This window comes from Cyclopterus lumpus, chromosome 23, assembly GCF_009769545.1.
Source record: "Cyclopterus lumpus isolate fCycLum1 chromosome 23, fCycLum1.pri, whole genome shotgun sequence".
NCBI classification, from domain to species: domain Eukaryota; kingdom Metazoa; phylum Chordata; class Actinopteri; order Perciformes; family Cyclopteridae; genus Cyclopterus; species Cyclopterus lumpus.
In genome coordinates, this window is record NC_046988.1 from 7,729,001 (window position 1) to 7,871,586 (window position 142,586).

Sequence of the window (142,586 nt, forward strand, 5' to 3'; positions counted from 1 at the left end):
GTCAAAGTTTTACATTATTACCATGTCTAGGGCATCTAATCTTAACATCTTAAGTTTAAACAATACTATCTACTATCTTCCAACTGCTACACATAAAAAGTCTAACAAAAAATCAAAACTTTTGACTGAGAGAATATGGGGCTGAGGACACCTTCCCATTCATCAAGTCATGTAGTGCATTGAATGTATCTGTAAAGGCCAAACATATCTTAAAACAATTAGATGGCAATTCAAACTCAAATTACACAAAAACCCACAGCACTGAGCCATCTGATTGATATTGAGCTGGAGCAGGTTCCGCGTAATCTATATCTCAATCGGTAACACTCAGATGCTAGTAGATGATTATTGGAGGAGAGCTGGTGCAAATGTGTCTCCCTATTTATTAAACAAAAAGAATATAATATTGCAAGTACGTTTTTTTTAACTATTATTATGCAGGAACAGATAAGGGTAAAAATGTAAAACGCATAAAACATTAATTTCTGCCTGAATCAGGGTAAGAGGGATTAGGGGCACTGTCGCCCTTTGATCATTCTAATTAACACACGGAGCGGTGTCACAACCCCTAGCTTTCACTTAAACAGTCAGCCAAAGCTGGCCAGATATCCACAATCTCCACAAGTGGGATTAAATTGGGCTTTGTCAAAAACTCAGGTACTGGAAAGCTGAGTATCGGGGAAATATTTGACAGCGACAACAACAGGACCTCCAAAAAAGCACGGCAAGGAATAAGGCTAGCTGAAGCTCTTTGGGGCAAGAGTTAGACACAGCGAGAGATATTCTGAGTAAGAGTTTGAGGAGAAATTGAAAGGATATGGAAAGACAGAGACAAGGCAAGAGTCAGAAAGACTTTCACTGGGGAAAGGGAGACAGGAAGAGTGGGGAGTATTTAGGTCTCTTAAGTGCAGAGTTGCAGCCACTACTTGATTGGGTGCTTTGGGAGGAAATGGAAAAGCTCTCCAGCCAGGTGCTTATCTCTGACCAGAGCTTACAGAGTCAACCGACCGCCAAACTGCTTTACCCTGACTGCCAGGCACTCACAGGGTAAGTTCCAATCAGCCTGTGAGGAGCAATGTCCAGGAAAGATATTTCCACCAAGCTAGTGTAACTTTTCAGTACCAGATATGTGCCTTCTAAATTCCTGTGTCAGTTCAGAACATTTACATTTATGTTTCAAGCACCATGAACTGCTATTTCAACATTTTCACCAAAGGTACCAACCGTGCTAAAGGTCATAAAGATGACACACTAGTTAAGAAACAGAGGTGTAGTTTTGGAAATAGTTTATGGACACTATCTTCACTTGTATCAACAATATTGCAAACGGTTGTGGTTGGAGGGGCACAGCAAGCAGGAAGAGAGATACACTTCGACATCTGATTATTTATCGTTAGTCATATCGTCATCGCAATATTAAATTGCAGATTTTCCTCACATCGTGCAGGCCTAAATGTGTCTAAGTGTGTTATTGGCCTGGTAATTGTTCAAGGGTACCCCAGCTGAAATTATCTTCCATCAGCAGTGCTTTTGTTACTCTGTAGAAGGTTGGATATAGACCACAACAAAATGAAAGAAATAGCACAAGCTTAAGCTCAGCTAACACTTGCTGGAAGTTGTGAACCAGCATTTCATTCCCAAGTTCAGTCATGCAGTATTATTAGTCTAAACATCTGCACATGATTGTATCCCTATGGCAGACCTATCAATCAATTCACACGTTTAACTACATACGCATTCATTAAAGAAATGAAGTACAAACATTTTCAGAAATCTGTTCATGTGGATGACCAACACTAATTCAAAATATGCGTAACTTTTAATATGCTTCCCAACGATGAGGCATTAAGGGGATCATGAATCTTTGGAGTGTTGAATGGAACATGAACCATTACAAACGACAATGTTGAACATCAGCGCATTCAAGTTGTCGTTATGGTTTTCAGTCTAAAGTGTAAAGGGTAATGATTGGTGGTTGGGGGGCTGCTGATAGGGAAGAGGAAAGAAAGAAAAGGTAGGGTCCAGACAGAGAAGAGGACAGAAAAGCAGATAGAGAGTGAGATAGAGAGGTGGGGTGTGTGATGCTACGGGCCTCTGTGCCCTGCAGGGGATTACAGATGGCCCTCGGAATTAAATCAAAACTGTGCTGACTGCCAAGGAATAGGCTCTGCGACACATCGGGTGCCACAGGAGAGGGGGTAAAACTGGTGCAGAGGGAGGAGGCTGAAGGCAAGGGCTACAGCCATAGAGTGAAAATCGCCTTCAAATGAGTTTTTGAAATATCTAAAAATAAATTGCCTTTGAAAAAGCTCAACAGACAGTAGATATGCGGGCTGGATGGGGGCCAAGTGAAAAGTTGCCCTCTCCCTCCATTTCTCCTCATACCATACCTTGGCATCGTTCATTTTCTCACGTCTCATTCCCTTTCTTGCTCACTCAGACACATACACCGGGTTGCATGCAGGTCCTGTACTAACACATGGGTTTAAACAAAGGTCAGGTCTCTCATTTAGTAACCAATTAACAATAGTTGGATTAGAAAATGAACAAAGCACCTTCTCCTGGCTGATGATATCCATCTACAAAACACTGTACATGGGGATTTATTCCAAGGGCCCAGCAGATGGTAAGGTCTATTTTTAGAAGAAAAGATTGAATAATGTATAATTGCCTCAGTCTCCTCATCATTTCCTTTACACATGCTGCGTATCATACTTACTTACTTCGACCTTTGTGTTTTCCACCCTTGGGCAATTTTCTTTAGCAGTTGCCACATCAGTCCGTTCTTCTTAAACTCTTGCTCTGTGCTCCTTCTCCGAAGGGTCTCTGGGTATTCCTTGCCACGTTTGCGTTGTAGGTTTTCCATCTCGGTGCCTGCTTTGTTATTGCTGTTTGGCTTTGTCTAAGGGTATGATCTAGCCATCTCCATATTTCCCTATTCAGCTGTACTTCTATTGTTTCTTTTTTTCCGTTGTTGATTGTGTTTGGTCAGTAGATCCCGAGGAGTTGTCTTCAACAGTGATTAATGAATGAAGCGTGTTGGTTAGTGGCGGTTTTCTAGGTTTCTGATCCACACAGAGGTATGGCTTAATGTTAAAGTTGAAGATTTTACATTTTTGTCCCGAGTTAAATATTTTTGGGGATTTCCTGCTCCTGTATAAGATGTTAAATGTGGTTCTTGCTTTCCCAATTCTTGCCATTACATCTTTGTTCCACCATCCACAGTTACAACACTTCCCTACAACACAATACTTAAAGAATTTTTCATTTAGTTGCTGATCCACATGCTTTTGGTTTTAGGTCCATTTATTTTGAGTCGAAGCTCAGCTGCAGATGTTGCAGGAGCTGGGACTAGTCCTGCATCTGTTGGTGGGTATGTGATAGAAGTGAAATGTCATCAGCAAGGTTAAGGTCCTTAAGCTCTTCTGTCAAGCTCCACTGGATGCCGGTTTGTTTTTTGTTGGTTTGGTCGATACATAAGAGCAGACGAGAGAACAAGGAGCCCCGTTTCATCACGTTGAGCACTTCCAACTTTTCTTGTGCGCATCCCTGGTGGAGCACTTGGTACTGCATCCCATGATACGTGTTGTTAAAGATGCTGATTAGATTTGGGGGAGCTCCATCGTGTGCCACGTGTTTCCATAGCAACTCAGTCTTATGCTGTCAAATGCCTTTTCAAAATCAATGAAATTGACATAGATAGGTGTATGCCATTCTATGGATTGCTCAATGATGATCCTGACGGTAGCAATTTTGTCGCTGCGTAATCTTCCATCTCTGAAACCTGTCTGATTTTCTATCAGTTTTTTATGCACCCTCTCCGAGATAGCAACATCATCCCTTGATTATTATTACAATCCCTGGGGTCTCCTTTCTTGGGTATGATCGCAATCGGCTTTTATAGCATAATGGTTGAGGTTTCAACGTCAGCATGTAAGGCCTCTGCAGGGATCTCATCTGACCCTCCTGCCATGTCCCAAGGCCTTAATAGCGTTCACTTCACATCTGGTTGGTGGTTCACAGTTGATCTCAAGGCTTGAACCTGTTCCGCCGGGTGGTCTGATGCATTTCACTTGTTCTTGTGTCCTGGAATAGCTGGATATTGAGTCAACTCTGCCACCTCTGAAGTTGTAACATTATTTCAGCTTAATTTGTATATTTGCTGCTGATAGGTGGTGGTCTGACCCAGTGTCTGCTCCCATCTTTACTCGTGCATCAAGGAGAGAACGCTGGAACTTCTTGTTTATAAATATGTGGTCAATCTGGTGTTCCTTAGTGTGATTAGGTGATATCCAAGTTGCTTTATGAATGGAACCACCATCTGTGAAGCAAGCCTGATATCACCTACACCCTCACAGCCCTGTACAACTTGAAAATGAAAATGCAGCCTCTATAAAATGCAAATGAACATCCAAATGATTTGAGGGACATTATAAAACTTTAAAATCCGCAGCTCATGATTTGTGTAAAAATAGGCTTACTACAATGATTGATTGATTCTGGTTGAAATGTTAAATGTATTATAACATTTGTACTTGAAATATTTGTATCATCTGACCATGGTAAGTGTAAATTCACGTAAGGACATGCTTATCATTCAAATTATGGATCGTTTTTTCAGGAATAAAATGATTTTGGTTTCGGTATGGTAATTTCTCACAGAAAACAAAATCCAGATCATTCACCTGCCTAATAACCCAAATGTTTGATAGCAGAATATGTTAAACTGCTTCAACTAAAATTGTCCCATTTGCTCAGATTTGTAAACACTTATTTCTGCACACTCTGCTCATTCCTGAGGCACATAATTAATTATCTTCCCCACGGCTTACTGTTTTCTGTGTTATTGTTTTCCTTTTGTCTTTTCATAGATGCTCAAATGCTACAGTATAAACGATGTGGCCCACTGTCAGGCCCAAACTAAAAATAATTAATTTCCTCAAGAAAATCATAAAGCTTTCACCCAAAGATACAAAATGAATAAAAAATGTAGTGCCCTCACACCATCTTTAGTCTACTGTAAACAGTTAAAGCTATAGGGTAGGCAATTTATTTTTGAAGCATTTTTTACAATTGTTAAAAATCCTCTTCACATCCTGACAGCAATCAATAAATCACATTAAAATCAAGGCAAAAAAAAGTATAATCTGTTTTCTTACAGGACTGTAATAAGCCCGCCCAATAATTTACTCCGGCCTTCATGAAGTGATTGGATGTCTACCGTGGAGCCAAATCCAGGCCAATAGTAATAGAATTTGACAAAAGTTCAAGGGTTGGTCTTGAAAAAAATGCACATTCTGGCATAGTGTATTGCTCTTATAATGCAATTTGTGCCAAGTACGGTCTAAAACAGCTTGCTAAACAGAACTTTGTCATAATTCACACTTCCTGAAGGCAATGTGGTTGAGAAAGGTTCTCAGCCTTCTTTGTTATGCTGTCACTCATGATTACATCATCCAGCAGTAGTCAGACAGTGCACGTTCATGCATTTACTCTGGCTGGTTACTGCAAAGTTGCTTACCCCATGCTCTTTGTGCACCAGGCACCAGCTTGCCTTTCATGTGATTGTAACCTCTGATAAATCCTTTTTTTTATTTTTATGCCACTTCTATTAGTTCTGAATCTAACTAAATGGCACTTATATACATAAACTGCCAGTTAAAGCATTGATCATAGAACTCTTTATATCCCAAATAAACATTAATTAAATTAACAGTAGTAACAGTTTGCTTCTTTTAACAATAAATGTGTCTTTTCTATAGCTGCTTAAACAGGCTTTATGTTATTTAACATCTGTGTTCTATCCTGTAAATCAGACTGCATTGCTATTTGATTCCACTTCATTATTTATTGAAAAAAACAAATTGATCTATTTGAATCTCTGCAAAAACCTGAGGTGTGCACAGTGATTCACAGACCTGAAGCCAGTGTGTTTAACATTGCCATCCTGTTGTAGCAAGAGTACAAGTATGAAGGTATGGAGCTCATAATAATCAGGTGCAAGGAAAATAATATATCAATAAAATATCCAATGTAATTTATTTAGTAAATGAAACAAAATAACTTTAAATCTCTTTAAGGAATGCCCTTTTCAAGAGGATGGATGGCGACTTACCTCACGGTCACTGTCCATGGTATCAAGACACTTTATTGGTCTCAGTGGAGGACCCTCATTGCTCCCTTTCCACCCTCATGGTTACTCTAGTAAAAGTACATCTGCTCCACAAGAGCAGCTAAGGAGCAATGTATCAGCTTTTCTCCCAACTGCTTCATTATTTCTTATTCATATTGCTTGTAAATAAGCTGGGGACAGATTGTGGAGGACTCTCCGTAGAGACAGGCTGAAAGATGATTGTTGAATCTGCATTCTGTGGAAAGCAGTGAGTGATAAGGTGAGTTAGCATAGAAAGATGTTGGATGTTTGGCCTGCAGGTTGTTGCAGCTATGCTTTGTCTACATATTTAGTGACTGCTAAAAGTAAGACATTTTTCAGGCTTGAGAAGTTAAACTATATTCATTTTGAGCACATTACCAACAATCTGAGAGGCCGTACAGCAACTAATACAAATATGGCATGTCAACTAAAAACAAACTTTAATTTTTCTACCACGAAAAAGGATTATTTTGCAAAGGCTTGGTGATGTGCCTTCTATAGTCCCCGCCTAACTTGGTGAGCCTCAGGGGACATTGGGACTGAACAATGGAGGAATTTGAATTAACAAATAAACGCTCTGTTTTCCTGGAGTATGAATTTACATTCATATGGATAGGTGGACAAGATGTCTGACTGTCAACTAGTTCCAAGGACTTGAAAACACAACAAGACAAAAAAACATTTATATCCATGAAGACACTAAGATCAGCATCACAACTGGCCTCAGAAATCTAAAATGATTTAAATGAATGGCTGTGAGTGGGGAGTGGGGAGAAGATGAGGGCAGAAAATGCTCGAAATGTAATGCTTTTTGTCTGTCTGCAATGATAATGATGATGACAGTGAGCATTGGAGGATCAGAGCACTTTATGAGCCACTTTAAGCTGTTTCTTAATATGCTCCACTTCAATGCAGCTCCACAGTAAAATACCCTATTAAAGCTGATCATGAAGGCATGTCTGCCATCAAAATGGTTTCTTTTTGTGGCATTTGCCTGTGAGGAAGTCCCCCCCCCTTCATTAAATTGACTACAATGATGCATCCTATGCATATGCAAATAGACAGAAATCTATATAGAAATGCAGCAGGCGTCTTTACACTTGCATCTCGTTTCTGCATTACAGACCTGGGGTTTACAAAAGGTGGGCTTTGGGGCAGGAGTCTATGCTCTCTTTCCTTTTGAGAGTCCAGATGTACTCGAGGACTCAAACTAAACAGAATTCAGATTTATTTAGGACTCTGCCTCCTTCGGGGGATTAAATCTAACTTGCAATAGTGAGAAGACAGATGCCTTGGCACGGACAGAAAGCAGATTTACAATGGCCTCAAAGGAGACACTATAATCTAAAAACTAATGTACATTTTCAAGGGCCGCAAACAATTGCTCTAAATCCCTTTGGCACAATTTGGCACCACTGATAGCCATAAAGAGAAAGAAAGGGAGACGCTGAGAGACAGATGCGTTGAAGTGCACGTGGCCCAACATGGCTGGCCTAATAACAAGATTAGCCATTTTAATTTAGATTATTCAAGACTTGTTGGCATGTAGAGACGCCCGCTGTCCCTTCGACTAGTACAAAGGCATGGTGAGAACATCAAAAAGATGAGAGTGACATGCTGTTTTCCAGTGGCGCTTTAGTAAGCCCAACAGCTGGGGGAAATGCTTGGAGCTGGCACAGTCCCCTCCGAGGAAGACAAATGGGAAAAGGTCACTTATTTGGCATCAGATCACACGCTTTAGGGAGTTTACATGGAAGCAAACAAACCCAGTTATCAACTGTACACATTACATTAGGCCACAAATCATTTGGCATTAAGTGTAGTGGTGGTCGGTACACAGCCCCCAGAGGGTGGCACGATGGCCAAAGGAAGAATTGGGGTGGTAGGCTCAGGGGCAAACCTCCATTTTTAGAAAATCTGAGCGAAATCAAAACACTAATCATCAGCGTGTTGGAGACCTGTACAATTCATCACACTTTCAAGTGACCGGATTCATTCAAACTCACTTTTGCCCTCTCAGCAGAAGGCATGGGGACATTGTGTCTGGAACAAGAAATGAATTTTCATGTCTCGTACTCATGAGGGCAGAATGAGGAAATCCCACAGTGATGATCAATCTAACATGACCTTAGGCCTTGTCATAACATTGTCACAGTACCCAACCAACACAGGGGCCACTGTCCATGAGTAATAACATTTGACACCATCTCAATTTCTCCAATTACATACACACACAGACAGACACACACACACACACACACACACACAGAGAGACCACCTCTGGCAGTGCAGTAGCAACATTAATACCACATTACAACTGCATTTTGGAGATATTATGAATAAGCAGTGATTCACAGCAGCTGCATTCATTACGAAAACGTGATTAAAGTGGCAGACCCCTCTGGCGTCCAGGGGCCTAATGATCCCACACTGCCTTTTGTTATTCACGATGGCTGAGGGCACATCACTAAGCAGCAGCCCTGGGTGTCTGCTTTCGCCGAATGAGGCCTCATTAATAACAGGCCATTCACAAACCGTTCATACTCAGCACCCGGCCACGGCAAATGAAAGAGACACAGACCCCAGGATGCCCGGGTCTACCCCTGGCACAGATGGGTCTACTCATGATGATGTTGATGTCCACTTGTGTGTGTGTGACAAGCATATGTTACCGGGCATTCATAGCTGGCAGTTAAATTGCCCTCTTTACATGCTCTCTATTCAGCCCCATCGGTGCACTCTCCCTCCAGAGACGGGCAATGTACATATTTACATAATGCTCTAATACAATAAAACAAATGAATACAGTCCTGTCTGTGTGCTTGGAGGGAGCCTGGGTCAGAGAAAATAAAACTGCCTACAATATTTGTACCCTGAAAATGCATAATGCAGACATTAGTTGTTTATTAGGAAAATTGCTGCAATAGCTGTGTGAGCTCTTAACAGGTCTACTCTAAGTCCATTCCATATATCTTATGAGATTTAGACACAAAGTAACACAGGATGAAGCTGAATGTGTAGCTATATATTGTTACCTAATAATCCCAGTTTTATTCATGTTTAGTTAAACATTCTCGCCCCTCCTCTCCCATTTCTCTAAAGTAGTCCTTAATCACAGAAATATATTGAATATGTTTTGCTGTGTTACTCTCCCTTCATCCGTTGAAAGGGCCAAAGCTTTCTGTGCCACGGCTTTCATCAGAAGATAGACACAAGCCAGATGTAGGAGTTGTGGGACCAAGGTATTTGAGAATGGGTTTTCTGTCCCAGAATCTCCTAAAACGCCAACAGATTGCAATTATGCTGTAACAAAGTTGAACAATTAATGCATTGTTAAGTAGGGCAATAATGTTCAAGACAACTAAACCAAAAGAACTTCTGACTTATGTATACTCGGGCTGTCCTTGACCAAAGAAATGATCAGTCAAATAAATTAAACAACTCACTGAGTTGTTTAATTATTTATTCTAATTGCAAGTCTCTCCTCAAAGATTCATGCAAAAGCACTAATTAGTGTTTACCAGAGATGTGTTCATAGGTTTCTTAGAAATTAGTGATTCAGCATTAAAAAAAAAGCTTGAAGAATTGACAAAAGAAATCTTAGTTGAACAATATGACCAATTAGTCGAATATTCAACTGAGCGAGGCCGCCCTAATATGAACTGGATACAGTTTTCACAGACATCAGAAATGAAGCGACTGAATAAGTAACTAGGTGGTACTGATATTTAGACCAACATTTGTAACATGACATCCCACAAAACAATCACAATACATAGATAAACTGCCCATTGCTCTTGCTACATTGTAAGACACATTACACATAGTGCTGCAATGTGCATGTGCATTCAAAGTTCCTGTGCTGGATATACCTCCTGTGCTCTTTCTTCCCATCAGATAGATTCTGGATAACCCCTTCTGCTGACCGTGCACTAAATTATTCAGTTGAAATTAAAAACACATTGACTCACAAGAGTAAGACACTGTAGAACAAACTCCAGTGCTCAACATGTTTTATGTCATCTGCATTGCTAATTTTGATCCAACTGCTTTCAGAGCACATGTGACGCTAACATGTACAGTGTAATAACATTTAGTGAGACATAAAGCATGAATCTAAAATAAAAAGAGAACAGGTGAGGTATCAAGCCACACAATGTATATCTATAAGTGGAAGTTCGAGCTCTATGAATGCAGGAAGATATACAAATGGCACACAATTTCCAGCGATGCAAATGCAAGTGTGTAATCATGCACGTCTTCAAACAAAAGAGAATGAGAATTGCACACATTGTGTATTTTTGCAACTCAGTAAAACACAATCTGTTTCCAGGAAAAGCTCTAAACTCTCACACCAGTCATTTTTAAGATGTTGTAGTTAGGCTACACGTTCTCATACACAATATTTGTCTCTCGCCGTCGACTACCATACATATATAACAGAAATACACCAAAGAAAACTGTTAATGGGCATTAATAGGAAACAGCATGCATCAGGTATGCTAGAGACGCACGGCAAACCATCTCTGAAGGTTGCTGACAGGACGGGATTCTGACTTTGCTGACTCTGGACTTTCAGACCTCCCATGGACCTGTGGGGGGAGAGGGGGCTCAGCAGCTTATTAAGCCAGGTTTAATGGCCTTGACCCTGGCCCACAACCCCAAAGAAGAGTCCTGGAAAATGAAAGGTCAAAGTGCGTATAATATTAGCGAGCAAGAGGAATTCCGAGGTTTGAGATGTTTGGCAGGGTTCCATCTTTGCATTGACTATAAAACTAAATTCTGTTAACCAAGACTTTCCCAAGTTTCTCTCCTTGAACATGTGCTTAAGCTTGCATTCAAAGTCAGCCGAGTCTGAAGGTACCACATTCTGTGACCTTCGCCGACAAAGCAAATTACAATTTTATTTGGTTTTCACAAGATTTTTGTAGTTACAAAGACACAAAGAAGTTGAGAGCGAGTGGGGTGACAAAAGGTTATTGGGCAAATTCAAAGCCAGACCATGAGGTTAAATGTGGCATGCACTTCAGAATACTTGACACCCAGGTAGCTCTGCAATTATATATTTTAGATGACGACACATTAATGTACTCCCCTATATTACCGTCACTACATTTGACATTTAAGAAATGTGGGTACATTTACTTGTTAATAACTGTAAAACTGTGGACATTTTTCTGCATGCTGCTGTTATCGTTGTGCTGGTATCAATGTAATGATTCTTGCACATTCTATCAAGTGGGTTCCAGAAAAAGGATTTGGTCTATACAATCAAATATAATCTACAATATGAATAGTTTTCAGAAGGGACTGGGATTCATAAAAAGACAAAACACACCCATCTTGACCTTCCTGATCATCTATTCCATAGCTGACCCTCTCCATCCATCTCTCTCCTCCACTGCAATGTTTCTCTTCTCCCTCACCCTGCGATCACAGTGCCCACCTTTTCCCTCCCTCCCCTTCAGAAGCGTTACGGCCGGCTGCAACGGAGAGCACAAGCAAAGCAATAAGGCCTGTTGTGAAACGGCCATGGGATCAATGGGGGTTTTAAGGAGGCAGAACACGTAGCCACAGCTGGTCAATTAGAGGAAGGACAGCACAAGCGCGCGCACACACACACACACACACACACACACACACTGTAAAAGTGACTGGCCTTTAAAAACAGAGTTACTTTTTGTCTTCCGTCAGCTCTTTTTCTCCAGTTTTAAATGGATCAGCATCAGAGAATCTTGGCGAAGCGAATGCTGTTGGTTGTGGTGCGAAGCAGATTTGACCGTGTAGACCAGTAGTTTGGGAGATACTGTAAGAACAAGAAAGGTCACTTTGATGGCAAAGAGTGGACCTGTCGAGTAAAGTGTTTAATTGCATTGTAACACATCTCGTGAGATATGACAAGACAACCAGTCTTGAGGATCACAGAGAATTATGCTTTATTGCACCTTTCTACTCTATAAGCACCCACCACGAGAACAGCAAACCTTGTCACTGAATGAGCATTGGGGGAAAGAAAACACCCAAAACTAAGAGGAGTACTGAGACAAAACTTAATCAGGCTCATTAAATCAAAAGAGAAAAAGAGAGTGACTCAGGCATCAAAATATGCAATTCTTCCAAGCAGTTAACCATGTGTTAAAACAGGTGAATCTATTACCATGTTTTATGTTACAGCTTGACAAGAATTAAGGTCACGGTGTTAGTGCACAGTTTGTAACTAATAGAATTTCATGTAAATGGAATTTCAACTGGGCTTACCAGACTCCTGCAGCGCGTGAAAAATGTTACTGGTTGGGTTGTAAACGTACTGCTGAAGCTCAGGAGACTCTTGTGATTATGCAGATGCGATGCCAGGCAACACAGTCAGAGACAATAACTACCTACCATATGATGAAGTCACACAACTGATCAGTTTTAGTTAAAAGATTGTTCCTGGCCCCCCTTCTCTTAGCTAAGAGTATCTGGCCTGACAAGGTTCAACCACCACAGGTGCTGGGATAACAATGATAATAATAATAATAATAATTATAAACATTATCAAAATCTGACCATGTCTCTACCGCAAGCATACACTAAATTTAGCGCAGCAGAGAAGATACACGTTCATATCTTCTTTTCTTGCCAGTGCTCAGTCCTTGCAGTTGAATTCTAAAGAGCTAGAGCTTCTACAAGGTGTCTTGCTGGCCTTAGCCGAGCAACACACTAGCTCACAATTCCTGCTTAGCTCATGATGTTCAATTTAGCAGTAAAAAAAACTGAGCTTGCAAGATGTACAGCAGCATGGCTTCATGAGGCTGTTTGGCAGGTGTTAAACACGCATTCATGGCACAACACAAGCCGACAGGGGCCCAATTATCTTGGTCTCAACAATCAGCATGTGTGAAGAGACATCAAAGTACACCTGCGAAATGTCTTTTTACATCAAAGTATACAGATTTATGACAATAACATTGTACCTCTACATAATTCTCAAATGTCTATTCTCCTCTCCACGATGCATTGTAATAATGAGCCTATAAACAGGTTCATTACCTACACTGCATTTCCAATGAGGCTTGTGAACACATCGTGAAGGAGGAAAGAGACAGACACTTGATAGAGAGACAGCTCACTGATAGTCGTTTTAGTCTGTCTTCCCTATACAATTGCTGCTTGTTTTCCCTTCAACCCATTTTTCTTGCCCTTTATCATCATCCTCTCAACACTCCAGTTTCTATTGACAACAGACTGTGCTTGAGAATAAAAGCAGAGCCTCAGCCTGATTATCTGTAATGAAAACACTACTCTTCCTCCTTTCTTCCAAACTCACAAACAGTGGCAAATTCACGCTTTCAAATGATAGTTAAAGGACATAATGAATATAAAAGATAAAAGGGAGAGAGGAGGAGAATAGAAGAGCAGGTGTTGGTGTGAGACAGAAACATGGAGAAATATGTGTCTTGCAGCAAGTAAACACAGAAAACTAAAGCCGAAATATCACTGATTTCCATCTGTAGAAAGAAAAATAAGTATCTGTGTGAGATACTTTAAATGTCCAACATGTATCCACAGTCCCTTCCAGCAGAATGGTAAGTTACAGTGAAGTAACTTTCAATCTAATATCTGGTTAAATTGCAGAAAGCATTAATCACTGACACCATCCTTCACCAGATCCTCCAGGGAGTGGGGTCTATAAGAAATGCTGCAGCGGCGACTTCTGAGCCAGCCAATGACAGGAGAGCTGTGAAGTTGTGTGCTCACCTGGAAACACTTGGCTGCGACATCAAAGCCAGTGATTGATGTTGTATCAATGCAATTACACCTACCCACCCAAAATGTATCACGCTTTAGTTTGTCAATCCAACCACTGCTCCCATTCACCTATGTGAAGTCTGTGTGTTCTCTAAGAAACATGTGTTATTTTTAGGCTATATGACAATTGTTAAAGAGTAAAAACATCCAGGCTGTGCAATAAATCTGCTGATATATTGGCCCATATGCAAAAACAATCACAAGAAACTACATTAATAGTTTATGCAAAGTACCTGAGGTAATTAAGAAACACTTTCATCAATACAAAGTTTGTGTAGCGGACTTTTGTTTATGCAACTCTGCAGTAAGTACGTTTATAAAGTAACCTATCACAGATATACATTTGTGCAAATAATGGGGGACAACATTTTTTTAAACTTTGGTGTGAGCCATAAAAACCCAGTATTGATCAGGCTCTTAAAGCACATTTGTAGATACCATTCTACAGAGAGCCCTCAACCCTTTAGTTGGTCAAATTAGAGAAACCTTTAATGATGCTGCAATGTTGTTACTCTCATATCGTGTACAATACAACAATGTTTGTTTGTACTTTCAAGGTTCCACTAGATACATCCGTTCATTTATTCATTGCGTACAGACAATTTACTTTCTGCAAGTGGATGTAAATTCCACTGCAAATGATATTACATTTTCTCAGACTGAAATATGAATGAACGTGTCATATCACTCAGTGGGCATGACTCTACAGAGCAGCTATAAAGTTTCTACAGCAGTTCAGTTTTGGTTCAATGCATGGTACTGCAGTGCCCCCTGCTGCTAATGCTGAATATTTCACCTGTTATACCCAACGTAAGAGCCCCTGGAACATCCAACAACCTTGGGGAAAGGAATATACTTCATAATCAAGGACATTTGCTCAGGATGGCTTGTGTTTTCTCACTGAATATATATATACGGTACAGGTACACATAACCAAAGGAACACTGAGAATGCCAGTTGCTGTTAAGTCCTACACTTTGACTAGTAGCTAGAGATTTAAACATGTGTCTGTTTCTATCTCGTCTGGCTGAAATGATTTGGATAAAGCTGTGGCTGCATTAAACCATGCACTGCCTCCCATATGTACCACTGTTGAGGTGCCCTTAAGCAAGACAGGTATCCAACAACTGCTACAATGTAACTCTGTGTCGGCCAGCAGCACAATAACATAGCTGTGCTCATGAGAAGAGAATACCACATGCAGAAATGCAATGACCACATTATTTTCTAGAATGCAAAAATAAGTTTTTTAACGTGACTATAGGTGATAAGAGAAATGTGTAGGAATAGTATTGGATTGAAGATTAAATGACCAAGAGACTTCATACAGATCTGAAAATGAACAACTCTTTTGCAAGGCAAACCTTGCAGCTCCTTATGGCAGGAACTCATAATAAACATCTCTAAACTGTACACAACATGCTCCTGTCTGCCAACCAAGCTGGTCTATTCTGCTTCATACTAGTGGGAAAGACAGAGAGAAAGAAAGAAAGGCAGCAATAGAGAAAGATCTAGCTTCATATTTGAGAGCTAATTTCTCTGAGAGAATTCCAACTTGTTGCTTCCTGGCGATGAAGAAGTAACCGTACGCAACAGAACTTTACATGAGAAAATAAAATGCATTTATGCGGGTTAACAAACGATGAATACCTTGTTGAAGCTGCAATATGTGATTTAGTTTGATAAATCTTGTATTTGAACCTAAGCTATTGTCTAGTTACAGCTAGACCACTAGCAAAAGGTTGGTACCATGGCGATGTCATTTCCTGTACATTAGCTATAGTTAGACTACACAATCCTTTTCTTTATGCTCAACACCTGCTTCTTCTGTTAGTCTACTACTAACCTTGTCTTGACTTCTCTCGTAGTCTTGTGACGGTCCACACAATTACCTTCAATTATCCTCACTTCCACCTCACCAATTACATCCATTATTGATTCCAGACCCGCAGGCTGTAAACCTTATCTATACCCAACCACAGCCCACAGTGGAGAAAGCAGAATAGGACCAAATAATAGGACCTTGGTTCATTAACTCACTGCAGCTTTTCCCTGCATCTACGTCACACCATCACCTGCCTGACAGAAACAGTTTCCTACTGCAGTGCCCTTGAGAAATAAATTGAATAAATGCTAAATCAATACCCTCTTAGTAGCTACAACTTTTCTAGGATAAACTACAGACAAGAATGCAATAAGGTAGTGACCAAAGCATTTTTATATATTTGTCAAACTCTACAAATTCCTCGTAAATGGTGTAAAGTATACCCATCGGTTTCTGACCATAGTTTGCCAATCATGTAGCAGTAGGACACGTTAGACGCTGATATACTGATTATGTGGCATCCTGTCTGCAGATGTTGAAACCAAAGACAGAGGCATTAGAGACAATGTAGTATGAAGGTCAGTTGCACAGTATGGAAGCTGTGAATGTGGAGTAACACTCTGCGTCTCTCCTGACAGATTTTTGAATGTGATACTGGCTGACATTTAGTGATGCACAAACATAAGCTGCTGTCACCACACCCTAATGTAAAACATCCATCATCTTGAATGCATGCCAGGGCACCTGCGGAGAGCCGCATCAATGATGCCTCACTGCCATCTCCTGTTAAAAACAAAGTTGAGAGGCTGAGTTCAAAGTGTGATTAGTAATGCAATGCTGCCCCCTTGAGATGAGATTCAAGTTGTGGAAGCTGGTCTGTGATGTGTCATTGGAGAGTAGTGAAGTTTAGTAGGAATACAATACAAAGGAAGGATATACAATTGTCAGAAACGTACCTTTCTGTCCTTTCAGTCCGCTTATCCACGGATCTTTCACCTTGTAGCATCACTGAAGTTGTCTGTTTGGAGTACAAAGTGAGTATGGTCTTCATCATCAGGGCAGTCCAGGAAACCAATACAGGAAAAAGTGGCTCATGGTCAAGAATACGTTAGTCCTTCATTAACACTGAAACACATTACATGCTATTATACAGTATAGAGTAGCAGTTAACCGGCAATGAGATTAAGGGACTTTCACCTTCCAAATGTCTTGGACATCACTGCCACAGGTAGTAACTGATTGGCTCTCGAGTATGTGAAGCTAAAAGAGGAGAGAGAATTAGGCCACTCTTAAAAAAAAAAAATAGATAGATAGACTTAAATATGACAGCCACTCAGTGGCCAGTGTATGAGAGCAGCCAGCTAAAACCAATGCAGTCTCTTACAATAGTCCTGCCTCCCATCCTAATGTTTTGGTTCTGGTTACAACTCTTTGAGAGATGAATTGATTAGATTTTCACGATCATTTCGGAGGCTGAAGTTGTGTGCTTCTATTGAATTGGATTGCGTTATACTGACAGGTGTTTCCATTAATGTTCAACCCCATTCATATCAATGAGGGTAGGCTAAATATTAATAAAACAGTTTCTCTATAAATCAGTACAAACTGCAGCCTCCAAAATTATCATAAAGTTTCTCCAAAATAGTTTTGACTACCTTTGCCTAGTTGTATGCACCCGAGTATAACGTTACTTGTCAGCTGGTAGGTTAAACATTGTTTTGAACAGAAACGCTACTAACCTCCTGGGGGAATCAACAGCTTCGTGTAGAAAGTGATACAGAACGCCTGATTGACACAGGTGGTGATAATTGGGGTAATTGGAAAGTTTGTTTTGATCCAGCGTTATTTGCTCTTTAGTCGGCAATGACGTTTTCTTAAATTAAGACATTAATATGTTTCAACACTAACTCGACATAACTAACATCAACTGTTTTTCTTTCTGTTTTTGTTTGGTGAAAGTATCCCGACAAGCACATAACTTGACGGTCTGTCTCGCTCTTCAGTCGAGTTCAGAGTGTCAGTGGAAAGGGGGCGTGGTTTCCCAGATCTTATGTGGCGTTCAACAACTATCGGAAATATAATATATTAATTAATGGCGCATGAATGGCCAATATGGATTAAATATGAAATCACAATCGCTGTGATATGAATAGAACAACGTACAATACCCCTTTTAATGTTTCAATGCATTATGTAACCACGGTACAATTATTATTGCGCATGAAATGAAGGCTTATATACAAAAAGACTCGCTATTATTTGCTTAAACATCTGTGGTTCACATTTTTGATGTTGCGTCTCTATTTCACTAATGTGTTACCTTTACATAATGGATATTGCACTGGCTTGGCAACTTCCAAGAAAAAAAATAATATATATATATATATATATATATATATATATATATATATATATATATTGACATTTCTTAATATGTGCAACTACAGTATTGGTATAAAAAAGTATGAAATGAATCACCATTTATAATGCTAACGCTTTTTTTTCTGACTATTCCACTACGTCAACATACGTAGTGCATCCATCGGCGCGATGTGTCTTTTTCGGTGAAACGAAAGGAATGAACAACCCTTTGTAATAGTGTTTATATCCAGTCTTTTAGCTAAAGAGGCTTAAAAAAATGCACGAACGAGTGTGTGCATCGTGACCGTATGAGAGTGAGGCTCAGGACGAGCACCTGAAGGCATCACTAGTGCAGACCACTGTTGTGTGCGGCAGTCTACTCGTTGTGTTTGCTGCTGGCTCCCCTCTGTCGGCCATTAGAGCTCGGTTCCATCCCCACTGTACAGCGCAGGCCCGAAGTAGCGCAGCCGCTCTGAGGTTAGTGCCCTACCGCGCAATCTCCATCTATTTCAGCCCCGGCGCAGCCGCACCATCGAACCCGGCAGCGTTTGGTGGCGAAAGATGCGGATTGTTGTGATGTTGACTGGGAACGCGGTTTTGATACATTTCTGGCTTTTTTTTTGCGAGGAATCATGTTTCTAACAACATGCTCATAAAGAGTAGAATAGCTGTGGGGTGACATGCAGGCCGCTGGGCCTGTCGTAGCGCTCTGTTTTGTTTCGTATTGCGCGGGTTTCGTGCTAGCTTGCTGTGTTGCACCAGGTTTCGCTGGCTGCCTTTTCGTTTCACGCTGAATTCGATTTTGTTCGGCGTCCCAACATCGGGGACGTGTTGCCGTTCACGATCACAGCTAATGTCCATTCAGAGGACCGACGCTGCACCGCCAAACGGTTCGCTAGCTAGCGTATTAGCCAAATGTATGACATTGCTAGCTTAGCTCTGTTTGGTAGTCGTTGTCAACCGACAACCGGCGGCACGTCTGCTAACGTTGCTGCACCGTTTGAGCAGCAACGTTGCCTGTTTGATGCAGATGTTTAATGCGGGACGTTTCTTACTAGATAGAGAATGTCCCTGTTTGTGTGCCATGGGTCATGATTTAAAAAAACGATGTTATTGTGGGGTCGTGCACCATCCCATTGATCCGACCAGCAGTGCCTGTGTGGTTGTTACAGGGGATGTTAAATACCAACAAACATGTGTGTGTCAACAATGTTCCTGTCCAAGTCTCTCTCAGTGAGAAAACACTAGTGCATGGGACAGATCTGTTGAAATGCATGATCCATATATCAGCAGCCCAGCATGGTTCAATTGAACAAGTGATGCCCATACATCTGTCCCAGTGATTAATTTCACTGAGCAAGTGTCTAAATTGACCACGTATTGATAGACTCCTGGATATCTTAAGTGGACAAAAGCATATTGTAGTTGTATGTGTGGGTGTGTGTGTGTGTATGTTTAGTACAACTTTATTGTACGAATGATTTTCAACCCTGTCAGACTACAATACTACTCAACACACAGATGCTCCTCACCGGTGTATAAAGAGACACTTCCACTGTCTCAGACTGACTGCATTTAGACTTGCTTGCTTACTACTTACTTATATACTGTCAGAAGTTCCCATTTGAATGATTTTAATCTGTTAAGTATCTAAGTAGTGTGACTCATTCAATATTAATGTCAATAATGTGTTGAATGCTGTTTTGTAAATTAATTTCTTGTGAAACCTATGATTTAACATATAATAAATTGGAAAGTGAAACATCTTCATGCTTTGATCACTGTTGTTATCCCAAATAATATTCTCTATTGATGCAGTATGAAGCCGTCTAGAGGCGGAGCAGCAGTGGTGCAGTCAGTGCACGCGGGCAGGAAGCACAAAGATAAATATGGGCATATTTTTTGCACTATTGATAAATACAATTTTTGGGGCTTTAGTGAAATAATGTACCAAAACCTCCTGTGAAATAAATGGCAATGATGGCAGCTGTGCATGGTCGCAGTTTGGTAAATATATTGCTTGAGTTTAATGGTCCTAATATATTATATTTTATTATATTATATGAATTTGCATTCATGGTACACTGGAGTTCACATAAATATACAAAATATATGCAGATTAATGTACCAGGCAATATGTCTGATTAATTTATATGGAATTCTAATTATGTGTGACGTAGCTATGCCATCATATGGTTATAAGCACATCTTCCAATATAGATGATGGTAGATTTTGAGGACATGTTACATCATTGTCCATCCATCCATTAGCTTCCGCTTATCCGAGACGTATCGCGGTGTGTTTCAGACACCCTTCTCTTCAGCAACGCTTTCCAGCTTCTCCTGAGGAACCCAGAGGCCAGACAAGTAATACTGTATGTCCGGTGTGTTCTGGGTCCACCCCGTCCAGTTGGACGTGCCTGGAAAACCTTATACGGGAAGCGTCCAGGAGACATCCTGATCTAACCACCTCAGCTGGTCCCTTTCGCCGCGAAGGAGCAGCAGCTCAACTCCGAGCTCTCTCCGGATGTCTGAGCTCCTCACCCTATCTCTAAGGTTGAGCCCAGCCATCCTCCAAAGGAATCTCATTTCGGCTGATTGTATCCGCAATCTCATTCTTTCTGGCACTACCCAAAGTTCATGACAATAACTGAGGGTCAGAACGTAGATGGACTGGTAAATCGAGAGCGTTGCCTTACCGCTCAGCTCTCTCTACCACAACACCCGCAGCACTGCTGACGCCGCATCGAATCCCCTGTACATCTCCCACTCCATTTTACCCTCACTCGTGAACAAGACCCCGAGATGCTTGGGGCAGGGACTTACTCCCAACCCAAAGGGTGCAAGAGAACCGGCAGAGAACCATGACCTCAGATTACTGAGGTACTGACTCTCACCCCAACTGCTTCACACTCGGCTGCAAACGGCCCCAGTGCGAGCTGAAGGTCACATTCTGAAGGAGCCGGACACAGTTCTGCCTTTGGTCATACAAGGACCGTATGGCTTGTAGCAATGACCCAGGTACCCTGTATTCCAACATGCCTCCTGGGGGGACACGGTCATAGGCCAGCTACACATGTAGACTGGATGGACGCCCTCCCATGACCCCTGGAACAGACCTGCAAGGGTAAAAAGCTGGTCCACTGTCTCCTTTATAACAGTCTGCCACTCCACAGGCACTGTGGCCGGCCTCCAGGCGACACTGAAGAGACGTGTCAGCCCACCAATGTCATCATTGTGCGTATGCAATAATATACATCTGCTAAGGTGTTTATTAATAGCCAATGAAGCAGGAATTACTCCCCATACGAGTTCTGTGCCATTAATGAATAGATTCAATTTACTTTGGCACCTTTTAAAGGGTAAACAACAGTTCCTGTCATTATCTTATGCTCCATCTCTTCTTTTCCTCTTTCTCTCCTCAGTCTTTGTACCGTGGATCCAGCTGTGTAGACCAGGTGGCCAATAATGGATGAGCACGTCATTCACCAGACGGAACACATGACCACCATCGAGGCCAGCGCCGTCAGCCAACAAGTTCATCAGGTGCACATCTTTCTTCCCATTATTCACAAGATATTGAAACCATTTTTCCAGCTAGTTAAATTGGTAGACTAGTACAGAAAGAACAACTCAGGTGATTTAAACCCATTATATTTGGATCATCACTGTGTATAGGTACACGTGGCCACCTTTACGGAAGCATCCATGATGAGCGCTGAGGAAGACTCGACGTCTTCGCCAGATGATGATCCTTACGACGACACGGACATCCTCAACTCGGCTGGCACTGATGAGATCACCGCTCACCTGGCGGCCGCAGGTACATCTAGACTCGACCCAGTAGCGAGAAGCAGAGCTTTTGGTGGATCCAAGTTAGTGGGAGTGGCATTTATTTGATAAGAAGCATCCAAAAACACTGGTACAGGTTTCCCAACCAGTGTCTGGCAGACAAGGAGATGGTTTTAACTTGCATCTCTGATGAATTCTGCTGATCCAGTAAAACATCCATAGCCACCTCAGTGTAATGCTTTTGACTGAACAACAGATGGCGCCAGTAGCCTGTTTTGTAGAGACAGTGCCACTCTGCTGTCTTGCCTACTGATGATGCTTTTTATGTTGTTTTTTTCTCTTTTAAGTTGTTAAGGGACAAAATGGAGCCAGTGAGACACAGTTGCAACTCAGATCTTTTTTAAATCTCACTTTCATCCTTTTAAAAAAAAAAAACTATTCAAATCGAAACCAAAAAAAGAAGATTGAATTGTGCAGGCTGAACATTATTGAAAGCTCATCTCAGAGAGGCATTCAAAGACAGTCTAGAGAATATCCTTCATTCTAATTACTAGACTCTACTTTTACTAACAATACAAAAATGATCTCTCTCTCTCTCTCTCTCTCAGGGCCAGTAGGCATGGCAGCTGCTGCTGCCGTGGCAACTGGTAAGAAAAGAAAGAGGCCTCATATCTTTGAATCCAACCCCTCCATCCGCAAGAGGCAGCAGACTCGTCTGCTCAGGTGAGCTTCAGACACCAATAGGCCAAAAGTCCCCGATACCTCCACCATGTATTTTCCATAGTATGTCACTTACAGTTCACTCTCAGACAGAGTTGCTGTTGTACTTTGACTGTGAACCAGGAGGTAAATGATGTTGTGTGCTTACAGGAAACTGCGAGCCACCCTGGACGAGTACACCACCAGAGTGGGCCAACAGGCCATAGTGCTGTGTATCTCTCCCTCCAAACCCAACCCTGTGTTCAAGGTGTTTGGCGCTGCTCCTCTGGAGAACGTGGTGAGTGTTACAGTCAGCCATTATTTGCAATTATTTGTCTTTTGGTGACTTCACTATTAAATGATCGTCCAAAAGGAAGTCAACCCATTCATCTGTTGATTTAATCAACAATTAGCAAATGGCTACAGCACTGAACTAAAACTGTGCCACAACTGTTCTATCCTCCAGGTGAGGAAGTATAAGGGCATGATGTTGGAGGATCTGGAGAACGCTCTGGCTGAACATGCCCCCGCTTGTGGAGACCTGGCCTCAGAGCTGCCCCCCCTCACAATTGATGGCATACCTGTTTCTGTGGACAAAATGACGCAGGTCAGGCTCAATACTCCCTCTGCTTATCTATCATGGTCCAACATAATATGGTCCATTAAACAGCTGTTCCTTCGTAGAAACTGAGGAGTCCAAAACTCCCTTTTGGTGTCTGAGGCACAAACAAACGTGTCGACAGTCCCAGCAGAGGGCACCAGTTGGCAACAAATCAGCGTCGGTTTGTGTTTCATGTATGTTTTTAGTTCAGCTAGCAATTGAATATGAATCAAGGTTAAACATTAGATTTCAACCGTTTTTACATGTCCATCAGTGTCCCTTTATTAGTTTGATTCTTTCGTGTTTAACCAGCAATTATTTCTAGAATACATTTTCTTGGTAAAGTGGGACTTTGGCATTGTTATTCAGGCAAACGTATGCTTGATGCATAGGTATTGTCCGCATCTGAAGTCTCCTCTCTTTGCGAGACTTGCTGTGGTACCAGTGAGAGGATGTGCAGAGTACCCTGATCTTGGTAGATCGTACACTGCAACATTAGCACCATTGGCAGCTTGAGTACTCTCTTCACCTGAGGGAACCCGACTTGTTTACTCTTCCATCCCAGGGCTGCTGACGCATTCTCAGGATCAGAGTCAGAGTAGCCGGCATGACAGTGGCCCTCAGAGACAGTCCTCACTCCTGGGAGGACAATAGCCAATACCAGGGCCTGGTGGGTCCTCGGAGGCCAGGTGTTGGTTTGTGCCTGTTTTTCTGGAGGTTGTAGGATGAGATTATCATGTGTGAGGCAACATGTTGCCTCACTCAGCTTGGCCAAGCCAGGTGTAAAGGTGGGTGTTTTTAGAGGCGTGTGTGCTTCAAGTGTTGGATACGGGATGTTTTACAGTCATTGGAAAGGATGATCGACGTTGGAAATGACAAGTGTGAAAATGAGAACTCAGCAATGAAAGGGAGCTAATTCAGACCATGCACTCCACATCCTTATCTGGAAGGCCTTATTGTCGTCTATGCAGACATCTGCATTATGTTTAATGCAGCTGAAGAAACCCCAAGTGAGGTTTAGTAACGCTGGCAGAGGCCCCGGCCAGTCCGATATATGGAGCATCTATAGCAGGTGATCCTGGGTCTAGCCTGAGCCCATAATTACCCCCTAGCCTTGTTAGGACCAGAGACTAGGCAACATAGCTGCCTTCCTAAATGCTGATTGAACCATTGCTTGAAGGTTTAGAATAGGAAAGGGGGGTGGAGTGGTGGGTGCGAGCACAACATGCCACTTAACTCACTCGCCAGTGTAATTAGGCCATCTGGCCTTGCACACATGCAATCCACACACATTCACACATGGATGAGCCACAGGTGGAAATGCAAGCATCTTTTTGCTACTAAGTCCGTATTTTTGGGGTTAATCAACGTTGTTTTGTCAGTATGCCAAGTGTTGCTCAAGTGAAGCCCCTTTACTGAAACCACTGGATGTGTTGTTCCAAAGTTGGTGTGATTTAAGTATCGACCATGCATTTTCTATCACGATCCAATTTGACACATATTTGTGTGAAAGGTAGTTTGGGAGAAAAAAAAAAAAAGGGGGATGGATTTATTTCCCCCAGAAACAAATTTAGCCCATGATGTCAAGGCAGGCAGACGCTGCAGTGCCTCATTATGCAATATAATCCCCCGGTGATGCTTGCATATTACTAGGACACAGAGGACATTGGCACTAAACCCCACCCCAGCCTGTCAGTGAGTGTGAGAGCATGCTTGTTCTGGAAGTGGTGATGGGGAGTGGATAGGCATGCCACCCACTGCCACACGGGAAGTATGTCTGCTGGCGGATGATCAATAGCAAGCAAATCAGATTAAGACCCCCACTCATTCCCTGTTATGGGGCACAGTGCAACATTACAGAAGCCTCTCATTCAAACATGGCAAACAAAGCAACCAGTAGTTTAATTAATGTGTTCCTGTTAGACAAAGAATAGATTTCCCAATATATTCATATAAAAAACAAAGCACAAACTCTAAAATATTGGTAGTAGCCCCAAAAATCTGATAATTTCCTCTTTTACAATGAGTGATAACACCAAGCCCTGGCTCTGGAGATCGGACTAGTTGAGTGCCGGTCTCTTGACTCCGGGCGAAGCAATTAGGCAGCAATTACAGCTGCTTTTTTAGTTCCAACGACCTGCACTAAAGATGCTTGGCTCCCTTACTTCATTGTTTGTGAATGGTTCACTCAAACAAAGTGGACTAATAAAAACACAAAGTCTTTAAACAAGTCCATAATGTAGCACACATCCTGACTGACCAAAGTAAATCTAATGTTTTAGTTTGACATTGTCAAATTGTCAATTTTTCACAATATTGGCCCGCTTAACCTTGTTAATACTTGAGTGTACTGGAGCCTTTGCGGGGACGGGTTGACTGCTGAACTGTGTTGGTTCACCCCGTATTTTCCCATGGTGTCTGTCTGTCTGACACGTCAGGCTGGAGCCACAGCCATAGATTGGTCCGTTAATAAACATGATCGCATTGTTCCCCTTTTTAGACAGCCTGTTTCTATTTGCAGGCCTTGACCAACTCAGCACCCGTCAGCGGGTTCCCGATCAATACGCGCCTCCTGCTGCCTGCCCAAGGGCGTGTGAGCTTATGTGTGTCCACTTTGGAGTTTTGGTGTCTGTGTCATCTCATTTCTCTATGCATCTCCCCTTTGTCTCAGGCCCAGCTGCGAGCGTTCATCCCAGAAATGCTGAAGTACTCGACGGGCCGAGGGAAGCCTGGCTGGGGTAAGGAGAGCTGCAAGCCGTTGTGGTGGCCAGAGGACATCCCTTGGGCCAATGTCCGCAGTGACGTCCGCACAGAGGAGCAGAAACAGAGGGTGAGCGAAATACTGCGGTAATGATATCCTAAGTTGATACTTTGCAGGGAAATACTGATTTTTGTAGCCACCCTCCTTTAAATGGCATTTTTTCTTAATAAGCCTTGATTTATCCACTTTTTAGATGGGGCAAAATAGTTAACAAGCAAGGGATTTGTTATCTCTTTTTGGGTCCCAGAATCAATGTTGGTAGTCCTTAAACAAGTCTGGAGAACAATTTGCCATATTAACTTGTATTTATGTTCCCCAAGGTGTCTTGGACGCAGGCGTTGCGGACCATCGTTAAGAACTGCTACAAGCAGCACGGTCGTGAGGATCTGTTGTACGCTTTTGAAGATCATATAACTACGACAACCACCGCCCATCACCATATGACCACTGCGCAGAGTATCGCTCACCTTGTGCCCCAACAAACTGTGGTACAGACCGTCAACAACCCTGATGGAACGGTCTCGCTCATCCAGGTACATTTTAGTACTAGTGCACTTTTACACATCACAATCTTTTTCAGCCATTCTAAGGTGTGATACACCAGCCATTCACATTTTTTATTTTTTTTTGACTGCACCCTTTTCTCTCAGGTTGGCACAGGACACACAGTTGCCACCTTGGCAGATGCGTCGGAGCTGCCCGGTGTTACGGTTGCGCAGGTCAACTACACCACTGTGACTGATGGAGAGGTACAACCTCATGCACACGACACATACCACAAATCACTTTTGTATTACTACAGCACACACAGACTGTAGTAATAAACTCTGAATCAACTACTTCCTCAGCGAAATCAGTACAGCGTGTAAAGCTTGGGAGCTGTCCGTTCAGCACCACAAAGTCAAAACACATGCCAGATAACCAATAATCCAATAACAGTCAGTTTCATGGAATCTGTGTCACCCAACCTCAGATACTCATTTGTTTTCCTTGTGAAATTATATATTTTCCCTCTGCAGGTGGAGCAGAACTGGGCCACCCTCCAGGGCGGCGAGATGACAATTCAAACTACTCACGCCTCAGAGGCCACACAGGCAGTAGCATCCCTGGCTGAAGCCGCTATAGCTGCCAGTCACGAAATGCATCCCGGAGCCACAGTCACAATGGCTCTTAACAGGTGAGGGTGGGAGAAGGCTTTAGGGGAACAAGGCTGTTAAAGTTAGAAGTAAATAGCATCTCGATGTTATTTAGGTGGCTTTCACTTTGTATGGTTGAGGGCAACGTTAGAAAGGAAGGATAGCATATTTATGTGGGGGGGGGGGGGGGGGTCAAGAGATTGGAAACAGTTCAGTTAGAACTTGATAAATTAGTACTGAATTAAAAACAAATGCATATCTACATATTTAGTCATTTTTAATATTCAGGATCAGTGTGTTTTATTCTCATTTGGAGAATGCTAGTCACTATTTTTGATTTTATTGAGACCATAAGATCTTATAGATCTCAAGTGCATCTTTGGCTAGTATCCTCAGCTCACCAATGTTACCTCTTCACACTTGTGTAATAGAGAGGAAACTCTTGCATAAAGCTGTTATACACTTTTTTAATGTACACATACTGTACAGTTTGGTGTTCAGCGTTTACTGAGATAATGCTCAAGGGTTTTCAGCCACTGGTGGTGGAGCCAGCAAAACATCACAGTAAGAAGAATCTATGATTATTCAGGCAGCCATGATACCTGGATGAGAATGGCACAACTGTCAGGGCAGGTTACCGGGGTCCCCTGGAGGACGAGTCCAATGCCTCTCATCCTAGTTCAGCATCTAATTAATTAGCCTGTCGCTTTTATAGAGGCAGGGTTCACAATTCTATGTGCTAATTGCTCAGTATGATTTTGTTTACTAAAATGTCTTAAATGCTTGATTACACATAACATAGTTTTGAGACCATGTACTTGTTCCTGTAATTAAAGGACTATACGAGTTGAGGATACAGTATGCTGACCTTTAGCAACAGGTTGTCTGCAGCGTCTGGAAATGCAGCCCCTCTAGTAATAAAAGATGCACAGGGGTTGTTGTTGGTGTAATGCTTTTCTGGAGGGAAATCAGCGACACACAATTATATTCAGCTGGGATCGACCACATGAGGGCCACGTTTCTGCAGGATCTGATTTCACTGCAAGCATACAGCAGGTTGAAAGTGTGCTCATGAATATAATTAGTTTGTGGTCTTTATCTGCAACTCAACTCTGTAGAGCTCTAGCTTGTGGAGACACTTCCCGATCTACATCTGTTGATGGTCATGATCTTTCATATTGTCAGTAAAGGTTTTAACTTGCCAGATTAATCAGTCAGACTTGCTGAGGTGCTAACGTGTTCGCTGGTTTTTCGCTGCAGTCGTGTCAAGGCAATCATTTCAGGTGTGTATGGGTATGTCCCATTGGGACTTGTTACCTGCACCCACCTGAGTCCCTCTTCCTCTCCCCCCCCCCCCCCTGTTTACCTGTGCCAAGCTACTCTGGGCTCTCTGCTCCACAGGCTCTGGAACATTTGTTCTGCTTCCCATTTCCAGAGGGAGAATAGAGCCTCTTTCTCCCACTGTCTTGTCTGCTGTGTGGATGAAACCATCTTGTGTTCCAAAATGCATTGCGGTCAACTGCAGAACCATAGACTGTATATAAGAAGCAGATGTGGTAATTGTGATGTCACCCATTGGTTTGTGGACTGCCATTTTGAAGCCTTGAGTTTGGCATTTGGTCAGCTCCATCTTGGAGCCAAAAATGTACTTTCATGAACTGAAAACACACCGTGAAAGAGTTAAAGTTCTAAGATGAAAACATTTAGAGCTGCCAACGCTGTCCTAGCGACCTGTCAATCACAAAGTGGCCATGCCCGAAACAAAATGTATACCAATATGACAGCAAGAATTATCATCAAATATCCGTATTTCAAGGGTCGATAAGAATTATGTTACTAATGTTGCCAGATTTTACTACTATTGTCTCACCGAACAACATCCAGTTGGTTGTCATTCACTTACAACGGTGTGAGTGCATCATTGCCGTTTACTGTCTCCGTCTGTACTCTCTTAGCTCCGCCTCCTCTTATCTGACCATCTGAAGTTCTCATCTCAGATGTGATTATCAGCCAAGCTGTGAATAGTTCCATTAATTCATAACGAAGCTGGTGCGATAATAGGCTCGTGGTAATTCCACTGGGTAGATCTGGTCAATAACACTGCTTTGTTAGACCCGGAGCACCTGGCCTTTTGGGAGATGTGACAGATTCTCTATAAGTCCAGACTAGAAAAGCCTCTTACAGCTCGTACACTCCTACCACTTCACCCCACGTCTCTATAATAACCCTTGCCTGTGTGAGCTGACTGTGTGTGTGTGTGTTTGTAGGGGGAGGGGGGTACAATTTGCTTTGTACCAATGATTGTAACCGAAAGCTGAAGAGTACATCCATTTTTTAAATAATTCTTTTTATTGTACACTATAATGGCCGTGTGTGTTCTTGTGTGTTGCAGTGAGGCAGCAGCCCATGCTGTTGCGACGTTGGCAGAAGCCACCCTACAAGGCGGAGGGCAGATTGTCCTGGCGGAGACAGCAGCTGCTGTTGGGGCACTGGCAGGGGTTCAAGATGCCACAGGTACATATTCACCCAATGATGTTGTCAACAAGCAAAATACACCACATACAGTGTTAACTTTTTAGTGAACTGTACCTATATTTATTTCGGTCAGTTAGATTTATGATATTTTTCACACAACATCTTCACTAATTGTGTTCCCCCGCCTATGGCAAGTCTAATTAGTCTCACTAATTTTAAGCTTCCCTGCTGTAGCATTGCGGCCTCTGAGCTCCTACGTAGACTCTAATCTACTCTGTGCTGATGTGACAGATGGTGTGCTTTCTGCGTGTGTATCTTGGAGCCATACTCCATCCTTTCAGTGAGACCTTAGATGCATGACCCCCCCATCGCCAACCTCCTCACATGCATACTTCATTCACTGCTGTGGCAATGTGTGTCTACTGGGATTGGACCAGTTTATAATGGCATTTGCGGGTCCTTGTTGGATTGCATTGACCAAAGAAAAGTATCTGAATGTAAAGGTACTGCTTGTCAGTGCTTAATATCAGTGTGTACGGCGCTAATTACTAAATGTAGACTGGAAATATCAGGGGCCTATTCCATGTAAATACAGATATTAAAGTGAAACTAAGCGTCTCTCATTGTCAAATAAAACTTAATGCCTTGGTCATCGTGTGTGTCAATTGCTGGCTTATTGGCAATTTGATTTGAATTGTAAATTATATTTTCTTTCTCATTTCAGTTTTGGAAACTTATCGTTTGATGCATTACAATTGATCTTTATATTATTGCAATGATAAACAAAGGTTTAGTTCCACACATTTAATCAGCTGTCGATCTTTTTTCTTATTTCTATCTTCTAGTCAGCACCATCCTACAGTGGGATAAACACACACACACACTACTCCAGGATCCTCAGGGGCTGCTAAGGAGGGCCAATCCTCTCCATTATCAGTCCATGGTCTAATCACTGGGCCAGCTGTCAGCATGTCCGGCTGTACACATATACATGTCACAGGAATATAGACCTTTTCTAAATTAAACAAGTGTGTTTGGATTCCTTTTTTTTTTTTCGCTCAGTGTGTGGCACCATTTATTTGGAGAAGAGGCTTTAGAATTGTGCAGAAAGTGTGCAACAGTATAGATTGTTGAAAGCAAAGTTGGGATTTCTTGCATTCTTTCAAGGGAAAGCTTTGCTGTGGCAGAATGTTATAGTTTATTTTATAATATAGAAAACCAGAAACCAAATAGGGTGTTAAATGGCAGAAATATTATTGGCACCCCTTGGATGTTTCTATTGGTTAACTTTTTTAAGAAATCTGGTTAGTCAAAAATAAATTGAATTTCATCAGAGAAAGTATAGTAATAACAGACGGCCCTGCAAAAATATATACAATGCATATTTGCAATACTAATGTAATTTCAAGTTATTCAAATCTAACTTCTGAGCCTTTTGTAGTTTGACATCTTGCTTCCTTAAACTACGAGGAGTCATTTGGCTGCAATAGCTCACTTAAACAACTAATGGAGCTGCCAAAGGCAGTCCTCCTGAGTATTGACCTTAGCTAATCACTGAAGTGCTACACGGTGGAGTGGAGAGCTCCGTTTGAAGTGCACCGGCCCAGACGACGCTTATTGGCTTGTGTCGTGACCCTTCGCTGACACAGGCATGCAGACACACACTAATACATACACACGGCCACACCACACACAGCCCTTAATGTCTAAGTAACAAGGTTGGAGTGGCCAAATGAGGCCCTTCACTTAGTAACTGCCCTACGTCTGTACGTCGCTGTGCCAGGCCCAATGCCCTCGTCCCTAAGCTCTCCATAATCACCGCCAGTACAATTACCTGCATCAGCAAAACTTAACCCTGTCACAAATCACTGAGCAGTGGGCTGATCAAGGGCCCACATTTGAGGACCAACAATTACAAGCTAGCCCAACAACGGGCACCCGAAAGATGAATAATTGTGAACATGCATTATATATTTTCGTCCTTTTTCTTTTCTTTTTCAGAATCTTTAAATATTGTAGGTATTGAAAGGATTCAAGTCCAGTGTCGTAGCTCACATTATTGGGAGCGGGCATTAGCCACCGCCATCCCCTACACTGACCTTCGTGCCTGCCTGTGACACTGACAGCTTGCAGGGTGGGGCAGAGGCCCACGTGACTACAGCAGTAATCCCTACAGACACACACACACACCGCACACAGCTGGGCATGGCGGAGGGGAGCTGAGAACGTTCAATCGGACCATTCATCAGAAGTACCGTCTCTGTAACATGGGTGCCTCCTTTCACAGACAACTACCTGGAATTGACTGCCTCCCAAACACCGTTTCAAACACATAGTCTAGTGACAAGATAACCTCCGGCCAAAGACCAATGATTATTTTCACGATTCATTAATGTGTTGGTTATTCTTCTTTTTTTTCTTCTTTTTTTTCAATGATTAGTCTATAAAATGTCAATGTCAAATAGTTATGTTTGCCCTTTGCCAGACACCAAGGTGATGCTTTCACGTTGGTGGTGTCATCCAAACAGTACAAAATGCTGCAAACTCTCACATTCGAGAATCTCGAACCATCAAATGTTATGCAATGATAAATTACTTGATTACTAACGATTAATCAATTGCTAAGAAATGCCTGTACGTTCATTGAGGTGTTCATGTTCTTTCAAGGCGTCAATACAAACAGTCCAAAAGTGTAAGATATTCAATTCAAAATCACATAGGGTGGGGAAAAAGTCTTCACCTTTTACATTCTTGCACCCCCCAAGTGCTACCTGGTATATTTTATTTTAAATTTAATAACCAATAATCATTTATTAGAATTATTGCCAGATGTTATTGATTGGTTATTTCAACTCTTAATTACAGCTATTGGGATACTTTGCATTCAGGGTCACGGTGCTGGTGCTGTGTCTAAATCCAACACCTCTTTGCTTCTTCCCCTCAGGTCTGGTCCAGATCCCAGTCAGCATGTACCAGACCGTCGTGACCAGCCTCGCCCATGGCAACAGGCCCGTCCAGGTTGCCATGGCACCTGTCACCACACGCATAGATAACACTGTCACGTTGGACGGACAGGCAGTGGAGGTTGTGACCCTTGAACAGTGACAATTAAGGCCCTGGAAGGAGTAGGAGGCACTGAACGGCCGCCGTGGGGATTTGTTATCCTACTTTTTCCAGATCATCACGCTGTGTACAATGTCAAATATATTTTAAATGTACATCTGCAGGGGAAGTCAGAGTGAGTTATCAATGTGTTTACTATGTAAAGATATTGCTTTTGTTGGTGTACTTTTTCTCCCATTTAGCTTCATGTTTTTTTGTTTTTTTAGCTCTGTGATGTTGAGTATTTAGTATTTATTTCTTTACAATGAACCTTTACTTCAAAACTAAGATGAACCAAAAAGCCCGGAGGAAAGTCACCACTGCTTCCACAGTGTGTAACTATCACTGTTATGAATTTTCATTATTGTCTCTGTGCTTGACTGTTTTGTTTTTAGGATGCATTTACAATTCAGTGCCATAGTCAGAGATCGCACCTCTTCCGTTTCCTATATCCTTGATCACTATTCTAAATTTCACTGTTTCCACCTCAACCTAAAACTCCAGCATTTGAGCTCCCAGACATTTCTCACATTAGATTCTGAAATATTATGTTAAAATACCATCTTGTGTGCGTTTCCCTTTGCTGTTTTAGTGTAGTCCACGCACATGCCAAGATTTGTGAAGACTCAGGATTTACATGGAGCTGTTTTTTACTGCTGGACTGCTGAGCTTTTGTCCTGAAGCAGCCATTTTGTCTACCGGATCCATTTATGTCCAGTGCATGGATAGGGGCACCCCTCGCTATGTTATTTTTGTAACATGAACATGTATGTCACTGAGGACTTGTTGGATCACTGCATCACTTTGTATATCACAGGAAGTTCATATACTTGGACAGGGGCTGCAGTATGTGTGATGACGCTAATATTAAATATATTGCAACAAAACATTTGCTTGCCAAGAATCAACTTAGTTCAAAGCAGCTGTAACAGTTGGTTCAACTCTCACCACTATTTAAAAAATAAAGTCCAGACTGTTTACCATTCCTTCACTTTCAATCTTGATTTTTAGTAGCCTGTGTTCCACCCTCGTCAAGGAGTCCCTTTCCTTAACTAGACAGACAGATGACTCCTTCAACAAACTTGTCAAAGAAGGATGGATATGTCCAATGATATACCACCATTGAGTTTTGACAGTATAAGAATCAAGTAAAACTGAAATGGAAAAAAGGCCATAAAGGAAAGAAATGTGGACATTGAGCCTCATTGATACATTTGCTTCATGTATGATATGCCTGATGAATCCTAACAGGATCCATAACTAGTGCATAACACAAAACAAACACGGCCTAACCTAGCCATCCACACAAAATCTAAAAATCTGAACATCCAAGTGGCGGATTCTTTCTCTTGGGTCAGACTCCCCGAATGGTATCTGGCAAGATGCCACCACTAACAATACATGAAGAGGAGAAATAAGTCTGGTGAGAGGAGTAGTAAAGAGCTCACACAAACCCATGCTTTGCTGTCGTGAGTGCTGCCTTCCTAACATTGATTACAATCGGCCATTCACTTTTTTTTAAACCTGTTTTTTCCCCCTCGAGAAGATTGCATTTCCTACTTCTCTGCAGGGTAGGAAGGTCCTCTGTCCTCCGGCAATGCTCAAAGGTTGTTGGGGAGAATTTGTACTCACCTCCGCTGCTAGCCGTACAGATTATTCTCATCAAATCCATCCTCGGAGGACGGGAGTCTGGATCTGTGGAGACAGGGAACCAACGGGCGAGTATTCACTACACGGAGACCTCCGCCATGAACGTGGTCAAGGCTTCATAGGGAGCTTTGATGGGCCAACCTTCAACAGCATGGAACGCTGGGTGCACCTTATGAGGCCTTTCAGTCACTCCCTCCCATATGTGATGAGCGCGTTGGGTCGAAGACCATTGTTGTCTCGATAACCTTGCACTTCCTCATTGCTGCTCCCTGATTCTATCTGCAGCTCTCGGCAAGCCCTAAACAAATATGCATCACAATAAGACCGTATCTGTTTGGGTGTTCCTCTGACAGAGGAGAACTGTTGCAGAGCACTTGTGAAGCTTGAAGAGTCCATCCACTCGATGACCTTGATATGGCCTTTGTGCTCATAAATATAAGCACCGCCCACCATTAGCTTCTTTAGACCTCCTTTGGTCTGCCGTGCCGTGACCGCCCATGGTCCAAAGACATCCCAACCTAAAAGGAGAATAGTTTGTTGGTACTCTGGCAGTCAACAGGCAACAAACCTTTTGAGTTTGTATGTTCCTCCGTAGTCTTCGGCATATGACACAGTGATAAAGGATGCTGCTGATTTCATCTCTGTCTGGGCCCGCTTTGGACAGCCATCCTCCAATCCTGAGAAGGTCAGAAGTGTCAACATAACACGTGTAATGTAATGTACCACAGCTACTGGCTCCTTCCCAAACTGAAGCAATCTCCCAACAGGCTGTTGTTCATGTTTGGACAGATGAAGAGGGCATTGAGGGACCCACCATGGTGTTGGGTGCCTGAGTTGAATGGCACCCTTATTTGTCCAGGTATTTTAGATCTGATCCCATGAAGGTAAGTACCAGCACTTCTTTTTCAGTTGTATGGGTGGAGCTACTTTGAATACACAGGGTGCGGTCGAATAGTCAAAAGATTACCTCCTAACATCTATCCTAACCACTTTTCCCTGACGTCTGTGGAGAACATCACAGGGTCAAGGAAAGATGGGAAGGAGAATTTACGAGGAGTTAGGAAAAGACAACCGTGGTCTTTAGAGAATCCAACTCCACTTTCACTAAGCTACGTAGTTATGATGCGACGGCAGGCGGATGTTAGGGACGTTGGTGTGAAACAACAATGTTCCGAAGACGACATGCACAACCTGATTCATAGACCTACTTTATTAACAACTTTGTTTAATAGAAATGAAAGAAGAATATAAAAGTGAAACCAGGGGATTGTCACAGAGTGAACAAAGCTACTAAACTGTCTCATTGTTCAGTTTCAAACATGCTGAACTAAATATGTTCTAACAATGTCTCATGTCCCTTTGTGTTGTTATGGTTTGTATGCAGATTATAATCTGATCATAAGAATATGCAGACAATATAGTTTATGAAACACCTTATTTACATGCTCTGCGTTTGTCTGTCATGATCGTTTGTTCTCGTTTGGCCGAATGGTGCGTCACTTTAATTGTTGCCACCGCAAGGAATTGTGGGGCAGCATTATCTCCTTTCCTTTCATAAAGGAAGGTCCAGTGTTTCCTATGCTAAAGGAGCTAAATAAGGAAGCATTGAAGCTCCTTTACTTTGTATTTAGAGAATTCGACCAGCCACAAAATTCTCCAAAGGAGTGCAAGGAAACAAAATGGCCGCCTACCGGGTTCAAAGGTCAAGCATTAAGGCCTGTATTATACAAAACAGAATCGGCACCACCTAGTGGCTGTAAAATGAGCTGAGAGAATGATCCATCGACCAGAAGCGTAGCCATCAATGTATACAAAAAAAATGCTAAAGTTACAGTAGTCCCTGTTTTTCACATAAACAATGAATCAAATGACTACAGCCACTGACTCAAACAACCCCAGAAGACTACAGGTTGACCTGTGCAGGTTGACCTGTGCAAACAAGTGCAACTTTTTAGTAAACACATTAGCCATAACATCGTGAACTGTATTTATTGGGTGATATATATTTTTGTCTGGACGTTTATCAATTGGACTTATTTAAAAATAATTCACTCACCTTCTCCATAATAGCAAAAGAGACATACACATACAGGTAGGTTTATGTTCGACCTTTTGGTATTCACAATTTGTATTCCCTTTTTAAGTAGTGCCACATTGTCAGGTAATTATATAGTTGCCATCAAACCCAATAACTTCCACACCCTCCTCTACAGCACCCCCACCTTCCCTGCTGTGACAAACAGGGCCATGATTACATCATAAGCTGCCTGAACCTCCTCTGCTTTAAAGCCTGGGATTTGCTAGCCGGCCCCTTCTGTTGCAGAGTAGAAGAGAGAGAAGCGTTCAGGCCTTAATCTATCAAGCATCAGTGTCTGTCCCGCTCTTCCTCCAGATTAAAGCGGAAGCAGGTTGCATTCACACAGATGGAAAGATCTCATTTTCTTTCTTGTTTTATTCTCTCTTCTACCTTTTTTAATTTGGACCCCTTGTTCGGTTGGAAAACACTCAAGGGTATGTTGTGTGTCTTTGTTGGCAGGAGAAAACGTTGTATAATGTCATTGTGTAAATCATTGTAGGTGTGTGGCACGCATGCGCATCAAACTGTCACTGCAGATTAAGAAGGCCTTTATTAGCGTGCTTTCTTGGAAAAAGGTCTACACCTCATGCTACCTAAGCCTCTCCCTCCTCCATCTCTGTCTCTCTCTCCGCACCATCCACTCAGCTACACTTAGGCAAAGTGCATCCAAACCTTTCAACTGTATCATTAAAGCTGAACATAACTGAGTTATGAAATGGTTCAAAAGTTCAAAAAAGGCCAGAACTTTTGTCTCAAAGTGACGCTGCCAACTCCAGTCTGAAGATGGGGTATTATAAATGTCTCATAGTAGTTAGTGTGTATTTTAGAAAAACATTTTTATTTTCATATGACTGTATAAATTACACTGCTTTTTGAGTGAATGATATGGCCTTTTTTTTATTCATTCCAAAATATGAACTAAAATAACCATTATCGAAACTAAACGACTTAAGCAAGACAAACAGTTATTAACTATGTATTATATATTTCCCTACCGGATTCTGCAGTATAGTATTTGGCAATTAAACTGGACTAGAACCTATTTCCTCAGATCCAACGCTTGATAAATATTTTTTCATAGCCCTGACTCTTTGCCTGTATTGAAGAAAAGTGACTTAAACCAAATACAAATGTTGTTCATAAATGATGTGCTTCTGGCCACATCCAAGAACAATATAGCAATACATTCAACTTGACCATTCTTTGTATGAGAAATAATCTTAAACAAGATCATTTTATCATTATTCAATGCCAAATATGCTGTATATTTATTTTATCTCTTAAAAATATATTCTTTAAGAATTTTAGAATTTTGCTAATATGTGTACCAAGACAACAATGACTGGAGTCATGTCCTGGCTGAACGCATATTTGTTGGTTGATGACTGCACCTGCACTGGCCCCCATCTTGGCCTCGGAGCAATGTTTTACAAAGACAGAGCCTGTGCTGCATTGCGTGTGAAACTGTAACCAGTTACATCACCGCAGTGCACTCTTCCAATCAGATCCATCTGACAGACTTTGAACCAGAATGGATGTCTTTGAAACCATCCGAGTGAGTGCTCGCGCTCTGTCCTGGGGGCAATTTGTTTAGTGGTGGAAGATCGCTGGGCAGAGAGAAGGCAGCGCTATTGATTCTCCACAGCCGGGGGACAAGCCTGCAGCCAGGGCTTCAGTGGCCTGGCTCCACAGGGGGCACTGCAGGGTGAGAGGGGAGGGGTTGGTCATTCTTGTTGCCTGGAGTCGTGCAGGCAGACTCTAGGGCAGAGCTTTAATCTCCACTAATCGTTTCTTAATACGTGCATCCCGTGCCCACACACACACACACACACACACGTACAAACTGCTCACAATCCAAGCCCACACTTGCTCTGACATGAGATAATCTCCTACCCCTCGTCCTGAGCATATAGGGCTGGGTCACAACACCTAAATGCCTTAACCATTCACAAAATAAATGTTGACCCGTCTGACCCACTGGCCTGAGAAGATCTGTGAAAATGCAGAACAACTGTAACAATATCTGTCTTTAAAGGGCCCATCGATCGTTGGGCCTAATGGAGAGATTCCCCTGAAGCCTGAGCATCAGCAGACATGCTGATGAAGCGTCTTCCCCATAATGTAGTCTGATAGTCTAATAATGGCATCCTCACCTTCCCAACTCACACCTCTGTCCACCTCCAGCCCAGACACTCCATAAGAACGCCGATAATCTCATTCCACTAATGCTCTGTAGCCTGCATTAGAACACAGGCAAAGCACTGTCTCAGCCCGACTACCCACCCAGGAAACGGTGTGTGTGTGTGTGTGTGTGTGTGTGTGTGTATGTCTGTGTGTTTGAGAGAGAGAGAGAGATGGAGAAAGGGGCCAGGGGGGCTGTGAGATAGAGGGGGCACTGAAAAATGCGGTGTAACCTGAGCTGCTCGGCCCATCTGGAGAAGGCCTGCATTGACAAGGGTTTTATCCCACAATGCACTCTGCTGCAGAGAAGATCGTTAGAGGGAGTCTGACACACGGATCGGTCTTTTGAAAGTGTTTATTTGCATCACAGATAAGAGAATTTGTATGATAAAAAAACAAAACATCCATCATTCAAGAGAGAAAATCAACAGGTGCACACACACACACACACACACACACACACACACACACACAAAACAAACAGTTCACTTGTTACATTCATGTGTCGAGCCCAGACTGTGTGGTTACATGTACACTTTATATATGTTATATGTAACAAGAGACAAACACAGCTAACCGGAATCAGTTGTCCTGTGAATAACAGCTTGTGCTGAGCTCCTTTATGTCAACTAGTCTATGCATCACCACTGCAATCTCCGCACTTACCCACTCCTCCTGTTTTATTGGCCGACACGCACAAAAGCAGAAGGGCCACCACACAGGTCCGATGGCGACGTCCACATAGATCTAATAAAGCTAGCCTGCAGGCAAACGAGTAACAATACAAATCATATTTGCTAAAGCTGAAGTGTAGGCTATAAAGCAGGATTTATGCAAAGGCAGATAAAGAGGTTTTAATCCCCAGATCCCCCTGTCACCTACATTAACAGACCCTGACCCAGATATATGGAGCTCAGTGCGTGCAGTAGCAGCTTTTTCGAGCCATACCATCAATGGACTGTTACAGCAACGAAACCAACATCTGAGACAAGACTGCCTCACTCTCCACCCTGTTCATTCGGGAAGGGAGGAGGGTAAAAAGGCTGCATTGAAAGAGAAGGGTAAGATGACACCGCACGGTTTGCCATTTATGCCACGGAGCTAAGAGAGGAACCCCCCTGATGGCTGGCTGAAGGCAGAATAGCTGAACCTCTGTGTGTGAAGTCGGCCAGCGAGTCCCTCGTGCTGCAGAGCTGGACTCACTTGATCCAACTCTGCTTGTCAAACCTGAATCCAAGACCGACAGTTGAACAGAGGAATCCATTATCGTTGAAACATAATCACCATGGAGGAAATCAACAAGCCATCGCTTCCTTCCCTTAAATGCATGTGGGGATGCGACTAATGATAATCTTCCTTGATGATTACTTAAAAAACATACATGAACTATTGGGAAAAATTGGTTTGTGGTAAAATTGGTGAGGAGTCAGATTAGTTTTTTTGTCCGACCAACAGTCCAAAACCCAAAGATATTGAAATGACAGTAAAATAATAACAGACATAAGTAGCAAATGCTCACATTTGACAACCTGTAACCAAAGAAATGTTTCTCATATTATGGTTCTCGTTCTCACTTAATCGATCATTAAAACTAGTTGACAAGTAATTGTCTGTAATTCTGTCATTGTTTAATTTAGTAATTATGTTAGCATAAAAAGCTTGAACACTGAAGGGTTGTGATATCTGGGTTTGGGGGTCGAAGTCTGAGGAAGGGATTTGGGGAGGTGCTCAGAGAGTTTTTGCATTGATTGTATGGTAAACTCTTGTTTCAAGAAACACTTAAATTGATTTTTGACTGCAGGTCTTATTTCCTTTCTTGTTTTTCAGGCTGGCCACCCATCTTCTGCAGCCTATGTTTAACAACATATTACAGACACCAAATATATCAGATCTATGCACATTTGACTAAATACATGTATTTTTGTGGTTCATGAGTTGCAGTCATTTGCTAAATCTACATTGTCTTAAATCTTAAACATTGTTCCATATTTCTACATATCTTGCCTTCTGCATCTCTTCTTTTGTAAATTCAAGAGGGCGAATGTTTTTTATCTGGTTTGTCCGGTACATTCTGTGCCCTGACCGCTGTGCAGGCTGTCCTTCAAAGAGACACTGGAGCTTTGAGACCGGGGTGCGCAGGGGAGGAACAAAGTCTCACCCCACCCTTCGCCACCATCAGCCACTCACTCACTGACTAAAATAGCCTTAGGATGTTTCTCCACTTTGGACTGGAAGGCTGGTTTTGTTTCGTTTTCAGCTGCTGGACGCTCTCAGGCAGTAGTTGGCAAGTCTAGAACCACCGGATCCAGCTACCCCAACAGTGTGAGTTCTACCATTGCCAAACACCACCAGAGAGCCGCTGGGCCTCTTCAGACCCATGTAAGCCCCAAACATGGATTCTCAGGATGTAGAGTGATTCCAATTGATATGAGGAATCCGCTAAAATGAGATGACATGAATCTGAATTGTTTCACAGAGTGACGTTACCTTTAATAAAACAGAGGGACGGGAACAAGGGGGACATTAACGCATTGTTTTATGACATTTTTAGCTCACTTGTGCTGTTAGGACATCTTCAAAAATATGTCTCCACATCCACTGAAGGTTATTGCACAGTCGGGTAATGAGGACCAAATGTACATGCAAGGACAACTGGAAGGAGAAGATGCCTTACATGGGACAGTGAGGAGAATTCAGAGGTCAATCGTGAGCCATTTTAAACAGAGACACCCAAACAGGCTAATGCAGAGAAGATTACAATCCATGATTATCCAAAAGCGATGAAAGTCTGTCTTGTCCTATATTGGCACTACACATAATTGCTCAAAGTATATATACAGAAGCAAAAATGTGCTAGTGCCAAAATGGGCAAAGAAGAGGAGTGGCTGCATCCAAATGCAAGCAGCTGTTGTTACAGAGGCACATCAGGACAGAGCGATGTCGAAGTACCCGGCGAGAGATGCGCAACACAGCTCACGCATCCGCACCAGAGTCATTACATCACAATTCACAAGCCCCGCCCACAAGCACAGGAGGAGAGCCACAGACAGTAAGCCGCTATATGGACGGGCATCATCAAGTGGTTCTTTCTCTGCTCTGTTTATGGCCCTATGGTAATTCACTGATAGTGAGCTCTCACAGTGAATTCTACCAGTGCCATACACAGAACAGGAGTCATTATCACCCCGACACCGAGGCCAGCCAGTCGGCCCGTGAGGACCGTCAGCCCGGTGAAGCAAAGCTATACGCGGACTAGACCACCGACCCTCAGAAACAACAGCCTGGAGAGAGAGACAGTGGGAGAAGGAGGGACAGAGAAGTGAGAGCAAGCCATGTGAAACAGGATGAGGAGCAGCCTTCCAGTATGTTCAAAGGTGACGCAGCTCGACTCAAGAGGCGCTGCACTGCAGTGGATTGATCCACGCATTAGTAACAGCTCAAAGACTGCTCTGTCTCCATGTGGGCGACTAAATACACGCCCAGCCAATCCAAACGTCCTCATCTTAAATGCTCATTGCTAATCACCTGCATCTTTAGATTTCTAGGAAAGGAGATTTGAGATTGACAGTTGGAACAATCGCATGCTAACAATTATTAGTAATTATGGTGCTTATGATTGTGCGACACAAAGTCTGAATGCCAAGATGTTGCGCACACATCCTACATCCAAACAGCGCACTTTGCTATCTTTTAGATTTGTGTGATTTAAACAACATGGCTGAGTGGAACTGATTAAATAAATGTGAAATAATCGATATTAATTTGTACTATTTTGTTAGGGCGCAATGAGGAAACAAACCTTAGACAACATACGGTTGGTACAAAGAGGGCCCTTGTGGTTTATAGGTAATCTCTTTATGTCCTTGCTCGCCCTCCCCCCTCCCCCTCCCCCACCCCCCAATTTGTCCAAAGGGTGACACCCTAAACTTGACCTCCTAATTAGCTCTGTAGATTAGCGTTGTAACATTGCCCCATCAAAGGGAGACATGCTGCCACCTCCTCGACACAGCAAGCAAGTAGTAGGTCTTTCTGATATGTGCTGGTCATAATGGCAATATGTTGGACAAATGTAAGGCAAAAGAAAAGTATCTATTAAAGACCGAATAGTTTATACATCCTAATTTTACAGATTGATCCAAGTTGAAAACCTTCTGATAATACAAAGTGAATCCTTCTGTTCTGTTGTGCTACCACAACTAACTATGCTTAATCTATAACACGCTTTTGAAAATAAATATATCCCTCTAAAAGTCAAGTAAACAGTCAGCTAACAGGTTTTTGTTGTCTAACCTATAAATAAATTTGGATTGTCATGATGTCTTAGTGACATCATGTCACTTGTATTTTTCTTCTCATCGATGTAAAGCTCAAATCCCAGAAAATGGCTGCCATCAGTCAAATGTGGACATTGCAGCAAATCATTTAATGCCGCTTTCTCTCTCAGTTGGACTCAACATAAACAGCTCAGTATGATTATTAAGACCAAACTAATTATGCTACACAATACTGCAGCTGAATGATAACCTTCAGTCCATCGCTTGACCTTGGCTGTGTTGTCAAAAGCATCGCTGCGCTGCAGATAATCCGAATCGGAGAGGCTCACCGCCCTCAGACGCCCCACCCTTGCTTCAGCCATTAGCTCCCTCGCCCCGGGCCCTGCAGTGCACGGGCCTCCCATTGATTCCTGCGATCAAACCGTGTACTAAGTGATTCCTCAGACGCCCAAATGGCTCCCTGAGCAAGACTCACGTTGCCATTTCCTGGAGAAATCAATATCACTAAAAAGCCAAGTCAAAAAGAACCTGTGTCCTTTCAGGTTTGCTCCGACTTAGTTTGTCCATATACATTAATCAGTTAATAATGGAGCTTCATGAGATTTTTTTAATGTCATATTACACAAGAGTCTCCGTGAACCTTGGCAGTAATATAGATGAAAAACTAAATGTGTTGCATACCACTGGAACAAATTATTGAATTGATTTTAGTTAGTTAGTATTATCAATTATATTAGCATTATTTCAAAGTGTGTGTCTATATAGAACTTTATTGTATATACATATATATATATATATATATATATATATATATATATGTATATATATATATATATATATATATATATACTTTATTTGTATGTAAATATACATTTTGTTTGGAAAGTTATCTGGTTAGATAGCATATGTGTCATCAAGGCCATCTTTTAAAATGCACAGCCCATCTGCATTAGCCTATATCATTAGGAACCGCCCTTTTTTTTATCATGAGGATAATTTAGAGTCTGATAATTCATGTGAAGATTGTTAAGATTTTTAAGATATGTACATTTACAGGAAATGTGTAGCCTTTCTACACACTGTCAATAGTTCCTAATGTCCTACAGGTTACTCCTTAATAAACAATAGTAATACTATAATACAATTAAAAAGCATTATGTTCAAGATGCAGTAATGAAAAATGTAAGATACTAGTGACAATGGTAGACACAACCCGGATCTATGATCTTTAGAAATATTTTTCTCTTCATTATTAAGCAACTTGTGAATTTATTGATGTTTTATTTGACAGGAATGTCCACATTGCGAGGCAGCGGACAGCCTTTTGTCTCCGCCATCGTTAGTGGAACAGATCCAAAGCCCCTTCAGTTAATCGCATTTGTCTGAATCGGGACTAAAGTCCTAAACTTCACGGTTATTTCGGGAGGATTTAGCTTTCCTCTAAGTCCTGCAGCAAGATTCAAATAGACTGTCAGTCATGCAACCTGGAGTATTGTTAACGGTATTTAAATAAAAGGCTCGGCCCAATCTGAAAATCCGATGACAAATATGTTATTCTCATTTTATTCCGAAGCGAGTTTATACAACTTGCTTTGTTTTATAATAATATAATAATTTGTAATATTCTTATTCTAAGAAACTAGTTGTATTGCAGTTACATTACATCAGACTTAAGTACACATTTGATTGCTATGTTTGTTCCTCATATAATCTTTTTTATTTTATCCATATCGTCCTGACTATCCGCTGTTGATGTGCGTGAAAAGTGACAAGATATAAAACGCAGTATTAATCCTTATGATCAGGTAGCCCTACACTTCGGTCTCTATTGCAGTAGAAAATAAGCAGGTGCAATGTGATTAAGACCTACCGACAATCTCAGGTATTATCAGAAATAACACACATTCAACAGCAACAAGGCTGTTAATTTAAAAGTATTAATGGGCAATTTAATTTCGTAACACTGGAATTGTTTCCCTTTTCTTTTAAGTCCGAACAAATTCAACCTGTTCGTGCCGTGTGTGGTTCAAGCCCGAAGCTGGTAAAACAACACCGCATTCAATTTGATTATTGGCTATTGCAGTTATGGCTTTTCTGATTTTAAATCTCAATCCCCAAAACTACAAATCCATGGGACATTCTTTTCATTATAAATGAGCTGAGATGTCGAGTGATAACCACCGCAATATATTTCTTATTATTAGAAGTAAAACAAAAAGTCCTCCCTAGTGAGCCGTTTCTAAACTAAAGCCCTTTTGTTAATCTAATAACTAGTCTAACTGGAGTAAAACTGTAGAAGTGTCGTTCATACCTTCCTCCGAGTCCATCGTTGTGCGTCACACCTGAAGCTACAAAGTGCATTGGAGTCGAACCCATCAGACATGTTAGTCCTTACCTTATTATTACCATTAAAAGAGTTCCACTAGTAAAGTCGTGTTGAGGCATCACGAGCCTCCGGTCCGCGTTGAACGCAGCACGACTGCAGAATTACAACGAAACAAAAGAAATCCAAGCGGCGGTCTGAACTTCCTGAGTATCAAATGTCACTTTGAGCCCTGCGCTCCTCTCCTCTGCGCTCCTCTCCTCTGCTCTGCTCTCCTCTCCTCTCCTCTCTTCTCCTATCCCCTCTCTCCTGCTGGTTCCCTCTCTCTCTCTCTCCAAACCCAACCTCCTCCTCCCTTTTTACCTGCGCGTCCAAACTGCACACTGGCAGAAAAAAAGGTGCTCGGTGCACCTTTTTAAAGGCGCAGACACACAAAAGAGCAGGTCACACACGGACAGCCCTGTCAGACCATACAGCCTCTAAACATGTGCACCTGGTTTAATATGCCGCGTTTACTGATACATTACCGTCATGGGAATTTATATCCATTTCTCTTTTCTTTTTTTTACAGATATGTGTGTAAAAACCTGTCCAGCCTCTATTTAGGGTACGCGTCGTACCGGTGGTCGTTTTTCTAGAAACGGGACCAAACAGCGTCCGTCCATACTTTCCTCCACCTGGTCCAGGGATTTGCTCGGTAGAAAAGACACATTTACAAGCACCAAAGCCATAATCCAAATGCACTTGCCTCAGTTGTTGTGCTGCGTTCACGGCCTCGAGTTGCGGGGCCCCCGTAGCGCAGTCGTTTTAAGGTGGACCTCTTCGAAGGCGGGGACACCTTAAAAGTGGCGGTGTTATAACCCTGCTGCAGTTTGAGCGGATGAGGATTGGTTTTGTCTCTGCGGATTAAATGATTTCCTGATGAATAATTTGGACCAACCCCCATTTTAGAATGTCCCAACCCGAGAAAAGACAGACACTTTTTTCTTTTCTTCTCTCTCTCGGTCGGGACATCCAGAGCAATCTATTTATATTTGTGTTACAATGTATTTATGTTAGGCCAGTTAAATTATAAAAATATGTTCTTATTTGTTATCCTATTCCCATCTCTATTGTATATTTGTTGTATATATTTTTCCCTCGTCAAATATTTACTGCTGAAATTCAAACTTGATAGAACAATGTCTCACACGGGCCTCATGCCGTTTTGTTCTTCTTTTTCTCTTCTTCCTTAAAGGCCTTTCTTTCCAGGCAGCAAACAGGAGGCCTGAGGTTGTAATTGTGGCGTAATAGTTCACCTTTAGCAGCACCTGCCGTTGTCTGTATGGAAAGAGAAAGACAGTGCGAGAGACTGCTGGAGAAAATGAACCTCTGGATTTGTGCAGAACAAATAGGCTCCACCATAAAACTGACAGACATGAAACCGAGCACACGTGTGATCAGATTTGAGCAGAGCTGCCCAGCCCCCCATCCCGGGATTAGTTTTAGTCGGCTGATGCTGTTGAGGCTGCAGTTCTTGGGTCGAGATGCTGCAGGATCAAATGACCACGTCCAGATGGCTAATGATTATAAATACTGCATTTAAAAAGCTTGCACTAGTGGATATACTATATGTATTGTCTGAGGAAAGCAGGAACATTATCTTTGCTATAACATATATACATTTTACTATTTGGTTATCACCTCTATTATATTGTGTTCTCCTTGTTCAGGAATCCGTCACTAAAACCCTTTCAGTCAAAACCATACAACCTGACGTTGGCCCGATGGAGGCCTGGTGTCTTGGCAGCTCTTCTGGGCCTTCGGGCCTCTCGGTGTGGCTCCTCTTCTCCGGGTTAGAGCAGCACGCCATCAGGGGGCCCTGCTGAAGTGGGAGCCCGAACGATGTCGCTTCTTGACTTCTGGATGCCTAATATATGAGGGCGAGCTCCTCTCCGATGGCCAGCCAGAGTCCATTTACCTGCTGTTGATAATTAGATAGATAACTAGGTGCACAAAACTCGTCTAATATTTAGAGGTGATGGGGCTGGGTTGTGTTACACTCCTTTCAGAGTGAAATCAATCCGCGGTGACTCGCTGCTGCTGCTCAGCGTTAAGGGGCCGGAGCCCAAAGCCTCTCCAATGCCTCGACGTGGTCTCCAGCTGGAAAAGCTGAAATAGGAGCCGCGGATCATCTGTGCAAGAGGCCCGGCGTGTATGGGAGATGAGTAGCCCCTCGATGAATATTTAAAACACTCATTTGATGGGTGCTGTCGTGCCGGAGCCAGATGAAACAGGTGCCAGCGGAGGGATCAGGTGGATGCGGTGCGTTTGTGCGGCCATGCACCCGTCTGTCTCCCGTGAAGGGATCCAGGTCCATATGATATAGGACGCGATGAAATAATAATGCGGCAAGGTTTAGTCTGCTGCTCCAAAAGAAAAAAGTAAATGGGATGCAAGGCAGGGCGTCAGAAAATAACAATAAGAGGCGGTTGTTTCATCATAAATATATATTTTTTAAATAGCTGAAACAAATGTTGGAAAAGATCAGTTAACTATGAATAATATATTTCGACACACTGTCACATCGGATACAGTCATTTAAATGATTGAGCCAGTTGTACTTTATTCTAAATATTGGGCCCTCATGGATATACATTTAAAACATGTTCCTATCATTAAACCAAACGGGATAATGATCACTAATATCTGTGGGGCGAAATGTCAATTCTTTCCTGATATGACATTTACAATTTAGCTCCAACCGGCGTTACTTCTGCAGAGGATTACTGAGCAGGGGATTATTTACTGCACTCGGCACATGCAGCAGCATTACTCTGGAAAATAAAACGTGTAAAGATGACGGGAAAAATAAGGTCATGGAATAAGGGCAACAATAATACACATCTAACAATTGGCAGTCTGGTTTGGTGGGGGTGCTTAATTAATATTGAGAAAAAATCAGATCTGCTAAAAGTAAATGGTGTTGACATTTTAATATTAGTTTTTATGTTGAAAGCTGTTCTTTGTACATCCCTTCATCCTTTGGGTCTCCTGCACCGCTGTCTCTCTGCCGTCTGCTCCACGTGGCAGCAAAGGGATGGGTTGTGCTGGTGGTGGGTGAGGGGGCACATGTTCATCAGTGGGTCATCTATTAGTAAAGACCCCGGGATCATCGTAACGCTTCCTCCCCCCACCCCCCACTGTGCCCATGAAGTAGAGCTTGTAACCTGAGAGAGCCCACTACCCAGCACAGGCTTGAGAAACCCAACACACGTATGTCATGGTTCACCCAGATTGGTTGACGGGCTGCCAGCTTACCAGCAGCAAAGCATGTTGGAGGATTGGAAAAGAAGGGAATTAGTGAGGAAAAAGAAGAAAAAAAACATGAGAGAAGAAACAAAATCCACTTTTTTATCTTCGGTATCTTTAGTCGTTTATTACACAACCAGCATGTTTGACATGATCCGCCGTGGACCTGCTGAGACCAACAAGGCATGATGGGAAATATCAACAGTTAAACAGACTCTTTTATAAAAATAGATGAGTGTGCTGGGGCCTTTATTAAAGAATATGCATATGGTAGACTTACTGCTAAAAGCTTGTATGGAAAATACCGCAGACAACAGTAATTGATCATAACTCGCAGCAGACAGCTCGTGGGCCTAATGTGGAGCCTCGGGGTGTCGTAATGCCTTAAAAGGCCATAACGGCACAGGTCACCTGACCACCTCGCTCAGTGTGGACCAATCAGACAACTGGCATTACGTCATGGAGGCCCACCGTTAGTCTTGACCAACGCACTGCGGATAAAACAGAAGCTTTAAATATTTCATTGAGGATCTCAGGTTGCTTGACTCCTGGAGGTCAGGACTGTGAAGATACAGATAGCCTGGTCCTCTCCTCCCTCTCCATTTTGATGCAGGAGAAGGGTGACAACTGAGGGCTGGGTTTTTGCAACAAAAAGAGTCCTCTGTGAACAATAATAATCAAGGGAATTGATATGAAGTACACATTAAGGTAACATGCTGCTCTGATGTTATATAATATACATAAAACTCCTCAAACGGGATGCAAAATATAGCTGCGTAATGGAAGGTGTCACAGGAAGCCTTTCCCCAACTCGTACACCCAGTTTCAAATGAAATTAATCTGGATCATTGAGACTTCCAATTCTGCATTCAAACTGGGGGGGTGGAGTTTGTAAGATGAGGGCTTTACACGAGCAGGGAGGGTCAAATCAATTGTTTTTTATTGAGTTGTATTGCAGGAATTGTATCGAATCATACTAGAGACTCAAAGTAAGGATACCTCAGCTTCAGCTGCTTCAATTTGGACTCTCTTTCTTCTATAGGTCCCCTAACTTAATAGAAGGTGCATTACTAATTTGAGTACAACCACAGCATTGTGAGGAAAGACATCTCTTTTGTTGGAGCACAGACACGTGGCGATCACCTCACTGACATTCCTGGCCGGGATGAAGACCCTCTAGGGCTCTGATCTGGACAGGCTGGAGCTTGTGGCCTGGCACAAGGTGGACATACAGAGAAAAGGGTGTGTAGACAGCAAGAGCACCAAGTATCTTATAATGTGCTGTCAAATAATGAAATACATCTCACTAGCCTAAAAACACAATGTCAAGAAAGGTGAAACACAAATCACACAGCATTCATTCTAGGCCCATTGGAGTACATTTTAGGGTGTTCTTGGCATTTTGTCGACCCGTTTTGTGTGTACATAACAGAGAGAAAGGACGAGGACGTTGCATGAGCCAGGCAGACGTCATTTTAAATATCCAACACAACAACTTAGAAATATCAAACCGGAGAGTCTTTTCACGTCTCAGCAATGTCACAGAAATGAAGACCAATAGGAAGAGAGAGCAGATTGCTGCGTGACTGAGTACATTTTCAGAGGAGAGGGGATTAAAAAGCCTTATGTCACAGCATTTACTCCCCCCTGCTGTGATTATACAGAAAAGGGGGGGGGGGGGGGTTCAGCAGAGGATTGAGGAGGATGCATGTGACAGCGCCCTCATCTGCCTGTTTTGTGAAACTGCACCCATCATTGCACGTGAAGGCTGCCCTCAGTGCAAGGTTAATCTCACACAGTCCAATGTCCCCTTCAAAATAAAACCCGAGTCAGAAGCTCAAATGCTTAGCAGATTCGGCCCAGATCACTGGAGAATACACCATTTGCAATGCTATATAAACCCAAACAGCTCTTTGAAGGGTCGATACACCGGTCACTCAATGTAACGGACGATGAGCTACTACGGAAAACCCTGGTTCAATACGTTGGCTTTGGAGGAAAATTCAGAAGCCAACCTTCAGTGGTTGGAGAGCCGTCGTCATTCATCACCCCCGATACAGACTGGACGGAACCTGGTGCTCAAGTTTCACAGGGATCATGGCAGAGACAGTGGCCGGTATTGTACAGGCTGGATGAGACATGCAGGTGGGGAGTGAGACAGTGTGGAGCCACACTGACACCTTGTGGAGGGGTTGCTGGAGGCCAGTTGTATGTGGAAGACCACAAGTCATCTGCACATTACATAATATAGATTAATAGTGTGGAGACTAACTGCATAGAAGTAATGAAACGCCATGGTGTGTTGGCGACTTTTGTTTTCATCCTCATGAATAAAAATGTGAAATGTGCATTATGGCACAGAAAGCAAACCATAGAATATAAAAAAATACTGTTAAAATGGCTGAAGAAACTATGTGAAATTGAAATGTAATAAACATTAATTTGATAACAATAGGTGCGTTTGATCATCATTTTGGTCACCTTAAAGATGTTCAGAGTGCCTCGGGATATTTCAGCCATCTGACACGACTGGAATTCAGCTCACGGAGAGAAAGTAAAAGGAGATAAAGACAAACCCTGATCAGAGGACGAGGATCCACAGGTTCCAACTTGTATGAACACACAAATGTTCACAGATGTTGCCAATAAAAAGAGCACCGACACGTTAAAATGAGAGCTCTTTGAGAGCAACGTTGACGAATAAAATTCAGGGTAATCACAATTTTTATGAAAAAGTACATTGAATGCGTGTACAACTCACATGTGTATGTTCTCTTCTGTAAAGTCTTGAATATACAATATATCATGTGAAACATATGAGAATTATCACACTCAGACAAAAACATTTCATACACATTGAATGTTTTATTAAAAAAAGAAGTTATAACAGTTTATTTTATACACAACTATGTATGAGGTTATAAGCCTATTAATAGAGAGCATGTGTCTTGTTGAGAAGCATGCCCACTTCACAATGCAAAGAAAAAATAAAAACAAAACAAGAGGGCAAAGAGGGTGATCAAAATAAGACCAAGGATGGACATAAAAACAAAAACAAAAAAAACCTTTTGACTTTTTAAACCCTTAAATAACGCACACTAGGTAACGAATACATAGATTCTGTAAAAAACAAAACGGCCATTTCCATGCTGTGTGTGCCGGATAAAAACAGAGGACGAGCCATGGACGATGGATTGGTGACAGATCCGTGGTATCTGTACACCGGTGGTCTGAGAGCAGACGACGAGGAGGGGAGAAAGCCAAAAGAAAATCAAAAGCACTATAAACATGGTTCTCAATAGCTTTTCCAAAAATAAAATGTAGATTTCAAGTTGCAATGGGGAAACGTAGTCATTCGCTGGTTTGAGGCCATTTTCTTTAGTACTTGACCAAAGTTAAATACAACCTGAATCACAAAAGGCAGTGATTATTTCTCTTGACATTGAATACGTAAATGTGGAGAGCAAAAGAATGCGGGAGGCCGCTGAAAAGGTCAAAGGGTTGTCATGTTTACCAGAGCAATACCAGGCTACAGTTGAGTATATCAATGTATTGCCCAGCAGATGGAAACAATGCTAAAAACCAAAAACTTATGATTTTACCCAAAAAAGACAAAAATGTCATTAGTTCCCTGTTGCACCATTGCCTCATAATGTGCTACTTTATTACAATTCTCAACTCGGATATGCCATATTTTCGGCACTCGCATACAATACTGCCCAAATATAAAAAGTAAAACAAGCATTCAATCTGAATTACTGAAAACAAAAACAAAAACTCAAGGATCTCACCTGTGTGACAATAGCTAACCCATACCTTACAGTGGTGCTTTATGACAAAGATTAAAAACAAAAAAAGGAGGTCTCTATATAATGAATAAATACATTTATAGGCAGCTTAGGGAGAAAACGCAAGCCAATTGTGAGAGTAGGGTTCTGCATACGGTTTGCAGGTTTGTTCTGTGTGAGTGGATCACAAACGCCACCACAAACACTGAACACATGAAAACATTCACATAGCTTTATACTGCCTTGAACATCTGGAATATCACAAAAGTGAGCTCGGAAACAATTACAATTGCTGCATCCTGCTGGAAGCCAACAGCCAAAACCTCCCCAGACAGGATGGGAGAAACTATTACCCAGAACCTTCGACAGACACAATCTTGGAAATACATATAGGAAATTAAAAACAAATTCAGGGTAGTGTCTCGGATCTAAATTGGCATTCAAATGTGATAATGAGCATATATTTGTGTTTTTTGGAGAAAATCCAATCTCTTGAAAAAGGGCCGGACCACTCTTTAGATTTCCGATTTCCGATCAGTTCCATCCGTCAGGCTCACTCCAGGACGACCACAATCCCCGTCTGAAATCACTCACAATCATCTGTACAACTCGGAATCTGCAAGAGGACCGTCAGGCATGTCTATGGAGTATCTCACATGTCACCACCAACAGACACTAAACTAAAAGTCAGACGATTGCTTCATCAGGCGAGTATACCTCACTATCTGGAACACCTCATAAGCCGTATAGCGTATGTGGTCAACACCCAGCGAATACTAACTATGCTGTCGAAAACACAGTTCAACACATATTATTCCCACCCTTTCAATGCGTTCAAATGTTCATCACTAGGCAAGATACAACTAAACTGGATTTCAACCCTGAGCCAGAAAATTCTAACAATCCATAAGCTGAAATAAACCCAATGCTACTCAGCCTTGGGCAACTCCCCTCATCTGCGGAAATAAGTGTGCAAATTAAGACGTCCAATCACAATTTGCACCTTTATGGAAAGAGGAGAATGAATGTAGGATGTGTAAAAACCATGTGACCTTTGAACTTCGTGACTGTTTGGTTTGAGGGAGGGTGGGGGGGTTGTTCTTAAATGGTCACGCTTCCCGATTCCGCTTCTTCGACTCCCCCGCGCGGGGATGCACGATCGGCCACAAAGCAACGAGTCATTCTCACGGCTGTGAACCTGTGACGAGAACACATCTCTAGGTTCTCTAGGTAGTTTTGGGGTTCAACGCCGAGATCTCACGAGGCTAGAGAGGTGTCTCATCACTGTACAAGGTAGATGCTGTACATACACAAAACTACGGCCCCCCCCCCCATCGGGCAAAAAAACTAAATGTACAGGATATAAAAGATGGAGAAAAAAAAACAGTCAAAGGCTGCGATTGCAATTTCTTTCCACGCATCATGGATTTACATCTTAACCCGCCACATTGAATCAACAATGAGTAACAGCATTTGTTTTGTTTTTTTAGATAAGAGGTCAAATCTATACATATGAAATCAATCCCCTCAAAAATAGCTATAAGCCTTAATGTCATACATTGGGCTCTTATTTTGTAATCTTCCAACTAGAGATCCTGGTAGGGAGAAATAAAGTGGGAGTCCAGTAGATGCAGTCGGGCTTCAAACATCAGGTCGGACCCATATGAAGGGCATGCATTGGAGCATTGGAGTCGGACAAATGCTACACAAACCAGAATCCTCAATAAAGCTCTTCATTTTCAGATCAACTCAATAAACAAGTGACCACTTTTGCTGCTTTTCACTCAAATTAAAAAAAGGACTTTGGTGCTCGTTTTCTATACTCACCACAATAGGTGATAGTTACATTCTTCCTCGACCTGAAAAGTTGTTCTTAACCAATAACACGATTAGAAATGTGTTTTTTTCAAAAGCAGGAGAGGTGATTGACAGCCAGTGTTACCCTGCACAATGAGAACATTTGTTGCTCAGGTATTCGACTCGTCTCGTGACAGAAAAATTGCACGAAAAATGTAATCCATATGGCTAGATGTTTAAAGAAGGGTAGCTCTGGTCCATTTCCTGTTCCCATCCCACCAAATGAATCTGACCGGAATCTCCACAAATGCCTCTTCCATCTTCACTGCCTTTATCATCCGTGCAGTTTATGCAACACGTCTCTGTCACCACATTGTCACTCACCCTGTAACAAGACATGTATCCAATTCATTATAAGACCTTGTTAAGCCTTTATTTTTGCTCTGCACATGTAGACAGGCAGCAGGTCAGCAACGAGTGGTAGCATCCCGACTGCCTGTTGACAAAGATATGCTGAGGAAGCATTCAGGGTCATGGGCTTCTTTTGGCACTACACTTCTTGTACTCCTATATAAGGTGTGCTATGACACCAAGTGTGTGTGTGTGTGTGTGATTGTGCGCCTCAGGAACACCGTCTTGACTACAAGATAATATTGTAGAGCTGTGCACCTACAGTAGCGACTAAAAAGAAAAGGAAATTAGGGTTCAGGTCAAACATATATACTTTTTATATATTAAAAAAGTGAAATTTGAGTAAAGAAATTAGATGTTCAAGTGGGAGACTTCCTGCCTACGCCTACATGACATGCCTTAAAAATGTGGAGAAAACAGGGGCGTGTGAAAGCAATCGCGACATCTGCGAGAGGAAAAACGGCTACAGAATGGGAGGGGTGTCTGTCAAACACACCAAAGGCTAGATATCCATACAAGTCCTTGTTTAGTAGTAATAATTATAATAATAATAAAAAAATCAACTTGTTTAAATATGAATATTATAAGTCTGCTTTCTCATAGTTAGGAAATCAAATATAGTCTCTGTGGGGGTTAAAGGAGGAGGCGGGATGGGGAGCCCTCCTATAACTACAACTCCATGTCCTGGGCCTCGTCTTCTGAGAAATCAGACATGGAGCTTTCAGATGAGGAGTCGCCTGCCCCCTCTTCCTGCTCCTTCAGAGCCTCCTCTGTTGCATATTTCTGGATGTACTCTGTGTAGGGAAAAACAAAGACAGAGAGAGAGAGATGGTCAGACAAAGGTGAGGGCCTAAACGCTAAGAAAATATACTATATATGTATATATTTTGTGAGGTGAGTTTTAACCTTTGATTTTCTGCTTGTACTCCTCTGGCCGGTGAAGGTACATGGCAGCTGCATCTCCATTCAGGGGGTCGATGGGGTTTGGGTAAGCCAGCAGCTGGGGCAGGAACGACTCAAAGATGTTGGTCAAATCTGAGAAAGAAGGAAACGGATTACCACTTCACCAACAGAAGGATAAAAGTGATCAGAAAATGGTGTGAGCTGGTGATATAATGTCCCGTTACTGTCCTGCTTCTCCCAAAATCTCACCATCAATCTGAAGGAACCTGGGCGAAAAGTGCTCACGCTCAGGCGTATGATCAATGCCCACACGTATCAGTCAGAGATGACCTGACACAGATGTGCGGCGCATCTACTCGCAACGAGATCTCACAGCCGGGCATCGGCTCAGAGGCTGGAACCGCACCAATCCTTTCACTAGCTCTCTGCTAGCAGGCCTCGGCTGAGGCCTAGTGGAGGAAAGAAAGTGCAATGCTGCGCTCGTCTGCAGGGTGTCACTGGTGAGCCCATTCAAGTTGGGGAAACAAACACTTTCCTACAGTCTATTGTACAATATCATCATGTTTACGTGATGTAATCGGTTGCTTTTGTTCCCTCTTGCGTTGAAAGGACTCATTACAGACATTGCTTGGTCTATTCTTTCCATCTTTGTCCAATTGGATTTACAACATAATCGGTGCCCAAGCAAAATGTGAAATAACTCAAATGTGATTCTTGACTGGTTTGATGTTATTTTAAAGAAAAAAAAAAAAAAATAGAGTCTACGCCACCTCACTTGACAGACATTAATGCGCAAATAATGTTCCTCTTCATTTAAAAAACAAGTATATTCTGAATTAAGTTGCTTAAACAACATGTCGGGTTAACCCTTGCCTTGGAGTCATATCCAGAATACCGGTGAAAACAAATGGGGAGGCATTACTGTAATTGACATTGCTCAACAGCCATATGAGCCCGGTGGCGGGTCTGTGATGAGAAATTAATGTGGAAATAAGGAGAAGGGCACAGGGACATGCAGAGTAGCACAGAGAGCCGGTGTGAGCAGGTCCCCGTCTTCCACAGCTGACAGACGGTTCATCATCCTCGTTGGAGGTGAATGCTGTCTGACCTCGCCGGGTGAGGCTGCTACCCAGTTGCTGTTCCCTACCCTCAGTAAGTAGATTAGGCCCAACTCTGCGCCACTGCCTAATGTGGCCACACTTTCTAGCCGAAGGGCCCGCAGTCACCTTTGTGGTGCTGACGGCACCGTGTCAAGTTGAGTCACACAGAGTCACACAGACTCCAGTGGGGAAACTTAATATGGACACGTACGCAGCTGGGCCACTCACCATAAAGGGCGGTCCATGTCTGGTTGATGACATCTAAGCACACTGTCCCTGACCTGGTGAAACAGAGAAGAAAACAGAGTTAGAGGGGTAAGGCCAAAGGGGAGGGAGTTCTTTTACCTCAAAGTGAAGCACGGGGGTGATGTCTTCCTTGACACCTTAAATATTCGTGTGGCAGTTAAGTGCTTAAAGGAGAGCTTCAGCAGATCGTTGTCAAGTTGTGAAATATATCATGACCAGGTCAGACATAACAGATAGTTGCAATCAAATAATGATCAGTCAGAGGTGAGTATATTACTTTGAGTAGACCAATGACAAGGCTGGGTTTGAATAATTGCAGCATGAAATAAACTCTCCATTTAGCTCTAGGAGTTATATCGCTTTACAGTATGCCTGACACATTATGTAGCTGCCGTTTGTCATGTGTTTAATTGAAATAATACCACTTGTACTGTAAACACGGTGAACATGGAGCTCACCCCAGTTTGAAACTGGCATTTACACTTTGCCAGTTGTTTCCTGGTGAGGAATGCAAGACTTTCTGGGAGCCCACACTGTCCTATGTGGTCCTCCCAGAGAGCAAACTTCACAGGGCATGTCCTTCAGAGGATCTGGCCTCTCAGCAGTGGATTACTGAGCCAAGAGAAACAAACAGCTTGGCCCGGTTCAATATGTGTGGGATTTACTGCCGTTTGCAGATTGTGCCAAAACTAGGAACTCATATAAAAGTGAAAAGTGTAGTTCACAACATAAGCCGACTCTTGTTATGCTAACAACAGAAATATTAGAGGATAAAATACAAAAAAAGACAAGCCAGCTCTTAATAACAGTACGCATACATCATTAGATGCGCTTTAATACACAAGCCTTCATATAACCAATAACCTGATGGTCTGTAACAGAAACCCGTCAACAACATTGACACTTCAATTGCGTGACTGAAATCAACTTACGCTTCGTCAATGTTGGGATGAAAAATCTTGTTCATGAATCCTGAAAAAACAAAAAAGTAGAGATGATGAAAGCGTTAAAAGAAAGTGGGAAAAAAAATAATTGTGGTCTTATCTTCATACGACAGTATAGAGCCCCCACCTATTGATGGTGATTTGAAAGGATATTTGTCAGGAAGATCTACTCGCACCTTCCACACGCCTCCTTCGTACGGTGCTGCGCATGAGGAAGGGGGACACAAACAATAATGAGAGAACACCGTTGAGGGCCAAGGAGAGACTTTCATTCCGTTGAACATCATATTTCATCCTTTATGCTCTCCAGTGGATTTCGACACCGTGCGGTTATATCAATCTTCTGCACTCCTTTTTCTCTGCTGGCAGAAACACAACACAGAGAGAGAGAGAGAGAGAGAGAGAGGACCACTGGAGAAATGAGCTACACATAACTCCCTTTGCCGTTTTCTTTTATCTTATGCAGTAATGTATTTCAGCCCGGGGGCATTCTTTACTTTCAAATCACTTCATACAACACACCGACATAAAAGAGGAAGAGAGTGAGATTGCTTGAGTGTGTGGCGCACTCTCAGAGTAGCTTTGTGTGTGTGTGTTACAGGACCCTGGTGTGCAGTACTGAATGGTGGGGAGCATGTGCATACTACACACACACACACAGACGGGCACGGGGGAGCTTGTTTTTTTTTTATTGCCATTTTATTTGGCATAGTTACAAGGCATCATAAACGGGGTCAAACGCTAACTTCCTCTCTTTACCGATGCGTGAGAGGCAGTGGTTTCAGTGCGACAGACGTTGTGAACAGCACACCGAAGAGGTATTTCCTGCTGATGAGGCCACTCTCCTCATCCAAACTCCCCTCAAGCCTCCTCCGTTGTACACTCTGCTGCCTCGGGCCTGGTTTCAATCCCTTCCCCGTTCCAGGCCCGCTGTGACAAACTTCTCTTTATGTTCCAGAGGAGAACGACGGATTCCTGCGATGGCTGACGTCAGCCTGACGTTCGTTGTCAAGTCATGCTCCGTTTACTTGAACTAAATGTCAGATGTGGTAAGATTATCACTTTTTAAACAACAACGTCAATCCTGTTTTATTAGTACTTTTAAAATGTTACATCTTCGGTCCGAGAAGAGGCATCAATGGGAGAGCATTCAAGATCCCAAGTGGCGGATGCACAAATAAACGTTCCTTAATTTCGTTAAATAGTTCTTGGAATCCTACGGCCACTTTCAGGAGCACGTGAATTAGGCCGAATGAGGATTCAGCAACAAATCAGTAAACTTTTTTTAATCTGCCTGGACACAAAAAAACAAAAAAAGGTATATGTGAAAAGTAGAAAAGAGAACACTTACTTCCTTGTGGTCCGAAAAACTTAACTACAAATTCATTGAGTCCACTGAGGATGGTGACTTCATGCTTGCTCTCGATGCTGTAAAGCCGTTAAGGACAACATCCTGACCATGGCACGCATAAACATAATAAAACAAGCACACCAATGCTCGAATAATATTCAAGATCACGAACAATTTGGCCTCTGTGAAATCGTTCTTCAGCTGCTTCAGTTGTTGCCAGCGTTAACTCGAGCAGAGTCTGACCTTTTTCCTCTCTCCTAGCCAACGTAATCCTTTCATATCGTACAGTGTTATAAAAAAGAACGAGAGCCATGATAGCTTGAGACTGATAATGAAAACAAATCAATGCAGGAAAGTTACACTTGGATTCCGATTTCACTCTTAGTCCTGGAGCCTCAGCTTCAATGGCAATCGATAGCCTCGCGCCGATTTGGCATTCTGCACGTTCAATTAAAATCCCAAGACTGAATGTGAAGTATGCGGGCCAGCGATTCCCAAACAAAACAATCATGCACACTCGCATCGGCCAGCAGATCATACTCCCCCATGCTTCAGTACCGCGCTGGCCTTCCTCCACCCGTCATTAATAGACATCAAGTCCTCACTGAGAGGTACAGACTTCCACCCCCTTCAAAAAGAGTCCCAGAGAAGTGTATGTTACCACTTATACTGCCAAAAAGCCCCAGATGTTTCAACATTAAAATCAAAGAAAAAGGATACACAAACAGCTTTGTTTGTTGTAATCAATTTCTGAATCCCTCAACAGAGTGGCTCCATTAACCCAAATAAATAAATACTCCAGCCAATCAGAGAGAAGCACTCTGCATGTGTTACTTAACCGAGATGCACTTCTGTCAAGCGGTGAACTATGAGGTCAAAACTATTTCATATCCAGTAGTTTTACAAGGCCTCTTTGACAAAGCTCATTTGCATCATGAGAGTTATTCATTTCAGACCATGTAATCTTACATTTTAGTAATCTACGAGGTAGGTGCTCTCAAAATAATAATAATAATAATAATAATCCTCAATGCAACATACTGCAGATAATGTGGACTCTTATTAATAATAATAGTAACACCTGGCTCTCACAACAGTCTAATTGGATGCAGGAATCTTGGAACTAAAAACAAGAAAGAATATATTTATTCAATACATATCCCACAGAAACACCCCAGTTACAGACATAATTACAATCATAACAAACCCTTCAGAATGTTGGATTATTTGCATTCAGTGTATATGGAAAATCCAATATTACAGCTATGAGATATTATTCCTCTTTCATGTGAGCAGAGGAAAAAGTAAATCACAGTCAGAAGGTTTCAGAGATGGGAGTTCTCCATGCCACACAGTAGCAGCTGGCTCGTCAATGAGTGGGAATCCCGTTAGGGTAGCCCTGACTTTTATATACAAATTTAAATGTCGATTAAATTACTCAGAAAATGTAATTATAACTGAGCCAACAGAGTGATACGAGGTATTTCTCTGGAAACATTGGAACCAGTGTCTGTATGTTTTTAACCACTTTTTAACTGCAATGACTATACCTGTGTCCTCATATTGTATATATTGTTGTTGTATTTGTGTTTGTTTTGCGATATGGACTCATGAGTCTGAAATAAAATAAATATATAACCAACACCAAGAGGACAACAACAGCGAAAACAACAACTAGCCATATGCAATGACTCCATACATTATGTTTGCATTCTGCCCTTCATACGAGGATACACATGCACCGTACTCACGTAGCAGTGAAACTACTGGCGTGAGTGAGTGAATGTACGAGAGGGGGTGAGCAGTGCTGAGGGGGGGGGGGATGGTATGGACTGTTGGTTATGTTATAGAGGACAGCAGTGAGGCAGGGTGGGGGATAAGCTATTAATGGGGTTGAATCGACAGCGATATGCTGCCGGCTAATTGACATTAGCCAAACTGACCGAGAAGCCGGGGAACGACTGGTCAACCTGTTCAAAATGAGATTCAAGAACAACCAAATTACGAGCGAGCACAAATGCAAAAGGTTGTAGTCTTTGTGATCTGTAAATATTGGTGCGATCATGTGAGCAAAAGGAGGAGGAGGTCGGGAAAGGGAGAAGCTCAAATTGCACCGACTGACTTCTCGTGTAATGTGAACACAAGTTACACTTACACACACAAAAAAAGCACTTAAGTTTAGTCAAGAGTCACAAATACCAGACACCCCTACCATCACTACTATAATCACGGGCAGCAACACACACACACACACACACACACACACACACTATTGTCAACACTGCTCTAATCTATGTATTCACTTTGACAGTCATGTCACCGTGATGCAATGGTCCAATCCACCGGCCTTTTGTTTAACACAGGGCGACCGAAACCAGCAGGCACTTATTCCTCCCACCCAAAGAATGACTACAAGTCAGTGTCAGCAGCAGCCTCCTCCACGCAGGTTTTTCCTGGTAGAGTCGCTACATTCTCAACAGTTTGGAGTGAAAGATGTATTGAGAGTAGTTAAAAGCCACCGAGCCAGTCGAGCAGAGAGAAAACGGTGTGCACACGCACACACACACACACACACGGTGTCTAAATTCCAGTCAAGTGAAGTCATTAAGTTACATGAACACTGTAAGCAATAACCCAATTCAACCTATATATGCTTGCCTTTAAAAGCTGGTATTTACTGCTATAATTGATGTAAACATCATATCACATATCACTTGGTTTGGAAAAATCTGATCGAAAGTATCTTTCAATATTTAAATAACACATTTGTGTAAAAATGACAAACCACTGACAGTGGTTACTGATTAATCCACATATTTCTTAATAGGCTATGTCATATTCCATATAGTAATGTACATTTATCACATTCATTGTCACCTAACCAGGATGGTTTCCACATTTGTTCCTCAACCTCATCATAACACTCTTTGGCCCACTATCCCGGTCTGACCCCTAGATTAAAATATCCCATCCTGACCAAACTCCTTCCAAGTATGGAAAACAAGCATGATGGGGAATCATAAACAGCACTGTGTGAAACAAGGTCAGCCATGTGTGAACATTTCCCTCTTTGGAGACAGAGACGTTGTTGATCTGTTGAAAGGGAGGCACTGGCTAGTTTCAAAGCAGTTCTGTGACTCGGTTTTCTTTTTAGGAGCGAAAGGGAAGGAAAAGCCTGCACTATCCGTTAATAAAATACATTTTGGCAAATCTAGTATTAACTCCATATTTTCTCTCTCATTTATTTATTTGTGAAAAACAAAGCAAAGAAAGAACAAACCATTTATTCAACTATTCTACATCTGCATGGCATGTATAAACTGACTCCACAGGTCAGATTAGACAATACTCTGACCGCCTGCTGACAGCTTCAAGTAATCCTTTTAAAAGGAAAGGTACAGAGCTTGTGGGCAGACTGGGCTGAAATAACAGGAAAGGCAGCAAATCAAGGTAGGTTACCGAGTAGCAGAAGGAACGCCATGTCGAATTTCCAGTTATTAATGGCACTAACCAGAGAAGAAGACTCTCAAAGACTGAACATAAGACACAAAGCAAAGTTAAGAAGCCTGCCTGTAGGACATTAATAGTCCATAACTCCCAAAAAGCCAGCGGGGGAGAGTAACATAAAAGAAGAGTAGAAAAAGGTCAGCAAACAAGATCAGGGGGCTGAAACAGGGGAGAAAGACAGCATGAGAAGATGATACAGCGAGTTGCCAGGAATAAAGCGAAAAGAGAGCCATGGAAAGAGGGCGAGGCAGAGACATAGCGATACAGAGATAATGAGAGAAAGGAGTTCAGCCTGGTGAATGCTCATCCGTGTATGTGAATGACATCACTGCTGTGGACTGCAGGCCAATGATGATGATGATGATGATGATGATGACACGTAAACGTGCAGAACCCATGTCTTAAAGAGATAGCGGGTTGAGAGTCAATCAAGGCGATTGAGCGATGTTTCAGTGGGAAATAGTTTAGTTCACAAGCACTTTTGTTTGGAAGATGGGGCTGAAAGGCTGTCGATTGGTCAAATTATCTCGTTTTTAAAATGGCAGAAGCAACTCGTTTCAGAGCACATCTTGGTTAGGAGATAAGGAGGCAGCCGCCCTCTCTTTCGTTTTTTATCTCCCTTGCACACAGAGCGTAGCTGCAAAGTACAATCTAAGGCCTTGCAGATGAAAGGCAGGAAATATAGCAGCTGTCCTCCGAGTGTACGCAATGGGTTGGCTTCCTCCGCCGAAAAAGATACACGCTACAGAGAGAACAAGCGAATAAAAGAAGTCTTGCTTACGCAAGACAGCGAGCTGCATTTGTGCGATGAGGACATCAGGCATGTTCATTTTAAGGTCATAATGAATTGTATTAGTGCTCAGAGCCTGGCAGGATTACAGCGTGACCTCCAGGACACTCAGCGGTGTGACAACAGAGGCAGCCAGAGTAGCACAGCAAGCGTCCTGCACACAGCAGGCGAAGCGAGTGACGTGTTGCTGCGACAGTGTGTGTTTTAATCACTTCAACACCAAACAAGCGCAGTCACCGGTCAACCCCCGAATGACCCATTCCTCTTTCACGCTTCCTCTCACGAGGCCAACGTCTTCTCCCAGACGTTTCCTTTGAGTCTTTCACTGCTCATTGAGTCGAACGCTCTCCACTCGATCTTAATGCGGATCGCGAGTCGGCCTGAACAGTTTCAGCAGCCAGAAACCACCTCACAGCCCGGCTCCATGACTCGGTGGATAGATAATCCTGTGAATGTGTCGTGCGCTTGAAGCGGGACGGAGATGAGAATGAGTTTAACAGCAGCTCCCATTCATACAGACTACAGATGGCTCCACGCAACCTTTTCCATTTACAATATTGATGATGTGAAAATAAGTATCTTTCTTATAACAATCTCATATTGCAGATATTGTTCCTATTTTATATCAAATCTGTAAGAAGTCATTTCGGGCAACATTAGGGTGAAAACAACAAAAAACAAGTCGACACTACAAAAGAAGTATTGTGGGAGAAGAAAACAATCCATGACAGACAGAAGTCTAGATACTAATTGTTCACAAAGCTTATGAATGAAGAAGTTTTAATTTGGGCGCAGCAGTAAAGTAGCTAATCATCAAACCAGCTTGACAGAACTCAAAGGTCACATTATATTGGTTTAGGGTCCCGTACATGGTGGCCAATTGTAGAAAGGAGGAGGTGTAACAGTGATAAGGAGCTTCAATGCGGAGCAAATATGATTTAGGCAAGCTCTGAAACAACCGTTTTTTTCTCAGCCCCAGCATGAGGCGGTGGGTGGGGGGGGGCTGAACACGACTGTCCTGACTGGCTCTGATAACTGGAAATGGGTATACTGGTATGATACGAACACGCCTGCGGTCAGGCCAGCTGCTCTCACTTCCCCCTTTTCCTGCCCAGATCCCACAAGAGATAGTTTTGTAGATCTGGAGAGTTGAGAATTTAATGACCAACAGATTAGGCACGTGTGATCATACTATGTGGAAGCAAAACACCTAAATAAGACACAAGGAGTGATCTAATCGTTCACAGACCAGGCTAGAATCGTCGTGACGAAGCTGTGTCGATCACATTCGGATGTCTACAAAATTGTTCATAAACAAAACGTATGAAGGGATCGGGAGATTTTGGGACACGCAGCTTTCTTGAGGTCAAGATTCTACTTTAACCTTTGCTCATGACTAAAAACACAACAGAAGCTTCATTGATCTCCAACAGGAAATGGGTTGCACATGTGACAAAACTGTAACCGTGACCAAAACAGCCCTGTTATCCTCACGTTTACTCTTCACTCTGCCAGACGGCCAAGTATCCGTATCAGAAATCCGTATGATCAGACACACGGCTGAGGCTCATATTTAGAACTGCGCCACAACGCTTGCTTTGCATTGGAGCTCAGTTTGGCAACAATGACCCCAAAACTACCAGCCTATGGAGTCCAAAGGCTTCGGCTTTGGTCTCCCTTTCAACCACTTTGGCGGGTTACAGTACATGTTGTTGTGGTCAGGTTTATGGAATTATTAAGAACTATGTTAGTAATATGAAATAGAGCAGGCTAGCTCACTGTGACTAGTGTGTGTTTAAATTCTGATGGAGCACTCAGTGCCAGCGTGTGCGGTCGGTGAAAAGAAAACCTTGCAGCACGTTTTACATATCAATGGGCACATGGCCCCCAAAGGCCTGACTCACTGAAATCCACATGGAAATGCCTGGTAGCTTTTAAGTGCTGCACTCTCTGGATGGTGGATGGGAAGTTAATTATGTCTATGAATATTTCTGTTTCAATTATGTATTTTGAAAATAAAACATGGAAATGTGGAAAGACAGGTATACAATCCACCCCCGGGGCTAAAACACCTTGTGATGAACATATATTATAGTAACAGTTTTGAAAATGCACAGTGAAACGACAGAAAGAAACATCTTTAAATCTAATTTCTTTTTTTTTTAACCCACAATATACTTATTTTGCAATGCAGATTTGGTTGTCATTGAACACGGCCTGAGAATACTACGTTAGCTGATGGCACAGTACTGCACAAGTTTTTTGTCTTCGCTGGTGGGAGATGAGAGCCCACCCACAGCAATCAAACGTGAATCCCTCAGCTGCGGCTCCTCTCAGCCCTTCACTAAATCAACAGTCTAGTTACAGCAATAGCAGAGTCTGAGCTGCGTGCATACACACAAATAAAATTATCATTAATGATCACAAAACTGAGCCAGGGCAGGAGAAACAATGACCTGAATCGGAGGCAACCGTCTAATGAGCAAATCTACGAAGAGGCAAGGCAAGATTTGCCGTCTGTTGTAAAGACCCCTCCAACCCTCCTCCCCGCCCCCCCTCTCCGAATGTCAACACTGACATGTTGAGAGTGTAGGTTGCACTTTTTTGTTAAGGCTCTGCAGCTTCATACATAGGCGTACATTTTAGCCACAAAAAAAAGGAGGATACTTTAAAGTCAACATCTTAAGTGCCTCGGCGTCACCGGCCCATATACCATATGACCAAATGTAGCTCCTTAGATTTTCCACATTAAAGCAGCAGCGCACGTGAGCGACAGAGGCAGGCTGAGCACCCCAGTGGAAGAACAACAAATACAAATCATGTGAAACAAAGAGACAAACTTCAGTCCATCTGTTTTTCTAAGGGAAGTCAACCATGCGTGCAGGAAGCTCCACTGTTAGCACTGTGGGATTAACAGTGAGGGCCTCACATCTCCTACTGTCAGAGATGCCTTGCTCCTGGATCCCCAAAACAGGACTGTCAATCAAGGTGAGGGCCAGAAGTGGCCTCATCCACAATTTACTAGATTACCTTATGATCACAAGAAGAAATTTAAAAAAAAAGGATAAAGAGCAGGAACATGGTTGAATGATGTAGCATATTTATAAACATACCAGGCGAATGTGCACTCACAAACCATTCACACACAAAAAGGATATGTAGATATAAAGAAGCAGACTCAGGAGTATGTTTAAGCTTTCAGACTGAGAGAAAGAGAAAACTAGATTAAAAACACAGCCCTAAAAGCTCCCCACACATATGTCTTAAGACAAAACCAAATAATTTGAATTCAGGTATTATATTGTCAGCTTTCCTAGGACTTGAAGACACCATAATTATTAAGTAATTAAGTACAGTAGGTGGGGCATTCCCGACATCGTCTTCGTCAGTGTTTGAGCTTCTTACTACAGATTAAATATTAACCTGTCGCCACAACAACCATGGAGGACAAAGTGATAATTGGGCTTTCGGGTGCACCATGTGGCCAACGCCTACTGAAGAAAGGAAAACGTGGCTTAAGTGAAGTCCCATCACCAGACATACTGGAGATTCAAATTCAAACAACATACATTGAAACATGTGTTTTGCATTTTTGTTGGTTGTGTGCTTTTATGCAAAATGGTCCTTTGGCTTGCAGGTTTTTTCTTTGTGTCTCCTGCTTTAGTTATTTATATTACACCATAATAAGAGGCATTGTGTTTATGCAACTTCATAGCCAGACCAGAGCTTTCCCCATTCTCGCCGTGAGTCCAACCTGCTCCTACTCATTCAGTCCACCTCTCAGTTCAGGAACAGGCAGAACACCGCTGGCTTCTTCGCTACAGTAAACTGCGTCTAGTTGGTTCAGCCCCGCAATAATAGCGCCGGGTGCAGATTAGCTGCCTGTGACTGTGTGACATGGTCTGACACAGCAGCGGGAGGTGGAGGCCACATGGGGCTTTTGTAAACGTGAAACACAAAAGACTCCACTGCTGATGCTGTCCGGATGTCATGTTTCAAACGCACAATGGGGCCGAAACACCAAGCGGAGTGCAGATAAAACTCAGAATTGGTATTCCACTCAGGGAGGATGAAGGGCTGTGGAGGGGAATGGAGTAGGGAAGGGCATTCAAATAAAATAAAAGAGCGCGCAGGTGGACACTGACCCTAGAAGACTACTTTACTACTAGAATAAATCAAGATTACTGGAGGCCAAATGCTGCCTCAACAATCCCTCCAGGGAAAAATGACACACAACATACCTGTATCATACATCTAATTTGGGATGACATTATTAAGACCCATATACACTAGATGGATTCAGGGGCTGGTCAAGTATGCAACACCCCTCCAAAAAAAAATATATATATATATATATATACATATATATATACATATATATATATATACATATACATATATATATATATATATACATTTCATCTGTGGCCATGCTTCACAGAACTGCTATGCAATCACTTTCAGACCGTCCGGCAGCATTGGAAAGGTTGAAAAGTACAGCTGAGACGCAGTTTAGTTATCAAAAAATATCTGAACATCCCCTCTGATGTAATGAGATTTCTTAAACATACATACACAGCAAATATTCCGGCTCATTGTCATACAGATAAACAACTCATCAGGACAATGGACTAATGAAGTGTCGTTTAAAAGAGCCGAACAAAGCAAGGTTCACCGATTTGAGCGAAAGTCTGAAACTCTGCTCCTTGGCGTTATGGATCTACATCTTCTAGCATTTTTACTGAATACATCCCATTACTTTCATATCACACACATTGTGCAGTGTGTCAGTTTACTGCTTGAAAGCATTTGTAAAGCAAGTGGAACGATGAATACATGCAAATAACAGCACAACTATCTACACAGTATGTGTAGTCAACCCCACACAGCAAGCTGAACCTAAAGCCCATGTAAAGGACACACTCTAAGACGCTTGTTCCGGAACATCGTGTTCCAGAATTATAGCAACATGTCCAAGAGCAAGACCAGTGGCCAACAGTTATGCAGGAGAATAACTCTGATTTAAGGTTTCAGAACTAGAGTTTGGCAAGAACTTGACAATAAACAAGCCGTCTTTTGCCACTCAGGATTACTGCAACGAAGGGGTGTGAACAAGTCGGGGACACATTGGAAAATACTATGTCATGTCAGTGTAAACCAACACTTAATGTCTCCTCTGTGACTATATTTCATTAGATATTAAGAGTCCAGTTTACTTGCATGCAAACACAAATACTGTGCATTTGATGATGAAATCAGGCTGCCATCCATCACCACGGCTCAGGACAAAGCTCAAAACCCAGTGATACGACATGCTGAGGTCATTCTGACATTCATTTTCATGAATCCCCTAATGGTCCACGGTCTAGATTCTCAGCTCTCTGGTGGCCACAGCAAATTAATGCGTGAGGGCTCTCAGTGTCATCCCGTAAGAAAGAAGCCACTCTTTCTAACAGGCGGTGTGAGTTTCTGGTTTTGGTTACACTAGGGTGGGTGGGTGGGTGGTGTGGGTGGGTGGTGTGGAGGGGGGGGGAACTGGGCAAGGAACTGTTTCCATACCAGTAACCTGGAGCCCTCCCTACTGTAACCCAACAAGACAAGACCAGTCAGCAGTGAACCTCAATTCTGTAGACCTAGATTTAAACACACATGGTTGTCACCCTCAACACTTGCGGACGACTGCTCACTCACGGTATAGTAAAACAAACACAAGTCATTGTGTGGAAATAAGCAAGTGGCGTCGAGCAAACCTGCTCTCACCTGTCAATCAAGTAGCTCGAGAAGGAGGGGAGTGGACTACTACTGCAAGGCTGCTTGTTTGTGTGTGCCGCAATCCTTAAAATCTCTGGGTCTGTCAGGTTTTAACACTCCGTCATGGCTGCCATAACCTACACTTTAGTGGAGGGAGTTGGAGGGGAGCATGAACTTGCTCAAACAAGTATTGTTGCTAGCTAGCAAACGTGATAAAAATGCCTCAGGTAACAGGCAAAATAACAAGAGAAATATAAAAAGGATTAGCTTCAGCGTCCTGGTGCATGTGTATACAGATATAGGCCACTGATCTAACTCTAGATGGTCGTGTATGGGACAATTACACAAAATTCACAAGTCAGATAATGTTAGGTGTGTGTGATATATATATATATATATGATTTAATTAAAAACTTGATAAAGTTGAAAAAGGATCAAACAACCAAGATTTGTTTCAAACCTTTCCCTTTCAACTATCATGTTGATCCTGTTGGGACAAGTTAACCTTGTTTTTTGGTTTGTTATGAACCAGCCCAGTTCTAGCCCCATATTTGACTAAGCTGCACAGCCATCCCATCAGCTGTTCTAAGTCCCTCCCTCTTGTGGTTTTCGGATAGTAACAAGCCACCCAATCATTAAGCTGGTTTCCTCTGTGCTGGGACACAAACAAAAACTACTTGTTCATAATGATCTTCTTGGCAGATATTTTTTTGGACTGGAAATTAATTATTCTGCTTCCATTTAGAGCTCCCTCTGTCAGCCCTGAGGGAAGTTGAACAATTAAAAATCAGTAGGACAAAACTAAACATGAGTGACAACGACTTGGGAAAGACAGCACACTTAAAAGTGAAAGCATTCCACAATGAACAAGCCTGCAGGCCGATGACACCCGGCGTACCACTTAACGAAACAGCTGCCACATTCATTCCGATACGTGAAGCAAAACACTACAACCACTCCAAAAATGACACAAGTTAGCCCTCCATCTGCCTCCAGACACTGACGTGCAGTGAGACACACAGATCAGGTGGCCATTTTGATGTTGAAATTAACAAGCAGGCTAGCCAACCAGTTCGGCAGCGTTACAAGGTACAGAAAAAAAAAAAAGTGGCATATGCAATAACACAATTAGAAAACCCTGACTAGTGACAGAGCGAAGCTAATAAAACCCAGAATGCTGCAACAACGCCAACGTGTTTTTTTTTTATGGAGAGCAGAACAAAAGACAGCAGCAGTTTGCAGTTGACGTTAGCCTCACGTTATGTAAACAACCTCTTGTGTCAACGTGTAAAAAAGGGGCAGTTTGACATAACTCCCGTGACAACAACAGGCTGGACAAAGGAACCACATTTCCATAAGGTTTTTTTTCTTCTTTTTCTTACAGTCTGGCGCTGCTAGATATGTTAGTGGTGCCATGAGATGAAAGAAACCCCTGGGAAAAGGAGAGTATTGTCAGCGTCTGTTTTCTAACTAAACAGCAAACGTTACAAATACACAGTTTGGTAAATGCTAAAGACAATCTGATTAGCTAACACAGCTGTCCCGATACTGGAGGTTCGCAGTGCAGAAATAGCCTTAACACTTGGCTTTGCTAGCAAAATGTTGTTTACACAAAAACACAAGTCGTTCACAATGAAATCTCTCTGCTTTGGGTTGCAAACAGAAACAGGCAGCGTCAACAAACGAGGTTTTGCTCATATAACATTTCACACATGCATAAGGACAACGTTAGCTGACAAGACAGCGCACGAGCGACAGTTGTTTATGTTTTCAGAAAGGATACAGTTTCACCACGTCTGTATCCATTCGCCTTTTACCCGGACTTGGAGACGACATTTTTCCTATTTTCCACCGCAGAGCACCAGCAAGTAAACTGAAATCCAGCCCCCGAACAGTCTAGCAAACGGTACTATCCGAAAGTTAACATTTGTTTTCGGAAATGTTCACAGAAAAAAAAACGTCTTCACGGTTCAATGTCTCCGTGTCCTAGTGAGTCGCTGAGACAACGTTAGACCTGTGCTGTTTACTGCCTCTGTGCGTTCTGACCATGGTGCTGACAAGTAGCGATCCCTCCGCGGTCTACGTCATATATCTGCGACCAGACGTCACCATAAATGTCAATGGTTGTAGTTTTATTGAGAACATAGTTGGTCCTGTATCATACATGTAATTGTACAGTGACATTTGACGCCACTTACGTTATTTTGATGTTAATCAAGATATAAAAGTAAGCCTTAATGGTTAGACATTGTTAAAAAAAAATCCAAGTGAAACAAACTTTTAGAAGAGCATTTTATTAAACTCTTTTAGGAAACTCCATGAAGATAAAAGCACATGCAAGATAGAAAGGATTGCATTAAGAGACGCACACAAAAGGGAAAATTAAAAGTACAGAGTCCGTAGTCTAATTTTAAAACAGATTTGAAATGTATGGCACATGGTACTACTTGCCTGCAGTAAACAGGATTGACCTTTGTGAACAATAAAGATGTATTGTAAAAGAAAATAAACATTTCACTACTTGAAAAGAGATTGTTCTTTTCAAAAGAGAACTCATATCCACGTTACCTTTCACGCACAATGGTACACAAAAATTATTCCTCAGTTTCGTATGGTCATCTGAGGTTAAACATTGACCACTCCCTCAATTGACAACGTGAATTGAAGGTAAACATTGCCTTTCCAGTGTGGAGCCATTGGGCCCTTTCTCACGATAAGGGATCTCTTGACTCTTGTGTTCTACAGAAATTCAGACTATCAGGATGTCGCAGACTTCATGTGAGGTTAAGATTAGTAAATGCCTTTTTTGTGGCCAATTTATATGTTGAGATATTAACCATTACTCGATGAATTCCGATCCATACACATGATACAAGGACGAAACAGGCCCCAATACCTGCAATTCAAAAAGTTTTAAAAGCCACACGGGCATCTTTCACATAGTTCACTGTTCACAGAGAAGATGCTCATTCTTTTGCTGAAAGACAATCAACTTTCTTTTCCTCCAGAGACACTTTGACTGTAAACACAACTGTCACGGATGGCATAAATTGTTATATGACATTCCTGTCATTGGTACTCCCGACTCTGCGCCACAAAAAAAAAAGAGGCAGTTCATCAATTCAGTGTTGTGATACCGTTTGGATGGAAACAGTCTACTGAGATGGAGCGGACGATACCTGCCACTGACGGAATATAGCAAACACCCTTTTGGACTTGTCACGAGGGCCCTGGGAGGAAAGAGAGAGTAGAGAAATGTGAGATATTGTTTAAATTAAAGCTACATAGCTACAGTGTGATAAGAAAAAAAGTCTAAGCATGTATTACTATGCATCATATTCCAGAGGATGTCATCTTTTGTAGAGAATACAAATTCTTGACTCGCCTGTCCGGGACTAGCTCCAGCTGTATCGGAGTTCTTCTTCATGGGCATGAGGAGGTCGAGAGCAGCCTTCCAGCCCTGCTGATGAAGCGCTGAGACTTCATCTAAACAGGGGATGGCCCCTGGATCCACATTCTCCTTCCCCACAGAGATCCAGGGACACCAGTCTCTGTGCTGAGCGAGGGGGTCAAATGGATTCTTGTGCACAAGCCCATCCTGAAAAAGTAGGTCGTAGTATGTAAAAAAAAAGAAAAAGATTTACAATAACTAATGCATAACCCTTTTTCAAATTATAAATATTGGTTATACTACCGTGTCTTGAATTGGGTAGTGTATAAAATACTGGATAAAGTACAAACATCGTCATGTTTCTCTCAATATTCTTAGGTAAACAATGTTTAGATAAGATATAGTATGTGTGATCTCATTGTGCCTTTAAGAGCTTGTGTTTTAGTAAATGTATCGTGTTAACCGGTGCTAGGACTGACAAAACACTGCTTGCAAACTAGGTGCTTTTGATGGTAATCTCCACCCTAGAATAATGTATGCCTCTTCGACCTGTGTACAATTCACATTGTCATTTTCTGATGCTACTTACAAAAGACACTAAGAGCACTGACTTCCATGTAACGGATTTTCTTGCAAATAGGGCAAAATCTGTCATGCAAGACGGAATTTTAAAAAGTGATGAATTGTGCAGCCCTATCTCAAATATTGATATTACTCTTTAAACTGATCTTAATGACCAGGTAGCACTGTATAGTAAACCCTACACTGCCAACAACTGTGTGTGAAATCAGCAGTAATGTTAGTTCTTACAGGGCCGCCAAATGAGAGGCACAGGCGTTTAGGAGGGTGAAGCGGGCTGGCAGCGCCATCAGATCCAGCATTTTCCCCCTGCCCTTTACCGCGAGTTGCAGACCTTTTGCCCCGGGGCGAAGGACTTTGCAGCTCTTCACTGGGACTTGGTGAGTCTCTGCTCTGGGCACGCAAAGACACAGGGGAGGAAGTTCCATCACCCTGTAACACACGCCCCAGCATCGTAAAAAAAAAGAAAAGCAGCCCGGTACATTCCCCTTGCCATTGTTATACATAAAGTAAAATTATTCTGCTGAATATGAATATATACATATTAGCCTAGCTTATAGCTTGCCTGGTCAGAGCGGGTGGAGTCCTGGCTCCTCAGCTTCATGCGACATGGAGTTGTAGTAGGGGTGGATGAGGCAGAAGCAGGCTGGTCCTTCTGGCCCTCATGTGTGGCTGTCGGGGCAGGACCTGTTGCTTGAGTAGGCAGGCCCTCCGTGTTTAATGAGACGTCTCCATCGGCTCCCATTCCCTCCATCTGGTGGAAGTTCCACAAGCCCACCTTTCGCATACAGTACGAGCAGGTGAGGATGGGCAGGTTCATTGCGTGCAGAGTTGGGCTAAGAAAGAGAAATTCATTGCTCAGACATCTTCATTGGAGTTAAGTGCCAAAAAGGTTTGCACCGCGTTTCTCTCAGTTTACTGAATGTCCTTTCATTGCATTTCCTTAGCTTGTGCACCATTGAAGATACATTTTATATTGTACATGTGCTGCTGTATGTGCTTACTTTATGAAAATATCAATGTGTGTACTGGAAAATGCATTGCGTTATTGTAAAGTGTGTTGTAGTGTCTAGCACAGCAAAGGGGGGCGTTCCATCTCACCTTGCAGCCCAGCCACAGAGAGAAACAATGCATGCAGCCACCTGGACAGCCAGAGATTCGGAATATGAAGAAACTCCTTTTCTTTTTTGTTCGTCCTCGATCAGCTGTAGTACAACACTGATAACATCCTCATTCAAAGACTGCAAAGAAACAGTGGACATTAATATACATGTGAACAACTAAAAATTGTATGTTTTCATGTTGAATACATGACGTTTTTCGACAAATAATATGACTCCCTTCCATAATCTCCTGACTAAAGCAATTTCTGGAAGAAAATATGTCCATAATGCTTTAGAGTGCATTTTTGTCCGTATCCATAATGTCTGAAGACTCTTCTCCAGCCTCACCATAGACTTCAGCTGCTCCGGCTTCATGGCAGGCAGCTGCTTTGCAAGGAGACAGGTGCTTTGGAAGCGCTCTAAGAAGGCAGTGAGCAGTGCTGATGGTTCACAGGCTGGAACCAGCCAGAACCGCTCTGAAATTACATCCACATAAACATCACGTGGATAACTCGGAGGCAAATTTGTCTTAAATGACATGTCATAATGTGTTTGTACAAACATGCAATACGAAATGATTGCTCCTACCTGGGCATGGAAAGTCAGGCCAGGGGCAAAACTTCTCATGCTGCGTCTGAAGCTGCCTCGATATCTCTTCAATGCGGGACGCATCTATTAGAAAAGGAAGAAAAGCGGCTTGACCTTTCATTTTTGGCAGACTTGGATCATCAGCACGACTTGCCAAAATAAAGTCTGTGAGTCCATGTCTTTTTCTGCAGATTTAAGTTTGGCTCACATTTTTTAAAGTCTAAAGTTGGTTGTAGTGCTGCACAAAGGAAAACCTGGCAGCTGGAGCACTTGAGCATATCACAGCCAATGTTGATCCAGCCATATCTGGCACACATCAGGGGGGACAGTGTGCAGGGTTTTCCTGCCCATTTCAAACAGTGGTATGCTAAGGAAAATGTTACTCAAGACACAAAACAAGCATTGTCACATTCATTAGTACTCTAAATAATAGATCATAGCTACACATTTTCATAATGGATCATGTGGAATATCACAACCTTAGATTAACAAATACTGTCTTCATTCATATAAATATATAAATATATATATATATATACATATATATATACATATATATATATATATATATATATATTCCCAGACTGGATCCAAAAGGTAAAAGGATATTGAGTAAGATTCCACTCGTGAGAAAAAGGCGTCTTTGTTCGTTGCCTCGCAAGTTGCTTGAGTGTTACTTTTTACTTCCAGAACGTTCCCATTTCCTTGTCCACTGAAATGCACACAAGAGGGGAAAACAGATCTTCAGTTTCCACATGCATGCTTCATATTTGAATAAACAAAAACTTGCAATTGATTAAATCTACGTGACCTGTATATTGTAAGATTCCTAATGTCCTCATAACCCTGCACAGCCAGACAGTGAAAGCTCAGTGACACACAGTTATGCAACAGCTCCACCTGAATTTTTAAAAAAATGCTCCACTTTTTTTTATGCTCCTTGTTTGCCATTTTAACCCACAGTATGAAGTCAAAACCCCAAATGCATCTAATTCAGCCTAGACGGCTGGGCAGCAAGTGGACAATAATTCAGAAGTGAAGAGCAAACTAAAGAGAGCATCGTGTTCCAGTAAAACTTTCGGTCCCCACCCCCTTATATCAGTGCACGGGAGCAATAGCACAATGGCTGCCACAGCACATTATTCTGGTATGTACACTAAATGCAAGCGAGAATAACAAAAGGTGGGCAAACTCGCGTCCCCGGCACACAAGCTCCTGAATCTGTGGAGACTTGTCACTCTTCAAATGACGCCGAGAGACCGCGGCTAAAGCCGCACAGCTTCCAGGCTAAGTGGCTAACCAAATTAGCTAATGTCAACTTGCTCTCCGGCCCCTTTAATTCTAATAAATGGCGCGCGATTGTTTAAAAAAAAAAATGTTGCACCTGTTGGATCCGATATCTGTTGACGACACTCCCGCATTAAGAAGTTCACGGACTTTCTCTGGAGATGCAAACGAAGACTTTTGTTGATTAGTGTTGCCGAGACGATCCCCACGACTGCCGCTGAGAGTCGCCATGATCGGCTCTGTGGTCCCCCCGGAAAATACAACCCGGAACCAAACGTTCCGCTTTGTAAGGACCCCTACCCCTGCGAAGACCCGGACCCGCAGCCAAATGAAGATATCAAATTAAAATTAAACTGGATGGCGCCTCATCTTTTGCTTATTGCTCTCATGTGCCAGCTAAAATGCAGGAATAAATGCAGGGTATGTGAGTATGCAAATGTTGGTTTGTTTGTCTGCTGTTTTATTTTTATGGGTTTTTCTGTTGTTTTGTTTTGTTTTTCTGTACTTTATTATTGTCTGACAAGTCTTATTTTTGTATTTGTGTTTAATGTTAATATATTTAAATGAACATAATGAAAAAACTTAAGTGGCAAAACATTTGTTAGGTGTTACCTGTCAGAATTTAATTTATAATTTTTTTTATATCACATGCGGTATGAAAATGCTTTAAAAATAAAGCAGCTCAATTTATCAAGTTTTTAATATTTGTTTTTTCATTTGATAGAATGAGTTACTTCATATAAAGAAGGAAGAGATTTTTTTAGTTCATTTAGTTTCATACATTTTTACATATTTAATTAATTTAAAGCACTCTTATAATACTGTTACGACAGATGAAGTATTTATCGAACCTGATATGTAAAAAAGCAGTAGATCTAAAAACACTCCCTCGCTAGTAAAAGTCCTGCATTCAAAGTCTATCAGAAGGGTTGTCAGCACATCCTCATTATCAGCGTATTGATCATTGATCAGTCTACTAATTCTCCTCCTCACTTCACTCTCAAATGGAAGCGGTTAACAATGGCAGTAAATCCATTGTCTGCGTTCACCTCAACCACATTCTCTAACACCAATCTTCCTGATAAGGAAGACTACAAAAAGAGAGAAGTCTCTCAGCTGGGATGATGAGACCGATGAGGTCAGCAAGGTCACCAAAAGGTCTTCCCCTCTTAGGAACATCTCTAACAAGCTGAGATCAGGGATAAGTGGACTGGATGTGATGTTAACAGAAGCACATGCACCTATTGGGCATGGACCTACTGGTACAGTGGCCCTCACCAACACCCAGAAGCAGGCTCATCTTCTGGACAAAATCTGCTCAATTTGATATCACTCAGTTGTACGTCACAGCCTGTCTTCACAAATAAAACCTTGAAATTACACATTACAATGTTAACTTAAACTTGTGTCAGATCTTTGGCAGGCAATAATTTGATTATCCAACACAATCTTAAGTTCATGTTTCTAACTGAAACTTGGTTTCAATTTGTATTTAATAAACACCTCCCTACTGTGAGGAAAGTAGAGTGCATTAAGGAGTTGCCATTTTGTGCCATAATTCTATCTTCTAAGTGCCATCAGGTGTCTTGTATAGGAAATAATAATTAATGAATTAATCTGTCACTTATCCCTTGAGCTGTAGGCTGCTACATACCACAGAGTAAACACAGTGTGACTACTTTTGATGACTTATATTTAGTCACGTTGAATGCAACAACCAGAGTGAACACACCACAAATTAAATCTGACACTGAAGTCAAAGTCCCCAAATTAAATGTTTTGTTTGATAGATATCTAAATAGAATTATCTTCTCAGGGGTAGGGTGATGTTTTATAAATTTGGTCAAAGCCACGTTGAAGCAATGCATATTTTAGATGATTTAAATGCTTTGATATTATTTGATAAAGTTGTTAATATGCATCTATTTATGGGAATTGTGTGGTTTTGATGACATGAAGATAAGTTTACCTTTTAAGATTACTGAACAAATACCGTTGTTAATGTTACAAGATTATGACTATTGTGTTTTTAGGCAAACTACCTCAATACAATTAAAAAGCAGGCTCTTCTCAGAACAGAACATAATTGCATAGGCTACCTACCATTTAAACCTCACTGATATGATGCCACTCTTTACAATATATTTTGAACAAATTGAATTTAAAAAGGTGAAATTGTGACGATGCTAATGTTCATAATTCATAGAGTGAAACTTTGACTTTCTATTTAAGCACATGAATTCTATCCGACCCCTGCAGGTCACTGGACCATGAACTTGGACAGAGAACAAACAACAACAACAAAAGTTGTTATTTTGGATGCCGACACGCGCAGTCCCCGCCCATCTCTAATGACGCAACTTCCGACTAACAAGCCCTCTGATTGGTCGAGTGTCTCGGCCCGGGGGGGGGCTAACATTTGTGAATGGTTTCATACTGACTGAGATCTGTGAAACGATTGATGATGTTTTATCAGCACTTTAGCAGATGTTGTTTTTATTCGATGTGACGTTCTCCGGGGCTGGATTGTAACGGTGAAACGATGTCGGATCCGGAAGGCGCGCGCAGTCCAGACCAGCTGAATAGATTCGAGAAACTGACACACAGGCCGCCGCACGAGACGCTAGCAGGTTGGTCAACAGCATGCTAACGACGAGTTGTTTCACTTAACGCTGCTGTATTCTGCCTGTCAAACAAACACCGTGTGACCGAGACCATCTGCTCCACACGCACACACGCACACACGCACACAGACACAGACACACACGACGCCCTCCTCTGCGCGTGCAGGGGTTTTAAACGTGTCCCGTAACGCTGCTAAGCTAGCGACACCTAACCTAGCCATGATGCCAGTTTGTCTTTGTAGAGCTTTAGAGACACCATATATATTACCTGTTACACATTCAACGAGAATGGTAATCGGAGTCGGTCACCTTTTTACTAAAAACCTGTCTTTCAGCTCCACAGTTAACTTCTATCGATGTGGCCTAATCATTGATTGGGTTGTATGGACCTGCAGTGTTTCCAGGAGATTCAGGGCTGGGGACCAAGTATTGACAATAATCATCTCCAGATCATATAGCTAGCTCGCTAGTCCTCAAAGGACATGATGTAACATGATTGTGATGATCCATCATGAGCCATAACATTTCCCATTTGCCTGTACATCGTTGGTACAGATCCTGGGCATGTTCTGTTTTCTTTGTGTGTTTTTGTTTTGTTTTATGTACCACATATATAGATTTCAGTTGGCAAGGTCAGTCACACCTTTGGGCCAATCAATGTGTATCACACAGTCCAACTCAGGTTCCTCTGACCGATATTGCCATGCAGCTACAAAATATATTTGATGGCCTCAATGACTTATTATTTATTTAGCTTTTTAATAATAAGCATACACTTTAATTTGCTCAAATTGGTTTCAAATGAATTAAGTTAGATCCACTATTATTTCTAACAAATGCTGAAAGAGACCAAAGTACCCAAACTCTTGCTTTGAGATGTTTTATTTTATTTAATAGCTCAGTAGAAATAACTAGTCGTGACAGACTTCCCTCCATATGTGGCGCTCATTCAGTCCTCAGGTTTGGGCTTGTCTTGCATGTGATAAGTGAATGTGACAACACATGGTCATGTGTAGCTTTCTGAACACACTTAGCAGTTTATATGGAAGAGTTATGCTTCAAGTTTGAACAAATGTAGCTCTTGTTCCTCCATGAGTTTGAATGCACTATTTGGTCTTCTGCACTTAAGGATCTGCCAATTACATGTAACATAATGATTGAAGTACCCGGACAAACATGTGCCAGTAAATCATGGTCTGCTACGATTCTGAAATATTTGACTCTGTGTGAGAAAATGACATAAAACCTGCCACCTTGTGTTGGGTTACTGGCATCAGATTTGTATCGGTGTGGATGTTCAGTCACAGCTCTACAGCTCTACATTCCTCTGCTCTGTCTCTGTTCCCAGTCCATTTCAAACGTCGTTAATACAAATGCATTGGTTGGCTGAAACATCACTGCTGAGTTTTAGGTAGGTCTCAGTTCTAATCTTAGTACATTAAACAAAGATACATTATTAGATTTGAATTAATGTGCTGTGCATTCTGTCATTGTGTGCCTGCTTATAAAAAAAAAACGCTTATCCCTCAGGCCAAATATCCTATTATTGTAGTTATGTTTTATTCTCTATTTGCAAAGCCTTCCCTATAAAGTAAAAGTGTGGGCCTGGCAGATGATGTTTTGATGTCAGTATTTTAAATATAGCACTGTATGATATGAATAGACTTGTCTGGCAGCTTTAGTGTCAGAGGGCCATTTCAGTTGAATGTCGTATATACAGTATAACGAGGAGGACACGCCTATCGCTTGAGTATCGTTTAGGTTTGTATGGCTTGTTTCCAAGAAGATGTATTAAGTTGAGATTCAACTGGGTGTGAACACACTGCACACATTTATAGATCTGTCATCAAGGCAGTGCCTGGTGAGCCATGTTCAAGTGCTGGCCCTGTAACTACCTGTGTCAGGGCACGCTGGGAGGGCCCTCCGCATTCTGTGACAAGGAAGGCCGATAAATGCATCATCATGCTTTCACAATGACTCTCGACTGGTAACTCTGTTAGCATGCCCCGCATCTCCCCATGCGATGACATCCTTTCTTCCTCCCTCTTCAGGTCATCGTACTCCCCCTGCCCGCAGTGGACACCGCTGTGTTGCGGACAACACTAACCTGTATGTGTTTGGAGGGTACAACCCTGACTACGATGAGTCAGGAGGCTCAGAGAATGAAGACTATCCGCTGTTCAGGGAACTGTGGAGGTACCACTTTGCCACCGGCTGCTGGCAGCAGATTCGAACAGAGGGCTATATGCCCACAGAGCTGGCGTCTATGTCGGGTGAAACATTATTTCATAGTTTTGAACATTTCAATACTTACCATTAGTATTTTATAAACAAAATAAAAATCCAGTTTTATATTACTGTGTGTGTGTGTGTATATTGAGTTTGGTGTTGCTTTATTTCCTCAGCGGTTTTGCACGGCAACAACCTCCTAGTGTTCGGTGGCACCGGGATTCCCTTTGGTGAGAATAATGGCAACGACGTACATGTTTGTAACGTAAAGTACAAGCGATGGTCACTGCTCAACTGTCGGGGGAAGAAGCCCAACAGAATCTATGGACAGGTAACCTCATAAATCACTCATTTGATTGCTCACTGGGTCAAATTAAATTACGGGTTCCTCTAGATTGAATTTGATCTAGAGGATATACAAAACTCTGATACTTTATATCTTTCCTTCCCCAGGCAATGGTTATCATAAATGGCTTCCTGTACGTGTTTGGAGGGACGACGGGTTACATCTACAGCACAGACCTGCACAGGCTGGACCTGAACACCAGGGAGTGGATTCACCTCAAACCCAACAATCCTCCGGACGACCTGCCTGAGGAGCGGTACGCCTTCATGTCGCCTGAATGTGCTCCAGGATCAAACCAGACTCAGCATCTTTTCAGCTCAGTAAAGTGTGTGTGTGTGTGTGTGTGTGTGTGTGTGTGTGTGTGTGTGTGTGTGTGTGTGTGTGTGTGTGTGTGTGTGTGTGTGTGTGTGTGTGTGTGTGTGTGTGTGTGTGTGTGTGTGTGTGTGTGTGTGTGTGTGTGTGTGTGTGTGTGTGTGTGTGTGTGTGTGTGTGTGTGTGTGTGTGTGTGTGTGTGTGTGTGTGTGTGTGTGTGTGTGTGTGTGTGTGTGTGTGTGTGTGTGTGTGTGTGTGTGTGTGTGTGTGTGTGTGTGTGTGTGTGTGTGTGTGTGTGTGTGTGTGTGTGTGTGTGTGTGTGTGTGTGTGTGTGTGTGTGTGTGTGTGTGTGTGTGTGTGTGTCTGTCTCTCACAGGTACAGGCATGAAATAGCACATGACGGACAGAGGATCTACATTCTGGGAGGAGGAACGTCCTGGACATCCTACCCTCTGGACAAGGTACTACACCACTAAGGGTATACTAACCAAAGACATTTAACTGATTGCCAGTGCAGAATTTCAAATTCAACATGCTCTTTGCAGTTTATGCTCCAGTTTAATTGTGTACACAAGCAAAATCAATCTGAATCACTGCTAGACTAACAGTAAATATTGTGTATTTTTTAACAGATACATGCTTATAATCTGGAGACCAATTCCTGGGAGGAGATTACAACTAAACCTCATGATAAAATAGGTCTGTGTTTCTGCACCTCGCTTTTAATAAGGCCTGTTTTTATTTTCCTTCACAGCATTCTAAAATGTGTGTGCTTTTGGCAGGGTATCCTGCTCCTAGGAGATGCCATAGCTGTGTACAAATACGAAATGGTGAGAACTTTTCAATAATGCTGTGCAACCAATATCACCAGATTAAAAAATAAATAAATATATATATAACTTCTGTAATTCTGCTTCAAAGATAAACTGGTGCTCCTGATATCCAATATCACATCCTCATATATTTGAAAGTAACTTCCTGCCAGTTACCACATGCACGACTACGTGAAAAACTATCTGACATTTTTTTTCTGATGTAGATGTATTTATCTGTGGAGGCTACAACGGGGAATTGATATTGGCTGATCTGTGGAAGATCAACCTGCAGACTTTCCAGTGGAGTAAACTACCAGCAGTGGTGCCGGAGCCGGCCTACTTCCACTGTGCTGCTGTCACCCCAGTTAGTACAACACTACCGCCTCTAATCACTTGTCAGCTGGGCATTGAGCTCAGAACCTCAGGTACTAAACTCCTCACTGAATATAATATTTATGTCTTTCTCTCTATCCTTCTCTCTGTCCTAAGGCTGGCTGTATGTATATCCATGGGGGCGTGGTGAACATTCATGAGAACAAGAGAACTGGCTCTCTGTTTAAGATCTGGCTGGCTGGGCCCAGCCTGCTGGAGCTCTGCTGGGAGAAGCTCCTCAAGGCCTTTCCCCACCTGACTTCACTCCCCACAATGCAGCTGCTCAACCTGGGCCTCACACAGGAACTCATTGAACGCTTGAAATAGGGCGCACAGTGAGGACGGACAAATGAATGGATGGGACAGAGTGGACTGGGAGGAGTTGAGAATTCAATTCATAGCAACATTCTCTGGAAAACGCCCTCTCCTCTCCCCTCCCTTACGTAGCCCCGCCTTAAAACCAAAAACAATGGGATGCCTTTTTTGTTGCTTTTTTTTTTTTTTTTTTCTTTTTCAGTGAAGATAAATTAATTCAATGTGGAATGTTTTATGGATTTTACCCAACTCCCTCTCTTACATGACGCCTTTGTGTCATGCTAAACAAGATTTCCCACTTCTTATCCTCCAAACTGTGACAGCTGGAAATACTTTATTTTGCCAGGCCATTTTTTTCAAGGACCGTCTCTCCCGTGTAAAAAAAACAAATCTGCCTTCTCTTCTACTTTTTAAGAAATATGGGCAAAGGAAGAATGCATGTGTATTTATTTGAATGACTACATTTTTTCCCCTCAGTTTTTGTCATCATCTGATATTGCTGTTTGCACACTTTTTGTCTTGCATATTTGTGGACATTTACATTTACATTTTTCATCTTTTTTTTTATAGATCTTATAATCGGGTGATCTTTAGTCTAAAACATGGCAGGCAGTAGTTTTGCTAAATGATCATACCAGTGTTTTTGCACATTATAGACAATTTAATTAAAATCTAATTCATCATTTTTGTTTCCGCCAACCTTTTAGTTTTCTTTGTCTAATGATTTTGCGACCTTCCAGGCAGCCTTTTTATTTCACTTATCTCCTTATGGTATGAAAATCAACTTTCAGAAGCTTGAGTTGCTTTACATCATTGCATAGTCAATCACACTGATTTCTGTGTTTTTATTGTTGAAGTTATGTTGTATTGCATACATTTGGCATAAATTAAAGCAGCCATGATATTCACTTTGAGGGATTACTAATCTTAATTGTCTTTCTAAGTTGTTTTCATACTATATTAATGGAAACCAGTGTCTGCCTTGAAGGAAGGAAAACAATTTTTTTAGTATCAGTTCAAGTATGGATGCCTTGAAAATGGTCACGAGTAGTATGCTGTTTGTGGTAAATTAGCTCAAACTTGCAGAAACACTGTTCTTAATTAGTGAATGGAGGAAAGTTTCAATGCTGGATTTGCCTACGTCTGAGCACTTGTATTTTCTTTAGTTATGTTACAACATAGTCCACAGAAATGTTTAATTGCTATGCCATTTGCTTTCAGCTCTCATTTGTAAACCAAACCATGCAACACATCACTGTGAATCTGGTGCTCTTTCAAATTAATTCTAAATGCTTTTATTCGAATAAAGACTTCATTCTGTTAAGACATTTACTCCCTCTCTGTTGACACGATGTTTTGCACAGGGAGTTACTTCAGTAGCAGGCTTATACCAACATTGTTTTGACTACAGTGCCTTTTTCAAACATTTCATTAATAGGCAGTATAAGATCTTTACATATTTAGACAAAAGGTTTATGTTGTAAATTAAGTGGACATTTTAGCTATTTTGACCAAGCCGCTACATCCAATCACGAAACATCTTGGTGTCAAAAATAATTATTTTATGCTGCTTCAAGGTTGCAGAGACTTTGTATTCTGTTAATGGCCAGACATATTTATTAAGGACAGAATGCAGCTTGTTGGGCCTTTTGGGTATTCATCTTAAAAGCACTTGTTCAACATATACAGCTCCTATGTATAAAAAAAAATTATTTAACAGATGCCAAAAATTTGAAACTTGCACACAGTGATTCTTATGAATGAGAGGTTAGGTGAGGCCGAGGAAGGGACTCCGGCCTATGGTTTGATCTGCCTGCACTTTACATTGCCTCTATGTTCAACAAACTACTTTGTGCATGATGTCACTTCCTCCGTACAAAATTATCAAACCTTTACTATGTGACATTTTTAAAGATGACCACTAACATGTTGTACAGTAGGCTGGTGTGAATGTTTTGTTGGAGTACAGTCAATAAAAGTGTTCTGTGAATACCTCTGTGCTCCCCCATTCACTTTGACTAATCTTTAGCATGATACATAACAGAAACAAACCCAAATTGTTTGTTTAGACTATTTGCATTCGCTGCTGTTCTATCCCGAGAGTGTGCACCAGATCAAAGTGATAACATGCATGTCATTGGTCCGGTTATGTACCAACAGTGCCAAAAATGTAAAGCCATAAAACAAATCTAAAAGTGAAAATCCAATATAATGTACAGTAAATCTTTCAGAAGAGTTTAAAAACAACTCTGTCATTAGTGAAGCACTAGTTGAAAAATATTTCACAGACGTTTGATAAATTAATGCATTTATTATGTCCTGTATAAACCAGTTATTACAATATATCAGAACCACAAATGAATAGCACCAATTTACATTTAAATGCAAGACCAAAACATTTAAGTTACAGATTTTTACGGCAGACATAATTGGAAATATGCATGCAAAACACCACTCATACATATTGCCAAGAAGCAGACAAATCCCCGTCCGGGTTTTGTGCCACCGAATCCATAGCACCTGAAGATGAAGTCAGTGTCTCTGGAGTGGCTTCAGGATTGTTCTTGGCAGGCAGATCAACAAGAGCGTGGAGAAGGAGCAAAGAAGTAAAGGGCCAACAGGATGAGGTAGACCACCACGAGAGCAGTGCCTGCAAACAAAACAGTCAATTACAATCTACATTTTAAGTCAAGATTCATCTTGACTATAAACCAGGCCCGCTTCCTCTTACCTGCTCACTCATAACTGCATGGTTTAGAAGTTAGATATGACTAACTCGCCAACACATCTAATATTCTCTGTAAATGTATCTAATGTAGAAATATCTGCATTCTGACCTACCCTGAAAGTAGTCACATTTTCCATCCATGAAGATGTAATTGACCAGAATGACACTGAAGATGCTGGCCCAGAGGTGAATGTCACTGAACACAAGCACAAATCCAACATCCTGGGGGGGGGGGGGGGGGGTCCGGATTGAAACGACTGCATTTTGTTAAAAATAAATGCATTATTAAACTTATTAATTGCACTTACATAGAAGGCATTGAAGAGTATGAGCAGTGGGATCTGAATCATGCAGACCTGTACAGCAATGCAACTGCCGACTTCAAGGCTGTGGCCAAAAACAATGTTTAAGTTGAAAAGTTTAAAACATTTTTTTTTTTTTGTTAACAATGGCTTGATCGACATTGACATCAACTTATGAAAATAGTGTATAAAGTGGAATGCTGTTTAAACAATCTATATTCATAAATCAGTAAAACTATAAATTAGACATTGAACTATTACATGTTTTACCATTTATGCATCAATTACATAGTGTACATATGTTCAATATTGCCAGATTGCTCAAAATTAAAGTATGGTCTTTATAAAGTGGAATAATTCAGGTGATAAATAAACAGCAGTGTACCTCAGGCTGATGTTGTTCTGCAGGGCGAATTGGATCCCATTGACAATCTCAGGAAGCTCTGGCACCATGGCCAACACCGTGACACCAATGAAGTACTGCAAAGGAAGGGGGGCATCAAGTACAAGAACACACACACACACACACACACACAAAAAAGAAAAAAGGTACACAATCCATTGTCCTTCAATCTAAAACACATCAGTTAACATCGCGGCTCCCTACACATCTTCCCAAGTCTTGGATTTGACTCATCAAAAAGGTATTCCAGCATGTAATCTCGAACTTTAATTGAATCGTTTGCATTCTCTTCTATGACCGAGAACCAAATGAGTGTGGAATGTAAGCAACAGTATGCCTTCCTCTAAAAAGAATAAAGCATTTTAAATACCTGGGAGATGTAGGAATGGGTCAGGATGGGCTCTATGTTCCGAGTGCTGAGGTCAGCGCAGCAGGCCATCAATATTGTGGCAGCAATCAGCACTCCGAGAGCCCTCCAGCGGGACCAGTGGACTACATGATGACCTGCTGGTTGAATACAAACAACCAGCTTACCGACACACACTTCTGACTTACCTCACTGCTGCAGGAAGTCTTTCCTCCCCCTTCACATCCATCCAACAGAGTTCAAAATCTGACCTTCCTCCCGTGTTTAAGTTCTTCCCCCTCACATGCTTCAGGGTTTTGTCATGCACAACTTGACCTCACCGCAGGGGAAATGCTCTCCTTACAATGCACTAATATAGCAGACAGAAGGCATCAGTGCTTTACCATTTCCATGCTCCTTCACCCAAAAGATTAAAGAATACTACATGCACACCACAGACACAGCTGTTGCAACATGGCCGGTGGAAACAATGCTGCCATTAATACACGTGTCGGCCACAAGGTGATGGCCAGTGGTGACCTCACCCGTGGGGTGGGAGTGGCTGAAACCCTCATGTGCGTACTGACCACCGTAGGCGTGGCCCCCTTGACCATCGCTGATATGGATGTCATAGATGTGGGAGTGGGTTTTCAGTGTGAAGATGAGGCCAATCAGGTATGCAGCAGGGAGCAGCACAGAAATGGTGTACACCAGGGGCCTGGAAACATTTTGGTATTTAAAACACAATTGAGGTGACAACTTTTAAAACTTCAACTACCGCCTTGTGTTTGTCTAAACGTCGTAATTTTATTCTACAAGACATTTGTGTGAATTTGTCACAATTGTCATATGGATTCTTCAGTTATGAACATAACCATGTTTTGTGAAGTCAAAGTGACCTCTGACCACCAATTTCGATTCAGTTCCTCGTCGAGTCCTGGCGGTACGTTTGTGCTAAAGTTGAAGAAATTTTTCCAGGCATTCCTGAGCGACCGCGTTATCACGAGAATGGGACGGACAACCTGAAAACATAATTCTGCTGCAAAGTCAAAGTAAATATGCATATATGTAGCAGCTGGACTTACTCAATATGGGACAGGATCAATTGTGGGATAGCTTGACTCTGTTAAAAAGAAAACAAAAACGAAGGTGAACCTTAAAAATAAAAGTTACATTTTGAAAACCTTTTATATCAAATCAAAACTGTGGAGAACCATACAGATTTCATTTTAAATGGTAGAAGTGTGTACAAAAAAAGTTATTTAAACACTGCAAACACCAATCACACCGCTTGCTTGCCCTCATCATTTCCAAACGCAGCTGCAGCTCAACTCACCGTGTCGTAGTGACAATCTTTGCAGACGAAGGGCACGCTGCCATTGCCCGGGATGTTGGTGCAGCTTTCACACACCAGACTACCGAAGGCCTTTGAGAAGATGGTGGGAGCGAACACACCTAGGGACGAAATTACAACATGAGGGCCAAGTTTTAATGAATCCGTTAGTGGAGGACAAACTGTAAAAAAAAGAAAGAGAAAAAAAAAAGGAGGAGTTACATGCGCAGCTGCCATACATACCTCCAACAGATATGAAGAGCAAAGCTGAGCTCACTCCAGCTGACCGACTGTTGAATCGTTGCTCCCTGTGTTTAATGCCCCCAATGATCATACAGATACCCTGTGCAGTTGACAAACAAACAGTCAGTAACAGGTTTGGAAATCACAATCAGAGGATCATAATGCTGCATGTCAGCCGATATGTACACGTGTTAATTTGTGTCCTTCTCGGGCACTCACAGGTACAAACAGTATACACCCGAGCAAGGTCCCAGTGAGCGCTGCTTTAACGATCTCCTCGTAACATTTGGTGCCTGCGTGGTGTCCGTGCAGCAGGGCCGTGATGTAGAAGGTCATCTCTGAGATGGAACCAAAGGTCGCGTTCACCACTGCTCCCACTGCGAAGTTACTCTGTGCAGAAATGCTGCGGGAATATGCAGGTCCCAATAAACCAACCATTTTATGTATTGTACATTATAATTCGTGATTAAAATGACACCTCCAGTATGTACCTTCGCCTTTCATTCACATGTATCTACTGGCCAGAGACGGAAAAAACAACACCTTACCTGGCTATCCCCATGCCAATATAGTAGGATAGAGGAATGATGGAAGTGATGGCTGTGGCAAACTTGGTCTCTGCACTGCAGAAGTTGTGTTCACGGTCAGCATAGCCAATAATGAGAGTGATAAATACCAGGGGGAGCAGGTCTGCAGGGAGCGTAGACTTAAGGAGAACAAATGGATAGACAGCAGACAGACCTGTATTGTATTCACCACATGTACCTGCAGATGGCCACACACACACACACTTTGGAAAGCAATCTAATGGTACCACAGCTGACCTTCTGACATTGTTCTTACATCGAGCTTGAACCGACAACCCAAAATGGATACTGAGAGCGAAAATGTGGATTCCTTGGACAGTGTATTTGTAATAATACGCATTGAAAGCATGATAACAGCACAAGATGACTCTGCTCTCACACCCAAACGTCTGCAAAAGAGAACAGAAAACACTTAAGTTACAAATTCATTCATGAGATGCGACTTAATGTCAATTAATGGGTGAGGTTTAAAAAGGACCAGTTCACACAAATAAATGTTTTCAACATGTCTTTCCATGAACAACATCCTGATTACTCTGGATAATGTATCAATATCAATGTCAATTTTCATATAGAGCCATTTCTATTGAAGTCAAGTCTCAATGATGTCTAGTGTTTGAGGCATCTAGCTTAAAATATGTGCAAGTTATGGAGAGCACATGTTACACATCACTTGGAGGGGGGAGGGGGAGGAGATTTGGTGGAACTGACCCTTCTAAAAGGGCACAGGGAGCAATCAGTTAGATGTTGCCATAGCTAATAAGGCGGCTATAAAAACCTTGCAGTTCATGTTTTGCAAAGCTTGACAGCAAAGGAAGGAAAATATCAAATACACATTCCTTGCTTTGATATCTCACCAAAAGAGATATCTTTAGTCAGTTTGATACTTCCAGCACATTAGTTCAGATTAAGTAAAGTCGAGCACTTGTCATCTTGCATGGTTCTTAACGTGTACCTTTTCCAGTCTGTGAATCTGAATGTCCTCCGGCTCCATGAGGAGGACAATGCTCAGTGTGCGAGCGTTCATCTTGGCGACAGGTATCGTGAAGACCGGCAGCCAGGAGAGCACACAGGCCAGGGAGTGCACCACGGCCAGGACAGGGAAGCCCAGCAGCAGCCAAACATAAGTGCTGATGCGACACTGCAGAGAGGGACAAAGAATTTAAATAGTTCACAATGCATAGATATAATATTAAACCTTCAATGCACCATGGGGTTAAAGATTCTGACTTTCTTACCCAGTGCTTTGAAGTTTTTCTAGCTGGTGGTTCTGGGATCGGGATCATAACAGGGATCGGGGAAGACATCAGAAGGGGCGCAGAGTCCTTTTCCCGACTGTTTTCGCTGTCTTCAGGAATGTCCTCAAACTTTGGAGGCTTTGCAACAGGTCTCTTCACGACATCACAAGCCTGAAAAGGGCAGAGAAGATGACAACTTGTTGGTAACGTGTGAATGTCTCAGCTTCTTTTGGGACACTTAAAATAGCAGAATATTATTATACTATATTACAAATTACCTTCTCTATCGATTTCCCAAACGGCCAAATAAAGTACCACGCCATCTTGAAACAAAGTTTGCCTGGAAAAAGCAACAGCGACAAAAAAATATATAGATTTAAGAGGAAACTATAATACTCTTAAGGGATGAAGCTGGTTTATACGATACATACCATAAGGGGCACCGATGATCGTTAGAAACATTACAGGACAAATGAGGAAGTAGATTAAAGATATCCACCATCCAAATATAATGACATAAACTACGTTCCCAAAGGTGGCCACTGAGCCTGGAGGAGAGATCACAAACGCAGGTTATTGCTTTCCCGAAACAACTCCATATCCGTCTGTATGGGCAAAAATGGAAAGTTGAAAATGAAAATGGGACCTTCTTGAAGCTTAACAAAGCTCAGATCAGAATGGAGCTCTTTGATGATGTCTGATTGGTCCTCATAGGGCTTCTCCGTTACGTGGCCCTTCCACTTCCTGAAGCCAAACTGAAACCCCCCCACCAAAAAAAACTGGATTCAAATGATGTCCCGCAAAACAAGGAATGTGAAAACAGTCTGGTATTGTTGACACGCGTATCAGATTCAAACTTAGTTCAACCCCTGCAAAGGATGCTGAGTGATTAGGTGTTTGGAGTGAAGGTGTCACCATAACCCAGCCATGTCCCACCTTGTAGTTGTTGGCCTCCTTGTGCGCCTCCACCTCATTCTCCGCTCTGATTGTGGTCTTTGTGGTGCCTTCGTGCCAAACGTCCTCTCCGTAGCGAGAGGGAGTAGATTGGGAGGCACCGAGTCCTCCTGTGGCAGATCACAGCTGTGAGAAAACTCTTCCACGTTGCAAGATGGAAAAATATCCCTCATGATGATAATCCCCCCTCCCACCCACCTTTGCACTCACTCTTCCAGTTGACTTCTCCTTTCTATATTTAAACATCTCCATATCTTACAGAAACTTAACTACCGTTCATTTCTAGCCAATGCATTTTTGTCTGGATGTAAATCAGCCAATTGGAGTTTTTAAACTCTCCGACAAAACGGGCATCTGCGAGAGAGGTTTCAACTGTACTTTTTTTTTTCTCATAGTTTTCAGCGAAACCACTCACCTCCGTGGATGGTGAGGAAACATTTGGGTGCGTAGTGGCAGAATTGGTGGCCCGACGCATCCGGGGAGGACGTCTCCGCTGCGCCCAGCTCCGGATGCTGGACACACAGGAAATCAGTTTGGCACTGTCGTCGTGGAAACCGGTGATGCTGTTCCGGCTCTACCGAGGTCTCTGTATGGGAGCAATATTTTTTTAAACAACTCGATTCTTCTTGCAAATTCAGCAGTGAAACAATGCTGACTCAACCCGGGAGATGGTGCATTGAAATGATACACACACAAAGTCACCTCAATGAGGGCTATCATAGAATTAGAGGTGTAGAGCATGATTGACATCCAGGACCAACGCTTTCCATCCATGGAAATGTGTGTGACTAACAAAAACCTTCTGAGTCATGCAGTGTCCCCTTCTTCCCCCCACGCTGTCAACTGCTGTCTGCCAGGACGGATCACATTATAGACCCATTGCAACATACATACATATATGAAAACCCTGTTGACAGTGCTATGCTTTGTCATTTAAATAGAAGCACGCTGGTTGTACTGTAAATACTGCTCCCCGTGTCTGATACAAGACGTGAAGTTGAAGTTCACGATTTAACGGTGCAACGGGCACATTTTGGAAGCAACTGAAAGCAGATGCTTCAGATTCACATTTCAGAAATAACATTTCAACTCCACATGCAACTGATATCCATTTTTGAACGGGTGCCCTTTTACTACTTCGATAGTGGACAACTTCTTGAAAACAGACGAAAGGTTGCTGGTAAGTGAGAGAGCGGCCTTTTAGCTGAGGAACACAAGTTTGGAACAACTAATGGTTGCTTTTTTTTCTTCCCTTGCCAAAGGACAGCTAGTTTATCGCCACCAAACTAACATGATGTGAACAAGGTGAATAATCTAGTTTGTATCATCACAAGGCAATATAGACTACAGGAAAGAACCCATGCCTCTGACTTCGGACATAATCCTCGACCCTGTCTGAACATTAAAATTAAAAAAAATTAAAAAGTAGTTCTGCACCAAAATCAACCCCCAGCAACGTGTAGAAATTCACGATGCCTTCGTTTCTTCTCGGAATAAAGAGATTCCAACAGAAACGCCAGCAGGAAGTCCTCTAAATGTTTCGCTCAGGTTTTGGGAGCACAGGTGACTCTGATGAACGCGAACAAGTCGAGAAGCAGGTGACTCGCTTTGGGTCTCACCTGAATCCGCCGCGGATCTCCTGCGCAGGTTCTCCACTTCAACCGGCATCGGTGGCGACTTTCTGTGGGACATGTTGTGTGCGTCCCAAGAGTCGCTCCTGTATCATCCCCAACCCCCACAACTCTTTATGAAGTCTGCCGTGCGGCCACTGGTTGCTTCCTCACGCCGACGGTCTGACAGCAGCCGAGCCGGAGAGGGGCGGGCTGAGGGACGGCCTGTCTGCGTATGGATGGAGCACGTTGTCGTGCTTCCTTAAAGGCCTCTTGCTCGGCCTGCACGTGCGTTCTTTCTACCTTCCTCTCCGTGGATAGATTTGGATGTTTACTTATAATTTTTTATTAATCTTTCAAGCTGCCGCCTTTGAAAATGAGCAGCTTTGACGCCCCCCCAGTGATGGCGTCAATAAAGAAGGTGTGACTGCATCCTGTCATTGTGTTGGTCAAAACAGAAGCAACATATGAGCACGTGGTTTTTGGAGGGGGTTTATATATATTATAAAATGAGAAGTGTTTAGTTCATGTTATCCAAGTGAGGGACAAACAAATGAAAGAGAGGTTATAGCAAAACAGGAAACACACTAAGTGTAGGGTTCCTTTTATTTACATATAAAAACCAAAAGTACAGCTGCACAAAGTGACAGTAAACTTATTTTGACACAGTTGGGAGACTAAACACAGAAAGCAACTCAAAGCCGAAATCTTTTTGACAGCGTACAAAAACAGAAACTATTTATTTTTAGGGCATACAAAGGAAAACCATAATCTTCATTTAGCCTCTTAATAATCTTTGAACATAAACGTTTTGTGTGGATATCAACTAATCTTTATTTTGCTACCCAACTCCCTATATTGTTGAATTTATAGCAGTGTGGTAACTACTTATAACATAAATAATTCTCCATTTCACATGAATATCTAGACACTTACATTAGACAAACTACTCCTCAGCGTTGGCTAAGAATGACTTCAGCATCATGTATCCATATTGAGTGTAAAATGACAATACTAGGTGACATTTTGGTTACAGCACAAGTACAGTGACAACTTTTTATAGCATCGTTGACTCTTCCCTTTTTATTTATCATATCAGCAGAGTAATCAAGTGATCCGATATATAAATCTGTACAAATAATACCCTTATTGAGAAATCTATGAACAACCTATATACATAACACACATTTAGAAAGAGAGACTGTAAAATAGTAGCATTTTAAGTAAAAAGTGACTTCTAAGCCCACTGCGGTCTAAAATACGTCAAACAAACAATTTTTAACTGGATGAAGAAATGAAAAAACATATGAAGCCCAGTTTATATTGAATATGTACAACAGATTAACAAAAGTAGACATACTGCTGTAAAAAATAACACTTTCAAGGAGAAAAGTAGTTTTGAAATATACAAGGAGAACTCATTGAGAAAAAGATAGCCACAGCATTAATTTCAGTATTTTCTTTTCTCAAGGCAAAAAAAAACAAGCTATATTTGTTTGTTTATTGCACCAGGCAACCGAGCATATGCAAATTGCACCTCAAGTTAACTGTACATAAACATAGTAATTAATGGCTAAATAGTGGTGGGAAGAGAGAAATGGAGTCTAACATTAAATATATATAAGACCTGGGTTCAAAAGTATTTGCAAATAGCCCGTAGCATTTTGTAAACCTGTGTGGTCTTCTGTAAGAGTCCGGGTTCACAGCCCTGGGGCAGTAAGAATGACACAAGCTGTCATTCAAAGAGTAAAAATATAATGGACTTTTAAAAGTTTCATCGGCTGCCATCATCTTCAAATGTCTTTAATGGTAATAACATTTTTTTTTAAAGTCGACAGTGTCAAATTCAAAATCCTTTGATGACATTAGAGTTGGATGTCTGGCTGGGCTGGTGAATACATAGGGGGTTCTGTTTCAAGCCATATAAAGTGTAGCTGCCTTTTGTCTCGTCATCATGGAGTTGCCTTTGAAATTTAATTGGACACAAATAAGGTTTAAAAAAAATATTCTTTCATTAATTAATTTATGCACAACATATTTTTCCACTTTATCCCTTTGTTTTTTTATTTGTTTTTTCACAAAAACAATTGAAAAAACTGACCGGCTTAGTTAAGCTGGGGAGGTGGAATTAGATGAAATTCAGTTCGTTTTTTAAAAGCATCCAGCACTTTTTGTAGCTTACTGTCTGTGTACCGCAGAGCAATACATCGGAGCTGTGCTCTTAGAAGTCAGAGTCGGCATCCATGAGCTCTGCCTCCATTAAATTGGTCCGGGAGTGAATGGGTCCGTAGCCGGCCCTTCGGCCTGCCGGTACCCGAGCCACGTGGGCCAACCTCTCCGACAGCCCGTCGGTGAGATCCATCTCCCCCGGGTAGCTGGAAGGTCCACTGGGCTGCCAGGTGGAGGCTGAGGGAAGGCAGCGTGGGCCGAGACCCAGATCCTCTGGGCGGTCGTTGAAGGTGGGAGGGTAGCTGCGGCCATAGCTGTACCGACTGCTCTGGTAAGACGGATAGGGGCACTTCTGCTCACGGGACAGAGGGTGGGAGGGTTGGATATCCGGGTAGGACCCTGGCAGGACTTCCTCCTCCAGCTTCCGCTGTTGCCTCTGCTGCTCCTGCAGATTTGCGACCAGACTAGGGTGGCACGGCAGTTTGGGCAAGCGAGGCACCGAGCTGTGACCAAACTCGCGCTGGCGATAAGCCTGGCAGTCCGCGGCTTCCTCCACTTGACGCACTTCCTTCTTCCTCTTCTTCTTCTTCTTTTTCCTCTTTATCATCTCCGGTGAGATCTCAGCCTCCACCATCCACAGCCTGTTCCTCTCATCTGGGGGCGGTACTGTGAAGAAACAACAGAGTGAGTTGGTGTTCAACAGAAAAAGAGCAAAAGATGAAAAAATGCTCCGCATGTGGAAAGCAGTCAGTGTAATGGCCTCCGGCTCTCACCTGGTGTACCGGTAGGAGTAACAGAGATGTCCTGAGGCAGGATGGCACCTCGCCTGGCCACCATCTTGGTCACATGCTGCGCCCAAGCGGACGACATGTCATTCGATGGCTCATTTAGCTCAAAATTGATTCCGGCTATGAATGAGAGAAGACAAAACCACAAACTCTCCATTTACAACAGGGACAGCTGAGGGCGTCTTTAAACCCAACGCACACTTAATGGCTCCTCCGCGGTGCCTCTATAGCTCCGGAGTGCTCCAGGCTAAACAAGCACGGCGGCCACACAGTTTACATGAGCAGAGATGTGTCTTAGCTGCAAACATAACAGTTGTCCCTGACTGTGTCGCCTCGAAGCCACACAAAAGCGAATGGAAAACATCTTCTCCGGCCAAATTTGAAAGCAAAGAAATAAATAGCGGTTGTTGCCATGAGCACATACAATGCCAAACCCCAAATATATCTGCAGGTGAGAAAACTATCTTTTTGTACTTTGGGTCAAGCATGAACTAAAAGGGTGAATTAATGAATAATATGCCTAAAATAACGATACTAACATGTGACATGAGCTCCACCATAAATAATCCAAATCAGACGCCTTGCAGTTTCAGTTCTTTACCACAAGGTGGAAGTATGGAAACATCGCCAGGGACGGATTCAACTGATTCAATCTCCATCCCAAGTAGAGGATAATGTAGTTTTCTGTTCTCTGTATTAAAATATACTGAATTTAAGTTGAGACTCCCTCTGGATGAATGCTCTCCACTGTAAAACTCACCCACTGGTCCTTCGTGGGACACGGTGTGCATGCTGAAGGACAGCTCCTTTTCTGGGTCCTTGTGAAGTTCCTTCCTCTGCGCAAAGGCCTTGGCGATCATCTTGCTCTTCTTGATCCTCTTGGGTTCATCGTCACTACGGCCAATAATCCTGCCAGGGGAACAGAAGGCAGGTTCAGAAAGAGAGACCCGATCAAGGATCCCACGTTCAATGCCACCAGCAGCCATGTGATACTGGGCAAGATGCCGATTTCCATACACGTTCTCTTTGAGTCAAACCCACACTGAAAACAATAATTCCAAGAAGCTGAATTACTGTTTTTTCCTTCTTCAAAGGGAGAAGGAAACTAATTCCTGGGAGTAAAATCCAAGTCACAGTGAGCCCTTGTGAGCGCTGTTACAAAACCAGGGATTAACACACACAGACACACACACACACACAGCTAGATGCGGAGTAAATGTATGCCTCTATACTTTAAAATTCTCAGGCTGAATATCCACGTTTTTTAAAAGATGTTTGCTACAGGTTTGGATGCATAGAGATTAGACTTTTCCCACACTGTCATCATATCTTTAAAACCCCATATGGACTCGGCCAGGCATGGAGCCATGATAGTAATGAGAAGGGACTGACAGAGAGATTATAAAAGGCAGAAACAGAACAACGAACACTAAACACAATCTTCTGAATAAACATTTGTACAACTCTAGCCACAGAAACGGTCTTTATATTTAATGTTGCAGTTCACTTGATGTTCGCTTACTTGCACCAGGTCCGTTTCCAGATGAGGATGGTGGCCTTGGTCCAGACCCAGGTGCTCATGGCAATACCCGTCCCAAACATGGAGAACAGGTTGATTTTCTCCACCATCAGGCTGGGCCGGTTCTTAATGATGCATTCTGGGATCGGCTTGTTGGTCTGAGAGGCGATTGTCACGTTGGCTTCACACCTGTTGAAAACATCGCATGAGATGAAAAGCCAGCGACCGTGCCGCGCGTGCCACGCACAACTTCTACCCACGTGACTGAGGTACATTCAGACGCGCCGGATCTGGTGAATAAGAAAGTCTTTCACATGTCGGAGCAGGAGAGAGCGGTTTACATTTTTGAGGCAAAATTAATTCCAATCCAGCCAGTGTCAACACTGTGAGGAAATAGGGCTGCATTCACCGCTTCAGCGGTTTCGAGTCCCGACAGCATCAGCTTGTGGATTTCTGTGCCGAGAGTTTTGCAGGTGTGCAGCAGCAAACACGTGCAGCGGACCGAAAGAAGACAGACAGTGAAAAACTTACAGCACGTATTCTCTGAAGCTCCTCTCCCATTCAGCCTGGTTGAAGAAGTCGTAGAAGTGGCAGCCGAAGGTGATGAAAACAAAGCCGAAAGCGAGGAATCCAAAGATGCCTGACGAGGAGGAACAGCACAACAAACACTTCACTCCCAACTGCATTCACACAGTGAGGACATGTACCGTAGAATATTATCATGTGACATGTTCAACTTTTTTTTTTCTTCTCATTTCAAAAGTTCTGTTGATGATCCAAAATGTTGACGTTTTGTGTTCAATAACATGCTGCTCTCTTAAAACATTTCATTTCGTAAACCCGGGTCTCTAAAACGGATTAAGACCAGGATGATGTTCACCCTCACACCATTTCTCAAGTCGCCACCACTGTGGTGTGAAGTGGCACCAGGTGAGAGAACATACCGAGCCTCAGCATTGTTTCTTTGATTTTGCTGGCAGCTTTCTCACTCAGTAGTCCCGGGTGGTTGCTCTTAATGGAAAACAAAGTCATGACGCCTAAAAGGAGAAATAAAAACAGAATCAGTCAATGTTGGTGGCTGCGGGGATGAATTTTGAGGATCCCTTCTGGATTATGACAAAGCTTGAAAGATTTGGATGGAAGAGTTAAATCTGCTACTTTACTAGAATACAACACTCACCCCGAATGAGGAAGTAGCCGCCGACAACAAGCACCACTCCAATGGGGGCCAGCACAAACCCAGCACGGTATCTGTAGTTCTTATAGCCGACAAAACAGATCCCACTCACGGAGTCTCCGTCCACCTGTGAGTAACGGAGCCACAACAAATGGGAAAATAAACATACCGTCAACCCTTTTTCAACCAAGTGTCAGACTGTTTGAGGCGAATGGCTCCCTACACACCTCAGCGATAGCCAGGATGGCCACGGTGAGGACGAAGGGGATGGACCAGGTGACCATGTGGAAGTAGGAGGTCCTGCCAGACAGCGGCTGCTGCGTGGTGCCCAGGGCTTTGAAGGACGTGTGCCAGGCGTAGGTCAGCATGACGAACCAAATCACGCCCGACATCAGGGAGTAGTACACGATGATGAAGATGGTGACGCACGACAGCGTCTCTGAAGACCTGTCGGGGCAGACGACACAAACAGGAAATGTTTGAGTTTTTTTAGGAGTTGGGAACGATCTCCGGACTCATAACTGAGCGGTTGAGGACATTCGACGTACGACGGCTCCCCGAGTCGCATGGTGTTGTCGCTCTTGCACACAATCTCGTCGCGCGCGCCATCCAGGAACTGGGCCAGCCAGCCGATACTGCCCACGAAAAAACAGGCGTTGATGTAGAAGAGAATGACTGCTGGGTAGCGGTTGGAGTTCTTCCAGTCGGCAAGAAACGTTGCCTGAAACGGAGGACAAAGAGTTTACTTTGTGTTAAATCACTGACAGCTATTTTCTTTTTTATTATAGTTCAAACTCTCTACTGGCTCTGTAGCACTCTGAGATTCTTTTGAATGAAAAGTGCGTTACAAATAAAATGCATCATTATTATTGCCACTATTATCTAAAGAGGGAAATCTCCTTCCTAAAAAGGCAAACACAAAGGGTGATGTAGTCGTGTCTCACCAGGGTGAAGAAGGTGCAGAGGAGGGTGATGGTGCCGAAGTAAGCGATGTAGGCGTGCATGTCGTTGTGCTCCTCCTCAGTGAACAGCGGGTTGTCACACTGGATACCGCAGCCCTCCACGTCCTTGTACCAGCTGGACTGAATGTCCGTCTTCACCAGGGGAGCTTCACACTGGCCGGACATGTTGAACTTCAGCTTCTGCACCTCATTCTGCACACAGAGGACACAACATTTCAACCTTTGTCCCCTGACCTCTGACCTGCAGTGAAAAGCCCCCCCCCCCCCTCCATGCCCCTTTGGGGATCAATACAGTCTCACACAACATGAAAAGGAGAGTGAAGCGTACCGAACAGCCCACAGGGAATTTGTCACACTTGAGGAAGCTGGGCCAGCCTCTCTCCTGGTCCACGATGCTGCAAGGCCGACGTGTGGCCAAACACAGGCTCTGACTGGGCAGCTCCACCCGACCGTTCTCACATTTGGGCATGTAGATGGCACAGAGCAACGGCTGGATGACGGACCAACAGCGAGGAGCGTTCCGCAGGCCTACGACAGGGAAAGAAACTGTCTTCAAACATCCTGAAAACATTCAAGTTAGACGTGAGAGACGTTGGACCGGACACAGGCTGGATTTATCAGACCGATGGTGATCACCATATATAATCATTATACTGAACCTGTGCACACACACATACCTAGAAGTTATGACAAGGGCGAGTAAATATATAGACCAATCAGTTTGATTATAAAAGACTGACCGACTGTGATCACCTTCAGTCACATCATCTAATTGATAATTGTGTAACAGCATTTTTTTAAACTCGATAAGTCAATTAATTAATCAATGAATCAACTAATCAGAAAAAATGACTTGGCCGGCCAAAGAAACTTGGGAATTTTTTATCGTTAGTCGGACAAAACGAGAAATCTGAAGACGTCACATGTGGCTCTCATTTTGTCGACCAATTGATTCGTCGAGATAAAATCAGCAGATTATTAGATAAGGAAATTAATCTGTGGGTTGCTGCCCTAATTTGAGCAGCCACAATTGTCATAAAGACATCATTAATTTGGGAACAGCCCTTGTGAAGAGAGATGAAATGCTTGGAATATGAAATATGAATGAAAATGCATCTCTGAGGACATATGTGTAGACTAACGTAACATTGTTTCCAATTTAACATCCAGCATAATAAGGACGAGTGTGCATGACAAACATTGATCTACTTATTAAACATGAGCACAGTTGGAGACAGTATATGAATGGATAATATCTCTCTCTGCTGTAAATGACACAGGAGCCAGAGGAAACCACAACCAACAGTGCAGATCCCCTCTGTGACCTGGGTCTGACAAACCATTAGGATGTGCTTATGAATGTAAAGCAGAATATCTAAAAGCCTTTTATGAGCGAGAGTATCCCATTGTTGGCTCTCCAACACCTATGAGTGATTCCTTTTGTTGTCTTTAATGGCTATTAACCCTTCATTTCCTGTTGAGGCTCTCTCCCCACATCCAGCCTCCATCCCAACCCATTGTCAAAAGCAATTAACATTATTATCACACATAAACAATGCAAACAATGCGGAATACAAACGTGTAGTGAAACTAATCCTTATACACGTATTTATTAGGCTGCTACAAATTGCAACCATGAACGCCAAGCTCTTACTTAATATGTCATATAAAGAGTGGAATTAGTTATTAAGTATCACTTTACCAAATAATGTAAATGATGTGAATATTCATAACAACATCATCGGTGTCACTGTACTTTTGAGATGTGATTTCATGGTCCGGGGGAAAGACCTCTACAGTTACAACACATTTATTGTTGGATGACCCTTCTTCTGCAATCTTAAAAGATATAAAAACAATGGAGATGTTATTGGAGTTATTGGAGCCGTTCGTTCTCACCGGACCACATGGTCAGCTTCTCGAAAGCCTCCTCCTGGGTGCCGGAGTCCTCCGCCAGGATCAGGGAGGTATGCGTGTAGGGCAGAGGCGATCCCAGACATGTGTTGTACTTCAGAGCCTCGCAGGTCGACGTCTTCTTGCAGTTGTCCTCGAACACGGTCCCGTTGGGAGACAACGCCGCCCCGGAGCCCGAAAGCCCGGCGGTCCAGACGCAGAGCATCCCGCAGAATGCAACAATGGGGCTCCGAGCCTGGGAAGACATCTTGGGAGCGAGAGGTTTTCAACCGTGCACGGAAAGAAAGAAAAAAAAAACACACGCACACACAAAAAAAAACTAAACAAGAGATCACTTTGGTTTTAGGGGCTTCACTTGTCCTGTTTCTCGGGGGGCTTCACGTTTTCCTTCATTCGATGTCGAGTGAGCGACCAGCGTCGGCATGGTGAGGGGGATCTGCGGGGCGCTTCAAAGTTTTCTCGCAGTCCTCCCAAACTTTTTTTATTCTGCGCTTCTCGTCCGATCCTCGCTGGATCTTCTTGGATTCCTTCATTATCAAAAAAAGAAAGAAATCCGAACAGCTAACGGACCCCCCAAAAAAGAAACGGTCCTCACTTCCAGAAAAAGGAAGGAAAAAAAAAAACATAAACAAACGCGTCGTCTAGTCAAAAGCACGCAAAGTGTTCATTCGAGGCATTTTCGCCTGCTGGGTATGAAAAAGACATCGGGCCGAGAAAGTTGCAGAGTCGCCCTCCCCCCACCTACCAAAAAAAAAAAACTTGCCATGAAAAAAAAAAAAAACAAGTCTGGATGTCTGTAATAGGATCTCCAGTTCAGACGCACCACCCCCTTCTTCCTCAGCCCCCCCCCCCCTCCTCTTCTTCACGATGGCAGAAAAACAAGATGGTCCATTCTCCCACGTCTCACACTGAAGTGTCTGAAGTGTCCGATGAGACGATTTTGAAGCCGTGTTGTGATCCCGAGATGCAGCTCAGGGTCTGGATGTTGTTTAGTTGTGTGTGTGTGTGTGTGTGTGTGTGTGTGTGCGTGCGTGTGTCTCTGGTATGCACAGGGAGAGCCCGAGCAACAAAACCTCCCCTCCCATCCCCCTCTGCAAGTGGAAGAATGTGCCTTATGGCAGGCCTTCTCGTCTCAAAGACCCCCCAAAACAACACGGACCCCCATCTGACTGGTTTACTCTCATGTGCTGAATCACAGAGCATCGTACACGACATGTCACCAGTGCAAACTTCAAGAGGTTTCTCACTTTTATGATGAAGGACCCCCAGGTGGTCCTCAAACCCTGGGAGAACTACTGATCTGCCCAATCAATAAACAGTGGTCATAATACGGCAGTCAATGGTGACGGGGTGTTTACAATGCAATTTTGTCAACTCAAAATTGTGCTTCTGATGCAGTCAATTTTCTTGAGGTGACAATCGTCTCTTCATAATCTATTATGTGCTTGTCATCATCTTTGAATAAGAGGACGTAAGCACACAGATAAAGAAGAATTAGAGTGAAAAAACAAACAAATTAAAGACAAAGGGAAAAAGATGTGATTACACAGCAATACACATTGTGTACATTTATTTAACTATTCATGCGAAAAGAAATTCCAGAAATACATGCATTACGTATAATATAAATAAATGTATGCATAGTAAATACACAAATGTATGTCATATTATGAGCAATGATATAAACATATTGAAAGAACACTGTGGTCAAATCTGCACTGGTGACGCCACATTTTCAAACTACATTTTAGACATCAGAGATGCTATTAAACAGCATGTTTTTAATTGTTGTAAACATTTATAAATTGTTGGCCTTAAACAATACAGTATTTTTCCGGTTACGCAAAACAATGAGCAGTTTGAGTAACCGTGTCCTGATTTCTGGAAGAAGATATATTGCTGTTGAGTTTTTCAAATGTATTATTTTAGTGCTTTGAGTGCCACAAGCACCATTAAATTGGCGAGAAGGCAGACATCCCTATGGCCAATATCTCCAAATCTAGGCAACATGTTTATATTGCATTTGTGCACATGATAGTATCGGAGGGAGGGAGTGAAGGGACATAGTTCATAACTCAAAACGACAATGAGCCAGTTTCCTCTGGGACATTCAGAGCTACCGGCTCTTCTTCCCGTGGTTAAGGTGCACTGCAAGAATATTAAAAAACTACAAGTGCTTAACGTAAAATATGAACGTATACGCACAGTTCCATGATTTTCGGCTGCTTTACGTTCATTGTGATGTGCTCGAATAAGCCAGGACACCACGAAATCTCCACCACGGTGCTGTTGTTATCGCATGAATTGGACAGTGCACTTGTGGTATTTGCATGGCTGTAGATGCTTTGTTTCTCTCCTGGTGTTCTGAGAGTAAAACTGGGTTAACTCTGGTTCCTCCTCTGTGTGTGTGTGTGTGTGTGGGCCTCCATGAAACCCACAGCAACATGGCCGCCTGAATGAGTCAGAGGCAAAAACCAGGGACCACACACAGAGCAGCAGAGCTCAGGCCAACACACACGCGCACACACACACACACACACACACACACACACACACACACACGCGCACACACACACGCGCACACACCTGTGCCATTGCAAATTGTGCAGCATCAAATTGGTGATAAAGTAAGGATTTAGTTGCGTGCTGACGGGGATCTCAGCCAGTAAGGGGAGTTACTGCAGCTCTAAACTAACACAGAAATGTCTTGTTTAGATTGTGGACTTGAAACATGCAGCTCTGTTTCTGCTCACATAGATTACAGGCATCAGGTTTCAGGCTGAAAATGCCTCTCAACTCCACTTTTCATTTGTCCGGCAGAGAAACCGGGTGGAGATGAGAGCTCATGTTGGTTTGTGCTTCTTCACAGTTACATTCAACCTTTTTCCAGAGCGTCTCTGGACGACGATGGAAAATGTCTCCAGTTCAGCGACAGCTCTTCATTTTGAGAGATTCCTAAACAATTTGCCTCGACTCATGACGTGACGAAAAGAGATTAAGCAAAAAACGTGGATGACTTTCACAGACACAAAAAGCACTTAACCCAAATACAGCCATGTCATTTGCCGTCAGAGCAAATTAAGCTGTAATTGGTAGCGTACAGAGAACAAAAGAGGGTGAGATTATTTTTCGTGTTTTTTTTCTTCTTTCTTTCCACAGTCAGAGAACCTCAACCACCGTCTGCTCACCGATTGGTCACAAAACACAAACATGGCCGCTTGTATTGACCACGTCAACAAAACAACGCCAGAGTGCCTCAAGCCTTCACACAACTGTTTTCTTTAGTGGGGAATTGGGAACGGGGATTCCCCACTCCTTTTGCATTGACATTTAACATCATTTCAAAAGAAAAAACAAGAGGTGACAACAGCATATATAAATAAAAGTAACTTTCTTTAACGCCTATGTGGTTTGGCAGCATATTGAGACAACATACAGCCATGCATGCTGTCATCTGGATACACCCTGAGGAAGAAATGGCATAATGTGAATGAACATTTTGTTATGGAGTCAGACCATTTACCTTTACAGTTAATAGTCAAATGAATCCTCCATTATGTAAAACGTGTATTATACGGTTAGGATATTCCTTTTTTATAACAAAGGTGAATGGCATTTCTTGGACCCATGGTAAATATTTTTTTAAAACGCATATAAAAGTCTTGTGAAAGTTTGAAAAACTAGCATATGTGCCTGCTTTATCCACCACCATGCATGAAGCAGGCAGGCCTATTTGACACAGGTATTTCAACAACACTTGAACATATATTCAAGGGTACACATTGCCAATACAATAATACAAACATCAACCAAATATCAGATGCATCTCACAGACACAAGCAACATTGCTGAGCATTCATAAGACACCCTACCCTGTCTGAGATGCCTTTATTACATACAAATAAAAAATCTACAAAATAAATTTAAGTTAGAAAAAGTATTTCCCTTTTAGTTAGTAGGTAGTTAATATTTGACGCATCATGGATTCAGTTGAAACAATACAAATACATATGCATTAACTACCACTCCTGGTTGATGTCTTTGACTTGTAATAGAGTATACTGATTGCAGTTTTTAAGTAAAGGTCAATATGACCTTGACCCCCAAATACCCTCCTCAAGTACTGTCTGAAGTTAGGTAAAGTCAAGCATGGTCCACGTCCAGTAGGTGGCAACAGAGTGCCGTTTCTTCACGAGTTTTGACCTCCACTTCCATAGATCCAAGTATCAATCCACACGATAGTCTTGTTGTTTTAGGTCCAGGAGCAATGATATGAATGCTGCTCATCACAATCTGGTCTAATCCGGTCCGGGTCAGCTCCACGGATCAGAGCGGTGCCTGAGGTTGTAGTTCTGGAGCTCAATCTGGTCTTTGATCTGGTTGATCAAAATCTGAGACAAGAGGATGCCAACCAGCTGCAGAAGAGAACACACAAGCAGAGGGCTCACCAGCTGAGCTGTGTGTGTGTGTGTGTGTGTGTGTGTGTGTGTGTGTGTGTGTGTGTGTGTGTGTGTGTGTGTGTGTGTGTGCGCGCGCCATGTCCTACCTGTGGTATGGCCAGTCCCAGGGCGATGCCTCCCAGAAGGAACATGTTACTGTGGATCCAGTTCACTAGTGTGTCTATGCAGCCATTGGTGTGGATGTAGTCTCCAGCTTCAGCGTATTGTAAAAGCTGCATGCCCTGGCCACACATGGTGTTGATAACCTGCTGCACACGTACAAGACAAACGCATCAAGAAAGGTTCACAAAGCGCATCCAACCGCCACCGGGGGAGGCCTGTGCGGAAGGTTACCTCGTCTTTGGGTTGGATGCAACAGGAGTAGGGGACCGAACAGCGCTCTCTGCTGGGGTTGTCCTGCTTGCAGTTGAAGTACATGTTCTGGGACCAGTCGGTGTACGTCACACCACCACAGCAGCCAAACTGAAGAAGCAAAACATATGAGATGGAAGACATTAGAAGATATGTTCATCCTCTGTGTATATACCCATGATGGTGACAGGCAGTATGTGGACTAAATCCTTACCTCTTTCTGACCAAAGTCAATGAGGTTTTGCAGATCAATGTCCTCTCTGTAGTGGACAATGGAGTTATTGATCATCTTCGTCACTCTATGCAGAGCCTTGGCAGAGTATGACAAAAAGATACATAATGAAGACACTGTGAATCATAAAATTTAGTTTTTCACATAGGTGTAATTAGTCAAATAAATGCCAATGTGCCTTGGGCTGGTCACACTGAAACATAAAGCATGTATTAGGCATGCTGAAGAACTCTGGCTCCGAATATGGATGTTCTGTGATTCATCCGCGAAGAGAACATTTCTTCAAAGTGCCAGACGCCTTTAGAGGTGAGCATTTGCCCACTCAGAATGGTTACGATGGTCAGAGAGACCCTGCTGAGAACGACGAGCACACAGGTGAGCTCCCACAAGAAGGTTTCTGACAGTTTGTGCAGAAATTCCTGTTTAATCAGCATCTTGATGTCAGGTAGATGGATGATCTTGGCAAAGCACAGGTGTCTACCAGCACTATCCGTGAGCAAACTCTGCTGTTCAGTTCTCAAGTTTTTTTTGCAAATGTTGCAGCAGTTACAGGCAAAGCCCAGAAGAGGTCAGTATTTCACCAATCTACACAATCAGAAAAGGGCAAATAAAGCAAAGTCTACCCACTTTTTCAAGGTGCCCCATTTTTATTGTGACAGCTTATCACAAATGGGATGCCATTTGAATGCTTATTTTCAATGTTTTGAATGAATTGGGAATGTGGAAAAAAAGAAAAACATACATTTATGCAGAAATTATTCTGATAGAGAAACCACCTCCACATTATTTCATTACCTTATCAGAGAAGACGAAGGCCAGAATCCCAGCAGTCAGCTGGAGCAAGAAGATCACCGTCAGACAGATACAGAACTGCGATGAGGAAAGAGAGAGACATGTTTACAGCACTGTCAAATTAATCTGTTTTGGATTCATTCTTTAGATGACAGATTCCACGAGACCCTGTGTCTCCATACAAACTCAGCTGTTACTCGTCCCATACTTGGAGAAAACATGCAGAACAATTAGGAATCCTAAGAGCAAGAACAATAAGATTTCTAAATAACATCAGTTTCAACTTTAGGAGTATTTTTCATTATGAAAGCACACAATCTCTCTCTCTCTCTCTCTCTACACATCATCTTTAGAGGATACATTGAAGCCTGTTGGTAAAAAGAACAAACAGGTTTACTGTCTGCAGAAGGCAGATGTTTTCTCGCAGGGAGCCCACGCAGCCACAGAAGGTGATGATGAACATGAGGAAGCCCACGATCATCAGCATTACAGCGGGGTCCACTGCCAGACAGGCCAGAGCGGCCTCTGAAAAGAGGAAGAGAAGAGCAGTTTAAAGACTGATGTGAGAGTGCAGCTGTTTGACTTCTACAATCCTCTCGAACAGTGACAGGAAACAAGCATCTTTCTCTAGCTCTGCCAGTATCCATAATGTTAGAGATACATTTCCCGTGGTGCACTTTATTCCCTTTATAACAACACAGATGTAGATGTTGTGTTGTTTAGTGGAAGCACAAAGCCAAAAGCACGGTCCTGACACGCAACGCTCCTACTGTCTCACTATAAACATGAGAAAAGTCTGAAAGCTCTATCACGAAGGATCATTTACCTGCATGTTTCATCATGCGGGCGTACACGCCGATGGCCACCATCACCAGGGAGATTATCTAAGAACAAAAGGGAAAAGATCTTTACACTGCTTTGAGTCTTAAAATATTATATCTGGGTCATGATGAGGAGAAAGCACACAGCACAGTGGGCGAAGAACCATTTCTATGTCCGTACTTGCCCAAGGAGTGGCACCACACACCGGGTATATATATATATATATATATATATATATATATATATATATATATATATATATTAGTCATATAGACATGGCTATGCTGGTAGAAAAGCTAATTTCCCCCAAAAATACACTCTAAACTGGATGCTTTTACCCCCCGTTTAAGTGGAATCAGTGTTTAACTAGAAGGCCAAGACGTTTTCCTTTAAAATGTAGATCCTACCATGCACTCTGATACCATTTGACTAAATCAACCTGGCAGCAATCTGTACCTTTCCCTAAAATATAAAGAGCCTTTCACTCAGCGCTCCTCTCTCGGTCCCAATAGAATAATAGGGAGCCTTTTTACGTTCTTCCCACCCTGAATGAAATGGATCCAGTTACCACAGACGTTGAACCTTCTCGGGGTGGGAGGGCGACGCTAGATTTGTCTGCTCCTTTTGTAAAGGCTTCGTTTCACAGTGAATAAACCAGATACCTGAAGCAAACAAGTGTACCAACTCAAACAGCAGATGACATGGTTCATAACCAACTATGAACACGCCTGTGATATTTTTAGACAAGAAAAGAAACATGCATTTGCAGTCATCTTTTGCGTTTCCTATACGGGGCCTGGTGGAGCCAGAGGCAACAGAAATGACGACAACACATTCCACGCTTCAAGTTTTTACAAAGCCTCATCCTGTTTGTGCACGGCCAGAAGCCGTGGACCAGTCATACAGGTGGGTTTCAGAGACACGGTTGGAAAGCTTTACGGACTTTATGATGTAAAGAAGCACTCCTGAAAAAAAAAAAAGTTTTAGCTGTTTTAGTTCTCACTATTTGTAATTTGCGACCAGCAACAAAAGAAAAAGTCTCTACTAAACCCCAACAAGATTAATCGGCAACAACAGATTTGCTTTAAACATGTTTTAAGCCAGAAATCTCCTTATGTTACAGACCCTGAGCACCTGACCACTGATATAAACTTTGGTTTGTTAACAACCCAATGCAGGGCTTTGCTGGATTCTTGACGTTTTAGAGGATTAAGTCGTACAATTATTAACATCCCATGTGGAAGACAAAACGCCGTAGCCAGACAGCCATGATACTACCGATGCAGTCGCCTGCTGTGTCCTGCAAAGCTTGTTTGAAACAAATAAAATGCAACGTCTCACTTAATCTGCTACTCAAAGAGTGTCACCATCTTTCCACCAGAAGTGGGGACCCACTTGTGCACGTCCCATCAGCATATGAATCAATGAAGGTTTGTGTTCCTTAGCAACCGAGGAAGTCATGAAAGGACCTATAGCCTGAAAATAAATCACAGCAGACCGAGTGCAGGTGTTGTATACATTGTTTTTGAGATGACAACGATGTGTTCAGGTCGAACAGGTTCGGAGCTCAAAATCCCCTCTGACAAATTCTAGTAAGAATGTAACTTGTGTACGTGCGTGCGTGCGTGCGTGCGCGCGCGTCAGCTTTACACATTAACTTCGCTTTTCCTCTTTCCTTGACACTGTTTCACTTTTGGTGAGACATTGTCAGAGTAAATGAACAACCATCTCAAATAAAGCAGCGGATGCTCCTACTGACAGCAGACACGAATTCACGTGCATGTTGCAACTTGAAATCCAGAGAAAACACTTTTTGTTTTTAACTATGTTTAAATCCAGCTACCCAGGAATGAAACGTGATACGCCGAGAAGCGTAATGATTAACCTGCGCACGGGGAAGAGTAAACTCAGGTGGTTTCCACGGTCTTTGTTACACGCGGTGTTGAACAGAAATGAGAAAAGCTCACCCAAAATATGAAATTAAACAAAAACACCAGGTACTTGACAACTGGGCTGACGACGGAGTAGTCGTCGCCGGATCCAGGTGCGCCTCTGCGTCCTCCCATCGTGACAACGATCCAAACACGCGCGGTGTCCAAAGTTGACGCACAAACGGGAGATTAAATGTCTAAAAACCGGGGTTACCGTCAGTCAAAGCAAAGACCGACTTCTCCTGACACCGTTTCAGTGAGTCGTTCCAGCACCGACTGGGCGTGTAACAACGGGGTGTTGTCATGTGATACGACCTGCTCCCGAACCCTTGATTGGCCGCGTGGATCTGAAGCGAAACCAGGAACCAGCTATTTCATGCGAATAATAGTGTTATTTTACAAATGCGTGTTATGACAGAATGTGTTTTATTTTGTTGGTATTTTTTTAAATTTTCATTTACTGTGTTGTTTTGTCATAAAAAGTGTAATACTAAACGTTGCATTTACTTTAAACTGGATGACTACACTTGACTTGAAATTATAATGTTTTAAACCGGTTAGTTACATCATGACCAGTCAAACATTTCTCGTTTAGTTATCAGACATGTATAGTTTTGCTTGGATATATTAATTGTTATTAATTTTCACAGCAGTCTTTAGCACAGGTGTTACCAAAAACATTAACGGTGGTTGGTACCGCCTCCAGATCAACTCCAGCAAGACCAAGGAGCTGGTGGTGGACTTCCGCCGTGGTAAACGCTCTCCTCCAACACCAGTGAGCATCCAGGGACTGGACATTGAGATTGTGAAGTCTTATAAGTACCTGGGTGTTCACTTGAACAATAAACTGGACTGGTCTGACCACGCTCATGCACTCTACAAGAAGGGACAGAGCAGACTCTTTCTGCTGAGGAGACTGAGGTCCTTTGGGGTGCAGGGAGCACCCCTGAAGACCTTCTTCGACTCGGTGGTGGCATCAGCCATCTTTTATGGAGTGGTCTTCTGGTGCAGCGGCATCACAGCAGCTGACAGGAGGAGACTGGACAAACTGGTGGGGAAGGCCAGCAGCGTGCTGGGGTGTCCTCTGGATACTGTGGAGGTGGTGGGAGACAGGAGGATGATGGCCAAGCTATCGTCCCTGATGGACAACACCTCCCACCCCATGCAGGGTACTCTGGCAGCGCTGCACAGCTCCTTCAGCCACCGGCTGATTCATCCCCGGTGTCTGGGGGAGAGATACCGCAGGTCCTTTCTCCCCGCTGCTGTCAGGCTGCACAACAAGCTGAGCTGAGCTCCCAGTAGGCCACAAACACTTGAACACTTTGGACTTCGTGTAACGGAGTTAAAAATACACTCTGTTATTTCTTATTTTTAATGTATTATATCTTATTTTTGTTTATTATTCAACGATCCTGTTGAAGTGTGTGTTTGTGTGAATTTTATTTTGAAGAGTTAAATCTGTTTCCTGTGGAAATTGCGTTTCACCTCTTCTTTGCCTCCTAGGCTTCCGTAGTCCCGTCTTTCCTTCACACAAGTTTTAATACTATTCGTGTTAAGTTGTGGGGGAAATGATGTCGCACTATTTTGTTATATTCTTTTAAAAATGTAACCGTTTGCTACACGCGGTAATGGTCGTTAGTACGATCACGGTGTTCAGCTGTTGTGTCATTATTTTAGACGGTAGAAGTTTATGTTTCGTGGCTGTTTCATTTGGCGCCGTTTGTATGAGCTACATCCGGTCGCTCTGATGTATACTTTACCTTTTATAAATCCTGTTTTACGTGTCTAGGAAGCTGATGTGCAGCAAGACAGACCAGAAGGCAATGTGTGTGTTTTTATTGTCTTCTGCAGAAATAAATACTGGAAAGATCAACTTCTGAGTCAACTTCTTCCATGCCCTGTTCACGTCCGTTACATTCGCACTGAACAGCACTTTAGCCCAGTTGCCCAGTTGTGCAATACTAATACGTTTAAGTACTTTTTTAAAAAAAATTAAAATTTATTTTCTACACTTTATTCACTTTATTCTATTTCTACTCCGTCTGTATATATAATATTCTTCTTGTTTTTTTACTCTTTTATCTTAATTCTGTTATTATACTACTTGTTTTTTACTTATTACTGTGAGCAATGCTGCTGTAATCCTGTAATTTCCCCACTGAGGGACTAATAAAGGATTATCTTATCTTATCTTATCTTAAAATACCAACAGCCTGAAACGGAAGTGGCTCAATTCACCTTTGCTTTTCCTCCAAAGAAAGACAGGTCTATTGATTAGTTGTAGTTCTGCAATACAGTCTTATTCTTAAATTAGCTGTCCATATAGTCTTCCTGTTTGTAGTCTATATACGTACTACTGATAACAGATACCAATAAAGCTGTTTCAATCTTCCACCAACATGCTCAAATTAATAAACTAAAGGGTAAAAGGGCCAGGACACCACAACGTGTGACATGTGCGCCCTCTGCTGGCATAAAGTGATTTCTCCCAGTATGCACACACAACCACCTGCAGGTTGTGGATGTAGCCAATATATGTGACATATGGAGGATACGTCTCTTCTATTTCTTTCTATACCGTCGCGTATGTCCGCGTCACATCGACATCTTCGCTTTATAGAAAACAATTAAAACGTCACAGCCTGCTTTTATTTAGAAGGAAAGCGCACCAGACAGGACCGTTTTTATAATATCCGTTTTACCCGGAAGTTATGAGTTTGCCTCCCCGGTGTGTCGGATGAATGCAAGCAATAACATTTGTGTTCCTTGTTTAGATGCTTTTAGACGAAGACATGGCCTGGAAAAGCAAAGGTGTGGGTCAATATGCAGCTAGATATCTGCTAGTAAACGCAGATAGACGCTTTACAGAAATAAAACAACCTAAACACAGTCACTTATCTTACGCTAACGTTGCTAATCCTCTGAAGAGTTGTGTTCAAATCGCTTGTATATATAGTTATTCGAGCCTCTTCTACCTCATTCATGAATTGTGAATCCATGAATGATCTCAAATGTCTTTTGCAGGTGCCCCTCTTCCTCCGGCCTCCCTCCGCCTGCTCGTCTCTCCAGTGCGACTCATGTCTGCTTTCATCTGGCGAGTCGTGCAGCAGCACCGCGTGATGCAGTACGACGAGCTGGTGGACTTCATCAGTCTGGCTACAGACGTCGTCCCAGAGCTGCTGAGTCCCAGTCAGAGGGCTCAGCTCACGCTGGGCCTGAGAGCGAGGGTGAGGCACCTCTATGCGACCTTCTCACTTTACAATGTCGGTGCTGTCTTTAGTGGAAGAAAATCACGACACAATAGGATCATTCTTCCCTCTTTCTACTCATTTATGACTGTTTTGTAATTTGTCTTCGTTGTAATGTTAGCGTGTGTCCAGTGATTTATTACGTGTTTATTTCACTGTACAGTTGGACCGTCTCGTAACAGAATCCATCTTTTCCCTGCCTTGTTGCAGCTGGTTCTGGAGCTGTGTCGTGGTGATGGCGTTGCCAACTTGCAGACCATCCAGAGCCACCTGGATAAAATCCACGCCTGCAGCGCTGAACTGAGCTCCACTGGTCAGATGGTGGGATTTTTTTTTAAAGAAAACACAATCCGGGATGTCCTCATAGTCCAACAGTAATCATCTGTAATACCATTTTTGGTGTAACAGTCTCAACGTTCTTGTTGTCCAGGCCAGTGAAGATATACTGAAGACCTCTTACATCAACTTTGCCGGCCTGGTTCAGAACCTATTGAATGTTCCTCATGAAAAGGAGTTCTTCTTCGAAGTGAGTCTATCTGTGAGAAATGCGTATGCCTTAAAGATCAATGCGCAGCTCTTTCTTCAAGAGAAAAGACAAATGAGAAGGATTCAATGTTGATCAGCTTTTTAAGGAAATTGATGTGCTAATCTTCAGTCACAGTAGATCAGAACATCTAAAGATTCAACTTTTTTACAGCATTGACGTGTTGGCTGTTTCTGCAGGAGGTTTTTCCCATAAACTACGGCTCAAACTATGACCAAAGACTGCAGCAGCTGGTGTGTGAGTTCTTGTCCAGACTGGAGCAGCTGCTGCCCACACCGGACCAGCAGCAGGTACTCCTGTTTTTCACTGTTACTTCATGAGGGATTTTTTTTAGTTTTGTTGTGCTTTGAAGTCTCTAAGTATGCAGTATAATTATTGCTTCACTTTCCAAACTGCATCTATGTGTCGCAGACAGCGGCGTGGCTCACTGAAACGACATGTGGTTCAGAAGAATTTGGACAGAATCTGTCTGAACCATTTGCCCTGAAGAGCCTGCTGCTTCATCACAGACAGTTGGGGAATCTTAGCACTTGTACGTTGAACAGAAACAAACATGACAGTTTTTTCTTCTTTGTTTCCTTCTTACTGGCTTGCACGCTTTCTGACATTCCGTCTGTTTTTTTGGTATTTTGACAACAGATGTAACTTTGTTGTCAGATTTTTAACAGACATTTACATTCCCATCACAACAACATGCGACTCTCATGTGAAAAATGTCTCGGTCTCCTTCAGCTCCTTCCAGCAGCGAGCACGATAGCCTTTTGTCCACCTTGGCCCTACCTGCTCAAACTGGAATGGAGAGGTTCACTGAGCCCGACAGTGAAGATGATGATTATGACCATGAGGAAGGGAACCTGGTATTGGAAGATTTAGAAGGAGACTTGAGTCAAACCTCTGACGTCACTGCAGATGATTGGTTGCCAAAAAGGGAATCAGGTTAGTCAAAGTCTGTTGCAGTAGCAGACCAGAATAGAGCCAACGTCTTATTTAATTAACTTCCTGCGTTTCATGCTTTCAGGTCCTCTGTCCCGTTTATTCATCTGCCCTCAGTGTTCATTCACTCACCGCATAAAGAGGAAGGTCCAAGAGCACATCCAGAGTGAGCATTACGTAAGAGCTCCATGTCAGAAAAAACTATCCGTGAAGAAAGCCAGAGCAGAGGCTCAGCAGGAAAGTAAAAACTTGAACGGTGAAAAGCAGAAACTCGAAGGCATCTTAGAAAAAAAGAGGACACGCAAACAAAAAGGCGGCGTTGAAAAGAAGCGTGAACGTAAGCAGAAGAAGGACAACTTGGAAAACAAGGCACGACCGAGGCGAAAAGAGCCCACGGGGGAAGACAAAAGGTTTCTGAGCACACGACACATCAACAAAAAGTTCACAGAGAAAGAAACGAAATGCCTGAAGTGTAAAAAGGTTTTTGAACTTCCAAATCAACTGAAGGCTCACATGAAGCTTCACAGCTTCCCGTACTGCTGCAACCAATGTGAGAAAGGGTTCACCAGCCCTTCGGGTTATTATCAGCACCAGAGGCTCCACAAGAAAGGACGGATATTTGTCTGCAGCCAGTGCAACAAGGGATTCCTGTGCAACTATTCGCTCAAGCAACACGTGCGCCTGCACGGAGGCCCCACCCACCTGTGTAACATCTGCGGGAAAAGCTTCAGCAAAGCAGGAATTACGAGACACATGCAGATGCACAAAGGGGAGAAGAATTACTTGTGCACCACATGCGGGAAGTCCTTTTTGTCCTCCGGGGAGCTACTGCTGCATGTTCGGTCCCACACGGGTGAGATGCCGTACACCTGCACGCACTGCGGGAAGGGTTTCTCCACCAAGAGCCACCTGAACGTCCACACGCGCTCTCACACGGGGGAGCGTCCGTACCTGTGCTCGGCGTGTCCGAAGCGCTTCCTCACGGTGAATTGCCTGAAGAGACACACGCTCAGCCACAACGGGGTGAAACCGTTCAAGTGTCCAAACTGTGAGAAAAAGTTCTCCCAGCAGGGGAATCTGAAAAGACACCTTGCAACTCACAAACCCGACACGTAAATTAGACAAAACCGTAGAGGGCAGAATGTGTAGTCATAGTTAAATAAATGTTATTTTTCACAAAACACTTAAGGGTTATAGTTTTTATTGGGTAATTGCTAGCAATAATTGAACAGTAAAGTATTTTAAATTCTTCTTATGTGGGTTATTCATTACGCAGTTATCAAAATTGGTGCATTTTACCAACATTGTTTAGTTTTAGGCTCCTACGTTGTCACCTTTTTTGCTTTTTCTCAAGTCATATTCAACTGTGATAAAAATAGCACTGTTGAGACCTTTTATAGACAGCCGAGTTTAAACTTTATAAAAGATTTGATGGTGAAGAAGACAATTATTTGAGTTGCCATATGTCTTTCATTCTTTAAATCCTGTGTGGATCAACTAACTAAAAATGTAACGGCAGGTTATCGTTCCTCGATGGTATCGGTCGACACAGACGGGCATGAAAAAGACCTGAAATGCAAAAGGAAGTGAAAAACGCAGCTGTAGGAAATGCAATTTATTTGCAATTTTTTAATAACATCATTCCTCAGATAAAAATGCAATGTTACAGGAATATACATCAGATATTAATTTAAAACTTGCTTTCAAGGGACCATACAGTCTAAATATACTTTTTCCTTTTTTTATTTACTGGTAGCGTGCGTTATAAGCAAGACAGACTCTGTCACCAATGACAGACTGACAAGTTACAGATACAAACTATACATTACTTATTTACAAATAAACTTTTTGTTTGGTTTTTCGTTCGTACTTTTTATTGAAAATAGGAGTAGAAAAAGTGATTGAATTTATATTCTGATTTATTTCATTTGTATTCTTTCCCTTTCCTAAAATGTAAAATGAAGTGAATGAACAAAAAAAAAAAGGAACTCTCCTTTTGACAAAAAGAAGGCAGCAGAAGAAGAAGAAGAAGAAGGAAAAAAAGGGAGTGTCAACTGTGAGACCATGCAGTCATCACTGAGGAGACAAATGGTAACTGAGGAAACCAAATGATGTTGGGCCAGTGTCACTTAGCAACCTCAGAACCAATGAAATCCCTTGCAGTTAAGGGGGTGGCTTATGTTAAAGAACAGTTACAAAATGACCACCTGCCTCCAAAGCTACCGCAAGTACAATAACACTCTAATTAATTTTTTTGACCATAAATAGTGCTGTTATTAAATACTACATTTAGCAGTAGTGTCACTACTAATATTACAACAAATTGGTATCTGTGTGAACACCTCTCTCCATACAAAACAATAACAGACTTCTCTGACAGAAAACAACCCAAACAAACAAACAGCTCAATCCTGTCAAAGGCCCTTTAACACTTGGCATGAGGAGTGAATAAGACTACGAACAAGATCATAAGACACTACTGACCAGTGGAGAACAGAGCCACATAGCCATGGCATTTACCCAGTAAATAAGGAACGGAAAAGCCTTCATTAAAAACTACTGAATATGGATCTGTGGATCTCCTACCAGCGAATCATCAGGATGGCTAAAACCCAGATCAATACTGCCTTGGTAAAAAATAAAATAAAAATCACGCCTGCATGCTGTTAAAGAGGCGTTTCCACACCAGCAACAAATAACTCACGGAAGAAAACACTGGTAATGGTCATGACACTGCTCTCTCTCAGATAGGCCAACTCGTTCATTAAAGCTGCATTTGCACACACAGGCACACAACGCCTGTTTGTTTCTCACTCTTTGTGGTTAAGTGTGACTTTCTTAGCAAAACGTTTGGAGAGATCCTTTGTGCCGACAAAGGGTACATTAGATTTTCTTTTGCGTGTCTGTTGTGGCCAAAACTGAGATAGCTATTAACATGACCCTCAAGTAAGGGCTGCTTGAAAAGAAATATTCAAACATAAACCAGTAGTCTAACCCTCATTTCAAAAGATATGTGAGCATCACTGCGTTCTACATTCAAGGGATGAGATCCTCATCATCATTCGCGATGCAATGTTAAGTCGCTCTCATCATTAAAACTAGAGAGAATTAGCAGATGCAGGGAGGCACGGACATTTGTGGTTCCACTGAGCCGTTTCACCACCAGAACCACTCGCAGAAAGTCAACATCCTAGAGCTGAGAGTTGTTAGCTGGAGTAATATCCTGAAGGAAGTCAGTGTTAGAAACACTGGCTGGGACAGAAAACTCCTCTCCTCAATCGGCAGGTTGGGGGTGCAGCGTCCTTCTCCATTAAAGTGAAACACAAAGAGCAATCGCTGTGTCAGACTCAGAAATTCTAATATGTGCAAGTAGGAATCTCTTTTGTGGTTGATTATTGATTTGAATAACAATAAGAGAAGGAATGAGTGATAAACACAAGGCGTTCAAGGTCCTCCCACTCCTAACAGTCATCCTTAATGTTCTCATACGCACGCTGCTACTACCTTTACGCAAGCAAATATCTATTTGGTTCAGCAGACAAGGAAAAAGGAAGTAAATCAAATATGCTTTAGCTCATCGCCACACTCATGAGTGAACACATCTAATTTTCCCAAGACTGATTGGTGAAGACTTAACATGCGTCTATGAGTGTTACTACAGTACGAGCCAGTGCAACACAACTAGAGAGCCGGTTAGAATTCCTTCAAGGTTTTAACACAGGCATACATTTGCCTCCAAAATCCATACAACAACTTCTAATGATAACGAATGTGTTGCCTGACAATCCTTTTAAAGATCATCGTTCATCGTAATTTCTCGAATGTTAATCAAGATTCACAATGAATCCATCAGGTGTCGGTATTGTAGTCACGTTGCATCTGCTCTTGTTGCTACCCAAACGTATGCACTGGCAACACACAGACGAAGGCTGACAATCACACAAAGAAACATTCAGCTGACAGAAGTTTAACAGGATGGTGCCCTCCGAGCCTCATCTGGGCATTTCCCCCTCAAAGAACTAGATTAGTTTTGATCCTCTGCAAAGTTCAGCTCCAAACTAATATTTAATATAATATCATTTAAACATAGCTGTTCTATATATATAATATCTAAAATAGAAGACACTCGCAATATAAACTTGTATTTCATAATAATATTCTCTTTTGCTTTCTGTTCCATTTCCCAAAGTGTCCACCAGCACTGATGTCAAAATATCATCTGTACAAGAGACGATCCTCTTGTTTCTCCAGAAAAGGGAATTCATATTTTAATTAGAATTAAAGAAGAAAAAAAATGAAAATAAAATCTATATTCAAAATAGTCCTCTTAAAATATTTTTGTCAGCATCAAACAATGATCAACGAACACTTCCGTTTGCAAGAAAATATAACGGGCATCTGTTGCAACGATGGCAGATCCACATAAGAAGGTCTGATGAGTGACCATCTGATGCATTGATATGTAGCACACATCTGTGTGTCATTTAGGATAAACACACAGCTCTTATACGTGTTATTCTACTTTTTTTGTGAAAGCATGTTGGATGACATCTTTTCTTAATACTGAGCAGCTTGAATTGTATTCTGTCATGTACAGAAGCTCTTCCATGCAAAAAAAAAAAACAACTCTGCCATTAGAAAAACTGTATAAACTGTTCCAGACATATCTGTTTTTCATCGCTGCATAAACCCACAACATCATTTCATTACTCCCCTTCCTGCATTTAATGAGGATTTCTCTGCACATATATAGTATAGTTCAAGTCCTCTGTTCCTTTCTTGGAAGAAAACAAATAGAAGCTACATGGCTCAAAGCATAGAGATATATACTCCTTGATAGGCAGATATGTTTTTGGTTTGATGTCTTAAATAGCTTTGCTAATGCGTTTGAAAAACATGTACAGTGTTTGTGTGTGTATGGCTGATGGAGGACGAGTGGAGGTGAAACTGGTCTCTTGGTGCTACAGTAGGAAAATGTCCAGACTTTGAACTGCGCCGACAGGTTGCTGGTAGTTTAATGTCTTTCAGCTCACTTCACGAAAAATGTAACTAAAGCAAACGCGTGCTAGATTTCTCTCCCAAATTGCTTAATTTGGCTTGTGAAATGATTCATTTTGGTACCAAACTGTCTTTAAAAGCTGAAATCTTACTTCTGGAGTCGCTGATAATGGATGCATTTCCAGGTGTCTCCGGTGCAGTTAGGGATGTCATTTGGTTATTTGTGTTATGCAGCTCATGATATTTAAATCTTACCATATTGGGATGGACTAAGGAGCCACATAATCTGGGAATCATCCAAACTTGTTGTGAAAAGACCTAAAAGCCCGTTGTGTATATGCCATCAGCTGAAACATACAATGTTCCATCTTCAGTAAATATAACTACATTATTCCCTGCTGGTTCCTTTTGGTCAAACATACAGTCAATAAAGTGGGACTGACACTCAGTCAGTAGGATTATATAACACATTTTCATATTTCACTAACTACATTCCTAAATAAACGTCCTGCCTTTTCCTTCCTTTAACATTCTGGTGATTAAATATTACATATTTATATATTTCTTGCTATTATATGGTATATGGTGTATAAAAATATACAATCATTGGCTAGTGGTGAGACAAAAGATATCATTCACATAGGACCAATACTTTATATCCCTAGAGAGAGAAACCCATGCACATATACCATTACTTGGATATATAATTCCCCATGTATGGAATTAGACCACCCAGAAATTCAAACATGATGAAATAAAACCTTCAACAATCCCCAAGAGATACTCTCCGTCCACCATTTTGACTCCAGAACAAACACCCGCTGCTTCCCATTGTCATCAACAGATTGTCTTCCATCATTCAGGCCTTTATTTTCTCTCCATCTTTGTGACTTGCATTTGAACTGCACCCTTTATGGCAACACAGCTGCAGCTTATCAGCCTGATTAGCAGCCTGGTAAACTGGCTACTAACAGTGAGGCAGAGACCACGGGTACATTAACACACACACACACATGACAGACAGGTGTAACTAGTATCATCAGTAATGGCTACATTTCATTTAGTGGTGGCGCGCGCTGGTTTACTGGCACACCAACATTAAAACAGGCCGCCATTAAGGTTAACACGACTGCTTTTTGGGCAAAACGTCAGCTGTTAATTATTATTTTCTGGCTCGGTGGACCAAATAGACACTCATGCCGTGTTCCAATTCCATAAAACACACTACTCGCATACAGTATAACGACATCATCTTTACGGTATGCAACAAATCAGCTACGCTGTCGGATGTCAATTTAACTGTAACTTTAAAATTAAACTTATTGGAAATGTGGTATTCTAATAACTTTCTAGCACTGCCCCACAACCATCTGTAATTTGCTTTTGAGGCCATTGAGTTTAAAAGACGGGGGCAGGAAGGGTCTATAGGAGAATTATTGTTTGTTGAATTATGGGAAATGTAGTATCCACTATATTTGGAGCTGGACCGATGCTTTGAACTTTGAACTCGGCCTCAGACAAAGATAACTCATCTTTCTACTGTTCTGGTCTTGGTCTCAGTCTCGATACTCTCTGGTCTTGATCATGACTTGGTCTTGGTTCAGTTGGTCTCGACTACAACACTGGCTGCTGTTTAACCTGTGGATTTTAAGTTGATGTTTCCATGTATATTGTTTCACTTTATAGCAAGTAAGCAGTCAAGTGTGTATTTGCTATGTAGCCCCGACCTCTTTGTTTGACTGCCTTGACTTCAATCCACCTATATGTTTTGTAAAAACTACTAATTATAGGTAATTTGGTCCATTTCATACAATATGTTCCCACTAGTCCATCTTCCAAATGTCAGATGAGGAAAAGATGGAATTTGAAGACAGACACTGGCAACAGTAGTGACACCTGTCTGAACTGGGGAGTAAAATACTGTAGGTTGTTTTCCTCTCAACTTACGACATGAGCTCTGTGCTCTGGGATAAGAATCAGAAAATGTACTTGGAGCCCATAAGACACAAGATATGCAAAATCACCTTCCAAACAGCTTCCATGGCTGTGCACAGTAACATGTTGATCTAGAGAAGAAATACTGACTTTTCATATTTACACAAAATAGAAATAGCTACTGTCATAATGTATGATATGATACTCAACCTGATCAAAACCAAACAACTGCAAAACCCAGGACGCTTAATGCCAACATATGAACCTCATGCAATACCAACGCAGCTCAATCCATTTAAAAACTAAGAGGAAATAAACATAAGAAAGAGATGGCGTCAAACTCATATTGAATTTAGTGTTTTTTTTTGCTGCTGAATCCTCAAAGATAAACAACAATCAGCTTTTCATCCTGGGGCTACACTGGCTGGATGTTAAACCGCAAGCAAAAACACTAATTTCATGTCGATCTCTCAATACACATTTCAGACTGCAGATCCAACAGTCTTGCACGAGAAAGATAAATAAATACATATTTACTATACTGCACTGCAATGCACCTGATTTCAAGTATGTTAGGTTTATCTGGCATGGAAACCACTGAGATCACTTCAAAATTTAACAAAACTTTCACAAATATATTAACTTCAGGGAACCTACAGTCATAGTTATTGCATTGTTTTTGCATATCTTGTGGGATGCAGGATTACACCCACTCATACCGTATACTGCAACACGACAACTCAAGAGTTCATTCTAACCAATATCTAACATAAAGACTGCAATGCTGCTCCACGCCACACGGGGGCACCACATGCTCTCACCAGCATTTCAAACCACAGAGCCTTTAAACCGTAAACAGACACAACAAAGCCTGGTTTGGCACTTCTGATTCGCAGGGCTGCTCTAAATGGGCGTGTCTCTCTATAATATGTAAGTGGACATTGATTGGGAACACAAAAGTAAACGATTTAAACTAAATGCAGTTTCTGAATGTCCTCAAAGCTGAAGGTAATACTGAACATTTATGAATGGGAATCTTCCGATCACATCCTGTTTTCATTTTTTAACTTGGTCGGTCTGAGAAGGGTTCTGTGTTGGATAAATGATTGACTCATTAAAGTACAAATTGTCAATCATTACATGGATTCTTATCAAAACTGCCTCGAGTGAGTAACATTCACAGCTGTGTCTATACTGGCTGACAGAATGGTTGGTAGAAAGCAAACAAACTCGCTGGCTCCTTTGTAGCAGCTTGGATACAAAATCTACTACTTTAAAATGTAGGTGCCTGCTGGTTATATTTATCATTGAGGATTTAGACCTAACAGACAGTAGGTGTATCGAGTAAATCAGCATAATTAACCAGGAGGAGAACTTATTTTGTCTTTTAAATTCAGGGTTCAATAAACTTTAACAGGGCTGATCCAACAAAGTGCGGGTACCAAAAGCAGAGCACAAAGTGAGACTGTGATAACTTTCAGGTTGAAACAGTGAACCCTGATGCTTCCCTGCACACATTAACATGCACGACCATACCTAAATCTGCTTTACTAACTTGCTTTCAACTTATACGGAAACTGGTATGAGCCACTTGCAGCAGTAGTCTCTGAGCTCAAGTTAGTTCAATATAAGTACTATTTAAATGAGGTGCTTTTAGAATAACTGAAAAAAATTAAATGTTGAAGATGTTTGATGAGGGCCAAAGAAAGAAATGAGAAGAAAAAATAAACAGACTAAATGTCAGGGAGGGTATTCCTTTGTCAACACAGACTTCTTCAGGGTTTGCAGTATGATCATAACCATAAAACAACAGCACTGCCACTGGAAAACACGTTCAACATTCACATTTAGTTTGCATAATAATGTCAGAAGTCTGTTACTGGCACAGGATGCAGTGTATGGCAGTGTGTTCGTGCATACCCGTCCCTGCCACAAACCTGCTCTACGTAACGCGTAGGAATGAGAGCTCAGCAGTCGGACCTTGATGGGAAATTAAAATGAAAACGAATGTCGATAAGTTGAGATGTGATAGAATCTCCGGGCGGGAATTCAATGTCTTTTAAAGTGAGATTTGAGTGAGATGTAAAATATATCACAACATATTTGGAATTTTTTTAGCGCTAATAAGAGAGCTTGAGTTATCAATGCTCCTACCATAACATAAAATGTACTTTCTTTCAAAATCTTTTTGACTAGATCAATACTGACATGTATCTGCATGGGAGCACTGGTCTGGTCTGGTAAGATACAGACTTTCAATACTAGTGTCTTCTTTACATCCCGTTTTAGAGAGCTGAACTGAATCATTTCAGTTTCAAATACTATAAAGTTGTTTAATAAATGTAACAATTGGCACCAAGTATGTGATTCTGACATTAGGAATGTTTTACAGATATAATACCAAGGTGATACCCATGCTCTGTGTAATGTAGTGAAGGCTGAGGTCCATAGCTGGCTATGGCACCCTGTGGTCATACCTTCTCAAGTGAATCTAAACTATAATCCAGAAACAAAGTAGAGTAGAAAAAGGTCAGTGAAAAGTGGTCAGCATGCTACCTTAACGCCACTAGAAGAAAATGAAAGGACAACAATCTCCAGGACAGTTTTCTGATCTAATCCAATAATTTTTCATGTAATCAAACAATTATCACATCTTATCAATTGACAGTAAATTACCTGTCTGTAGTATATTCTCCCAGTAATTAATTTTACCAACACATTATATTACAGACAGGGAGCTGTTGTATTTCTAACAATGACAATAAATCATAATGTTTTGTGATATGAGCAGACCTCAGACAAAGAGATGTGATTCAGAAGTCTTGCAGCATCTGTACACCAGCCCTAATAGTTCATTTGGAGTTTAAACTACGATTAAATGATGAAATCATGTGATTATGGTTTGTCACAGCCGAGCGATCAGGGCGTCGCCCCCCAGTTCATTCATGTGGCAGTGCGATTTTGGTGCTTCTACCATTCAGAGAGACCCTCCATCATAAAGAAGAAAAACAGCAATTGCCAAAAGGCTTGTTCCCTTCTGGCCAAGCTGCAATGCTGAAACTCACCACTCCTGTAAACTTGGCCGTCACTCTGACCTCGCTGGAATCCTTACGCCTAATAACCTCTGAACAGAGAAATCAAGAAAAGTTATGCACTGACAACATTTTCAAAGATAGAGTGGCTTCAGACTCTGCAGCTTGGCTAAAAAGTAAAAACCGTGCTAAAGAAATCACAAAGCTTTGGAAGCATGCCTGTCCATGGTAACCCTGTGTTAAGGAGGCCCATTATCACACCCCCCCCCCCCCCCCCAACTCACACAATACCATACTTGTAATGCTACCTTAATTTACTGTCTAGGCTTAAATTCAGCTTTTTAGAATACACAAGTAACCACTCGGACTCAGGCACGCACACATACAAACATCCTCACGCATTTTTTTCTCTTCTGGGAAAAATAAATAAATAAATAGATACAATCTGTAAAAGGTGCATACTGATAGAGAGAATGACCCCTCTTTTAGATACACACACTATCTCAAACATTCGTACATACATACATACATACATACATCCTGTACTAAAACGCAGACACACACCCGCACGCACAAATATAGTTATACACTTGCACGCAAACATTACGCCCTGCTTCGATACTTAAAACCTCTTAAAATTCTCCTAAAATAAATTGAGCAAAAATACATTTATGAGACCAGCACCCCGATTTTGCAAACAAATCAAGGATAAATTAAACCAATAACATAATGAGTATAAAACAAAATAGTCATGGCTAGCCAGTTTTGCACAATATTGAACTGTTAAATACATAGTGGGCGTGGTCTGTAGAGAGAGTGTGTGGCAGCAAATCCAATAGGATTTCACGCTCAGAGGAAGAGGAGGGTCTTGGAGAAGGAAGTGAGGTTGACTGACGGACAGATCCTCTGTCGATCCATGCCCAGAGTCTGTTTTCTTTTCCATCGGTCACTCCCGTACTCTTCTCCACCCTCCGTCTCTGTTACACCTGTTCGACACACTCGCCTCCCAAGGGCTGAAAAAGAAAAGATATCCAGCAATGGAGGAAGAGGGATGGTCGAATAACCAAAGAAGAGGGAGGAAGGAGAGAGGGAGGAGTGAGGATCGTCGAGGTATGAGGCAGAAAAGGGGGCTCGCTGTCTCTGCTTAGCCACCAAATGCTCCTCCCATTTCCTGTTTGGCAGGAAGTGGGCGTGACCAAACAAGGAAAAGCGGCAGAGGAGGTGAAGCCAGATCAAGGTGACAGGTGTCTCTCGCTGGCATCCCACTAACCAGCGGGTTTCAGAGCTGGCTAGCTTCCTGTAGGCCAGAAGAGTGTCTCTCTCTGCCCATGACCCCCCTACAGAAGCCATGTTGTGGCTGTTGGTCCATCCCTCAAATCCTTCCCCCCCTGGCTGGGGGTGGTATGTCACCTTAATCCCATCCCCAGGCTGGCAGGGCTGTGCTCCAAGGTCCCTTTGCTTTGGAAGAGGAAGAGAAATGATATATCAAACAGGGTTTTCCTCACCCCTGTTTACTCAATACAGCGCTTCACCATCAGTGAACCAAGAAGGAAGAGTTGACCATTTGACCACAAATGTGTGCGGTCCGATCTAAATCCTTAACTCACACCCCCTCCCACAAGCTGGTCTGCTGTCCCCTACCTGGGTTCATGGCGGCCAGACAATCAACAATAACATAGGCATAGGAAATGAAAACAAGAAACACACTAACCCATCTGCAGTAAACACATGAAAAGGACTTCCTGCTTCTGTTGTTTCCTTTCTACCTTTCTTTCATCCTTCATCCCATCTCTTTTTTTTTTCTTCTCGTCCCTACTTTTCTTTTCACACTTTGAGGACATGATAAAACTGTGAGGCACTTTAGAGACACACTCAGATCTGTGTGCAGAACACACGCACACGTACAAATAGAGAAAATCATAGAACACACACACACGCACACACACACACACACAAGCATACACTCAGATAGTATAGAGTATAGTGTGGTATACTTGACTACAAACATTCACACACATACAAACCTTTACAAACCAACAAAGTCAAAACCTGGTGTTTAATGTTGCATCACTGGCCGCCATTGTCCAGAGCAAATACGTCTTGCTAAGAGGCAGACAGTGTGTGTGTGTGTGTGTGTGTGTGTGTGTGTGTGTGTGTGTGAGGGGCGGGGACAGACAGAGCCAGCCACGGCGCTGTTACCCAGCACTGACAACCGTCAGTCTCTGATGATGTCAGAGAGGCCAGTAGGCCAATCAAACCTGTCAATACGACTCCTACAAACTCGTCACACACTCCATATCCTCGTCCTCCAACAGCCTGCTGTTCCTCTGCCGCTCTCCTCCAATCACAACCGAGCTTCTGTGCTGCCCCTCTTCCCTCTCTTCCACCTCTTCCTCTTCCTCCTCCTCCTCTTCTCGTCCCCTCTCCTCTGCGAGCAGCTCCTGCCGCTCCTCCAGTGAGGACGGCCCGTGGACGGAACCTCTGCTTCCTCCGGCTTCTTCCTCGCCTTCGCTGACCACTTGGTCCCTGTGCGTTGCTGCTGCTGTGTGGAAGGGGAGGAGGTTGCCGTTGGGACTGTGCTGGGAGGTGGAGGAGGTGCTGGATGTTGCGTTCGTGGCGGTGTTGCCGTTGAGAATGTTGTTGGCGGCGTGCTCCATCTCCTCGATGGTCATGTCACATGCGTCGGCCAACTCGGCTTTGGTCACCTCGATGAACGACGGGTCCTGGGCGAAATGGCCCAAACCCTCTGATATTAGCACCTGAGAAAAGAAAGGAATGGGTTGAGATTTAGGAAGGAAGATAGAGAGAAATAGGGTGGATGGAAAGGAAGGAGTGGGAGAGAAAAGTTAACTTTAATGTAGTAAAAAAAAAAGATGGAATGTTTACGGCTACAACTGATTTTCCATTACCTATCGGTACATTATTATTCAAGATTAATCATTTGGTCTATAAAAGTTTTGAGGTCCAAGAGGTAAAACTATTCAGTATTTCACCAAAAACAAATTGACACACACACACACACACACACACACACACACACACACACACACACACACACACTCACTGCCTCCACCAAACTGCCTGCACTGCCGTGGCACAGCGAGCTGGAGTCTTTTCCCGGTAGCGAGGGCACTGTGAGCGACAACGGCCGTGGTGGTCTTTGATTAGACACACTGGGGTTGGGACTGGGAACCCGGCTGTTCCCATTACTGTCGCTGTACCTAGGAGCAATACATTAGTTTATCATTATTAGTGGTCCAACAGTGTCATTATCACTGCTATTAGAACACATGCACTGTGACTTGGAACGGTTATCTTCAAGGTACTTGGTCTTACCAGGGCCCGCAGTTGACAGAGGGCAAGCTCGTATTGAGCTTTTCATGCGAGTATAAGCCCTCTAGCCTCAGAGAGGGCACTCGCTGGTAGGAGGCATCACTGCAATGGGCTACAAACAAAGACAGGAGAAGCATCCATCAGGAGAACAAACCTCTCAACGAGTATGACAAAGCTGCAACTTGACAACAATATGCAAATGTCACTATAATGGATTCAGGGACCCATTTTTCCCTCCTTAAATAGCAATATAACTGTGCTTGATGTATGCACAGGATGCAGTATACCTGTGGGACTGGCTGGAGGCGTGGAGCACAGCCGGCTGAAGAGGGTAGGTGAGTGACTCCGTCTTAGCAGAGGACTCAACCCTGCGACTGCCAGAGCCTGGAGGAGGACAGAGCAGAGTGACAGCGTCAGGGGCCGTTCACAACGCGTCTAAAACGTGTGGAAAACACAAACCATGCCACTAAAATCTTTTTTATCCAAGGCGCTTAGGGGGTTGCGCACCTGTCGTGGTTGGCGTTACTAAGCAACCAAAACCTGTGCGTTGCAATGACGCTGATGATGAAGTTGCAGTAATTTAGCGGTAATTCTTATTAAGCAAAGTCAATACGAAGATAATACGAAGATGAATGTATTTCAAGCACTGCACATCCCTCACAGCAGCTTTACTGCTTAATTTGTCTGCGTCAGTTTAGCTGAACTTTAAACTGGATGTTGCAATTTCCTTTAACAGAAGTAAAATAGTCAGTGGGACTGAGTAAAGCTCTGGGTAGCCCAGCATTTAAATGATTAACTTCTTCAGACATTTATTGTAGACTCATGTGATTGGTTTTTCCTTGTCACATGACAAGTGATTCAGTCTTCCAAAATATTCTTATCTCGGGGTGCAGCCGTTGGGAATGTGTGCGCGCCGTGACTAACACTTTTGAGTGTGCCTTACGTTGACAACAGTGGATTTGAGGGCCTAAAAATTGCGGCATGTGATCGGCCCCTTAGACAGGAGCGAGAAGCGAGGATTATGTCTGCTGAACACAACATGGCGGCGAGTTCACATTAGTATTTAAAACCTCAAAGTGTGAGTTTGTGTGTATTTTGTGGGCATCATCTACCTGATGATGCACAAGATGTAGCGGTACAGACGTCCTTTGGGAGACATCTGGCCTCGAATGTCTCCTGAGACACTCCAGATGGAAAGACGATCTACGCGCTGACACACATAAACACAGCATGTACAAATGAGTAAAGTATAGAAAGAAGGTTTTGTATTCCAGTCTGTAGACTAGTTGTGCCAATACTTTAGAACAGTTTTTAGGAGAGATGTCTACTTACCCAGAGTGGTGGGGCAGAGGAAGACTCTCCTGGGAGACTGCCACCCTCCTTCTCCTCCTCCTCTTCTGTCTTCTACCTCTTCTCCTTCCTCCATGGGATTCAACTGCTTACACGTTTCATCGTGATACACCAGCCTAACGAGAACACAGACACACAAAGAGGAGTTCATGAAGGACACGCCCCCCCCCAAATGACCAAACTTTAGAGAGGAAAATGATGTGTTTCAGCAGTACATGTCAGAGGAGAGCGAGTGGTCGTCCTCGTGGTACTCCCTGTCGTCGCCGTAGCTCTCATCATACGTCTCCTCCGTTGACCCCTCGCCTCTCCGGATGATTGGCCGACGGCTGTCACTTGAATCCGAGCTACCGACAAACAAACAAGCACACAACCAAAACAAACAAACAAACCGACAAAAATGAACAAAACAGAGCACAGATGGAAACCAGGTAGACAAATAGGCGGACAGACGTGAACATGAACACAGAAAAAAAAAGAAGCAGCTGATTAGTCAAGAAACTCAGAGAGGGGCTTAGGAGGAGAGACTGAAAACCCACTGAGGCATGTAGGAAAGGGAAAGAGGAGGAAGGAGAAGAAGAAAAAGAAAAAGCTTGAAGGAAAAGGAGGAGAAGCAGGTGGGAATTACAACTATTTTGTAAAAAAAAAAACGGTAAAAAGCATCAAAGGCAACACTTGGAATATGACAAACTGATAGCACGACTGAGGTGCAGACATCTTTAAAAAACAGAGATTAGGACGGACAAGATAGTGGCTAATAATGTTAGTTAATACTTGGAGACCAGTATTGTAATGTAAGCCTTCTGGGAAATTAAGCAGTTACATTTTATGCTGTTCTCATCATTGAAAATGAAGGTCAATAAAGTCCTGGAATCAGATGCTGTCTTTTCTACATCATCTCTTTAAGAAGTGGAGGCAATGCCTACATTAACCTTGATACAATTTGTTTGGGAGAAAAAAAAACAAGAAAGTCCTAATTCAGAATTTAGTTTTTTTCTTGAAAGACAAGCTTAATCTAAACTCTGCATATACTCCGTATTACGTTGTATTCTCTTTGTATTCCAAAGATGTCTTGTCCCCCTTAACTGTCCATATCTGTTTCATACTTCCGACTTAAACTTTAAGGAGACATCCTGACATTTGACGTTATACATTTTCTTCTTCAACAGATAGTTTGCATAAGTGTTACAACATGGCAGCTCCCTAAAACCATCTGTTAATGGCTATTACCCATTAATCTTTACTGTGAATACCCACAGCACCAGCTCAAGCACTTCACCTCAGAACTGCCTGGTGAAGAACAAACTAAATAACATTTCTAAATGTTAAGATGTCCCTTTAGTCCACAGTTATTTAAGCTGCTCCACAGCAAACTCTGGGTTAGAACAGCATTCGATTAAAACCTGAGTAAGACTGTTCTGGATCCGTTGGATCAAGCTCACTCCACTTGGTCAGAAGTTAACACCCAGGTGGTAAATCAAGGGTATCCAAAGCAAAAGCTTATACTGTACTTTGTTTTGTAATGCAGCACTTAATTGTTGATCACAGTGATAATGAAAAAGTTCAACTCCTCTCTAACTAACTATGACCAAGCTGCCTCACAGGCTGAGCTTCTAGATCATGAAAATAAAAAGGCCCTGCTAGCCACGCCTGGAAGCTGCAATGTTACTTTAGGAAAGAAACAAATGACCAACATGAACAATTTTGCTGATCTCATAGGCTTCCCAATACATTATCTTTTTGTTGCAATTGCCAAGACACACAAACTGGTACTTGTGACACAATTACTGGAACCACAAACTCTGAAATTCTAAAACACACCTTTTTCAAATAAATATATGCGGTTATCTACTTTAGAAACATCATTCAAAACTAAAACCTGTGTGTTGCTTGCTAAACTCTGCCATTCAAATTTCTCACTCAATATCGATCACCAGCACCCAGAATTCACCTGTGAAAACACCTGGAACCTGGAATCAGATCACTCAGAGATCAGAGCTTGAACACTATGAATAGTGTTTAGTTTGCTTTTTGGTGTGAGAGAGTTGCAATAAACTATGTTGTATGTGGTTCATAGTAAAATACAGTAACTATGTTCACGTCATCTTTGTTATAGTAATGCACTGTTACAAGTTTATGACTTTCTAGAATTAACTAATTTGGTTGTTGTCTCCATTGCATTTGTGTTCATAGTTTATATTTACAGCATGCTACAAATGAAAATGCCAAAGACTCTAGATAAGTGTTTTATAGTTAGCACATCAGTGTGAAATATGCATGGGGAAAGTGTTATTTATTTAGTGTCTGTGTGTACTGTTGTGTTTATATAGTTTTGAATAAGAGTTTGCTTTGGCAAGAGATGTAAGATATTTTGTGTATTATGTTTTTGGTATTTGTGTGCACGGTTTGTGTTTTAGCAATTGCAAAAAAATCAACCTCTGGAGACCAGAAATATCCAGAGCAAAGTTGATAGAACAAAGAGCAGACTATAGGACAAAGAGCATACGTTGTGTCTAACCCAGACCTGCCATATATAGCAGAGAACAGTAGCAATAAGAGCCTTTGATAGGAAACATTTGGCTGTGTTGCACCAAACAGTCTATTCGTGGCTTTGGTAGCAGTTTCTATAGTAGCAGCATGGAGCCTGGCTTTTGCAATAGCAGCTAAAGCATTATGTGCATAGCAAATCTCACCATAGCACTGCGATGCCATTTTATGTAGCATTATGAAACCTTTTTGCACGCAGTCAGGGGACTAACACAACACACACACGCACACACACACAGTTTCTCTCTCTGTCCCCTGGCAACATACCGCATGAGGGTGTCATAAAAACACGTCCTGCTCGCCACCAGAGACAAAAGACAGGGAAAAAGAGGAGGAAGAAAAAAGAAAGTGAAGATCCATTTTTAAATGTCATGCTGGTTATTATGTTTACAGGCTAGTAGCATAACTGTGAGGATGGCCAGGAGAAAGGAATGGACTAACAATGCATGCCTCAGTTCAAGACCACACAAAATGGGAAAGGAAGAAAGACCCCAACACAACAATTCAATGAAAGATGTTAACTGCTGTGCAGCATGCACTCACCTCTTTGGAGGAAAGCACCACGCGGACCTTGGCAGCAGGATGGGGGTGAGCGGCTGTCCTGTGTGCCCGTCCACAGTGCTTATGGACGGGCTCGGGAACCGACTGATGCCCTGGGTCACCACCCCGATCATGCCGGTGTTGTTGGCATTGTTGATGTTGGCATTGGAGCCCGATGAGGAGTAAGAGGAAGGGGTGAAAGTGGTCGAGTCCATGAGCTTCTCGTGGGACGGACTCTCGACTTCGCAAGGGGAGCCCTGCTGGCTGATGTGCAAAGGACGCTGGGTAGTGAAGGACTGTGGGAAGGAGGCGCGGCCATCGCTCTGGTTGTAGTAGTTGACGTGGTTGCTGAACAACCCACCCGTACGCTGTGGGGTGAGAAGAGAGAGGGTGAGAGAGACAGGAGAAAGAGAGAGGATAAAGGAAAGATGAGAAAGAAGATGAGAACTGTGGAAAAAGACAGGGAATTAAAATGTCGTTTAAGTCAAAATATCTTTATATCTTACTACAGTCAAACACTTAGACATAAGTAATACTGTCACATTCACAAAGCTCTACCCAGCCAAGATGGAAATGTAACACAAAGGCCCTGTGTCACAAACCATGGGGAGGTTGTATTCTCAGTTTAGAAATGTTTCTTTCACAGAAAATGATTATAAGTCTAAAATCTCCACAATGCTTGATAACGGCTAGGTGTCAAAAGAGTGGTTTGATTCTATTTCTAATTAAGTTAAATAAAGTTGCTCAAAAATACTACTAATTTGAGTCCATCTGTGTCACGCACTGTATGTAAAAGTAACAAAATACATAAGTAAACAAAAGAAAGTGCATGAATGTGGCAATGACATTGAGAGCGGAGGCAGATAACTCACCCTTGAGTGAAGAGGTGTGTGTTTGTGTGTGTGTGTGTAGATTCTGTCAGAGGCTTACAGTTACAGTGCTCAATGGTTGTTTCTATTTTGCAATTGCATTGCGTCTAGATGTGCTTCTAAAATACATAAGATCAATGATTAAAATGTAGTTCAGTATCTTTGTTCGCCAAGCTATGTGGTGGGAAATGAAGCTTTTAAAATGTATTTTTGAACCTCTGAGCACATGAAAAGCATGTCTGTGTATGTGGAGCAATAATATGGCTTCAAGCTGGACGCTGATCATCTCTCTCTCTCGCTCTCTCTCTCTCTCTCTCTCTGGAGAGTGAGTGAGGGTGTGTGTATCCAACCTTTACCCTGAAGATATCATCCTCGGATGCAGCCGACACAGGCTCCTTCAGGCCTTTATCCAGCTCCTCCTCCACCGTCAGGTCTCCAGATATGGCCCTCCGAATCTCTGGACCAATGTCATGCAATGTCCGCAGGCCCGCCTAAACACAGACCAAACACACACAGGTGTTTCACTTTCATGGAATAACACAGTGACATGCTTATCTATTTAATGTCAAAACTCTGAAGCAAGGCATATGTAAAAAAAATATATTAGAAAAATCTATTGCTGTCTTCTGAATTTCCTGACAAAGCAACACATATATACAGATTTATAATCACGGGTAAACAGAAACCCTGCACGTTTGTGTACCTGCAGAGAAAGGGCAGTTTTGGGGGCCACCTTGGCCACCAGCCCTTGTTCTTTCCTCTTCTTAAACTTGCGAAAATATTCCTGGATGAGGAAGGTAGCGTAGAACTTCCCGACTGTTACCTCATCATCTGCAAGAAATAATGATATTCCATTCATGATTAATGCGCAAAATAATGTCACACAGTATTTGTCAGAAATGCAGTTGCAAGTGATGCTGCCGTGGTTTTAGTCAAAGTATTATAAGAACATTTAAAACTGAGTGTAATGACATTTTCTATATTTGTGTTTATTGCTAAGATATGAAACAGAATACATGCCTCCAGCAGGGGGCACTACTTGATCCAAGAGCTTCATGCTGGTTCTCTTCCAGATCTTCTTCACTATAGCTCTCAGTTCCTCATTGGCCTGCTCCAGGTTTCCTGCGCACACACAAACAGTATAAATACCGTCACTAGGATGAATCGAGGGGGGAGGCCATGCCCACTTGTTAACATGCCACCCCCCTCGACATCCTCTAGCAGCTGAATTACAATCTATGGCCTCAGTAGCCTAACCGTGCTGTGTATTGATGAGTCCATGTTCTGTGGTTCTGAAGAAGCAGACGGATATGAAATGATAGTTGTTGTTGGGATTAGGATATTGTGTAAGTATGGGTTGGGAAAGTAAAAACAACAGGACATGCGTGCCTCCCCTATACTACCACTGAGCAAGGCTCTTGACCCCAACTGCTGTAGACCTGCTAATTCGCCCAAACAAATCAGCCTGAGGTTCTGCTGTGCAGCTTCCAGGTGAATAACTATGAAAGTTAACTGAGTCAAAAAAGGAAAGAATGGAAAACTGAGACTTGACAAGATGGTAATAATTTGAATTCCCATTGTATGCGCTACATATTGATATATGCCAATGTGCCCAGCTTTAAGTATGTAAGTATGTGTGTATCTTTTTCCCGTACAAGTGAATTCATGTGTGTGACTGTTACCGTCTGTCTTGATCCTGAGTGCGGTTCTGACCAGGGCAAACAGCGTGGCATTGAACATCACGGTTCCATCGCTGTTCAGAGGCATGTTCATCGACACCAGGCGCTGCATGAGACGGATCGTTTTGTTGGATCACGCAAAGTTTGAAATATAAACAGGTACATTTACTGTGCGAACTGCCGGCATCTATTGGCAGCCGGCTCAAGTTTGTCGAAAATAAGCAGACAGTGGTTTGACACTATGGCCACTATTCATTTTCCTCTAGAGACGTGAATGTCTAAATATCTCAAATATTTTCTCTGTACGGTTTGTTGTCAATGTGCCGTTTGAGTCACTGTGGAAAGTGTTGTGAGCTGTCAATGTGTCATCACATTGATACCACGGATTTATTAATATTTCTCACACCTGGCAAATAGAGGGGTTAGCAGAATTAATTCTGATTACTAGATTTCCTGCAGCCTGATCAAATGTTTGGTACATTTCCTGCCGCCTTTACACCATGCTCGGGCATTTGCAGAGCCGAGTGTTTGCAAGTATGTTTACCTTGCAGGCTACTCTGTGTGGACAGAGCTTTCCAAAGCCCAGTGGGGGCTGGATTCTTCGCAGCAGAGTCACTACATCCAGGTGCTTTATTCTCCCTCTGGAAACAGCGCACAGGTCACATTATAAATACACAATCTCCTCATACGAATGACAAATTATATGGTAGCTACATATTAAATCTCTGAAAACTTACTTAGCCTCTGGGTCATATTCAGCCCAGATCCTCTTGAATTCGTCAAGATGATGAGGCCCCAGGATTGACCAATCACGTGTCAGGTAGTCAAAGTTGTCCATGATGACGGCCACAAACAGGTTGATGATCTGGGGATAATCAAGAGTCAGTCAGACACTACATTAACAAAATATGGACGATTGGCTGTGTGAAATTATAACCGCATAACAGCATGCAGCGAATCGCTCTAAAATCTATTGAATGTACAAGATCTATAAAGTATTTGAGAAGACTCTCAAGTGTCTGTTTTTTTCTGTAATTGATTCCAGTACACATACTGTGTCAAATACCGGCTGTTTAAATAAGTGGCACATTGAACATCTACACGTTCCCCTTTCTCACTGCACTCACCAGAAAGGCACAGAGCATGTAGAAGCTGACAAAGTAAATGATGGCAAACTGGCTGCCACAGTCCTCGGGGGCCAAGTTGGTCTCATTGGTTGATCCCTTCTCACACGGCTGAACGGGCGAACACACCAGCATGATCTCCTGCCATGCCTCACCTGTTGCACATCTGATAGATAGACATGCATGCACACACACACACACACAAACAAATACCCACACACACACAAATACTCACACACACACACAGAGACACACACACCAACACACGCGTTGACGCAGATACGCATGCAAAGATACGATAGAAACACATTAGAAGTACACATACAATGCATGCATAGATATGTGGAGTCACATGTGCATTTATGCATCAACCCATACATACAGATGCATGGATGTGTGCGTGTATGCATATGAGCATACAAGCATATAGAAACACACACACACACACACACACACGCACACACATACACGGTGACAAACACAGAGAGGGGCAGAGACATAAACACAAACACATATGCACAAGTGTTAGATTCACAATAAAGGGCAAAAAACAATTAGATCATCATTATTTTCTGATATCTTAATTTAGAGAGCTAAAAGCAAAGGCATGTTTCTTGTTTTCATATTGTCCAAACTACAACTGCCTTCCATTCTGAATAGTTACGAACCATTGAGCAGACTTGTTTTACCAGGTGATCATTTTCTGCGAGCTTTACTATTATTCATCAAGTACTGTACATAACATTATAAAATATCCAAGCATCCGGCCTTCTCTGAATGGAAGCCCATTGCTACGATTTATTCTATGAAGGGGTCACTACATAGAATATGAACAAATAGATACTCTGTATGATTTTATGGCAAAATGCTTACAGAAATAATAGGATACAATACTTCTGATCTGTCCTTTCAGTTTCTATGTTATTTGACCCCTGCATGGAATTTTAGCCTCATCTCAACCACACAGGACAGAGAGGTTACTGTATCATGTTTCAATGTATTATCAGTAGAGTCCCCTTACAGCTGAAGAAAGTGTTGTCCTCAGTGAACCAGAAATATTTGCGATAAATCAGTGAAGTTTACAACAATTATCAGCTAACTACTGAGCACACAGGTGTACAGATACGATTTTAGATGCCGTTAAAGCTGCTAAGAAACTGGTGAGTACATATTTTCATAAAACGTCAGTGGTAGCTTCTAACGATGCTCTTTGGAGTAAATGGAAAAGAAAAAATATATAGGCGAGCAGAAAGGAAAAGGAAAAGTTATTGTTGATGAAAATTACAGGAAGTAATGACAAAGAGAGAATAAATTGACTTTGAAACAATGAACAAAAGTGCATATATTAAGAGAAGGTGGAGGAAGATGAGGGACAAGAAGGAAAAATAGGATAAAAGATGAGGAGCGTAGTCATCTTCCTCACCTGAAGAGCAGCAGCACTGCCTGAGGGAACGTCTGGAAATTGTTGTTCCTGTTGATCTGTGTGTGGTCTCGCAGCGCTATCTTACCAAACATCTGTACAGGAGGGGTAAGGAAGTAGTCACAGCACACAGGATATGACGTCAGGAAGTGGTTGCTCTCTGGGACAATCACAACTAGAGGCCGCTGTCCCTCTCGGCACAAACAACTCAACAGGAGACACAAGAGGACAGGCGAGAGGAAGAGGAGAGACATAGATGAGCAACAGCTGGAGGCGGAAGAGAAGTGGAGGAGAGAGGGACGACGTGACCAAGAAGGTGCTCTGGATGACAACACTCCAGTAGGACAGACACAGGATGGAAGCCAGCTGGAGGAGAGAGAAGAAACACAACACAGGGAGGAAAACAAGGTGACAAGACAACAGCTTACCTGCATGCCGATGACAGCGTATATGAAGAATAGCATCACTATAAGCAGAGCTACGTAGGGCAGAGCCTAAAGAGGAGAGAGACACTTTAGTAACATGTTGTCGACAGCATTATCCTGCACCAAGGCCACAGTCCATTCACTTCTATCTAATTATACCAGATTAGTCTACAACTGATTTAGGAAATTCTTGTTCGACTTCACATGCGTTTCATTATTTTTCAAATTAGCAGTTGCAGTGTAAAAAAACGGTTACTTTATGAAGTGGAAGTGAACTGATCTGCAGCCCTGTGTGGCACAACACCAAAACAATCCAGTACAAATCATCTGACTTCGAAGTGAAAAACCTCAGTAAAATACTAACTGCTCTCTGAGTTTAGCCAGGAGACCAGTCCCAACGTAAAGCACATGAACCAGAACAGGTTTGTCTTCTATAGTCACACACTGGGAGACTGCGTGGAGGAACTGAGCTCCTGGTTAACGTTACCCCCGTGACTGGGAGGGCAGGGCCAAATCATGACGGATTAAGGAAAAAGTAAAAGTGTGATTATGTGTCAATGTGCAACCAGCTGATAATTAAATAAGGATAAGTTTACAGTTAGCTTAATTGTGTTAAGTACAGTGATATATTCATGAGCACTTCTGGTGTCAAATCACATTACGAGTCTGGTTTTTGTTGTATCCCCAATGTTTCAAATTTCAATGGCATGAAGTGGCCCGTCTCACTTGACACAAGAGAGAGAACAGATTATTTTCATTTCCCCAAAACTCTCTATCAAATGATTTAATTTTTTGGTGGAGTGCTTCGTTAAACTTATCTACTGCTTAACCCGCCTACAGGGAACGGTGAGCTTTCAGGGGTTAGTCGTAGGGTGTTGGGGGGGAAAAGGGAGTAGAAGAAGAAGTGGAGGAAGAAGAGATGAGTAGGAAAGCGAAGAAAATAGATTTCTGGTAAAGGTTCTTAAGTTCCTGGCCTATTCCCAGATTCAGGTCCCTACATCCCTCCCTGCCTTTGCAACAAGACTCCTAAACCTCCTCTCCGTTACCTCACACCATCCCTCTTTCTTTTCCTCCTTTCCCATCTAGACTAAGCATGTCCGACGTCCCACCCGTGTGACTTCTTGCAAAAAAGAGGAGGTGGAGACGAGGAGGGAGGAGGCAAGGAAAGGAGAGGCGGCTTGTGAGACTCCACAAGGCTGAATTTACACAAGAACAAGGATCTTTTAGCCCCATGTGACTCAGATTTGATTTTACATTATTAACATTAAATGAGATAATCACCTTTTTGGCACTCTATGCCAAGTCTGGATTAAAAAATCAGTAATAAACTCTCTGCGGTGAAAAGTGAAATGTAGTTAAAAGTGTGCTATAGCCTCAAAAAAGGGCTCCAATCTGGTTCACATTGGGGTTAAAAACTCCACTTTTGCTGCACTATTCAGTCCTGTGTAAACCCAACCCTCTGCTCTAGCATGTTGTGTCCGGTTCTCCCCTCACTTGGAAGGATTTGATGAAGGTCCACAGCAGGGTCCGAATCCCTTCCCCGCGAGACAGCAGCTTCACCAGCCTCATCACGCGGAACAGCCGGAAGAAGGTGATGGAGATCCTGGCGTTCTCTTCAGAGTTCTGCAGTCCCTTTTGGTGGGGTTTGGTGTTTTTTTTGTTGAAAAAACACAGGACGCATGGGAACACATGCAGATAGGTAAGGGGGGGAAACACACGCACACACATACATACACACACAGACACGCACACACACACAAAGGTAAAAGATGAACATACAAACAAACACACACACACAAGACATGTGCAGGAATGCAGACATACAAGTAACATTCATATACATATTCCCACCCACATGTATATGTGGATGTCAATATATATAACACACACGCAAACACACACACAAACACACATACACACATACACACTGAGTTAATAAATGGAGATCTGCGTCCTACAAAATCCCATCAAAATCAACTGACAAAAGAGATCTAGGAGAGAATCGGGCAATCGTGCTCATTTCTCTGGCTTCATGGAAAAATCAAATGGCAACAAAGAGATTCATAATCTATATATCAGCTTCCTAAATACACCTGCTCATACCTCTATATGTAATAGATAAGTCAATGTTATTTTGCAGTCTTTAAAGGCACCTTCCTGAACCAACTGGCCATCCAAAAATGACTTTCAGGTGGTCAGAGATATTACTACCCAATACAGCACCTGCCAGGTTAAAGACAATATGTTTCATGGGTGGTTAACCTTGTCATCTTAACTTTTAGTTTACTATGATCTTCTTTCACCCCTGCAATCCTTATATTTGCAGAACCTATCCATTTTTCTTTTGAAAGGGTGCAGTTTATTCCAAATATATCTTCTCTGAGGTACAGGAAACTGTAGCTTTCTAACTGTCTATTGTCCCAAACTCATACAGGAAATAACTCCACAATGAAATATTCAGCCATCTCGCTGAGTGCTATTCTAATACGGATTTAGTTATTCATGCTGCCGCTGCTGCTGCTCATTCTCAGGGAGAAAAAGGCAGAAAAAACAAGAGCAACATCAGGATTTGTGTCAAGCATGATGCAGTTAAAACATCAACTGAGGAGCACTAAGTTATTCAAATTAAACTCCAAACAGCAGATGGACTGGGTGAAGCCAAAGATAACGTACAACTACCAAATCATCAGCAACCAAACAGCAGTAACAATTATGCAATCACACCTCGTTACACTCGTCCACACAAATCCCGCAGGGTGCATAAAATCCACATAAACATGCAGCGCTTCTACCAGAACAAAACATCAGATAAATAAACACAAGATCATCCTACCTGACCTCTGAATCTGTTTCATGCCATTTGGGTTTTTCCAAGAGCCCATCAATTCTTTACGCTAATCCCACAGAGAAAACACAGTGGGCTCCTAAAAAGAATGAGCCATTCTCTACACACCTTACTGCACGTTTGGGATAACAGATGTCATATGTTACTTTTCAAGAGTTGTGCTTAGATAAATAACTCATTATAACTTGTTTTATAAAATGTTCTATAGAACTATTATATATCTCTGGGTTAACTGGGAGCCTTTCCGGTGCTTTAGAAGGGAGGACGTCACATTCTTCCGGCGATGCAGTTGTGTTGACAAGTAACTCAAGACATGTGTTGTCCCAAACTTAACCGACAGATATGCACGAAAATGACAAATTCTTCTGAGGAATGTAAGTTAAAATTCTGTAATGCAAGTAATACCACAATGGGGACCATTGCACCATTAAGAGAGTGGGAGAGGTACAGTGACAGTAAGTGTAACAGAGCGAGACAGAGAGAGAGAGAGAAATAGAGAGAGAGAGAGAGTCTGAATATGAAGAATAGTTTGAATTTTTCAGAGACAGCTAAACAAATGGACAGACTCACAGATATATAAGATAGACAGCAGGCCAGTGGAGAAGAGTGAAAGAAAAAGAGACAGCGTGGTAGCGTGACCATGATGGCTTGCACTCATGACCAAGCACTAAAGATACCACACCCATAAGGGAAGGGGGAGCAAGTTGCAAGCCATGGGGGAGGTGGGGGCAGCGGGCACCATGGCAACGACAATAGTCACTCAAGGTAAGTCACAAGACTCCAGTTATACTAGGCCTGCACAATACAGTGTCCTTCACCATACACACATATATTTACATGTAGAAACATGTGAAACAGCAGCTACATAAAGAGGACTCTGGACATGCTGCAGAAGATGACAGCGGGAGCGACACAGGAGAGGCGACGGGACGAATGAAAAGCCCAAACTTTTGGATTCATACCATGGTTGGCCTAGCAGAAGGAGGGATGGAAGGATGGATGGAAGGAGGGATGGTGGAGGAGGTAGGGAGGCGGACGAGGTTACCGTCGGAGCGTACCATTGGCCTTACCACAGGGGGGTGAGAGGAAGAAGAGGAGGAAGAGGAAGAGGGCGAAGAGGAGGAGGACGAGGACGAGGAGGAGTCAGCTGGCTTTAAGGAAAGGCAACAAAGATCAGCACCAGAACAGCGCGTTTGTGTGTGTGTGCGTTTGTGTGTGTGTGTGCGCGCGCATGTTTGGTATGTGTGTCTTTTACTGTTTTTATGTAAAAAGTAGTACAAATTTCACAATAACCGAGTGCTGTCCACCGCCTTGAGGGCCAAAATAATGAACGATGGTCTGGGACAGCCGCAAAGGGGTAAAGCGCTGATGGTGTACGTGAGCCCATGGGCTTGTGTGTATGGTGGCCAATAGAGGGGCGCCTCTGTAGCTATCTGTTTTTCTTTCTGCCAGCTGAAGCTAAAGTACAGTAACAGTGGTTGAAGCCTTAGCTTTACTCAGGCTATGTTTACCAAATGCATCATGGCATTAAAGGACAATGCCTCCTTTGAACAAGTGTTATTCAAGCATTTCTCTGACCTGAGAATAGCCAAGATCCACATGAAATTAGACTTGAACCTACTTTTAGGTCAAAGATGCATCAGAATACCACAATAAAAAAGGCAGGAAGTTAAGATCATCTCAGTCATTCAAAGGTGATTTTAGATGCTTTTGGAAATTGGAGCCCATGAAGTATTTCAATAACATTGAGAAGCACAACGATAACATACTGTAAGAAGACACCCATTGGTCATGTCTGGTATTACAATATTTTACACCACTGGAAGTGATAGATTAACTTTTAGTTGAATCTATGACTCCGGAG

General features: G+C 42.5%; 9 protein-coding genes across 12 annotated transcripts in view; 3 read left to right on the top strand and 6 right to left on the bottom strand.

The window, feature by feature from the left end:
* The first annotated feature begins 18,475 nt into the window (after window positions 1-18,475).
* On the top strand, window positions 18,476-33,683 carry nrf1 (nuclear respiratory factor 1). Of its 2 annotated transcripts, none has more exons than XM_034526575.1 (12): window positions 18,476-18,608; window positions 21,557-21,677; window positions 21,810-21,954; window positions 22,532-22,646; window positions 22,794-22,920; window positions 23,089-23,229; window positions 25,895-26,053; window positions 26,305-26,517; window positions 26,635-26,733; window positions 26,989-27,161; window positions 29,513-29,634; window positions 32,540-33,683. In XM_034526575.1, exons 2-12 carry the CDS (start codon window positions 21,600-21,602, stop codon window positions 32,698-32,700), a joined length of 1,533 nt encoding a protein of 510 aa, XP_034382466.1. In that variant the 5' UTR covers window positions 18,476-18,608; window positions 21,557-21,599; the 3' UTR covers window positions 32,701-33,683. The 2 variants fall into 2 exon arrangements, with proteins under 2 accessions (XP_034382466.1, XP_034382467.1); XM_034526576.1 differs by having other exon boundaries at window positions 27,004-27,161.
* Window positions 33,684-53,351: 19,668 nt separating this feature from the next.
* ube2h (ubiquitin-conjugating enzyme E2H (UBC8 homolog, yeast)) lies at window positions 53,352-71,162 on the bottom strand. Of its 2 annotated transcripts, XM_034525759.1 has the most exons (8): window positions 70,865-70,881; window positions 59,034-59,110; window positions 58,442-58,715; window positions 57,810-57,884; window positions 57,671-57,710; window positions 56,721-56,773; window positions 55,396-55,524; window positions 54,493-55,283 (listed from the first exon to the last, which is right to left on the bottom strand). In XM_034525759.1, the coding sequence occupies exons 5-8, from the start codon at window positions 57,703-57,705 to the stop codon at window positions 55,159-55,161; spliced, it is 342 nt and encodes a 113-aa protein (XP_034381650.1). In that variant the 5' UTR covers window positions 57,706-57,710; window positions 57,810-57,884; window positions 58,442-58,715; window positions 59,034-59,110; window positions 70,865-70,881; the 3' UTR covers window positions 54,493-55,158. The 2 variants fall into 2 exon arrangements, with proteins under 2 accessions (XP_034381649.1, XP_034381650.1); XM_034525758.1 differs by lacking the exon at window positions 58,442-58,715 and having other exon boundaries at window positions 53,352-55,283; window positions 70,865-71,162.
* A 194-nt stretch (window positions 71,163-71,356) lies between these two features.
* zc3hc1 (zinc finger, C3HC-type containing 1) lies at window positions 71,357-76,267 on the bottom strand. The gene is made up of 10 exons (XM_034526159.1): window positions 76,127-76,267; window positions 75,352-75,454; window positions 74,951-75,101; window positions 74,743-74,826; window positions 74,503-74,630; window positions 74,153-74,292; window positions 73,617-73,887; window positions 73,283-73,483; window positions 72,467-72,679; window positions 71,357-72,311 (listed from the first exon to the last, which is right to left on the bottom strand). The coding sequence occupies exons 1-10, from the start codon at window positions 76,258-76,260 to the stop codon at window positions 72,237-72,239; spliced, it is 1,500 nt and encodes a 499-aa protein (XP_034382050.1). The 5' UTR covers window positions 76,261-76,267; the 3' UTR covers window positions 71,357-72,236.
* A 2,145-nt stretch (window positions 76,268-78,412) lies between these two features.
* klhdc10 (kelch domain containing 10) lies at window positions 78,413-84,366 on the top strand. Its single transcript, XM_034526160.1, has 9 exons — window positions 78,413-78,659; window positions 80,705-80,926; window positions 81,059-81,213; window positions 81,336-81,484; window positions 81,917-82,001; window positions 82,173-82,239; window positions 82,323-82,370; window positions 82,580-82,719; window positions 82,845-84,366. Exons 1-9 carry the CDS (start codon window positions 78,572-78,574, stop codon window positions 83,052-83,054), a joined length of 1,164 nt encoding a protein of 387 aa, XP_034382051.1. The 5' UTR covers window positions 78,413-78,571; the 3' UTR covers window positions 83,055-84,366.
* A 1,032-nt stretch (window positions 84,367-85,398) lies between these two features.
* On the bottom strand, window positions 85,399-92,895 carry cax1 (cation/H+ exchanger protein 1). The gene is made up of 20 exons (XM_034526457.1): window positions 92,796-92,895; window positions 91,592-91,762; window positions 91,159-91,286; window positions 90,869-90,977; window positions 90,654-90,770; window positions 90,501-90,562; window positions 90,223-90,393; window positions 89,940-90,125; window positions 89,274-89,373; window positions 88,946-89,087; window positions 88,617-88,800; window positions 88,398-88,497; window positions 88,158-88,276; window positions 87,907-87,944; window positions 87,412-87,539; window positions 86,846-86,982; window positions 86,458-86,552; window positions 86,079-86,157; window positions 85,884-85,992; window positions 85,399-85,692 (listed from the first exon to the last, which is right to left on the bottom strand). The coding sequence occupies exons 1-20, from the start codon at window positions 92,866-92,868 to the stop codon at window positions 85,619-85,621; spliced, it is 2,322 nt and encodes a 773-aa protein (XP_034382348.1). The 5' UTR covers window positions 92,869-92,895; the 3' UTR covers window positions 85,399-85,618.
* A 1,997-nt stretch (window positions 92,896-94,892) lies between these two features.
* smo (smoothened, frizzled class receptor) lies at window positions 94,893-101,562 on the bottom strand. Its single transcript, XM_034526423.1, has 12 exons — window positions 101,301-101,562; window positions 99,730-99,929; window positions 99,384-99,593; window positions 98,988-99,160; window positions 98,667-98,886; window positions 98,443-98,566; window positions 98,207-98,299; window positions 97,794-97,902; window positions 97,266-97,451; window positions 96,504-96,652; window positions 95,729-95,863; window positions 94,893-95,621 (listed from the first exon to the last, which is right to left on the bottom strand). The coding sequence occupies exons 1-12, from the start codon at window positions 101,560-101,562 to the stop codon at window positions 95,008-95,010; spliced, it is 2,475 nt and encodes an 824-aa protein (XP_034382314.1). The 3' UTR covers window positions 94,893-95,007.
* A 3,405-nt stretch (window positions 101,563-104,967) lies between these two features.
* tspan33a (tetraspanin 33a) lies at window positions 104,968-110,252 on the bottom strand. 2 transcript variants are annotated; one of them, XM_034526747.1, is made up of 8 exons: window positions 109,940-110,252; window positions 107,977-108,034; window positions 107,548-107,675; window positions 107,154-107,228; window positions 106,341-106,436; window positions 106,109-106,237; window positions 105,862-106,023; window positions 104,968-105,730 (listed from the first exon to the last, which is right to left on the bottom strand). In XM_034526747.1, exons 1-8 carry the CDS (start codon window positions 110,036-110,038, stop codon window positions 105,629-105,631), a joined length of 849 nt encoding a protein of 282 aa, XP_034382638.1. In that variant the 5' UTR covers window positions 110,039-110,252; the 3' UTR covers window positions 104,968-105,628. The 2 variants fall into 2 exon arrangements, with proteins under 2 accessions (XP_034382638.1, XP_034382639.1); XM_034526748.1 differs by having other exon boundaries at window positions 105,862-106,020; window positions 109,940-110,177.
* Window positions 110,253-112,597: 2,345 nt separating this feature from the next.
* LOC117726175 (zinc finger protein 878-like) lies at window positions 112,598-119,595 on the top strand. Its single transcript, XM_034526294.1, has 8 exons — window positions 112,598-112,714; window positions 112,928-113,130; window positions 113,362-113,472; window positions 113,582-113,677; window positions 113,875-113,985; window positions 114,107-114,227; window positions 114,428-114,631; window positions 114,714-119,595. Exons 1-8 carry the CDS (start codon window positions 112,678-112,680, stop codon window positions 115,742-115,744), a joined length of 1,914 nt encoding a protein of 637 aa, XP_034382185.1. The 5' UTR covers window positions 112,598-112,677; the 3' UTR covers window positions 115,745-119,595.
* Window positions 119,596-124,851: 5,256 nt separating this feature from the next.
* cacna1c (calcium channel, voltage-dependent, L type, alpha 1C subunit) overlaps window positions 124,852-142,586 on the bottom strand; it is a 171,574-nt gene continuing 153,839 nt past the window's right edge. The window contains exons 33-53 of the mRNA XM_034526291.1: window positions 141,851-141,873; window positions 141,685-141,694; window positions 139,372-139,500; window positions 137,881-137,946; window positions 137,456-137,547; window positions 136,036-136,198; window positions 135,646-135,773; window positions 135,453-135,549; window positions 134,912-135,014; window positions 134,250-134,351; window positions 133,933-134,060; window positions 133,586-133,720; window positions 132,364-132,728; window positions 132,088-132,114; window positions 129,492-129,620; window positions 129,259-129,392; window positions 129,039-129,136; window positions 128,214-128,310; window positions 127,930-128,038; window positions 127,658-127,814; window positions 124,852-127,352 (exon numbers count right to left, since the gene is read on the bottom strand). Of these exons, the coding sequence (XP_034382182.1) occupies window positions 126,867-127,352; window positions 127,658-127,814; window positions 127,930-128,038; window positions 128,214-128,310; window positions 129,039-129,136; window positions 129,259-129,392; window positions 129,492-129,620; window positions 132,088-132,114; window positions 132,364-132,728; window positions 133,586-133,720; window positions 133,933-134,060; window positions 134,250-134,351; window positions 134,912-135,014; window positions 135,453-135,549; window positions 135,646-135,773; window positions 136,036-136,198; window positions 137,456-137,547; window positions 137,881-137,946; window positions 139,372-139,500; window positions 141,685-141,694; window positions 141,851-141,873 (2,778 nt within the window). The 3' untranslated portion in view covers window positions 124,852-126,866. The remainder of the gene's footprint in view (window positions 127,353-127,657; window positions 127,815-127,929; window positions 128,039-128,213; window positions 128,311-129,038; window positions 129,137-129,258; window positions 129,393-129,491; window positions 129,621-132,087; window positions 132,115-132,363; window positions 132,729-133,585; window positions 133,721-133,932; window positions 134,061-134,249; window positions 134,352-134,911; window positions 135,015-135,452; window positions 135,550-135,645; window positions 135,774-136,035; window positions 136,199-137,455; window positions 137,548-137,880; window positions 137,947-139,371; window positions 139,501-141,684; window positions 141,695-141,850; window positions 141,874-142,586) is intronic.

Excerpts from the sequence above, each read along its gene's own strand:
- cax1 (XM_034526457.1), bottom strand. The coding sequence starts at position 92,868 with ATGTCCCACAGAAAGTCGCCACCGATGCCGGTTGAAGTGGAGAACCTG. Across the intron at positions 88,498-88,616 it reads GGTGTATACTGTTTGTACCT|GGTATCTGTATGATCATTGG; the intron begins GTGAGTGCCCGA and ends TCAACTGCACAG. Across the intron at positions 86,983-87,411 it reads TCAAGGGGGCCACGCCTACG|CAGGTCATCATGTAGTCCAC; the intron begins GTGGTCAGTACG and ends GTATTCAACCAG.
- smo (XM_034526423.1), bottom strand. The coding sequence starts at position 101,562 with ATGTCTTCCCAGGCTCGGAGCCCCATTGTTGCATTCTGCGGGATGCTC. Across the intron at positions 98,887-98,987 it reads ATGCGACTCGGGGAGCCGTC|GTCTTCAGAGACGCTGTCGT; the intron begins GTACGTCGAATG and ends CTGCCCCGACAG. Across the intron at positions 98,567-98,666 it reads CCATCCTGGCTATCGCTGAG|GTGGACGGAGACTCCGTGAG; the intron begins GTGTGTAGGGAG and ends CGTTACTCACAG.
- klhdc10 (XM_034526160.1), top strand. The coding sequence starts at position 78,572 with ATGTCGGATCCGGAAGGCGCGCGCAGTCCAGACCAGCTGAATAGATTC. Across the intron at positions 81,214-81,335 it reads CCAACAGAATCTATGGACAG|GCAATGGTTATCATAAATGG; the intron begins GTAACCTCATAA and ends TTCCTTCCCCAG. Across the intron at positions 82,002-82,172 it reads CATCCTACCCTCTGGACAAG|ATACATGCTTATAATCTGGA; the intron begins GTACTACACCAC and ends ATTTTTTAACAG.
- ube2h (XM_034525758.1), bottom strand. The coding sequence starts at position 70,917 with ATGTCGTCTCCAAGTCCGGGTAAAAGGCGAATGGATACAGACGTGGTG. Across the intron at positions 57,885-59,033 it reads GTTTTTCGGACCACAAGGAA|CACCGTACGAAGGAGGCGTG; the intron begins GTAAGTGTTCTC and ends CCTCATGCGCAG. Across the intron at positions 55,525-56,720 it reads GACATGGACCGCCCTTTATG|ATTTGACCAACATCTTTGAG; the intron begins GTGAGTGGCCCA and ends CTTCTTTCTCAG.
- tspan33a (XM_034526747.1), bottom strand. The coding sequence starts at position 110,038 with ATGGGAGGACGCAGAGGCGCACCTGGATCCGGCGACGACTACTCCGTC. Across the intron at positions 107,676-107,976 it reads CCGCATGATGAAACATGCAG|AGGCCGCTCTGGCCTGTCTG; the intron begins GTAAATGATCCT and ends TCCTCTTTTCAG. Across the intron at positions 106,238-106,340 it reads TTGACTTTGGTCAGAAAGAG|TTTGGCTGCTGTGGTGGTGT; the intron begins GTAAGGATTTAG and ends TTGCTTCTTCAG.
- LOC117726175 (XM_034526294.1), top strand. The coding sequence starts at position 112,678 with ATGCTTTTAGACGAAGACATGGCCTGGAAAAGCAAAG. Across the intron at positions 113,131-113,361 it reads CGCTGGGCCTGAGAGCGAGG|CTGGTTCTGGAGCTGTGTCG; the intron begins GTGAGGCACCTC and ends GCCTTGTTGCAG. Across the intron at positions 113,986-114,106 it reads CCACACCGGACCAGCAGCAG|ACAGCGGCGTGGCTCACTGA; the intron begins GTACTCCTGTTT and ends TATGTGTCGCAG.
- nrf1 (XM_034526575.1), top strand. The coding sequence starts at position 21,600 with ATGGATGAGCACGTCATTCACCAGACGGAACACATGACCACCATCGAG. Across the intron at positions 27,162-29,512 it reads GTCACAATGGCTCTTAACAG|TGAGGCAGCAGCCCATGCTG; the intron begins GTGAGGGTGGGA and ends TGTGTGTTGCAG. Across the intron at positions 29,635-32,539 it reads AGGGGTTCAAGATGCCACAG|GTCTGGTCCAGATCCCAGTC; the intron begins GTACATATTCAC and ends TCTTCCCCTCAG.
- zc3hc1 (XM_034526159.1), bottom strand. The coding sequence starts at position 76,260 with ATGGCGACTCTCAGCGGCAGTCGTGGGGATCGTCTCGGCAACACTAAT. Across the intron at positions 75,455-76,126 it reads ACAGATATCGGATCCAACAG|TGGACAAGGAAATGGGAACG; the intron begins GTGCAACATTTT and ends TGTGCATTTCAG. Across the intron at positions 72,312-72,466 it reads CTGGAGCTAGTCCCGGACAG|GGCCCTCGTGACAAGTCCAA; the intron begins GCGAGTCAAGAA and ends CTTTCCTCCCAG.